Raw genomic sequence first — 144179 nt, forward strand, 5'->3', positions numbered from 1 at the left:
TATTTGTATGTATGTATATTGTAAATTGTACAAAACAGGATAAAACAACGCATTTTCAAAGACTGGCATTAAGTTCAGCAAAAGCTACTAATTTTGACGACAAGATGACAAATAAATGTGATGTAACAACAGACGGAATGAACAAATGATATGCACCATTTATCATTCAGCAAACAAACGCCAATATGTTTGAAAACTTTGGTAAAATTTAATCATTTCTACGCTAATCACCCTCAATAATTTAAATTGTTACTGATTTCTTGCAAATGAGGGCATTGCAAGATCTTAAGTGTGGGAAGGGGTTAAATTTTTTTGGATTTTTAAAATTTTTATCTTAAACACTTGGTTACCATTAAAAATACTAGTAACGTAGTAGTTGTATTAGAATCTAGTGCTCTCTGATAATAAAGAACAACCCTAGTCTTATATACTGACTACCCAATTCTAGTAAAATTTTTCAAAATTTTCAATTAAATGAACTCAAAATCATGTTTATACATATTTATGAACGATAAAACTAGGTGTTAACACCGAAATTATTGTTACCTCGGAAAGGACATAAATTGAGAAACAAACCAAAATGTTAAAATTCATTTAAAATGGAATAGAGGACAATAAAAAGGAAAATAAAAGCCAAGTGTGGGAAAAATTACCAAGTTATCTTAAACATATGTCACATATTTATGTAACAAATAATTGAAGATACTTTTGCTTTGGACTAAACTAAACTGTTTTACCCGGTGAAAGAAAAGAAGAGATGGATCTACACGATGAATCAATTCCATCATTAAAAGGAAGTAAAGTCTTTCGAAAAAGACACGCGCTTCTTGATTTAGGTCATGAAGTTGTCGTCCAGACCAGCTGTAGGTTGAAGAAAAACCTAGAAAAGTCATCACTAAAATCAGCAGGAAATCCACGGACCTCAGCATCAAACAGGGTCGCCAAGTGGTCAGATTTATCCTAACTATGAGAAGGATTTATCTCGTACAATGGGGGGGCACCGTGCAAATTAGCTTGATAAGACTAATGAATCAGATCCCCAGAAAGGATAATCTCCTTAAAGATTAAAAATCAGCTTTTAAGACTGATATTACTCAATCCTTGAGATTGATCTTAAAGATTGAGAATTCAAACTCATGGAATTCAATGATATCTAAACTCGAGCTTGAACGAGAAAATATTTTGATCAAAATTACAAACCGATTTGTTTTCTGAAAACCCATTTTCAATGCGTTCATTATCATTGAACCTAAAATTCTAGGAATTCACCTGGAATTCATTAGGTCACCTGAACCAAATCGTGTGTCAACCGTAAGAACGGTGGTTGCATAGCATGGTCAAAGACAGGACCTTGTGCCAGACCGGAAAATTATAAGGGTGAGCTTTACTATTGCTCATACAAAGGAAAGTAATTGCGTCCGACACGTTATAGACCATAATTAAAAGCATGTCAGGGGACATTGCCTTAACAGTTGCTTGTTCAACGCTTTCCTTTACAACCCGACGGTAGTTTATCGAAAGGTAATATTCGGAGCAAGTATACTGGACGTGTTGCTTTCCTAATACAAGGTTAGCAAGTGGGTGACACAAAACCACAAGTTTTGAGCTAAAATTTTCAAATCTGAAACCCACCAAACCCACAAAAATATTTTGCAAAAACCGGTGAAGGGTTATTCCGGAAAACTTATCTAGGGTAAAAGCTAGATTTAATTTTCAAAAAAAAATCAAATGTTTTCATAAAGATCCAATTTCCTAAAGGATCTAAATTTTCATAAGTCATGTGAGACTGTAAACCACATCGTTACTACCATTGTTTATACCGCCGTATTGAAATCACTGATGTACAAAGTGTGAAGAATAAAGAAGTGATTCTAGTATTTCAAGACGATATTGCTTGAGGACTGTAACATCCCGCGTTTTTCCGTTAAACTTATTTTAACACCGTCTTTTTTTTTCAAAATAATATCTTTCGTATTTAAATTCGTCGACTCCGTTGACGAACGTTCATAATATTCTCGTTATTTAATTATAACATCTCTCGTTAACTTGCGTTTTAAAAATATTCGATCGGTTAAATCCCGCACCCGCTTCTAAACTCGAGGGACTAAAATTGACACGGGGCAAACTAGTTGACTAGGTCAACTAGTCCACCCCAATCACCACCATTCAACCATCTCCCTCTCTCTCTCTTTCTCTCTAGCAAGAACACACACACAAACCCCAATTCAATCATTCATCATCTAAATTCGGTCTAGGAGGCTTACAACAAAACAAATTACATATTCAGAATCCTCTCTTCATCCTCTACAATTTGATACCAACTTCATCCCGTTTGGGTAACATTTCTAAAACTCTAGATTTCTCTAAATTCGTGTTTTTGATTTGAAATGGTGTTAGTTAGTGTCTATGGCTCGTGTCTAGCATGAATATATGATTTACTTGCTCGATTTGTTGTTTTGAGTAACTAGTTTGAACATTTGAAATGGGTTTGCTTAATCTTGCATTTTGGAAGATTAAATGTTGTTTGATTGTTAAAGTTCATGTTTTAATTGTGTTACTAGTATCACTAGCTTCGTTTTGATGCGTAGGTTGATTTGTAAAACTTCATAAACTTGATTAGTGATTTTGGTGATTTTGGATTAGGGTTGATAAGCTTTATATGAACTTTTGGTGCATCAAATGCTATGAATTGTTGTCGATAAGTGTTTAGTTGCAATGTGTGTTTGATTACCTTCGAAACGGCATATCATACATGTAAATTGGTTGCCCGAATCATGAAATGCGTTTTTAGAACTTGAAACTTTGATTATGAACGTTTAATGCGGTTTTGGGTTGTTGTAAGTGTTGAATTGCTTGATGAAATGTGTCTAGGTGTTTTCCTCGTCAAATTACCTTTCCGATGATATAAGATACATGTTCTAATTGTTTACGGATCATAAAATGTGGTTATTTGGTTTTTAGCTCGTGCATACTTGTGAAAAACAGAAACAGACCTGCACAGATGGTGGCGCGGCGCGCCCCATCCCCGCGCGGCGCGCAGATGTGCCTGGTCAGATTCTGATCTCCTCGTCCCATTTCACGTGAAATGTTTGATGACCTACGGACCTCCGATTCACATGAAACTTGTTCTAATATACTTGTATATGAATATTTAGCATAGAAAAATAGTTCGGGACCCGACCCGAACGCGTTGACTTTTTCGTTGACTTTGACCAAGTTTGACTTTTAGTCAAACTTAACCAAACTTTTATACAATCATTCTAACATGCTTTTATACTTGTTTCTTGTATGAAACTTGACAACGTGATTCACATGCTATATTTAATCGAGTCATATTGAGCCATAGGACTAATTGAACACATTTCACCCGACCTTGTGTCGTAACCGGTTAATTGATATAACTTACTTGTTTAGGTCAAGGCTAAGCAACTTTCATGCACACGTTTACTTGTTGAAGTACCTTTATACTCGTGCACTCGAGGTGAGATCATAGTCCCACCTTTTCAACAACTTTTATACTTTTAAATCGTGGGCTGAGAAAACATATACTTTGTTACATCTTGTACTACTTACTTTTATGTTTTGAACACAAGTGTGAAAACAAACATTCCACGTGCGAGTTAGAACAAAAATGCCTCAATTCGATTATCATTAGTTACACTTGCAGGGTGTAAGCGAGAACTTATATTGTGTGGCCATACGGGTTTAACAAACCCTCATTCGGACGGTTCGCTACCGTTATGCGGATGAAATATATTTTTGTGTTTTAGTGCGGGTTCTAGCACTGTGTGATGGGGTAACGTTGGTTAAGTTTTGATAATTGAGTGCTCGCGTATAACAACACTTTTGGAATGCAAATGATTTGGATAATCTACGTTATGGAAATACAAAATCTTGTGGTTCAAAAACAACGTTTAATACTTACTAAACCTATGATTTCACCAACGTTTTCGTTGACAGATTTCTCTATGTTTTTCTCAGGTCTTGCACGATATGTGATACATGCTTCCGCTCACTTTTTGATACTTGCATTGGATGTCGAGTATACATGCATTACTTGGAGCGTCTTTTGACTTTACTTTAAACCGTGTCGCCTAGATTTCAAATGTACTTATAACCTTGTAACTTAACTTTTGGTTGAACAATTCTTGTAAACTTTGAAAACAATCTTTATTTGAATATGAGGGTGACATATTTTGGTCAAACATTGTCATAAAGACTTATGACCAGGTAATGGGACCCACGTAGTCGACGCCGTCACTTGACGATTTGTCGGGGTCGCTACAAGTGGTATCAGAGCTTTGGTTGTAGGGATTTAGAGTTCATTTGTGTCCACCCCGAGTCATAGGATACATAGGTGAATCTAGACTACAACCGGCATATAGACAGAAGTAGGAATTACTTGACTATTTGTGCATTTATACTCGAACTCTTCTATCATATCTAACTCGTATTCGATCTTGATCTTACGTTGATAAATTTTGTTGACGCGCCACCTTGACTTTATGAAGTAATGTTAAATGCACATGAGAATCAGGGTAATATAATTTCCGGGATTATATTACGGTGATTCATATGGACATTCCGACATTATGACATAAAGAATTTAAGGCGAGTCAAGGAAAATTTTCTCTACATCATCATTCCATATCATGATTAGTATTATTGAGAATACTAATCAACGATATTCTTGTGTCTTGAAGGAACAATGCCTCCCCGTCGCGGACCACGTAATGAAACTTCCGAACAAGCTTTTCAACGCATGATAGCCACCGCCATAGGTGCGGCTATGGCTAGTATCTCCTCCGACATCAATAACAACCACAACCACAACAACCATGGAGCCGGTAATTCAAACGAGAGTTGCTCCTACAAAACTTTCATGGGGTGCAAACCTCACACCTTCGATGGGACCGGAGGACCGGTTGTGCTCACCCGATGGTTTGAGCAAACAGAAGCCGTTTTTAGCATAAGCGGTTGTCGGGACCAAGACAAAGTCAAATATTCCACCCACACTTTTGCCGGTATCGCCCTCACATGGTGGAATACGTATGTGCTGTCGGTGGGTATCGATGAAGCCCACACACTCTCATGGGCCGACTTAAAGAAAAAGATGATCACCGAATACTTCCCGCGCGAAGAGACCCGTAAGCTCGAACACGAACTAAGAACTTTAAAAGCGGTCGGGAATGACCTAAAGGCATATAATCAACGATTTTCTGAGCTATCCTTGATGTGCCCAAACCTCGTGACCCCCGAACCTCTAAGGGTTGAACTTTACATGGATGGTCTTCCCAAGAGCATCAAACAAGGAGTAATGTCATCCAAACCCAGTAATCATCAAGAGGCCCTGAATATGGCCCGTCAATTGATCGAAACGGTAGACGAGATTGAAGTGCCGGCACCTAAAGCCGAGGATGAGTCGGGTGACAACAAAAGAAAATGGGAAGCCCCCCAATCGAGTAACTACAACAACAACTTTTCCAAGGAACCTCTCACCCCCGTCGGCAAGAAAAGTTATGCCGGGACACGACCTTTTTGCAACAAATGCCACAAGCATCATTTTGGTGAATGTGGCAAGCTAATTTGCCATCGGTGCCAAGGTAGTGGTCATATTGCCAAGTATTGTGGAAGTACCGCCCCCGTCACTCAAAAGGGGCCCGACGCACCAAAGCCGAGTATTTGCTACAAATGCGGCCAATCGGGTCATTTTTGGAATGAATGCCCAAAGAATAAAGCAACAACCAATGCGCGCCGTTGAACTTACAACATCGACACCTAGGATGCCCGAGACGATGATGGACTAGTCACGGGTACGTTTCTTCACAACAAACCGTATATTTCATACTTATTCGATTCGAGTACAGTTAGACGTTTTATAACCAAGGATTTGACTCGTGCTCTTTATATTCCACCTTTTTCCCCCAGATACTACTTAGACGATTTAAGTGACCGACGGAAAATATTGTGTGCCTATGAATTTTATTGGATGATATACGTTAAGACTTTTGACTTGACACCTATAGAACTAGGGAGCTCGGAACCTATTCGTTAAAAAAAAAAAAAAAAAAAAAAAAAAAAAAAAAAAACAAACTCTCTTAGTACCGTTTGATTTATTTAGGGCTCGCCCGTATCCATAAACCTCTTGAACCGCGTATGCAAATTCATATAGACTAATCTGTTATCGTATTTATAGATGACATCTTAACTTATTTAAGTAAAGAAGGAAAACGAACAACATCACCATCTTACGCTCGAACTTTTGAGAAAAGAGCAACTTTATACCAAATTCTCCGAGTGAGAATTTCTGTTGAACGAAGTCCAATTTTCTAGACCATGATGTTAATGGTCAAGGCATTACAATCAATCTCGAAATCAAGCCACATGTAATCAGGAAACTCTCCCAACTCAGACTTGTATTCGTAAAATCTTAGATCTCGCCTGTTATCACCGAAGATTCATTTCTGACTTTTCTCGTGTTACCCGACTTTTACACTCGTTAACTCACTAAGGGAAAACTTTAAACCTCTCCGTGTTCGAACCTTGAGCGTGATTCTTCACACCAACATTTCTAGTTAAAATCGTATAGCAACAGATGGAACTCAAACATGGAAATATTTCTACATGAACGCCGAAAGGCATACTCTCTCGACTCAAAATTAACGTAACTAAAATTCGTTATTTTGCACGAAGAATTCGAATATTAAACTGTAGATCCGATCAACTTTCTCGTCATCACGTACCACACACATACCTCTGTTATTTCACCGTTACTGTCTGATATTACTGGAATTTAAGATAACACACAATCCAACGATACTTCACTCTTCTTTGACTTAACGTCCTTGTGTTTCTGACAATCGGCCAACTATTATTCAACCCCGAACTATACAACTACGTGTACTATCTTGTTTCTCTTCCAGACTTCAATTTTCGACAACTAGAGGCGCGTTATGGCAACCTCGAGATGTAAGCTCATCCTATTCTCAGTCCTCATTTCACTCCTATCTTTATCGCTCGCATTTCCGTTTAAGGAAACTCCTTGTGACATTTCTCCATAGATAGAGAAATTCCTCATATTATATTAGTATTCGCCACGAGGGTGAATAGTCCTAACGAACATTTTTCGAACCCTAACTGACTTGTTCAAACATATCTTAAGAGATTCTATTCCAACACGGAGTATCTTTGTCAAATATCCCGTATCGAAATACTCGTTTCGCCTCTAGTTTTACAAGAAACCTTGGAGACCCGATTAGACATGAGTACCGCGTACCACCCACAAACAGACGAACCGAACAAACGAACGATTTACGTCTTCAAAAGACATGTTTCAAACTTGCATGGTCGCTTTTAGTAGATCCCTCTTACAACAGTAGTTACCACTCGTGTGTTCACACGCACTTTCCGAAACCCTATATGACCGCTAATGTCATACCCCTATTCGTTGGACCAAAGCATGTGGCAAACAAAACACCGAATCTTAACTCATCCAAGAAACAACAATTGAGATAATCCAAGTCCGAGAAGGGCTCGAGACGACCCGTAGTCGCCCAAAAGAGTCATACCAAACTTAGATGAAAACCTCACAAATCCCAGTGTGTAACCGCGTAATATTGAGAAACCGCACCTTGGAAAGGTGTAATCCAATTTGGGAAATCGAGAAAGGCTATATCCGCAATATCGAACCTTTTGAAACCTTGGGGCGTATTGGAACCGCTTCCTATCGTTTAAAACTTCAGACTCAATTAAGTTTCCGTTTACCCTACATTTCGTGTAACAAACTTAGAAACGTGTTCTGTGGAACAAGAACGTGCAATCCTGCTAGGTACATCAACTATCGATGACAAACTTCTCTTCATAGGAAAACCAGTTGAAATCGGGGATCGTAAAACCAAACCTTAATACAACGTAAAACCCTGACTATCCAAATTCATGAGAACACTCAAGGACGTACCTACACTTATTCATATTATGAACAACGTAAAGTCTCGAGTAAGAGATATCGACTACTACTTCCAACTAAATTTCGGGACGAAATTTCTTTTGAGGTGTGGATAATGTAACATCCCGCGTTTTTCCGTTAAACTTATTTTAACACCGTCTTTTTTTTTCAAAATAATATCTTTCGTATTTAAATTCGTCGACTCCGTTGACGAACGTTCATAATATTCTCGTTATTTAATTATAACATCTCTCGTTAACTTGCGTTTTAAAAATATTCGATCGGTTAAATCCCGCACCCGCTTCTAAACTCAAGGGACTAAAATTGACACGGGGCAAACTAGTTGACTAGGTCAACTAGTCCACCCCAATCACCACCATTCAACCATCTCCCTCTCTCTCTCTTTCTCTCTAGCAAGAACACACACACAAACCCCAATTCAATCATTCATCATCTAAATTCGATCTAGGAGGCTTACAACAAAACAAATTACATATTCGGAATCCTCTCTTCATCCTCTACAATTTGATACCAACTTCATCCCGTTTGGGTAACATTTCTAAAACTCTAGATTTCTCTAAATTCGTGTTTTTGATTTGAAATGGTGTTAGTTAGTGTCTATGGCTCGTGTCTAGCATGAATATATGATTTACTTGCTCGATTTGTTGTTTTGAGTAACTAGTTTGAACATTTGAAATGGGTTTGCTTAATCTTGCATTTTGGAAGATTAAATGTTGTTTGATTGTTAAAGTTCATGTTTTAATTGTGTTACTAGTATCACTAGCTTCGTTTTGATGCGTAGGTTGATTTGTAAAACTTAACCAAACTTTTATACAATCATTCTAACATGCTTTTATACTTGTTTCTTGTATGAAACTTGACAACGTGATTCACATGCTATATTTAATCGAGTCGTATTGAGCCATAGGACTAATTGAACACATTTCACCCGACCTTGTGTCGTAACCGGTTAATTGATATAACTTACTTGTTTAGGTCAAGGCTAAGCAACTTTCATGCACACGTTTACTTGTTGAAGTACCTTTATACTCGTGCACTCGAGGTGAGATCATAGTCCCACCTTTTCAACAACTTTTATACTTTTAAATCGTGGGCTGAGAAAACATATACTTTGTTACATCTTGTACTACTTACTTTTATGTTTTGAACACAAGTGTGAAAACAAACATTCCACGTGCGAGTTAGAACAAAAATGCCTCAATTCGATTATCATTAGTTACACTTGCAGGGTGTAAGCGAGAACTTATATTGTGTGGCCATACGGGTTTAACAAACCCTCATTCGGACGGTTCGCTACCGTTATGCGGATGAAATATATTTTTGTGTTTTAGTGCGGGTTCTAGCACTGTGTGATGGGGTAACGTTGGTTAAGTTTTGATAATTGAGTGCTCGCGTATAACAACACTTTTGGAATGCAAATGATTTGGATAATCTACGTTATGGAAATACAAAATCTTGTGGTTCAAAAACAACGTTTAATACTTACTAAACCTATGATTTCACCAACGTTTTCGTTGACAGATTTCTCTATGTTTTTCTCAGGTCTTGCACGATATGTGATACATGCTTCCGCTCACTTTTTGATACTTGCATTGGATGTCGAGTATACATGCATTACTTGGAGCGTCTTTTGACTTTACTTTAAACCGTGTCGCCTAGATTTCAAATGTACTTATAACCTTGTAACTTAACTTTTGGTTGAACAATTCTTGTAAACTTTGAAAACAATCTTTATTTGAATATGAGGGTGACATATTTTGGTCAAACATTGTCATAAAGACTTATGACCAGGTAATGGGACCCACGTAGTCGACGCCATCACTTGACGATTTGTCGGGGTCGCTACAAGGACAAGCAACGCTCAAGTGTGGGAATATGTGATAATGCTAAAAACAAACATATATTTCATAGCATTATTCCTCAAGAAAGACAAGCTTTTAGTTGCAACTGTTCTATTTACAAGTGATATTCGTTTAAATAATAAAAGGTGAAGACAAAAGACAGATTCGACGAATTGAAGACGCAAACGACCAAAAAGCTCAAAAGTACAAAATACAATCAATGAGGTTCCAATTATTGATAAGAAACGTCTCAAAATTACAAGAGTACAAGATTCAAAACGCAAAGTACAAGATATTAAATTATTCGCAAGGACGTCCGAAAATCCGGAACCGGGACCAGAGTCAACTCTCAACGCTCGACGCAACGGACTAAAAATTTCAAGTCAACTATGCACACGAATATAATATAATATATAATTAATTCTTAAAATTAATATATATATTATATTATATTTAAAAACCGTCGGCATAAAAAAACAAAGACTTTTGAGCCTCCCCAGCTGGCCATGCGATCGCATGGCCTTGAAGGGCAAAGCCCATGCGATCGCATGAGCCTTTTTTCCAGGCCTGTCCTATAAAGTTCGCGAGTTTTGGACACAAAAACACACATCTTTTTCTTCTTCACTCAAACGTAGTATATGTATATATAATTTATATTTTAATTTTAATTTTAATTTTAATTTTAAATCCTAATAATAAGAGTGTGTTAGCGAATGTTGTAAGGGTGTAAGTCAAAATTCTGTCCGTGTAACGCTACGCTATTTTTAATCATTGTAAGTTATGTTCAACCTTTTTATATTAATATCTCGTAGCTAAGTAAGTATTATGCTTATTTAAAACGAAGTAATCATGATGTTGGGCTAATTACTAAAATTGGGTAATTGGGCTTTGTACCATAATTGGGGTTTGGACAAAAGAACGACACTTGTGGAAATTAGACTATGGGCTATTAATGGGCTTTATATTTGTTTAACTAAATGATAGTTTGTTAATTTTAATATAAAGAATTACAATTGGACGTCCCTATAAATAACCATATACACTCGATCGGACACGATGGGCGGGGTATTTATATGTACGAATAATCGTTCATTTAACCGGACACGGGAATGGATTAATAGCCACTAGAATTATTAAAACACGGGTGATATTATGTACAAGAACACTTGGCATAATTGATAACAAAGTATTAAAATCTTGGGTTACATTCAGTCGACATCCTGGTGTAATTATTAAACAAAGTATTAAAATCTTGTTACAGTTTAAGTCCCCAATTAGTTGGAATATTTAACTTCGGGTATAAGGATAATTTGACGAGGATACTCGCACTTTATATTTATGACTGATGGACTGTTATGGACAAAAACCAGACGGACATATTAAATAATCCAGGACAAAGGACAATTAACCCATGGGCATAAAACTAAAATCAACACGTCAAACATCATGATTACGGAAGTTTAAATAAGCATAATTCTTTTATTTCATATTTAATTTCCTTTATTTTATATTTAATTGCACTTCTAATTATCGCATTTTTATTTATTGTTATTGTATTTAATTGCACTTTTAATTATCGTACTTTTTAATTATCGCAAGTTTATTTTATCGCACTTTTATTATTCGCAATTTCATTATCGTTATTTACTTTACGCTTTAAATTAAGTCTTTTATTTATTTAATATTTTACATTTTGTTTTAACTGCAACTAAAGTTTTTAAAATCGACAAACCGGTCATTAAACGGTAAAAACCCTCCTTTATAATAATAATATTACTTATATATATATTTGTATTTTTATAAATTTAGACTAATATAGCGTTAAGCTTTGTGAAAAAAGATTCCCTGTGGAACGAACCGGACTTACTAAAAACTACACTACTGTACGATTAGGTACACTACCTATAAGTGTTGTAGCAAGGTTTAAGTATATCCCATTTAATAAATAAATAAATATCTTGTGTAAAATTGTATCGTATTTAATTGTATTTCCTAGTAAAATTTAAGCTATTTTATATACACCTAGCGAAAACATCAAGTATTTTTGAACCACTCGCCTAAGACAAACACGCCTAACCATCGATTTGTTTCTTCTTTATCTGATTCAATACCCCAGCTTATTTACATAACCTATATCTACCTGTTTCTTCTTCTTCTACATCATTTTCATAATCAAGTTCATTATCTTCTTCTACATCAGAGATCGTGATTCAATCATGGCAGCCCAACTGAAATTTTATAAAGTCTCGGTCCACAAAACACAACCCAACTAAACTGCAGCAATCTAACCGAGAGGGTTTCGATCGATTTATCCTCAACTTCACCCTATACGTTTGCATCATCTTAATATAACATCCCTCATCGCCATCTTGTATTATCATTGATCTCATTCATCAAACCTTAACTCATCATTTAGTATCATATCTATCACTATAACACAATCACCATGTCTCGTGATCACCCTCGTTAATACTCCCTATCATAATACTAATACTGTGCGTAACCACCATCATTAACTTAACGTTTCCATTATAATTTCATTTATCATCAATCCAACCCTTAATCACCGATATCCTTACTAATAATTACTCGTTATTTTATGTGACCCCATATGTCGGCCACGAAATGTTGCTTTGTTCCACTAGTATACTTGATAATGCCCTAAGTAATTTATATCCAAGTTGGTGAATATATAACTATTAAACTATGACCCCACCCCACCCTATCCTTCCATTAATTCATTTATAATCGTGTTTTAAATCTTCACAAAACAGCAGCAGTTGCAATAGAACACGAAGTAAAACAGGAAGAACGAAAGGTGTTTTGGGATTCGAAACAGTCTACAGAAGACTAATTGTTTTCATTACACCTCTTGACCCAACAATCATAAAGTCTTATGGCTCAAAAGAAAAAAAATAATAGCTTCAAACCCCACACTAAAAGTAGTTACAGCTCATGGATAAGAAATGTGAATAAAGAATCGATATCCATGACATTCTATTTGTCTGCCACCACCGAAAAGTGAGAGAGTAAATACTTTGCCTTTATTAAACTTGTAACATCATCACAATATTCTTATATAGTATGCCATGAAAGTTTAGAGAGAAAAATAATTTCTTTTTGGCAACCTCACGAGTTGGAATAGAAGGAAAAGAAAAAAAAAAACGAGTAGTTGCAACAGTAGTTGCAGTATTAGCTTAATGGCGGTTGTAGGGATCGAGCATACTAGAAACTGCGAAGGTTAATGGTTGTGGACGACTATGATTATGGGTGGAAGAGTGTGACGGTTATTATTGATGGTTCAATTGATCTGTAAACGAAGACAACAAACAAGAATCAGAAAGAAAAGATATAAGGAAAGTGATATTCATGGTGGTGGCATGGTTATTGAGTTCGTGGTGGTGATTAATGTAGTAAATAGAGATTTATGGTTTGTTAAGGAGCTCGAAGGTGTCCAGGATTTAGTGATGACGATGATGACTTGGTTTTCGGTGAAGATAATCGATGATGATTATTGATTGTAAGAGAAAGGAAGTAATAAAGAAGAATCATGCAGATTGGTGATTTGATGTTTCATGGTGGTGTTTAATTAGTGTCGTGAAGGTGTTTTGCAAACAGACAACGAAGATGCAAAAATAAAAGGGTTTGTTGTAGTCCTTGGTTTTGGCTTCATTAAAATAGAAGAATGAAATGGTTTTCATGGCGATTTGAACAATGATAGAAAGATCAACGGTGGTGGATTAATGAAGTGGTGATTTTGTATTTGAGAAAGGTGAGAGAGGATATATGTATGTGTATCTTAATTTTTCTGTTTTTCTGTTTTATCTCTTCTCAATTGTAGATATGGATATACATAATGTAAGTACATTCATGAATTAACAGTATTTTGATCTTAATTGATTTGTGAAGTCGACATGTAACAGAATGCAGACAGGAAGTACCAATCGTTCTTCAATCAGGAAATATAAAAATGAAAAAGAAAACGACCTCAAACAGATTTTGTTTGCGTTTGATTCGATGGAATCAAGTTGTACTGGATTTCTGTTATAAGACAATTTACACTCTGGCTTGATAACGAAAGCAAACAGAATACGTAATCTTACCTATATACATGTAATTATTTGTATTTATATATGTTATTCAATGTATATATATATATATATATATATATATATATATATATATATATATATATATATATATATATATATATATATATATATATATATATTTGTATATGTATTTATTTATGTATATCGATATTCTATATATGTATTTGTTTATATATTTATATATATACACTGTATGTAAACGTATCTATTTTTATATATACCTGTATACATCTATGTATTATGTTTAGTCTCAATAGTTATTAAGTATAACTATAATAATAATAATACTTCTTAATATTATAATATCATTATATAACAATAATGATACTAACTATAAAATGGTAATAATAATATTATTCATAATACTAATAATAATACTAATATTAATCTTATTAATGATAATAATAATAATATTAATAAGAATATAACAATTTATATATATCAAGTTTCATATTTATATCATTATATTATTAATACTAATATTTATTTTAATAATAATAATGAAAGTAATAATATTATTATAACAACTATATTTCAATTTCTCGAACATTCATATTTTCTTAAATATCAATCGAATCAATCAACGAGTGCTATTATTGTTTACAAAATAATTATATATATATATATATATATATATATATATATATATATATATATATATATATATATATATATATATATATATATATATATATTTTCATATCCAATTAAACAATGGTTCGTGAACCGTCAGAATTTGGTCGAGGTTTAAATGAATGTATAAACATAGTTTAAGATTCTTGAGATTTAACTTAACAAACTTTGCTTATCGTGTCGAAAACATATAAAGATTTAGTTTAAATTTGGTCGGAAATTGCCGGGTCGTCACAGTACCTACCCGTTAAAGAAATTTCGTCCCGAAATTTGATCGAGGTCATCATGGCTAATTATAAAAATGTTTTCATGACAAATATAAGTTGATAATAGAGTTTTATCATCATTGAGTAATATAGATAAAACAATTTGATTATGCGAAGAGTATAAGTGAAGCTATCGCAAGAGAGTGAAATGAGTAGGTATAGATTTGTCATATCTTTTGACATAGATAGGATAGATTTCCAAGTTCAAGAGATTTGGAGAAAATCTTCGTAATAAGATTTGATTCTTCGGTAATCAAGGGAATTAGGATCCACTTTAAATGCGATCATCTGTTTTAGTTGCTCTGTCGGATATCTTACTATAAATCTACCCTCATCATTTCCTTACAACTCACACCTTCTATTCTTTCTCCCTCAACTCATACTTTAAAGCATTCATTAATATGCTCCATCCAGTACTGATTCTTGATATACTTCTAACTTTCATATCTACTATTCTTCTCTTTCATCTGCCGCCAGAAGAATCTATTTACTTCTACTATTACCTTGGGGTTATAGTGTTTTTAATTCTCCCGTGTCTTTATGTTGCGATAAACATTGATATGCACGGTTTGTAATTTATATGTGGTTATTGGGCATTATATTCTCCCTTACATTTCGGAGTTTCATACTTTTGTTGTCTCTTCCCGACTTTAAGTCAAGCGAATAATGATCCAGAGTTTGTGGATATGAAATTCGGAATGAACATAGTTAATGTTCTAAGAAAGAAATCTTAATGGCACGATCTTGATTTGGTAAATTACCAGAATATTTGAAAAGATAGAACTATCAATAAGATATGTTCTTAATGTGTTTATAGATTAGATAGAATGTAAGAGTCGTATAACATGGCACATGATGATGGTACTGTGAATCATCACATTCCATTAGAAACTCAGCATGAATTACTGTAATATAATCACGTTGATCAAGTGTCATTATATTATACTAACTCATGCATAGTTCCCAACACTACTTCAAAAATATTCATATTTTAAGTTCGAAGGTTCGCAGAATATAGAAACTAAAACAGTTTCCTTTTTATGATATAATACGAATAGCGCAGAGAGATAATTAATATCGAACGAGAATATTTATGAAGATATCTTCAGAAATATTGAGGATATTAATAAAGAAAGGTACGATGATATCTTTGGATTTTGATTAAAAATTGTGATGAAGAAATTCATTCACGATGATTTAGAGTGGTTAAGAGTAAGGTATTCGCTAAAGATTTCATCAGAAACAGAATCATCTGGATTCTTTATGTACAAGTTTAGTCCTCGTACTTTGTTCAGAGTCTCCTTCATGGTTTTGATGTTATGCGAGGTGTATATAAAATAGTTATTAATTTTATCAGGAAATACTATTAAATACGATACAATTTTACACAAGATATTTATTTATTTATAGAATGGATATACTTAAACCTTGCTACAACACTTATAGGCAGTGTACCTAATCGTACAGTAGTGTAGTTTTTAGTAAGTCCGGTTCGTTCCACAGGGAAATCTTTAAACAAAGCTCAACGCTATATAAAAATACAAACATATATATAAGTAATATTATTATTATAAAGGGGGGTTTTTTTTACCGTTTAATGACCGGTTTGTCGATTTTAAAACTTTAGTCGCAGTTAAAACCTAATAAATAAAAGACTTAAATTAAAGCGTAAAGTAAATAACAATAATGAAATTGCGAATAATAAAAGTGCTATAAAATAAACTTGCGATAATTAAAGAGTACGATAATTAAAAGTGCGATAAAATAGATTAACAATAAAAATGCGATAATTAGAAGTACAATTAAATATAAAATAAAGGAAATTAAATATGAAATAAAAGAATTATGCTTATTTAAACTTCCGTAACCATGATGTTTGACGTGTTGATTTTAGTTTTATGCCCATGGGTTAATTGTCCTTTGTCCTGGATTATTTAATATGTCCGTCTGGTTTTTGTCCATAACAGTCCATCAGTCATAAATATAAAGTGCGAGTGTCCTCGTCAAATTATCCTTATACCCGAAGTTAAATATTCCAACTAATTGGGGATTCGAATTGTAACAAGGTTTTAATACTTTGTTTAATGAATACACCAGGTTATCGACTGCGTGTAAACCAAGGTTTTACTACTTTGTTAGCAATTACACCAATTACCCTTGAATGTAATTTCACCCCTGTTTTAATTATTCTAGTGGCTATTAATCCATTCCCGTGTCCGGTTAAATGAACGATTATTCGTACATATAAATACCCCGCCCATCGTGTCCGATTGAGTGTATATGGTAATTTATAGGGACGCCCAATTGTAAATCTTTATATTAACATTAACAAACTTTCATTTAGTTAAACAAATATAAAGCCCATTAATAGCCCATAGTCTAATTTTCACAAGTGTCGTTCTTTTGTCCAAACCCCAATTATGGTACAAAGCCCAATTACCCAATTTTAGTAATTAGCCCAACATCATGATTACTTTGTTTTAAATAAGCATAATAATAACTTAGCTACGAGACATTAATGTAAAAAGGTTGAACATAACTTACAATGATTAAAAATAGCGTAGCGTTACACGGACAGAATTTCGACTTACACCCTTACAATATTCGCTAACATACCCTTATTATTAGAATTATAATTAAAATTAAAATATAAATTATAAATATAAATATAAATTTTACGTATGAATGAGGAAGAAAAAGATGATGATTTTGATCAGAATTCGGTTGGCTTTATAGGCAGTTTTCAATTTTGGGGCTCCGCGACTCGCGGTGAAAACCTCTTCAAACTCCGCGAGTCGCGGAGGTTACTTTTACAGCTCAGTCCTTGGAGTTTTTCTCTGCCGACGGTTTTTTATTTATAAATATAATATATATAATTAATATAATTAATTATATATTATATTATATTTATATACATAGTTAACTTATAATTTTTAGTCCGTTGCGTCGAGCGTTAAGAGTTGACTCTGGTCCCGGTTCCGGATTTTCGAACGTCCTCGCGTACAATTTAATATCTTGTACTTTGCGTTTTGAATCTTGTACTTTTGTAATTTCGAGACGTTTCTTATCAATAATTGGAACCTTTTTGATTGTCTTTTGTACTTTTGAGCTTTTTGGTCGTTTGCGTCTAAAATTCGTCGAATCTGTCTTTTGTCTTCACCTTTTATTATACAAACGAATATCACTTGTAAATAGAACAATTGCAACTAAAAGCTTGTCTTTCTTGAGGAATAATGCTATGAAATATATGTTCGTTTTTAGCATTATCAAATATTCCCACACTTGAGCGTTGCTTGTCCTCAAGCAATATTGTCTTGAAATACTAGAATCACTTCTTTATTCTTCACACTTTGTACATCAGTGATTTCTATACGGCGGTATAAACAATGGTAGTAACGATATGGTTTACAGTCCCACATGACTATAAAAATTTAGATACATTAAGGAAATTGGATCTTTATGAAAACATTTGATCTTTTGAAATCTAGTTTTTACCCTAGATAAGTTTTTCGGAATAACCCTTTACCGGTGTTTGCAAAATATTTTTGTGGGTTTGGTGGGTTTCAGATTTGAAAATTTTAGCTCAAAACTTGCGGTTTTGTGTCACCCACTTGCTAACCTTGTATTTGGAAAGCAACACGTCCAGTTTACTTGTCCCGTATATTACCTTTCGGTAAACTACCGTCCGGTTGTAAAGGAAAGCGTTGAACAAGCAACTGTTAAGGCAATGTCCCGTGACATGCTTTTGATTATGGTCTATAACGTGTCGGACGCAATTACTATCCTTGGTAGGAGCAATAGTAAAGCTCACCCTTATAATTTTTTCGGTCTGGCACAAGGTCCTGTCTTTGACCACTATGCAACCACCGTTCTTACGGTTGACACCCGATTTGGTTCAGGTGACCTAATGAATTCCAGGTGAATTCCTAGGATTTTACGTTCAATGGTAATGAACGCATTGAAAATAGGGTTTTCAGAAAACAAATCGGATTGTAATTTTTATCAAAATATTTTCTCGTTTAAGCTCGAGTTTAGATATCATTGAATTCCATGAGTTTGAATTCTCAATCTTTAAGGTCAATCTCTAGGATTGAGTAATATCAGTCTTAAAAGCTGATTTTTAATCTTTAAGGAGATTATCCTTTCTGGGGATCTGATTCATTAGTCTTATCCAGCTAATTTGCATGGTGCCCCCCCATTGTACGAGATAAATCCTTCTCATGGTTAGGATAAATCTGACCACTTGGCGACCCTGTTTAATGCTGAGGTCCGTGGATTTCCTGCTGATTTTAGTGATGACTTTTCTAGATTTTTCGTCAACCTACAGCTGGTCTGGACGACAACTTCATGACCTAAATCAAGAAGCGCGTTTCTTTTTCGGAAGACTTTACTTCCTTTTAATGATGGAATTGATTCATCCTGTAGATCCATCTCTTCTTTTCTTTCATCGGGTAAAACAGTTTAGTTTAGTCCAAAGCAAAAGTATTTTCAGTTATTTGTTACAGATATATGTGACATATGTTTAAAATAACATGGTAAATTTTCCCACACTTGGCTTTTTATTTTTCTTTTTATCGTCCTCTATTCCATTTTAAATGAATTTTGACATTTTAGTTTGTTTCTTAATTTATGTTCTTTCTGAGATAACAATAATTTCGGTGTTAAAACCTAGTTTTATCGTTCATAAATATGTATAAACATGATTTGAATTCATTTAATTGAAAAATTTTACTAGAATTGGGTAGTCAGTATATAAGACTAGGGCTGTTCTTTTTTATCAGAGAGCACTAGATTCTAATACAACTACTGCTTTACTAGTATTTTTAATGGTAACCAAGTGTATAAAGTAACTACTGCTTTAGTATCAATCCTCTACAATCGGCAGACGCTAACTCCTCAGGCGTATATATACGTAAAGCCTGAGCCATGTCCAGTAAAGACATGTGGCGCATCGAACCGCCTAACAAAAATCTAATAAAAGAACGATCGGTTAAACTAGCTACCCGATCATTCAACTCTATACTACATAACAATTCTTCACACCATACTTTATATACAGGTCTACGTATGGTGAATAAACATACCCAGTCATTAAAAGAAGAATTACCATACCTCTGTACAAGTAATTCCCTAATTGGCCCGGCCAATTCTACAGCTTCTAAGGGTCCCCATTCTATGACCCTCGGTACCTCAACAACCTTAGAATGAAGAGTATGCAAACCCCTTTGATATTTTGGATAATCTATCCAAAGTCTGTCAAATCTCAGGTTCGGGTGCAACTCTTCCAAGTGCATATCAGAAAAGGTCATGACTGGATGAGGTACATCCTGCTTGTAGTAGTTATCCACCTCCTGTTGTTCCAAATTCTCAGCAGGAGCATTGCGGGCTTGGGATGAAGATTCACCCCTTTCATTCTGCAAAACACATCAAACACAATTTTTGTGCATCCAAATATGCATTAGTGTCAGCAAAATCATCAATCAAAATAATTACAATGACATTATCAATTTATATCAAACTTGAGCTCATTTTCATATTTTCATCAAATCTACACTTTTTCAAATAAGCATATACGAAAATGTTCGCCAAGTTCATAAGCATTCAACTCAAATAACATGTCAAAATAATCATTACTAGCAATTAAACAAGTCTCAAATGGCATTATCTTTCAAAAATCAAGTTCATGAATTTTAGACTTGAAAAAGTCCACTTTAATTCTCAAAATCATGTTTAGGCTCAAAGTTTGGATTATTTAACTACCTAGACATGTTACACTACTCAATTTAGCAACAATTCATGACAAAAATCGGTCATAACCTGTTTATATCAAAAAGCACCAAATTTGCTCAAGAACACAAACCCTAGATTATTCAAAATTTGAAGTTTAAGGCTTCTAATCATGTTAAACAGCATCAATCTAGGTTATACAAGCATAATACATAAACAATTTAAGTCTAATTACACTAAAAAGCATCAAAATCAAATTGGGGAAAAAATAGCTCAAGAAGATCAAATTTCGGATTAAATGGTGTTTAGGTGTAGAAATTTACCGTTTTTCTTGAGTAATTCTTAGATAGCATCCTTCTCAACATGATTTTAGCAAAAAATTTGGTGATTAACGGTTAAAAATTGGTATTTTTGGGGTGTTTTTGGGTGGTTTTTCGGGGTTTTTAGCAGCAGTTTTCGCTGTGTTTTTATTGTTTTGGGGTTGGGACTGATCTGTTGTTCGGTTATATTTTTTCTGATTTTTAGTCCCTCCGCGAGTCGCGGCAAAATACACTTCAAACTCCGCGACTCGCGGAGTTTTTTTTTTTTTTTTTTTTTTTTTTAAATCATTAACTTTTGAAAACAATTAAGAAATTAATTTTTAAATTTTGTTTCCCTTGTTATTTAGGACGAGGTCGTTTCGGATCGATGTCCTAGTCCGTCCTTCGACAAAATTTTAAAATTTGTCTTTTTGTAGCGATTGTTTTAAAAGCTAAGATTTTTGGGTTTTTTCAATGTTTTTGGCATACTCTAATTCAATAAGATTAAAAATAATGATAATAAAAGTTCTCGTCCCTCCCTCGGGTAAAGCAATTTCGGTTCAAAGACCTAGTCTTCAACTTACGACGAATTTTAAAAATCATATTCTTAACTTAATGAGATAAAGTAAATTTTTGTTTTTAAATTCACACAACTTAAATATAAAATTCAAAATTAAAAATTAAAAATTCACACCAAACTTAAAATTTGAAATGCATAAAATTAAAATTTAATATTTTAAAAATTAAAAATTCATACCAAACTTAATTTAAAAATTTATAAATTCATACTAAACTTATATTAATTTTTCAAATATTTACAATTTTAAATATATTGTTTTTATAAAGTTTACAATATTAATTTAAGATTTAAATATTAATTTTAAAAACATGGTAAAAATAAAATTAAAAATCTTTTTGTCTTTTTATCCCACTTTAATCAATCAAATATTATCAAAAATATGCGCCCCTCTTTTCGGTAAAGTAATTTCGGTTCCAAGACCTAAATTAACTCATGAAGAATTTTTGAAATATTTTGGGTTGATTGTTTAAAGATATTTATACCTTAAGAATAAACGTTAAATTTCGCAGTGATGTAATAAATTTTTGAATGATATCAATAATTTCGGTCGCCAAACCTAATTTTATTCAATACCAATTTAATACTTTTTAGCGAACAAATTAGCGTTTATTATCAAAAGGTTAAAAATAAAAATAAAAATAAAAACTGTACAGACATACCTGTGAAATAGATTTCTTAGTTATATGATCTATCCCATTCATAAGATAGTCGGTTTAATTGGTTTTCCATGGCTACATAGGCGTAACCTCGAGCATTCAGTGTCTTTTCTTCTAAACATATGAACGGTCCGTCTCTGCATAAAGTAACAAATTCGGTATTTGAATAGGTTTGATTATTTGAACATTTACCTCCATGTGACCATTTTCCGCATTTGTGACATCTTTCTAGGTGTCGTGCTCTTCTTTTCGCTGCGGATTTTGTTTTTCCTTTACCAAATTGTAACTTATTATCTTCGCATCTGGATTCTTTTCTAACTCCGTCCATTCTTTCTCTGATTACTGATACTATTTCACTCGGTAGTATGTCATTATTACGTTTAGTGATCAAAGCGTGTAGCATTAGACCATGGTTTAGTTCACAGGCAGTCTTCATTTCGTAAAAACCTAAAAAAAATAAAAATTCAGAATGGGGGGAGAAGACTAGTTCTTTAGGGTCTGCTAGGGAAAGACCATTCGGGTTCCATTTTCGAGAACTACACGAAAACAGACAATCTAACTCTAACAGAAATACATATTATCCTTTAAAGATTTGATTCTCCCCACACTTAGTTAGCTGTGGTGTCGAAATTGTGATTAACTTCGTTGTCGACTTCCATCGGACCATGTATGTAATGTTTAACTCTGTGACCATTAACTTTAAATTCAATCCCATTTGAATTTATTAATTCTATCGTTCCGTATGGGAAAACTCTTTTGACTATGAATGGTCCAGACCATCTTGATTTCAATTTTCCAGGAAATAGCTTGAATCGTGAATTGAAAAGAAGAACTCTGTCTCCTTCTTTAAATTCTTTTGAACTTCTGATTCTTTTATCATGCCATTTCTTCGTTCTTTCTTTATAGATTAACGAATTTTCGTATGCTTCATGTCTTAATTCTTCTAATTCGTTTAGTTGACTTAATCGTAGACGTCCGGCTTCATGTAAATCAAGATTACATGTCTTCAAAGCCCAAAATGCTTTGTGTTCAATTTCTACTGGAAGATGACATGCTTTTCCATAAACAAGTCTAAAAGGTGTGGTTCCAATTGGAGTTTTGTAGGCTGTTCTAAAAGCCCAGAGTGCATCCTCCAATTTAATGGACCATTCCTTCGGATTTGATCCTACGGTTTTCTCTAGAATACGTTTTAAAGCTCGGTTGGTATTTTCAACTTGTCCACTTGTTTGTGGATGATATGCGGTGGAGATTTTATGAGTTACTCCATATCTTTTAAGAACTTTCTCAAGTTGATTATTACAGAAATGAGTACCCCGATCACTTATTAAAGCTTTCGGTGTTCCAAACCTTGCAAAAAGACGTTTTAAAAAGTTGACTACAACTCGTGCATCGTTAGTTGGGAGAGCTTGTGCTTCCGCCCATTTAGATACATAATCAATGGCTACGAGTATATATAGATTATTATGAGATTTTGGAAATGGACCCATAAAGTCAATACCCCAAATGTCAAATACTTCACATACTTGGATGACATTTTGTGGCATTTCATCACGTTGACTTATTTTTCCGGCCCTTTGACATGCATCACAAGATTTGCAAAGAAGGTGTGCGTCTTTGTAAATTGTTGGCCAATAGAATCCAGCATCATAAACTTTTCTTGCTGTTAGTTGAGGCCCATAATGCCCTCCTGTTGGTCCTGTGTGACAATGGTTTAAAATTTTACTAGCTTCATCTCCAAATACACATCGGCGTATCATTCCATCGGGACAACTTTTAAACAGATGTGGATCTTCCCAGAAATAGTGTTTTATATCACTGAAGAATTTCTTTCGTCTTTGGTACGATAATCCTTTTTCAAGGAATCCACAAACTAAGTAGTTTGCATAGTCTGCAAACCATGGGATTTCTTTATAATCTATCTTCAATAGATATTCATCAGGAAAGTTGTCTTGTATGGCTGATTCATTTAGAACTTCTAATTCGGGATTTTCAAGACGAGAAAGATGATCAGTGGCGAGATTTTCTGCTCCTCTTTTATCTCGGATTTCAATATCAAACTCTTGTAAGAGTAAGATCCAACGGATTAATCTTGGTTTAGCATCTTGTTTTGAAAATAGGTATCTAAGAGCAGAATGGTCTGTATAGACCACCGTTTTTGCTAGAACGAGATATGATCGAAATTTGTCAAAAGCAAAGACAATAGCAAGGAGTTCTTTTTCAGTAGTTGTATAGTTCGTTTGTGCTCCTTGTAATGTCTTACTAGCATAATATATAGGTTGAAATCGTTTTTCAATCCTTTGTCCTAAAACGGCTCCCATTGCAAAATCACTTGCATCGCACATTAGTTCAAATGGTAGATTCCAATTTGGTGTTATCATGATCGGTGCATTAGTGAGTTTTTCTTTAAGAATATTAAAAGATTTGATACACTCATCTGAAAAGATGAATGGAGCATCCTTTTCTAGGAGTTTATTCATAGGAGTGGCAATTTTAGAAAAATCTTTTATGAAACGTCGGTAAAAACCGGCATGCCCTAGAAAACTCCTAACTCCTCTAACATTGGTGGGATGTGGAAGTTTAGCAATTACATCTACTTTAGCTCTATCCACTTCAATTCCTTCTTTTGAAATTTTATGTCCAAGAACGATGCCTTCTTTAACCATGAAATGGCATTTCTCCCAATTAAGTACTAGATTTGATTTTTCGCATCTAATTAGCATTCGTTCCAGATTAACTAGACATGATTTAAATGTATCACCGAAGACTTTAAAGTCATCCATGAATACTTCCATGCATTCTTCTATCATGTCGTGAAAAATCGCCATCATACACCTTTGAAAGGTTGCAGGGGCGTTACAAAGTCCAAATGGCATGCGTTTGTAAGCAAAAGTACCATAAGGGCACGTGAATGTGGTTTTCTCTTGGTCCTCGGGTGCTATTGGAATTTGAAAATATCCGGAAAATCCATCTAGAAAACAATAGTAACTATTTCCGGCTAATCTTTCCAACATTTGGTCAATGAAAGGTAAGGGAAAGTGATCTTTTCTGGTGGCGTCATTTAATTTTCTATAATCAATACATACACGCCATCCTGTTACAGTCCTAGTAGGAATAAGCTCATTTTTCTCATTTGTAATGACAGTCATGCCACCCTTCTTAGGTACGCATTGAACTGGGCTTACCCATGGACTATCAGAAATTGGATATATCAAACCTGCATCTAGCAGTTTAATAATCTCTTTCTTAACTACATCTTGCATATTAGGATTTAGTCTTCGTTGGCGTTGCACATACGTTTTATGACCTTCTTCCATAAGGATTTTATGTGTGCAATACGAAGGACTTATTCCTTTTATATTATGAATCTTCCATGCAATGGCTGGTTTATGAGCTTTCAATACAGAAATGAGTTGTGATTTTTCATTTTCAGTAAGAGAAGACGATATTATTACAGGTAATTCAGATTCACCATGTAAATAAGCGTATTCCAAATGGTTTGGAAGTGGCTTTAACTCTAATTTCGGAGGTTCTTCTATCGATGATTTATATCGATATCTGTCTTCTTCTTTTAGCATTTGAATTTCTTCTGTTGTTGGTTCATATCCATTAGCTATAAGTGTAGCTAACATTTCAGCTTCATCAATTGGTTCATTACCTTCTCCTAAAGAACATTCTCCTGTTCCTTGTAATTCTGGAAATTCTTCTAATAATTCTGCATGTGCATCTATAGTTTGAATATAATAACATGTATCATCTGTAGATTGTGGCTGTTGCATTGCTCTATCAACTGAAAAGGTAACACTCTCATCCTCTATACTTCGGGTCAGTTTCTTACCGAACACGTCTATCATTGCTTTAGCCGTGTTTAAGAATGGTCTTCCTAATATGAGAGGAACTTGAGAATCTTCTTCCATGTCCAAAACAACAAAATCTACTGGAAATACTAAAGTACCAACTTTAACTAGCATGTTCTCCATTATCCCTCTAGGATATTTTATTGATCTATCGGCTAGTTGTATGCTTATTCTGGTTGGTTTTAATTCTCCAAGGTCTAGTTTAGCGTATAGTGAATACGGCATTAGATTTATACTAGCACCTAAGTCTGCCAATGCTTCTATTGAACTAAGACTACCCAGAAAACATGGAATTGTGAAACTTCCTGGATCAGATAGTTTTTCTGGTATCTTATTCAACAGCACTGCTGAACAATTAGCATTCATAGTAACAGCCGAGAGTTCTTCCATTTTCTTTCTATTTGAGATTAGATCTTTCAAGAATTTAGCATATCTTGGCATTCCTGAAATCACATCAATGAAAGGAAGATTTACATTTATCTGTTTAAACATATCCAAAAATTTGGATTGCTCGGCTTCAAGTTTCTCTTTCTTCATTTTACTCGGGTAAGGAAGTGGTGGTTGGTATGGTTTAACATAAGGTTTATCCTTAACTGTGTTATTTTCATTAACCTTTTCAACTACCGGTTCTTTTTCCTTATCTTGATCAGGTTGTGGTTCTTGTGGAGTAGGAATAGCTTCATCAGAAGTTACAGGTATTTCAGGTGGTTTAAGTGTTGTACCACTTCTTGTGGTAATAGCTTTAGCTGTTTCATTCCGGGGGTTAGCATTTGTATCACTAGGTAGATTTCCCGATTTTCTTTCACCTATTAACCTTGCTAGGTTACTTACTTCTTGTTCCAGATTTTGAATAGAAGCTTGTTGATTTCTAAATGCTTGAGCATTTTGTTCATTAGTTTGTTTTTGAGATGTGAAAAACTGTGTTTGAGTTTCAACTAGCTTCGTCATCATATCTTCTAAATTCGACTTTTTATCATCGGTTTGTTGTGGTGGTTTGTTTTGAAAATTAGGTCTTTGCTGATTGTAAGTATTATTGGATACTTGTTGATTGCTAGGACCTTGTTGGTTGTTGTATGGAATATTTCGGTTATAATTCTGGTTTTGATTGTAAATCGGTCTTGGCGGTTGATAATTATTCTGATAATTATTTCCAGGCCTTTGGTTTATGTATGAAATATTCTCTCTTTGTTCCATTGTTAATTCAATACTGAGACAATCTTTTGTCAAATGTGGTCCTCCACACTGCTCACAACTAATTCATATTGAGTGAATATCTTTAGTCATCTTTTCCATTCGTCTCTCCACAGCATCTATCTTTGCGGAAATGGAATCTAAGTCATGGCTAGAATTGGCTCTAGCTGCTTTAGATGATCTAATGATGTCTTTTTCTTGGTGCCACTCATGTGAGTGGGAAGCAGTGTTATCAATAATTTTGTAAGCATCAGTTTCGGTTTTCTTCATAATAGAACCACCAGCTGCTATATCTATGTCTTTCCTTGTAGTGATGTCGCATCCTTGGTAGAATATTTGTACTATTTGACAGGTGTCTAAACCATGTTGCGGACATCCTCTTAATAACTTTCCATATCTTGTCCACGCCTCATATAGAGTTTCATTTGGTTTCTGTGTAAACGTAACAATTTCTGCTTGAAGTCTTACGGCTTTAGATGCAGGAAAGAATTGTTTAAGAAATTTGTCAACTAAAACATCCCATGTATCAATCGCCCCTTCAGGTAACGATTCCAACCAATCTTTGGCTTCTCCCTTTAAAGTCCAAGGAAATAACATGAGATATATCTGTTCATCCTCCACTTCTCGGATTTTAAATAGTGTGCAGATCCTATTAAAGGTACGTAGATGTTCATTTGGATCTTCCTTCGGCGCACCACTAAATTGGCATTGATTAGTCACCATGTGTAGAATTTGTCCTTTGATTTCATAATCTGGCGCATTAATGTCTGGATGAGTAATTGCGTGACCTTGGCCAGTGCGTTTAGCTCTCATTCGGTCTTCCATACTTAGAGGTTCTAGATTCTCCATAATTGAATTTGTTGAATCGGAATCACTAGAGGATTCAGATTTAATGGTTCGTTCCTCAACAATCTCTGTTTGAATGATTGGTGGCTCCGAAGGAAAGTTTAGTGGTTCAGAATCTACGAACCGTTCCTGAATATTTTCCGGATTCTCAATTGTGAGGTCGGGTTCAAAAAATGGATTATCGGAAATTTGAACTGAAGTACTTGGTCTACTGGATGACGATTCTAAAGAAAAATCAACGGCGGTTATATTTGCTAAATGTCTTGATCTAGTTACAGGTGGTGAACGTACAAAAGGTGGTGAACGTCTTGCTCGGTGCATTCACTGAATATCCTATTAGTTTTTAAAAGGAAAGAAAAATTATAATAAGTTATCCAATCAATAGACTTTTCTGATTTTGCCCACGTTTCGAATAGCCAAAAGATGCAGCAGAGGGGCAGGATTCGTTTGGTCTCAATATAATTGAGGACTGTTTGGCTCCAATAACCCGGTCCACGTACAAATCCAACTATTACTACGAACCAGAAAATTTTGATGTCTATCAATTTAACCACTTAAAATAAATTTTCGTAATTTTAAGAAAGTTTAGATAAGAAGTAGAATAAAAATCTATGTCCTAAAACTAGAATAGCGAGAAATAAGAAAGAAAAAGAGTTCGTCGAAAAAGGTCGAAAAAGAAAAATGGTTGAAAAATAAAAGGTGACGGAAAAATAAAAGAAACTTATAAAAACTTAAAAATACTTAACTAACCTAACCTTATTACTACAACTAACTTAAAATTATAATCGCAAATTGAAATTACTAATTGGAATGACAATTGGTACATAGTAAAAGTCTAAAAATATTAAAGCTTACAGGAAAAACTAAATCTCAAATGGAAATAACTTAAAAAGAAACTAAAACTTAAAAAGGCGTCGCAAAATTCTAAAGCACCTAAATCTTAGTCTAAAGAAAAAGCACTTAAGGAATTCTACGGCAAAGCCTAAAAATCTAGGAGTAAAAATAACTATAGCAAAAACTAGGTTTAAAATTAAATATGAGCTAAAAATACAAAAGTTATGCTACAACGATTAAAAAGAGACAAAATATAAAAATATACAAAAAGTTGTAAAAATTACAATTTTTATAAAAATATTATTTTTATATTTTTTTATTTAATAAAACTACTAATTTTACAATTTAATAAAACTAATTTAACTAAAATATATAAATAAAAAGTAAAAGTAAAAATAAAAATAAAACTAATAATAATAATAATAATAATTAGGTTTAAATAATAATTATAATTAATAATAACCCGTAATTAATGCAGGATTAGGGTTTTTTGTCGCCTGTCAGAAAGGCTCCGCGAGTTGCGGTAATTAATACATCAAACCCCGCGAGTCGCGGGGTTCCAGAATTCAGCTGACAGGTTTGAATATTCGACGCGTTTTTTCTTTATTTTTTTTATTTTCTGTTTTCTTTTTTTTTCTATATATAAAAGATATTTAATAAAAGTTATATTTTTATAAATTAAAATAAAGATAAAGAAACTTATAAAACTTAAATATTTAACAAAATCTAAAAAAATACTTATATTTTTGTTTTTCTTTTTATATTTTTGAATAATTAAAACGTATTTTTACAAAAACGAATTTTTAATAAAAGTAAACTAAAAATCTTCTTTTTTTTTTTTTATATATTAGCGTTGCGCTTCCGGCTTTTAAGATAAGTTCCCCGGCAGCGGCGCCAAAAATACTTGATGTTATGCGAGGTGTATATAAAATAGTTATTAATTTTAGCAGGAAATACTATTAAATACGATACAATTTTACACAAGATATTTATTTATTTATAGAATGGATATACTTAAACCTTGCTACAACACTTATAGGCAGTGTACCTAATCGTACAGTAGTGTAGTTTTTAGTAAGTCCGGTTCGTTCCACAGGGAAATCTTTAAACAAAGCTCAACGCTATATAAAAATACAAACATATATATAAGTAATATTATTATTATAAAGGGGGGTTTTTTTACCGTTTAATGACCGGTTTGTCGATTTTAAAACTTTAGTCGCAGTTAAAACCTAATAAATAAAAGACTTAAATTAAAGCGTAAAGTAAATAACAATAATGAAATTGCGAATAATAAAAGTGCGATAAAATAAACTTGCGATAATTAAAGAGTACGATAATTAAAAGTGCGATAAAATAAATTAACAATAAAAATGCGATAATTAGAAGTACAATTAAATATAAAATAAAGGAAATTAAATATGAAATAAAAGAATTATGCTTATTTAAACTTCCGTAACCATGATGTTTGACGTGTTGATTTTAGTTTTATGCCCATGGGTTAATTGTCCTTTGTCCTGGATTATTTAATATGTCCGTCTGGTTTTTGTCCATAACAGTCCATCAGTCATAAATATAAAGTGCGAGTGTCCTCGTCAAATTATCCTTATACCCGAAGTTAAATATTCCAACTAATTGGGGATTCGAATTGTAACAAGGTTTTAATACTTTGTTTAATGAATACACCAGGTTATCGACTGCGTGTAAACCAAGGTTTTACTACTTTGTTAGCAATTACACCAATTACCCTTGAATGTAATTTCACCCCTGTTTTAATTATTCTAGTGGCTATTAATCCATTCCCGTGTCCGGTTAAATGAACGATTATTCGTACATATAAATACCCCGCCCATCGTGTCCGATTGAGTGTATATGGTAATTTATAGGGACGCCCAATTGTAAATCTTTATATTAACATTAACAAACTTTCATTTAGTTAAACAAATATAAAGCCCATTAATAGCCCATAGTCTAATTTCCACAAGTGTCGTTCTTTTGTCCAAACCCCAATTATGGTACAAAGCCCAATTACCCAATTTTAGTAATTAGCCCAACATCATGATTACTTCGTTTTAAATAAGCATAATAATAACTTAGCTACGAGACATTAATGTAAAAAGGTTGAACATAACTTACAATGATTAAAAATAGCGTAGCGTTACACGGACAGAATTTCGACTTACACCCTTACAATATTCGCTAACATACCCTTATTATTAGAATTATAATTAAAATTAAAATATAAATTATAAATATAAATATAAATTTTACGTATGAATGAGGAAGAAAAAGATGATGATTTTGATCAGAATTCGGTTGGCTTTATAGGCAGTTTTCAATTTTGGGGCTCCGCGACTCGCGGTGAAAACCTCTTCAAACTCCGCGAGTCGCGGAGGTTACTTTTACAGCTCAGTCCTTGGAGTTTTTCTCTGCCGACGGTTTTTTATTTATAAATATAATATATATATATAATTAATATAATTAATTATATATTATATTATATTTATATACATAGTTAACTTGTAATTTTTAGTCCGTTGCGTCGAGCGTTAAGAGTTGACTCTGGTCCCGGTTCCGGATTTTCGAACGTCCTCGCGTACAATTTAATATCTTGTACTTTGCGTTTTGAATCTTGTACTTTTGTAATTTCGAGACGTTTCTTATCAATAATTGGAACCTTTTTGATTGTCTTTTGTACTTTTGAGCTTTTTGGTCGTTTGCGTCTAAAATTCGTCGAATCTGTCTTTTGTCTTCACCTTTTATTATACAAACGAATATCACTTGTAAATAGAACAATTGCAACTAAAAGCTTGTCTTTCTTGAGGAATAATGCTATGAAATATATGTTCGTTTTTAGCATTATCAGGTTTGCTCAATCCGGTTTTTCATTACCAAATTTTCTATCAAGCGTTCCTAACACTCCCTTATTTATCATCAAACTTTTGGCCGTTTAGACCATCTATGATTTTTCTGTTTCCTCTGCATTTAATGCTACGATATCTGAATCATCGGTTATCAATCCGAGGTGGTTTCAGAAGAATTGTGTTTTTAGATGATTAAACGCTGATGGTAATGTGGTGAAATATAAAAGGTTCTCCGGTGACAATAAAAGAGCACACATATATATCAAAGTTATAATATGGCTGTTTCAAACGAAAAGTCAAAGTTAACTTGCTGGAGCTGTGAAAAAATTGGCTAATTTGGAAAGAGATTGAAAAGTTATTTTCGGTAATAATAACGCTAAAGGGATTAGCACAGTTACGCGTTAAACGTTTTCTCAGTTTTCGAGAGTTTTCAGGTGCATAGCTATATGTATCAATCTTTTCTTTCGTAGATGAAGTGCGGTTGGTTCATCCTCTCGATTGAGGTGTTTTCAAGAATCCTGAAAGGTTTGAACGCAAATTGGAATCGTCAAGATACAAATGAGGTTTAAGATGAAATCAAGTGGCAAACTTGAAGTATTGTTTGGTTTCATATGTTATAATCAATATTTTAATTCATTTTAATTGTTCACTGTTGGTAGTCCTCAGTTGATTAGTCCACAGTTAGCTAGGAACAGTTAGCTAGGATTTTGTTAGCGTGGATTCTTAATAAAATTTCTCATAGTTAATTTGTTTGTTTCTAACAAATTTTATTCCGTCAAATATTTTCTTCATTATGCCACTTGTTGGATTCTGATAGATCAAAATTCAAATATGAAATTTGAATGGAAATGGTTATTCTGTGGTGAACGGATTCATATATCTGTGGATGTAAGTAGAATAGGAAATGACTGTTGAATCCGAATTGAAGAATGTACAGTGTAACTTATTAATGTGAAATCTTAAATATTCCTCGGGTATTACCTACCCGTTAAAATATTTTCATCATTAACAGTTTGTACAAAAGAATTTTTAATCACAATCTTTATGAAAATATATATACATATATATTTTCTTCAGATGTAATTATAGATTTAATGAGTCAATATAATATTAAACTCGTTTGATTTTCGATTTGAGCTAGAATAAGTAATCTCTAAAACTATTAGGAACTACATATTCTTCGCAGAATATTAATGAAGTTATGGGTCAATACTTCATCGTTAATTATTAGGATCCACATATTCTTCGCAGAATATTAATGAAGTTATGGGTCAATACTTCATCGTTAATTATTAGGATCCACATATTCTTCGCAGAATATTAATGAAGTTATGGGTCAATACTTCATCGTTAATTATTAGGATCCACATATTCTTCGCAGAATATTAATGAAGTTATGGATCAATACTTCATCGTTCATTGCTGTTGGTACTCCCTGGTATCTATGGTGCGTATGATGTTGATGTTCGTGGAACAGATTGTGAAATTGAGGCTTGGGATGCGGATGTTGTTGGTGGTGGTAATGTTGGTGAAGCTGGTATATTTTGTACGATATTTTTCAAGGCTACCACTCGGGTGTGAAGCTCGTTGACTTCTTATATTACTCCGGGATGATTGTCGGTTGAAATGAGAGAATGATTAAGGTTTCGAATTTGAGATAGTATATAATCATGGCGAGATATTCGGGAAATGTTGGTGAAAATGGTGTTTCGGACTGGTTCGCCGGTGAGTGCTTCAAGTTCATCGCCAAGAGGTGAATTCGGTTGATGGAAAGGATCGCCTTCTTCGTGTCTCCATTGATTAAGTCGACTACGAACTCATCAGATGAGTTGGGGATGGCTGATTGATTGATTCATTCTGGTGACGCTGCTTTCGGAGCTGGAGTGGGACTCCATATCGGAATTTTACTAGGAAATACTATTAAATACGATACAATTTTACACAAGATATTTATTTATTTATTGAATGGGATATACTTAAACCTTGCTACAACACTTATAGGCAGTGTACCTAATCGTACAGTAGTGTAGTTTTTAGTAAGTCCGGTTCGTTCCACAGAGAATCTTTTTTCACAAAGCTTAACGCTATATTAGTTTAAATTTATAAAAATACAAATATATATATAAGTAATATTATTATTATAAAGGAGGGTTTTTACCGTTTAATGACCGGTTTGTCGATTTTAAAAACTTTAGTTGCAGTTAAAACAAAATGTAAAATATTAAATAAATAAAAGACTTAATTTAAAGCGTAAAGTAAATAACGATAATGAAATTGCGAATAATAAAAGTGCGATAAAATAAACTTGCGATAATTAAAAGTGCAATTAAATACAATAACAATAAATAAAAATGCGATAATTAGAAGTGCAATTAAATATAAAATAAAGGAAATTAAATATAAAATAAAAGAATTATGCTTATTTAAACTTCCGTAATCATGATGTTTGACGTGTTGATTTTAGTTTTATGCCCATGGGTTAATTGTCCTTTGTCCTGGATTATTTAATATGTCTGTCTGGTTTTTGTCCATAACAGTCCATCAGTCATAAATATAAAGTGCGAGTATCCTCGTCAAATTATCCTTATACCCGAAGTTAAATATTCCAACTAATTGGGGACTTAAACTGTAACAAGATTTTAATACTTTGTTTAATAATTACACCAGGATGTCGACTGAATGTAACCCAAGGTTTTAATACTTTGTTATCAATTATGCCAAGTGTTCTTGTACATAATTTCACCCATGTTTTAATAATTCTAGTAGCTATTAATCCATTCCCGTGTCCGGTTAAATGAACGATTATTCATACATATAAATACCCCGCCCATCGTGTCCGATCGAGTGTATATGGTTATTTATAGGGACGTCCAATTGTAAATCTTTATATTAAAATTAACAAACTATCATTTAGTTAAACAAATATAAAGCCCATTAATAGCCCATAGTCTAATTTCCACAAGTGTCGTTCTTTTGTCCAAACCCCAATTATGGTACAAAGCCCAATGACCCAATTTTAGTAATTAGCCCAACATCATGATTACTTCGTTTTAAATAAGCATAATAATAACTTAGCTACGAGACATTAATGTAAAAAGGTTGAACATAACTTACAATGATTAAAAATAGCGTAGCGTTACACGGACAGAATTTCGACTTACACCCTTACAACATTCGCTAACACACCCTTATTATTAGGATTTAAAATTAAAATTAAAATTAAAATATAAATTATATATACATATACTACGTTTGAGTGAAGAAGAAAAAGAGGTGTGTTTTTGTGTCCAAAACTCGCGAACTTTACAGGACAGGCCTGGAAAAAGGGCTCATGCGATCGCATGGGCTTTGCCCTTCAAGGCCATGCGATCGCATGGCCAGCTGGGGAGGCTCAAAAGTCTTTGTTTTTTTATGCCGACGGTTTTTAAATATAATATAATATATATATTAATTTTAAGAATTAATTATATATTATATTATATTCATGTGCATAGTTGACTTGAAATTTTTAGTCCGTTGCGTCGAGCGTCGAGCGTTGAGAGTTGACTCTGGTCCCGGTTCCGGATTTTCGGACGTCCTTGCGAATAATTTAATATCTTGTACTTTGCGTTTTGAATCTTGTACTCTTGTAATTTTGAGACGTTTCTTATCAATAATTGGAACCTCATTGATTATATTTTGTACTTTTGAGCTTTTTGGTCGTTTGCGTCTTCAATTCGTCGAATCTGTCTTTTATCTTCACCTTTTATTATTTAAACGAATATCACTTGTAAATAGAACAGTTGCAACTAAAAGCTTGTCTTTCTTGAGGAATAATGCTATGAAATATATGTTCGTTTTTAGCATTATCAAGCGTTAAGCTTTGTTTAAAGATTTTCCCTGTGGAACGAACCGGACTTACTAAAAACTACACTACTGTACGATTAGGTACACTGCCTATAAGTGTTGTAGCAAGGTTTAAGTATATCCATTCTATAAATAAATAAATATCTTGTGTAAAATTGTATCGTATTTAATAGTATTTCCTTGTAAAATTTAATAGTATTTTATACCCCTTAGCTTTAACATCAGCAATTAAGATTTAAACAACTTGTTTACGAGATTGATAAAGTGAACTTTTAAATATTACCAACCGAGTAAATGACTCCTTATATAAGGTATGTCTCGTTTTGTTGAACTATTGTCAAAATTGACTTTTTGAAACGACTTTGGATAACTTTTGTATGTCGATCTCGAGCATTAGGATTATGATACACTATGACCTGACCTAGCTTGATAGACATTTATTGACCAACATATGTTCTCTAGGTTGAGATCTACGGTTATTTGGTAATCCAAGTTTCAGTCACATTTTGGTGAACGACTTTATATGCTGCTAAGGTGAGTTTCATTGATCCCTTTTTAATTGCTTTTGCAATATATTTTTGGGCTGAGAATACATGCAATTTATTTTAAACGCAATGGACACAAGTACATACTAAATTCTACACCGAGTTTGAACCGAAAATCCCTTAGCTTTGGTAACTAGTAACTGCCGGTTATAAGAACTGGTGGGCGCGAGTAGTAGTATATGGATTCATAGAGCTTGATATCCCCGTCCGAGCTAGAGCACTAGCCTTTTAACGGACGTATGCTATTTGAGAAGCGTACACGTTCGTTTGCGTGTATTTATTAAGATGATTATACAAAGGGTACAAATTATATATACGTTAAGTTTAGTTACCAGGGTGCTCAATTTCGTAGAATATTTTGATAAACGTTTCTGGATGAAACAACTGAAATCTTGTGATTCACCTTTATGTACAGATTATGCAAAACATTAAAACTATGAACTCACCAACCTTTGTGTTGACACTTGTTAGCATATTTCTTCTCAGGTTCCCTAGAAATCTTCCGCTGTTTGCTTACATGTTATACAAGCTATGTGCATGGAGTCTTGCATGCTTTATTCAAGAAAACGTTGCATTCACAAAACCATCATCATGTATCTATTTTGACTGCATTGTCAACGGAAGTATTATTGTAAACTATTATTTACGGTGATTGTCTATATGTAGAAATCATCAGATGTCGAAAACCTTGGAATTAAATATTCATTTATGGTATGCCTTTTCAAAAGAATGCAATGTTTACAAAACGTATCATATAGAGGTCAAATACCTCGCAATGAAATCAATGAATGACGTGTTCGTCCATATGGATTTGGAGTGATCGTCACAGTTGGTATCAGAGCGTTGGTCCTAGCGAACCAGGCTTGCATGAGTGTGTCTAACTGATAGTTGTTAGGATGCATTAGTAAGTCTGGACTTCGACCGTGTCTGCATGTCAAAAGTTTTTCTTATCATTTTTTGTCAAAAATTACCTGCTTATCATTCCTAGTCTAGACATGTTTTACTGCATTGATTGCATGAATAATGTATAGACAAAATTCATATCTTAGCGTATCTGTTACTGTAAACTTTTCCTGACATCTTCCGAAAATTTCTCCGTGATTTATGGAATTTGGTATTATATATACATATGTAAATTATGTATTGAAGAATACCAAACTAAATTCTATAATCTATTTCATATCAAAAATCATCCCTCTAATTATACAAGATGGATCACGTATCAAGTTCAAATTCCTTAAACTCTGACAGCTATTCCGATATGGATATTCACCTGAATTCCGAAGACAGTGTAACCGGAATGGATCAACCAATCAGCCATCACCTATTCTGGATGAATTGGGGATGGGTTCGTAGCCTGCTTAGTTATTGGAGACAAGAAGAAGGTGATCCCTTCCATCCACCGCATTGCCCTCTTGGCGAAGAACCTGAAGCACTTACCGGCGAACCTGTTCGAGACACCATTTTCTCTCTCATTTCCAGAGTGTCTCGTCACGATTATATATTATCTCAAATTCTAGATCTTATTCGTCCACTCGTCCAAACCGACAATCACCCCGGTGTAATAGAAGAAGTCAACGAGCTTCGCGCTCGGGTAGTGGCTTTGGAGAATGTGGTGCAAATGTTACAAGCACCAGCAGCAGCACCGACAGCAACAGTACCACCATCAGCAACACCAACAGTACCATCACCACCAACAACAACAACATTCGCATCCCACACCTCAACATCACAATCTGTACCTCGAACATCAACATCATACGCACCATAGATACCAAGGAACACCAACAACAACAAATGATGAAGTATTGATTCATAACTTCATCAAAGAAATATTCTGCAGAGAATATGTAGTTTCTAAAAGTTTTAGATATTATATATTCTAGTCTTAGTCGAAAACCATATGAGAATAATATTATGTTAACTCATTTAAATCATGATTACATCTAAAGAAAATATATATGTAGGTGTATTTTCATAAAGAATGTAATTAAGAAAACTCTTTTGTACAAACTGTTAATGGTGAGAATATTTTAACGGGTAGGTAATACCCGAGAGATATATAAATTCACTATTAATATGTTACATTCTTCGATTCTGATTCAACAAATCATCAACTATACTCACTACTTTCACAACAATATATATTCTTTTATAAAAATCAAAACAACCATCCTCATCCAAATTTGATTACATATTTTGATTTTGACAAATCAAAAAAACAAAGTCAAGATTTAACAAAAGACATCATTCTTAGATTCCTACATCTTTCGAAGCTATACTTTGACTTCAAAATTGTGCAAGATCCTTTAGCGTTGTTTTTACCAAAAATAACCTTGCAATCCCTTTTCAAAGTATCCAGTATTATCAACCATTCAACCAGTCAACGAGAACCTTTCAGACTGGAAACTTTGGTATATACGTTTTTGTTACTGGGGAACCTTTTATGTTCCACCACATTAGCAGTAAATTTACCAACAACTTCATTGATCTTTGACCTTCCGAAAAATCCTTATACTCATTGAAACTGTATCATGTACTCATCCATATCTTGTAACAATAATTGCCATATCAACTACCGGGAATTAGCAATCAGTATTTCGAATATCGCAGCAATTCTACGTCAACAGTTATACATACATATAATGTCTATCTTCTAGACTTACATACTTTGAATGTGAAGTTTCTAAAAAACATCCCAAACTATGAACTAGTTCTCTGAAATTGGAACAATGCTGATGAAGCAGCAAAAACTGTAAACGACCTTAACAGTCAAAAGTTTAATGATAAAGAATAGTATGGTGGTAAAGCTGAGAAAAAGAGAAGGTTTGAAACTGGAAAACGGACTGAGCAAAGTATGAAGGAGGCTGTGGATAAATCACAAAGACTGAACCTGCCTTCAAAGAATCCAAATGATTCAGTGTCTGCTGAAATCCTTAGTAAATACCTTTCTCTTTACTCTAAAACCTTTGCGGACAATATTCTTCATCATCATCATTATCTTAAATATTCTAAGATATCATCGTACCTTTCATTATAAATATCCTCGATAATTCTTGAGGTATCTTCATAACTATTCTTATCTGAAATCATTCATCTCTTCGCGCTATCTGTGTTACATCATAAAAGAAACTATTTTAGTTTCTAAATTCTGAAACCTTCAAGTTTAAAATATGAATGTTTTGAAGTAGTGTTGGGAACTGAAGCATGAATTAGTATAATATAATGACACTTGATCAACGTGATTATATTACAATAAGTCATGCTAAGTTTCTAATGGAACGTGATAAAGGTTCACAGATCCCACCCTCATCATGAACCATGTTACATAACTCTTTCATTCTATTTAACCTCTAAACATATCAAGAAAATATTTTTCTTGATGATTCGGTTTTTTCGAGGTATTCTGATAATTTGACAAGTCAGATTGTGCCATTACCGTTTCTTTCTTAGAATATTAATTATGTTCATTCCGAAATTCATACCTACGAATTCTGGACCATTATTCGCTTGACTTAAAGTCGAGAAGAGAAAACGAAAGCATGAAGCTCCGAAATATAATGGAAAATATAAAGCCCGAAAACAACCCCGAAATTACAAACCATGTATATCAATGCGTATAGCAATATAAAGACACGGGAGAATGAAAAACAATATAACCCCAAGGTAATAGTAAAAGAAAATAACCTCCTCTGGTGGCAGATGAAAAAGAAGAATGAATGATATGATAGCCAAGAAAATATCAAGAATCAGAACTGGATGAAGCATTTTGACAAATCTTTTGTAAGTATGAAATAAGGAAGAAGATTATAGGAGTGGTGAAAATAAATGAAACGAAAAAGGTCAATTTATAACAAAATATCAGACATAGCAATCGAGGCAGATTACGCATTTAATCAAAGGAAATCCTAATTTCCTTAAATTCCGAAGAATCAAATCTTATTTAAATTATTAAGATTTTCTATTCCTTAAATTTCGGAAATCAATCGTTACTACGTCAAGAGATAAGACGAATCTCTATTCTCTATTTCACTCTATTACGATAACTTCCCTCATACGCTTCAAGTAATTGGATTTTTTTTATCCATATTATTCAACGGTGATAAAAATTCTATTTATCAACACATAATTGTCATGAAAACATTTTTATTGTTAGCCATGACGACCTCACTCAAATTTCGGGACGAAATTTCTTTAACGGGTAGGTACTGTGATGACCCGGAAATTTCTGACCAAATTTAAACTTAATCTTTGTATGATTAACATTTCCGACACGATAAGCAAAGTCTGTAAAACTGAATCTCAAATTTTTTGAACTACTTTCATATATTCAAATACCTTTCGGTTATTCTTGACGATTCGCGAACAATTATATGTATATAGATACATATACATATATATATATATATATATATATATATATATATATATATATATATATATATATATATATATATATATATATATATATATATATATATATATATATATATATATATATATACTATAACTTGAAAACGTAACAATGTATTAATTGTTTGATACTGTACATTAAACTTATTGGTTTAAATATTTATTTGAATATATATGATAAGTTGGAATATTAATTATATGAATAACTTGCGACGTATATTTTAAAACGTGTTTATGAATGTTGAAAATATATATTAACTTGGTCATAAAACGATTTGTTATTATATATATATTAACAAATAGCGAGACAACGATTTATAGAAGTAAACGACCAAAACACTTTAAAGTTTAAGATACACTTTGAATGATATATTTTATTGATAATTTAAGACTATATTTTGACAAAGGTACGAGTCACAAAATGTAAATTGCGAGTTTTCTAAGCGTACAAAAATGCGTTCGAGAAACCGGAACTGGGACATAAGTCGAGTGACAACGTACGAGTCATCGGAACAAAAATTACAAGTCAACTATGCACATGAATTTAATATAATATATAATTAATTATTTAAATTATATATATTATATATATTATAAAATATTATGTCGACAAACAAGAAGTTAAAAATTTGTGAGCTGTCCCAGGGTGCCATGCGATCGCATGGCCTTGAAGCACAAATCCCATGCGATCGCATGGGGTACTTTTTCAGAAAATTTCTATAAATTCAAACGATTTCATTTCAATCACATACATATTTATTTATGTTACTTCCTCCGTATTTAAATTATTATTATTATTATTATTATTATTATTATTATTATTATTATTATTATTAAGATTAATATTATTATTAATCTTATTAATTATTAGTATTATTAATTATTAATTAGTAATATACATAAAATACTACGACGAGGTTATGAGCGTGTCACTTTCAAAAATGGGTTTTTGAGCGGGATAAAGTTAAGGAAATTATGGGTTATAGCTATGGAGGTTATGGGTAATGTTCATGAGTATTATTTACAAGTCAAACCTACTGTTATCATCTATGTTGTGTCTACGTACTTTTCTGCAATATTGAATCACAATATTGATACGTAAGCATTTATATTTTATCTTTTATACATTAATTGTGTATCCATGTCTAGTGCTCGAGTATATATATTTATACATGTTTGTATGCTAAATTTCGTCGTTAAACAGTTTATAATGAATCACGAATTAAAAACATATATTACTGGTAAAAGGTATATGATATACATGTTTTCGGAAAGCTGGCGAAAAATCAATAACTTTTCATTTAGACACCGAATAGTTTCGATGAACGGATTAAAAGATATGATCAACTGAATTATGATTGACGTTAATTGAAATTGCTTTTGAATCTGCAATTAAGATTTAAATACCTTGTTTACGAGATTGATAAAGTGAACTTTTAAATATTACCAACCGAGTAAATGACTCCTTATATAAGGTATGTCTCGTTTTGTTGAACTATTATCAAAATTGACTTTTTGAAACGACTTTGAATAACTTTTGTATGTCGATCTCGAGCATTAGGATTATGATACACTATGACCTGACCTAGCTTGATAGACATTTATGGACCAACATATGTTCTCTAGGTTGAGATCTACGGTTATTTGGTAATCCGAGTTTCAGTCACATTTTGGTGAACGACTTTATATGCTGCTAAGGTGAGTTTCATTGATCCCTTTTTAATTGCTTTTGCAATATATTTTTGGGCTGAGAATACATGCAATTTATTTTAAACGCAATGGACACAAGTACATACTAAATTCTACACCGAGTTTGAACCGAAAATCCCTTAGCTTTGGTAACTAGTAACTGCCGGTTATAAAAACTGGTGGGCGCGAGTAGTAGTATATGGATCCATAGGGCTTGATATCCCCGTCCGAGCTAGAGCACTAGCCTTTTAACGGACGTATGCTATTTGAGAAGCGTACACGTTGGTTTGCGTGTATTTATTAAGATGATTATACAAAGGGTACAAATTATATATACGTTAAGTTTAGTTACCAGGGTGCTCAATTTCGTAGAATATTTTGATAAACGTTTCTGGATGAAACAACTGAAATCTTGTGATCCACCTTTATGTACAGATTATGCAAAACATTAAAACTATGAACTCATCAACCTTTGTGTTGACACTTGTTAGCATGTTTATTCTCAGGTTCCCTAGAAGTCTTCCGCTGTTTGCTTACATGTTATACAAGCTATGTGCATGGAGTCTTGCATGCTTTATTCAAGAAAACGTTGCATTTACAAAACCATCATCATGTATCTATTTTGACTGCATTGTTGATAATGCTAAAAACGAACATGTATTTCATAGCATTATTCCTCAAGAAAGACAATCTTTTAGTTGCAATTGTTCTATTTACAAGTGATATTCGTTTAAATAATAAAAGGTTAAGACAAAAGATAGATTCGACGAATTGAAGACGCAAACGACCAAAAAGCTCAAAAGTACAAAAGACAATCAAAAAGGTTCCAATTATTGATAAGAAACGTCTCGAAATTACAAGAGTACAAGATTCAAAACGCAAAGTACAAGATATTAAATTGTACGCAAGGACGTTCGAAAATCCGGAACCGGGACCAGAGTCAACTCTCAACACTCGACGCAACGGACTAAAAATTACAAGTTAACTATGTATATAAATATAATATAATATATAATTAATTATATTAATTATATATATATTATATTTATAAATAAAAACCGTCGGCAGAGAAAGACTCCAAAGTGTGAGCTGTATTTTCATTCTCCGCGACTCGCGGAGTTTGAAGGCCAAAAGGGCCGCGAGTCGCGGAGCCCCAATTTCAGAAACTTCCTATAAAAGCAAACGAATTCTGATCGAAAAAACACAAAATATATCCATCTCTCTATCTATATCGTATATATTTATATTTATATTTTAATTTTAATTTTAATTTTAATTATAATTCTAATAATAAGGGTATGTTAGCGAATGTTGTAAGGGTGTAAAGTCGAAATTCTGTCCGTGTAACGCTACGCTATTTTTAATCATTGTAAGTTATGTTCAACCTTTTTATATTAATGTCTCGTAGCTAAGTTATTATTATGCTTATTTAAAACGAAGTAATCATGATGTTGGGCTAATTACTAAAATTGGGTAATTGGGCTTTGTACCACAATTGGGGTTTGGACAAAAGAACAACACTTGTGGAAATTAGACTATGGGCTATTAATGGGCTTTATATTTGTTTAACTAAATGAAAGTTTGTTAATGTTAATATAAAGATTTACAATTGGGCGTCCCTATAAATTACCATATACACTCGATCGGACACGATGGGCGGGGTATTTATATGTACGAATAATCGTTCATTTAACCGGACACGGGAATGGATTAATAGCCACTAGAATAGTTAAAACAGGGGTGAAATTACATTCAAGGGTAATTGGTGTAATTGTTAACAAAGTAGTAAAACCTTGGTTTACACGCAGTCGATAACCTGGTGTATTCATTAAACAAAGTATTAAAACCTTGTTACAATTCGAATCCCCAATTAGTTGGAATATTTAACTTCGGGTATAATAATAATTTGACGAGGACACTCGCACTTTATATTTATGACTGATGGACTGTTATGGACAAAAACCAGACGGACATATTAAATAATCCAGGACAAAGGACAATTAACCCATGGGCATAAAACTAAAATCAACACGTCAAACATCATGATTACGGAAGTTTAAATAAGCATAATTCTTTTATTTCATATTTAATTTCCTTTATTTTATATTTAATTGCACTTCTAATTATCGCATTTTTATTGTTATTTTATTTAATTGCACTTTTAATTATCGTACTCTTTAATTATCGCAAGTTTATTTTATCGCACTTTTATTATTCAAAATTTCATTATCGTTATTTACTTTACGCTTTAATTTAAGTCTTGTATTTATTTTTAATATTTTACATTAGGTTTTAACTGCGACTAAAGTCTTAAAATCGACAAACCGGTCATTAAACGGTAAAAACCCCCCTTTATAATAATAATATTACTTATATATATATATTTGTATTTTTATAAAAGTAAACTAATATAGCGTTGAGCTTTGTTTAAAGATTTCCCTGTGGAACGAACCGGACTTACTAAAAACTACACTACTGTACGATTAGGTACACTGCCTATAAGTGTTGTAGCAAGGTTTAAGTATATCCATTTTATATACACCTCGCACGACATCAAGTAATTTTTGGCGCCGCTGCCGGGGAACACTCTTAAACGCCGGAAGCGCAACGCTAATATAAAAAAAAAAAAAAGATTTTTTGTTAACTTTTATTAAAATTCGTTTTTGTAAAAATACGTTTTAATTATTCAAAAATATAAAAAGAAAAACAAAAATATAAGTATTTTTTAATTTTTTGTTAAATATTTAAGTTTTATAAGTTTCTTTATTTTTATTTTAGTTTATAAAAATATAAGTTTAATTTTAATATCTTTTATTTATAAAAAAACAGAAAACAGAAAATAAAAATAAATAAATAAAGAAAAAACGCGTTGAAGATTAAATCTGTCAACTGAATTTCTGAACCCCGCGAGTCGCGGGGTTTGAAGCATTAAATACCGCAAGTCGCGGAGCTTCTCTGACACGCGAACAGAAACCCTAATCCTGCATTAATTACGGGTATTAATTAATTATTATTATTATTTAACCTTAATTATTATTATTATTATTATTATTAGTTTTATTTTAAGATTTACTTTTTATTTAATTTGTTTTATTTAGTATTAATTAGTTTTATTAAATTGTAAAATTAGTAGTTTTATAAAATAAATAATATAAAAATAATATTTTTATAAAAATTGTACTTTTTACAACTTTTTGTATATTTTTATATTTTGTTCCTTTTTAATCGTTGTAGCATAACTTTTGTATTTTTAGCTCATATTTAATTTTAAACTTAGTTTTTGCTATAGTTATTTTTACTCCTAGATTTTTAGGCTTTGCCGTAGAATTCCTTAAGTGCTTTTTCTTTAGACTAAGATTTAGGTGCTTTAGAATTTTGCGACGCCTTTTTAAGTTTTAGTTTCTTCTTAAGTTATTTCCATTTGGGATTTAGTTTTTCCTGTAAGCTTTAATATTTTTAGACGACCTTTTACTATGTATCAATTATCATTCCAATTAGTAATTTCAATTTGCGATTATAATTTTAAGTTAGTTGTAGCAATAAGGTTAGGTTAGTCAAGTATTTTTAAGTCTTTATAAGTTTCTTTTATTTTTCCGTCACCTTTTATTTTTCAACCATTTTTTCTTTTTCGACCTTTTTCGACGAACTCTTTTTCTCTCTTATTTCTCGCTATTCTAGTTTTAGGACATAGATTTTTATTCTACTTCTTATCTAAATTTCTTAAAATTACGAAAATTTATTTTAAGTGGTTAAATTAATAGACATCAAAATTTTCTGGTTCGTAGTAATAGTTGGATTTGTACGTGGATCGGGTTATTGGAGCCAAACAGTCCTCAATTATATTGAGACCAAACGAATCCTGCCCCTCTGCTGCATCTTTTGGCTATTCGAAACGTGGGCAAAATCAGAAAAGTCTATTGATTGGATAACTTATTATAATTTTTCTTTCCTTTTTAAAACTAATAGGATATTCAGTGAATGCACCGAGCAAGACGTTCACCACCTTTTGTACGTTCACCACCTGTAACTAGATCAAGACATTTAGCAAATATAACCGCCGTTAATTTTTCTTTAGAATCGTCATCCAGTAGACCAAGAACTTCAGTTCAAATTTCCGATAATCCATTTTTTGAACCCGACCTCACAATTGAGAATCCGGAGAATATTCAGGAACGGTTCGTAGATCCTGAACCATTAAACTTTCCTCCGGAGCCACCAATCATTCAAACAGAGATTGTTGAGGAACGAACCATTAAATCAGAATCATCTAGTGATACTGATTCAACAAATTCAATTATGGAGAATCTGGAACCTCTAAGTATGGAAGACCGAATGAGAGCTAAACGCACTGGCCAAGGTCACGCAATTACTCATCCTGACATTAATGCGCCAGATTATGAAATCAAAGGACAAATTCTACATATGGTGACTAATCAATGCCAATTTAGTGGTGCGCCGAAGGAAGATCCAAATGAACATCTACGTACCTTTAATAGGATCTGCACACTATTTAAAATCCGAGAAGTGGAGGATGAACAGATATATCTCATGTTATTTCCCTGGACTTTAAAGGGAGAAGCCAAAGATTGGTTGGAATCGTTACCTGAAGGGGCGATCGATACATGGGATGTTTTAGTTGACAAATTTCTTAAACAATTCTTTCCTGCATCTAAAGCCGTAAGACTTCAAGCAGAAATTGTTACGTTCACACAGAAGCCAAATGAAACTCTATATGAGGCGTGGACTAGATATGGAAAGTTATTAAGAGGATGTCCGCAACATGGTTTAGACACCTGTCAAATAGTACAAATATTCTACCAAGGATGCGACATCACTACAAGAAAAGACATAGATATAGCAGCTGGTGGTTCTATTATGAAGAAAACCGAAACTGATGCTTACAAAATTATTGATAACACTGCTTCCCACTCACATGAGTGGCACCAAGAAAAAGATATCGTTAGATCATCTAAAGCAGCTAGAGCTGATTCTAGCCACGACTTAGATTCCATTTCCGCAAAGATAGATGCTGTGGAGAGACGAATGGAAAAGATGACTAAAGATATTCACTCAATACGAATTAGTTGTGAGCAGTGTGGAGGACCACATTTGACAAAAGATTGTCTCAGTATTGAATTAACAATGGAACAAAGAGAGAATATTTCATACATAAACCAAAGGCCTGAAAATAATTATCAGAGTAATTATCAACCGCCAAGACCGATTTACAATCAAAACCAGAATTATAACCGAAATATTCCATACAACAACCAACAAGGTCCTAGCAATCAACAAGTATCCAATAATACTTACAACCAGCAAAGACCGAATTTTCAAAACAAACCACCACAACAAACCGATGATAAAAAGCCGAATTTAGAAGATATGATGACGAAGCTAGTTGAAACTCAAACACAGTTTTTCACATCTCAGAGACAAACCAATGAACAAAATGCTCAAGCATTTAGAAATCAACAAGCTTCTATTCAAAATCTGGAACAAGAAGTAAGTAACCTAGCAAGGTTAATAGGTGAAAGAAAACCGGGAAGTCTACCTAGTGATACAAACGCTAACCCCCGGAATGAAACAGCTAAAGCCATTACCACAAGAAGTGGTACAACACTTAAACCACCTGAAATACCTGTAACTTCTGATGAAACTATTCCTACTCCACAAGAACCACAACCTGATCAAGATAAGGAAAAAGAACCGGTAGTTGAAAAAGTTAATGAAGATAACACAGTTAAGGATAAACCTTATGTTAAACCATACCAACCACCACTTCCTTATCCGAGTAAAATAAAGAAAGAAAAACTTGAAGCCGAGCAATCCAAATTCTTGGATATGTTTAAACAGATAAATGCAAATCTTCCTTTCATTGATGTGATTTCAGGAATGCCTAGATATGCTAAATTCTTGAAAGATCTAATCTCAAATAGAAAGAAAATGGAAGAACTCTCGGCTGTTACTATGAATGCTAATTGTTCAGCAGTACTGTTGAATAAGATACCAGAAAAATTATCTGATCCAGGAAGTTTCACAATTCCATGTTTTCTGGGTAGTCTTAGTTCAATAGAAGCATTGGCAGACTTAGGTGCTAGTATAAATCTAATGCCGTATTCACTATACGCTAAACTAGACCTTGGAGAATTGAAACCAACCAGAATAAGCATACAACTAGCCGATAGATCAATAAAATATCCTAGAGGGATAATGGAGAACATGCTAGTTAAAGTTGGTACTTTAGTATTTCCAGTAGATTTTGTTGTTTTGGACATGGAAGAAGATTCTCAAGTTCCTCTCATATTAGGAAGACCATTCTTAAACACGGCTAAAGCAATGATAGACGTGTTCGGTAAGAAACTGACCATAAGTATAGAGGATGAGAGTGTTACCTTTTCAGTTGATAGAGCAATGCAACAACCACAATCTGCAGATGATACATGTTATTATATTCAAACTATAGATGCACATGCAGAATTATTAGAAGAATTTCCAGAATTACAAGGAACAGGAGAATGTTCTTTAGGAGAAGGTAATGAACCAATTGATGAAGCTGAAATGTTAGCTACACTAATAGCTAATGGATATGAACCAACAACAGAAGAAATTCAAATGCTAAAAGAAGAAGACAGATATCGATATAAATCATCGATAGAAGAACCTCCGAAATTAGAGTTAAAGCCACTTCCAAACCATTTGGAATACGCTTATTTACATGGTGAATCTGAATTACCTGTAATAATATCGTCTTCTCTTACTGAAAATGAGAAATCACAACTCATTTCTGTGTTGAAAGCTCATAAACCAGCCATTGCATGGAAGATTCATGATATTAAAGGAATAAGTCCTTCGTATTGCACACATAAAATCCTTATGGAAGAAGGTCATAAAACGTATGTGCAACGCCAACGAAGACTAAATCCTAATATGCAAGATGTAGTTAAGAAAGAGATTATTAAACTGCTAGATGCAGGTTTAATTTATCCAATCTCTGATAGTCCATGGGTAAGCCCAGTTCAATGCGTACCTAAGAAGGGTGGCATGACTGTCATTACAAATGAGAAAAATGAGCTTATTCCTACTAGGACTGTAACAGGATGGCGTGTATGTATTGATTATAGAAAATTAAATGACGCCACCAGAAAAGATCACTTTCCCTTACCTTTCATAGATCAAATGTTGGAAAGATTAGCCGGAAATAGTTACTATTGTTTTCTAGATGGATTTTCCGGATATTTTCAAATTCCAATAGCACCCGAGGACCAAGAGAAAACCACATTCACGTGCCCTTATGGTACTTTTGCTTACAAACGCATGCCATTTGGACTTTGTAACGCCCCTGCAACCTTTCAAAGGTGTATGATGGCGATTTTTCACGACATGATAGAAGAATGCATGGAAGTATTCATGGATGACTTTTCAGTCTTCGGTGATACATTTAAATCATGTCTAGTTAATCTGCAACGAATGCTAATTAGATGCGAAAAATCAAATCTAGTACTTAATTGGGAGAAATGCCATTTCATGGTTAAAGAAGGCATCGTTCTTGGACATAAAATTTCAAAAGAAGGAATTGAAGTGGATAGAGCTAAAGTAGATGTAATTGCTAAACTTCCACATCCCACAAATGTTAGAGGAGTTAGGAGTTTTCTAGGGCATGCCGGTTTTTACCGACGTTTCATAAAAGATTTTTCTAAAATTGCCACTCCTATGAATAAACTCCTAGAAAAGGATGCTCCATTCATCTTTTCAGATGAGTGTATCAAATCTTTTAATATTCTTAAAGAGAAACTCACTAATGCACCGATCATGATAACACCAAATTGGAATCTACCATTTGAACTAATGTGCGATGCAAGTGATTTTGCAATGGGAGCCGTTTTAGGACAAAGGATTGAAAAACGATTTCAACCTATATATTACGCTAGTAAGACGTTACAAGGAGCACAAACAAACTATACAACTACTGAAAAAGAACTCCTTGCTATTGTCTTTGCTTTTGATAAATTTCGATCATATCTCGTTCTAGCAAAAACGGTGGTCTATACCGACCATTCTGCTCTTAGATACCTATTTTCAAAACAAGATGCTAAACCAAGATTAATCCGTTGGATCTTACTCTTACAAGAGTTTGATATTGAAATCCGAGATAAAAGAGGAGCAGAAAATCTCGCCGCTGATCATCTTTCTCGTCTTGAAAATCCCGAATTAGAAGTTCTAAATGAATCAGCCATACAAGACAACTTTCCTGATGAATATCTATTGAAGATAGATTATAAAGAAATCCCATGGTTTGCAGACTATGCAAACTACTTAGTTTGTGGATTCCTTGAAAAAGGATTATCGTACCAAAGACGAAAGAAATTCTTCAGTGATATAAAACACTATTTCTGGGAAGATCCACATTTGTTTAAAAGTTGTCCCGATGGAATAATACGCCGATGTGTATTTGGAGATGAAGCTAGTAAAATATTAAACCATTGTCACACAGGACCAACAGGAGGGCATTATGGGCCTCAACTAACAGCAAGAAAAGTTTATGAAGCTGGATTCTATTGGCCTACAATTTACAAAGACGCATACCTTCTTTGCAAATCCTGTGATGCATGTCAAAGGGCCGGAAAAATGAGTCAACGTGATGAAATGCCACAAAATGTCATCCAAGTATGTGAAGTATTTGACATTTGGGGTATTGACTTTATGGGTCCATTTCCAAAATCTAATAATAATCTATATATACTCGTAGCCATTGATTATGTATCTAAATGGGCGGAAGCACAAGCTCTCCCAACTAACGATGCACGAGTTGTAGTCAACTTTTTAAAACGTCTTTTTGCAAGGTTTGGAACACCGAAAGCTTTAATAAGTGATCGGGGTACTCATTTCTGTAATAATCAACTTGAGAAAGTTCTTAAAAGATATGGAGTAACTCATAAAATCTCCACTTCATATCATCCACAGACAAGTGGACAAGTTGAAAATACCAACCGAGCTTTAAAACGTATTCTAGAGAAAACCGTAGGATCAAATCCGAAGGAATGGTCCATTAAATTGGAGGATGCACTCTGGGCTTTTAGAACAGCCTACAAAACTCCAATTGGAACCACACCTTTTAGACTTGTTTATGGAAAAGCATGTCATCTTCCAGTAGAAATTGAACACAAAGCATTTTGGGCTTTGAAAACATGTAATCTTGATTTACATGAAGCCGGACGTCTACGATTAAGTCAACTAAACGAATTAGAAGAATTAAGACATGAAGCATACGAAAATTCGTTAATCTATAAAGAAAGAACGAAGAAATGGCATGATAAAAGAATCAGAAGTTCAAAAGAATTTAAAGAAGGAGACAGAGTTCTTCTTTTCAATTCACGATTCAAGCTATTTCCTGGAAAATTGAAATCAAGATGGTCTGGACCATTCATAGTCAAAAGAGTTTTCCCATACGGAACGATAGAATTAATAAATTCAAATGGGATTGAATTTAAAGTTAATGGTCACAGAGTTAAACATTACATACATGGTCCGATGGAAGTCGACAACGAAGTTAATCACAATTTCGACACCACAGCTAACTAAGTATGTGGAGAATCAAGTCTTTAAAGGATAATATGTATTCCTGTTAGAGTTAGATTGTCTGTTTTCGTGTAGTTCTCGAAAATAGAACCCGAATGGTCTTTCCCTAGCAGACCCTAAAGAACTAGTCTTCTCCCCCCATTCTGAATTTTTATTTTTTTTAGGTTTTTACGAAATGAAGACTGCCTGTGAACTAAACCATGGTCTAATGCTACATGCTTTGATCACTAAAAGAAATAATGACATACTACCGAGTGAAATAGTATCAGTAATCAGAGAAAGAATGGACGGAGTTAGAAAAGAATCCAGATGCGAAGATAATAAGTTACAATTTGGTAAAGGAAAATCAAAATCCGCAGCGAAAAGAAGAGCAGACACCTAGAAAGATGTCACAAATGCGGAAAATGGTCACATGGAGGTAAATGTTCAAATAATCAAACCTATTCAAATACCGAATTTGTTACTTTATGCAGAGACGGACCGTTCATATGTTTAGAAGAAAAGACACTGAATGCTCGAGGTTACGCCTATGTAGCTATGGAAAACCAATTAAACCGACTATCTTATGAATGGGATAGATCATATAACTAAGAAATCAATTTCACAGGTATGTCTGTACAGTTTTTATTTTTATTTTTATTTTTAACCTTTTGATAATAAACGCTAATTTGTTCGCTAAAAAGTATTAAATTGGTATTAAATAAAATTTGGTTTGGCGACCGAAATTATTGATATCATTCAAAAATTTATTACATCACTGCGAAATTTAACGTTTATTCTTAAGGTATAAATATCTTTAATCAATCAACCCAAAATATTTCAAAAATTCGTCATGAGTTAAATTAGGTCTTGGAACCGAAATTACTTTACCGAAAAGAGGGGCGCATATTTTTTTTTGATAATATTTGATTGATTAAAGTGGGATAAAAAGCCAAAAAGATTTTTAATTTTATTTGTACCATATTTTTAAAATTAATATATAAATCTTAAATTAATATTGTAAACTTTGTAAAAACAATATATTTAAAATTGTAAATATTTGAAAAATTAATATAAGTTAGGTGTGAATTTATAATATGAATTTTTAAATTAAGTTTGGTGTGAATTTTTAATTTTTAAAATTTGAATTTTTTAATTTTATGCATTTCAAATTTTAAGTTTGGTGTGAATTTTTAATATTAATTTTGAATTTTATATTTAAATTGTGTGAATTTAAAAACAAAAATTTACTTTATCTCATTAAGTTAAAAATATGATTTTTAAAATTCGTCGTAAGTTGAAGACTAGGTCATTAAACCGAAATTGCTTTACCCGAGGGAGGGACGAGAACTTTTATTATCATTATTTTTAATCTTATTGATTTAAAGTATGCCAAAAAAATTAAAAAAAATCCAAAAATCTAAGCTTTTAAAACAATTGCTTGAAAATGACAAATTTTAAAATTTTGTCGAGGGACAGACTAGGGCATCGTTCCGAAACGCCATCATTCTTAAAAGAAACAAATTTTTAAAATTAATTAATATTTGTTTTATAAGTTAAAGGTTTTATAAATAAAAAAAAAAATAGTATGTATATATTTGTTTGTAGTTTATCTTACAAGACAGGGTAAAACAACGCGTTTTTAAAGACTGGCATTAAGTTCAGCAAAAGCAAGTAATTTTGACGACAAGATGCAAAATATGTGTGAAATAACAAACAAGACGGAATAAACAAATGACGTGCACCATTTATCATTCAACAAACAAACAACAATATGTTTGAAACTTTGGTAAAATTTAATCACTTTTCTACGCTTATCACCCTCAATAATTTAAATTGTTACTGATTTCTTGCAAATGAGGGCATTGCAAGATCTTAAGTGTGGGAAGGGGTTAAATTCTTTCGGATTTTAAAATTTTTTTTACTTTATACACTTGGTTACCATTAAAAATACTAGTAAAGCAGTAGTTGTATTAGAATCTAGTGCTCTCTGATAATAAAGAACAGCCCTAGTCTTATATACTGACTACCCAATTCTAGTAAAATTTTTCAAAATTTTCAATTAAATGAACTCAAAATCATGTTTATACATATTTATGAACGATAAAACTAGGTGTTAACACCGAAATTATTGTTACCTCGGAAAGGACATAAATTGAGAAACAAACCAAAATGTTGAAATTCATTTAAAATGGAATAGAGGACGATAAAAAAGGAAAATAAAAGCCAAGTGTGGGAAAATTTACCAAGTTATCTTAAACATATGTCACATATATCTGTAACAAATAGCTGAAAATACTTTTGCTTTGGACTAAACTAAACTGTTTTGCCCAATGAAAGAAAAGAAGAGATGGATCTACACGATGAATCAATTCCATCATTAAAAGGAAGTAAAGTCTTCCGAAAAAGAAACGCGCTTCTTGATCTAGGTCATGAAGTTGTCGTCCAGACCAGCTGTAGGTTGACGAAAAATCTAGAAAAGTCATCACTAAAATCAGCAGGAAATCCACGGACCTCAGCATTAAACAGGGTCGCCAAGTGGTCAGATTTATCCTAACCATGAGAAGGATTTATCTCGTACAATGGGGGGGCACCATGCAAATTAGCTGGATAAGACTAATGAATCAGATCCCCAGAAAGGATAATCTCCTTAAAGATTAAAAATCAGCTTTTAAGACTGATATCACTCAATCCTTGAGATTGACCTTAAAGATTGAGAATTACAAACTCATGGAATTCAATGATATCTAAACTCGAGCTTGAACGAGAAAATATTTTGATCAAAATTACAAACCGATTTGTTTTCTGAAAACCCTACTTTTAATGCGTTCATTACCATTGAACGTAAAATCCTAGGAATTCACCTGGAATTCATTAGGTCACCTGAACCAAATCGGGTGTCAACCGTAAGAACGGTGGTTGCATAGCATGGTCAAAGACAGGACCTTGTGCCAGACCGAAAAATTATAAGGGTGAGCTTTACTATTGCTCCTACCAAGGATAGTAATTGCGTCCGACACGTTATAGACCATAATTAAAAGCATGTCAGGGAACATTGCCTTAACAGTTGCTTGTTCAACGCTTTCCTTTACAACCGGACGGTAGTTTATCGAAAGGTAATATACGGGACAAGTAAACTGGACGTGTTGCTTTCCAAATACAAGGTTAGCAAGTGGGTGACACAAAACCGCAAGTTTTGAGCTAAAATTTTCAAATCTGAAACCCACCAAACCCACAAAAATATTTTGCAAACACCGGTAAAGGGTTATCCCGGAAAACTTATCTAGGGTAAAAACTAGATTTAATTTTCAAAAGATCAAATGTTTTCATAAAGATCCAATTTCCTTAATGGATCTAATTTTTTATAGTCATGTGGGACTGTAAACCATATCGTTACTACCATGGTTTATACCACCTTATAGAAATCACTGATGTACAAAGTGTGAAGAATAAAGAAGTGATTCTAGTATTTCAAGACAATATTGCTTGAGGACAAGCAACGCTCAAGTGTGGGAATATTTGATAATGCTAAAAACGAACATATATTTCATAGCATTATTCCTCAAGAAAGACAAGCTTTTAGTTGCAATTGTTCTATTTACAAGTGATATTCGTTTAAATAATAAAAGGTGAAGACAAAAGACAGATTCGACGAATTGAAGACGCAAACGACCAAAAAGCTCAAAAGTACAAAAGACAATCAAAAAGGTTCCAATTATTGATAAGAAACGTCTCGAAATTACAAGAGTACAAGATTCAAAACGCAAAGTACAAGATATTAAATTGTACGCAAGGACGTTCGAAAATCCGGAACCGGGACCAGAGTCAACTCTCAACACTCGACGCAACGGACTAAAAATTACAAGTTAACTATGTATATAAATATAATATAATATATAATTAATTATATTAATTATATATATATTATATTTATAAATAAAAACCGTCGGCAGAGAAAGACTCCAAAGTGTGAGCTGTATTTTCATTCTCCGCGACTCGCGGAGTTTGAAGGCCAAAAGGGCCGCGAGTCGTGGAGCCCCAATTTCAGAAACTTCCTATAAAAGCAAACGAATTCTGATCGAAAAAACACAAAATATATCCATCTCTCTATCTATATCGTATATATTTATATTTATATTTTAATTTTAATTTTAATTTTAATTATAATTCTAATAATAAGGGTATGTTAGCGAATGTTGTAAGGGTGTAAAGTCGAAATTCTGTCCGTGTAACGCTACGCTATTTTTAATCATTGTAAGTTATGTTCAACCTTTTTATATTAATGTCTCGTAGCTAAGTTATTATTATGCTTATTTAAAACGAAGTAATCATGATGTTGGGCTAATTACTAAAATTGGGTAATTGGGCTTTGTACCACAATTGGGGTTTGGACAAAAGAACGACACTTGTGGAAATTAGACTATGGGCTATTAATGGGCTTTATATTTGTTTAACTAAATGAAAGTTTGTTAATGTTAATATAAAGATTTACAATTGGGCGTCCCTATAAATTACCATATACACTCGATCGGACACGATGGGCGGGGTATTTATATGTACGAATAATCGTTCATTTAACCGGACACGGGAATGGATTAATAGCCACTAGAATAATTAAAACAGGGGTGAAATTACATTCAAGGGTAATTGGTGTAATTGTTAACAAAGTAGTAAAACCTTGGTTTACACGCAGTCGATAACCTGGTGTATTCATTAAACAAAGTATTAAAACCTTGTTACAATTCGAATCCCCAATTAGTTGGAATATTTAACTTCGGGTATAATAATAATTTGACGAGGACACTCGCACTTTATATTTATGACTGATGGACTGTTATGGACAAAAACCAGACGGACATATTAAATAATCCAGGACAAAGGACAATTAACCCATGGGCATAAAACTAAAATCAACACGTCAAACATCATGATTACGGAAGTTTAAATAAGCATAATTCTTTTATTTCATATTTAATTTCCTTTATTTTATATTTAATTGCACTTCTAATTATCGCATTTTTATTGTTATTTTATTTAATTGCACTTTTAATTATCGTACTCTTTAATTATCGCAAGTTTATTTTATCGCACTTTTATTATTCGAAATTTCATTATCGTTATTTACTTTACGCTTTAATTTAAGTCTTGTATTTATTTTTAATATTTTACATTAGGTTTTAACTGCGACTAAAGTCTTAAAATTGACAAACCGGTCATTAAACGGTAAAAACCCCCCTTTATAATAATAATATTACTTATATATATATATTTGTATTTTTATAAAAGTAAACTAATATAGCGTTGAGCTTTGTTTAAAGATTTCCCTGTGGAACGAACCGGACTTACTAAAAACTACACTACTGTACGATTAGGTACACTGCCTATAAGTGTTGTAGCAAGGTTTAAGTATATCCATTCTATAAATAAATAAATATCTTGTGTAAAATTGTATCGTATTTAATAGTTTTTCCTAGTAAAATATAAGCTATTTTATATACACCTCGCACGACATCAATTGTCAACGGAAGTATTATTGTAAACTATTATTTACGGTGATTGTCTATATGTAGAAATAATCAGATGTCGAAAACCTTGGAATTAAATATTCATTTATGGTATGCCTTTTCAAAAGAATGCAATGTTTACAAAACGTATCATATAGAGGTCAAATACCTCGCAATGAAATCAATGAATGACGTGTTCGTCCATATGGATTTGGAGCGATCGTCACAGATACCATCTGTAACGACCCGACAAAATCGTCATTGACAGCGCCGTTAACTTAGGTCCCGTTACGTGGTCGTAGTCCCTATATGAGACACGTTTGACCAAAATTATGTCGCATTCATTTGAAACGTACAAAACTTACAAAGTTTAGTTTACCAAACGGATCGACAACAAGTTTAAGTTTACAAAAGTTATGAAGTGTAAATGAAACAACTTGCGACATAATTAGTTTAAAATCACGGTTTGCTATAAATAGCGATAGTATGTATGCTTTAAGTTTGAATCCAAAGGTGCTATCACTAGCGTATGCATGTATGCTTGACTCCAAGCAAGTAATTAAAGTGTGCGGAAGCATGTATCAAGTAGCCAAGTATGAACCTGAGAAACATATAGAAAACTGTCAACGAAAAACGTTGGTGAAATCATAGATGTAGTAATAAACGTTATTTTTGAATCACAGGATTTAGTATTTCCATAAAATTGATCATCCAAAAGTTGCATTCCAAAATAGGTTCGTGAGCACCCAATTATCAATGCTTAACATTCCTTCCATAGAACCCAATCACAATAGTGTTAGAACATACACTGTTTCTCGAAAATATAATTCATTCGTAGACGGTAGCGAACCGCCTGAATGAGGGTTTGTTAAACCCATATGGATCCATACAACATAAGTTCTCTCTTACACCCGGCAAGTGTAACTAATGATAATCGAATTGAGGATTTTGTTCTAAACTCGCTGTGGAATGTTTGTTTCATCGGAATTGTGTTCAAAACATAAAAGTAAGTAGTACAATATGTAACAAAGTATATGTTTCTCAGCCCACGATTTAAAAGTATAAAAGTTGTTGAAAAGGTGGGACTATGATCTCACCTCGAGTGCACGAGTATAAATGTACTTCACAGAGTAAACGTGTGCATGAAAGTTTCTTAGCCTTGACCTAAACAAGTAAGTTGTATCAATTACCGGTTACGACACAAGGTCGGACAAAATGTGTTCAATTAGTCCTATGGCTTGTTACGACTCGAATATATATAGCATGTGAGTCACGTTGTCAAGTTTCATGCAAGAATCAAGTATAAAAGAAAGATTAGAACGATTGCATAAGTATTTGGTTAAGTTTGACTAAAAGTCAAACTTGGTCAAAGTCAAAGTCAACGCGATCGGGTCGGGGCTCGGACAATTTTTCTAAGTTATATAATCATATATGAGCATGTTGGCCAAGTTTCATGTTAATCGGAGGTGCGTAGCATAGTTAGAATTAAACGGTAAACGACCAAGCGAAACAGAATCTGGCAGTTCATCTGGACGGTGTCCAGATTTGCTGGACGGCATCCAGCATTGAAGGATTGGACGGCGTTCAAGAATCTGGACGGCGTCCAGATCAGTATACAGACCCTGTTTGCTGAAACACACAAGAGCACGAACCAAAACTCAAACTAACACAGTTTTTGAACCGAAAACACTTAGAACATGTATCTTATATCGTTGGAAAGGTATTTTGACAAGGAGTACAACTAACCACATATCATCAATCGAGTTCATCATTTACAACAACAAAAACCTCGTCAAATGATCGTTAAATGTTCATAATCAATGTCTCAAGTTCGCAAAATGCATTTCATGATTCGGGAATCCAATTTATACATATGATATGCCGTTTTGAAGGTAATGAAACATGCAATACAACTAAACACTTACCAACATCATTTCATGGCATTCAAATCATCAAAAAACCATTTTAAGAGTTATCAAACCCTAACCAAAACTCACAAAATCAATATTCAAGTTTATGAAGTTTTCTAAAGCAACCTACACATCAAATTGAAGCTAGTGATACTAGCAACACAATTAAAACATGAACTTTAATAATTTAACAACATTTAATCACCCAAAACTCAAGATTAAGCACACTCATTTCAAAAGTTCAAACTAGTTACTCAAACAACAAATCGAGCAAATAAAACATGTATTCATGTTATACTTGAGCCATAGACACTAATTAACACCATTTCAAGTATATAAAACGAATTTAGAGAAATCTATTGTTTTTAGAAAGTTACCCAAACTAGATGAGGTTGGTATCAAATTGTAGAGGATGAAGAGAGGATTCCAAATATGTAATTTGTTTAGTTGCAAGCTTCCTAGATCGAATTTAGATGATGATTTTGTGTTTGAGGGTTTGAGAGAATAAAAATGGAAGTAATGAAATGGGGAGGATGAAATGAATGGAGGAGGGTGAAGGTTGACTAGTTGACCTAGTCATTCATTTGCCCTCTTGGCAAGTTTAGTCCCTCAAGTTTGTAGTCGGGTGCGGGAATTAACCAAACGAATATTTTAAAAAGGCTAGAATAAACGGGAAATATTATAATCGAATAACGGAAATATCACGAATATTAGTTAACGAAGGACACGAATTTAGATAACGGAAGATATTATCTAAAAAAAAAAAGACGGGCGTTAAAATAATTTAACGGAAAAATGCGGGATGTTACAACAAACTTATTGACTTTTTGGGGTAGATGGTTAACCGAATTAACCGTTTTTATTCACACGTTAACCAAATTATCCGCGTTAACCAAATCGTTTTTTAACTGAACCGAATGGTTAAAAATATTAATTAACCGAAGTTTGGTTATGGGGGCGGGGTGTCCGTAACCGCCCCACGCTCAGCGCTAATTAAACCTTGTAAATCAATGTGTAAAATTATTTTGACTTTTAACTTGCGAAAATGTAGCATACATATAAATTATATCAAAGGAAAAGACACCAATTAAAGACACTTTGATCTATGACTCTCGGATGGAGGTAAAATAAAGTTTGAAGGAAAGTTTATATTTTAAAAAATTTAAGTGAACTTATTTTTTGTCTATCTATTTATGGTCTTTTGCATCAATTTAGAGTGTAAAAACGACAGTGGTTTACTTTTATTTTCGATTAGAAATATGAGACAATGACCTAGTCTCATATTATAATGTTATTCTATGTAGTATGGAAACAAACTTATTGAATTAATTTTTTTTTCATAAATTATTAACTAAATTAACCCTTTAATAATTAATCGTTAACCAATTTAATCAAATCGCTTTTAACTGAACCCAATGGTTAAAAAAACTAATTAACCGCAATAATGGTTATGAGTGTGATTTTGGCCTCAAACCGCTTCAACCCGCACCATGCTCACCCCTATTAGCAGGTGATGATACATTCAACATTATTGTTGATATATTCACCAACATTATTGAGAGTTTGTACCATACAAATTGTTAATGAACAATATTGATTGATTTATTAGATATAATATTAGATTTATCATTTTCTTTCTCAATAGATAAAATTCAATTTTCCTAAAATTTGATTGATTATTTCTCCTTTTTTTTTTTTTTTTTTTCATTTACTCTTTACTCTAATTAAAATAAAATAATAATCAGTACGGAGTAATAATACGAGTAATGCTCCTGGATAAATAATAGACAAAAGATTTAATAAATAACAATAAATTAATAAATAAAATGCTTCTTCCTCCATCTCATTGTAATAATTCACATTACTGTATTGAAACGTTTTATTTTTAGTGTTTACATTATATTTTAACAAATTAAAAGAGGTTATAGCAGATTATAAAATATTTTATTAAATAAAAAATGAAGGTAATGTAGTTTTAAAATTATGTAAAAAAAGTAATTAAATATTTATAATAAAATGAAGATAATAAAAATAAGCATAATTAAAGGAGGCTGTGTTGGCTAAGTAGTGATATTATTATATTTATATATTTGATCTTCTTTTATTTATGTGAGCTTTGAACAAGTCAGTCCTTTTTATGAGAAATTTCAAAATCCTTTTTTGAGTACTAGACATAGCTAGGTGGTGATGGTGGGTGCTTTTGTACGCAAGATTATATCTATCTGATACAGCTTGCACTCTCTCTCTCTTTTCTTTTTCTCTCTCTTTCTCTATTTTTTCTTCATTTTTTTTATACATGATCTGTATCTGCATCTCTTTCGTTCCCATTTATTGTTTATATATAAAACTGTAATCTTGTTAAAAATATTGAAATGGGCCTTTCAGTTTTCATTTAAAAACTTAATCTTGTTGGAGTTTGAGGGAATTTTGTGGTGTATGCAAGTCAAAGTCTGTTATTTATTCTTTTCAGAGGTGAGTGTCATCAGCTTCTATCTTTAATCTCAACTGGGGTTTTAATTATTATATTTGATTTATCAGTCTTGAACCAGGAATTTGGTCTAAAATCAATAAAGTTTGGATCTTTTTTTATTTTTGGGGTTTGATTGATTATACCCAATAGTCTCAATTTTAGGGTTTGTTTTAAAAGATGAAATCTGGTGATGAAAAAGGTGTAAAGGTGGAAACTTTACAAGTTATGAAATCAAAGATGAACAAAAACAAGGTAAAGAAGAAAAATAATGATGATGATTTTGTTGGGTGTTGGAATAAATGGGGCTTATTTGGCAGCTGTGTTTCTTCAAGATCTAAAGTTGATAGCTCCACCAGTGGCATCAGTAGTCACTTTGGTAAATTCTTTAATACCTAATTTTTGTCTTAACTAATTTAATTATCATAAATTTTGTCATATTGATGTATTGTTATTATGCAGCATGTTTTATTCACTGGCATGTTTTAGTTCCTTAAATTAGAATAATAATACCCCGTAGTACTAAAATTGAGTTCTTAATTTTGTCTTTTCATTACAAACAAATTATCTATCTTAATTACTAACCACTCTTTTGTGGATTACAAGTTTGATGGTATTAGTTTTATGGTGTCCGAGTGCAGAAAATAAGTCAACTAACAACATTGTCAAAGATCAACCTACCACAAGTAGTGGTGAAAACAGTTTGACCACTTTAAAACCAGAAGACCAACTCAAAGTTGCTTCTCGCCTTCGAAAGTTTGCATTCAATGATCTAAAATTGGCAACACGAAACTTTAGACCTGAAAGTCTTCTCGGTGAAGGGGGTTTCGGGTGCGTCTTTAAAGGATGGATCGAAGAGAATGGAACTGCACCGGTTAAACCGGGTACCGGACTTACAGTTGCTGTCAAAACGTTGAATCATGATGGGCTTCAAGGACATAAAGAGTGGCTGGTTAGTTAATATTGTTACTCAAGTTAATGTTTAGTAGTAATTTCTTTTGTGTTAAAAAAATTCTGAAAATAACTCCGGGTATTTGGCAGGCGGAAGTCAACTTTTTAGGTGAATTGGTGAACCCAAATTTGGTTAAATTGATTGGATATTGCATTGAAGACGATCAACGCTTGCTTGTCTACGAGTTCTTACCTCGAGGGAGCTTGGAGAATCACTTGTTCAGAAGTATGTTGCTATCTTTTACTACATGTTGTTAGATCATACTATAATCTTTTTTAAATAATGACTTCACGTTTTGATAGTAATATATATTAATTTTGTACACCAAACTTACAAAAGGTACAGTTTTATTTTTATTTATTTATTTATCCTAATATTGAATTGATAGATGTTTTGTTATTGTAGGATCACTACCTCTTCCTTGGTCCATTAGGATGAAAATTGCTCTTGGTGCTGCAAAGGGACTTGCTTTCCTTCACGAAGAAATAAAAAGACCCGTGATTTATCGGGATTTCAAAACTTCCAACATTTTATTAGATGCAGTATGCAACACACACACTAGTATATTTTCATACTAGTTTTTGCTATATGGGTATTATTGTAGCAATTCTGATAATTTGTATTTCAGGAATACAATGCAAAACTTTCTGATTTTGGTCTTGCTAAAGATGGCCCGGAGGGTGATAAAACCCACATATCTACACGGGTCATGGGAACTTACGGATATGCCGCCCCTGAATACGTCATGACAGGTAACTTAACAGTTTGTCCAAACGTTTACATTTCCTTTATAAACATCACAAGTTTGTCAATTGATTACCAAGAATTATTATGTGCTATCAGTAATAATATTTTATTTAAATAGAGGGATTAAGAGGTTTCAGACTGCAAACATACTTTTGGAAAGACTTCTAGTTCATTTTACATTTCTTTTTTTTCTTTTTTTTTTCTTCTTCTAAATAATTTACACCTCTAGTAGTGCTAGGTTGACTTTTAAGGTCATCCAGTTTTCAATTTAAAGTTGATTATGTACAAGTTTTAGTTATCAGTGGATCTTACTGTTATGTATTGGTTTATATTGTGTTTCATTTAGGACATTTGAGCTCAAAAAGTGATGTTTATAGCTTTGGTGTTGTTTTACTTGAAATGTTGACTGGGCGGAGATCAATGGATAAAAAACGTCCAAATGGAGAACACAACCTTGTAGAATGGGCCCGCCCGCATCTTGGAGAAAAGAGGCGGTTTTATCGGTTAATAGACCCTCGATTAGAAGGCCATTTCTCAATAAAAGGAGCTCAAAAGGCTGCACAACTTGCAGCTCGTTGCCTTAGTCGTGATCCAAAAGCTAGACCTTTGATGAGTGACGTTGTTGAGTGTCTTAAACCGTTGCCAGCACTTAAAGATATGGCGGGCTCATCGTATTACTTACAGATGGTTCAGCCTGAACGGGTGGGGTCCAGTCCAGATGTGACCCGTACGCGTGCCGGGTCGTTTTCAAGAAACGGACAGCAGCCTCCACGAACCCTCTCGATACCAAAAGGTTCACCTCGCCATCATCAGTTTCAACAGGAGTCACCTAAGCCGAACGGAAAGCAATAACGCAAGGCCTTTGAACGCTGACACTGATTATGGTCTCGACTGTTTGTTAATGGTGATCGGTTGTTGAATATGTAGTGTTATGATCATTTTTAGAGTGAGCATAGCAACCTCCTATTCCAGGAGACTGTAATTTATAATATGACATTGGTTATGTTGATATGGAGTAGTAGTATATTATTAATCAGTCACATTTGTTACAAAAAGATGTAAATTTTAATGGCCCTCTCAGTATGTAAATAACTGAAGGAAACCATGTTGCCATGTTCACTAAGATTGTTGGTGTTCTTATCATATTGTCAACATATGTTATATGTATGATGTTATTTTGTTAGTCTGATATAAACAAACATTTTGAAACTTGCATCAAGTTATTAAGCATCAAATTTATAGCCTATGTTTAGAAAGGTGATTGTTTGCCTAGACTCCATCTTCAACATGCCTTCACAGTTCACACTATGTTAAAAGTAATACTGCAATATGCTAAACCGAATGCGTTAATTACCGTAGTAGGGCTTTAAGTGATTCATCAAATCATAACCCGACTGCACTTTAGAGGCTTTCTTTTAGTAGACTGGTATCGACGTTAGTCAGTAATCCATGAAATTTGTGCGAAATGCCCCCTCAGAGCAATTAAACCGAGTATATCAAATATATTGATGTGGTCATGTCCTGGCCCAATTCCACAGGTTTGTTACTGTTAACTGAAACAAACCCTAGTTTGTCTTGTCCCGGTTTGAAGACTGGTCCTATTCTTATTTGAAATAGGTGTTGATAGTCAATGGTCCAACAATGTAGTAACGGACAATACCCCACCAACGGAGCCCAAAACTTCCAAAGGTAGCAACTAAAACCACGGGCGGACCTACATGGTGGTCACCGCATGTGCTACCAGTGAAATAAATAGTGAAAAACTTTTTATACTTTTAACTAGTGAAACTAGTAGGTAGTGTAATTTTTTTAGTGATACCATTGAAATAAGCCATTTAGTAAAAAAAAAATTGGACTTATAACCATTAACACCGGTTACTGCCACTGCCATTCCCAGATCTCCCGCCCATGACTAAAACATACACAGAAACTGCAACAGTCAATAGGGAAACATTTTTTGGATGCCAAAATTAAGAGCGGAAACTCTTTCCAAAGTTATCTACCTACCTTGTTTCACTTTCACCATACAAAGATGACATCAAATGTCAAGTGTTTTTAGTGTAGTTTCTTCCTTTCAAGGCTTGAGAGCAAGAGCCAGACCAACTTTCGCACTCTTTTCAATTGACCTAGTATCAACTTCTCCCGAGATTGTGAAAAGGGATTTTGGGCGCCATTCGTGCTGAAGAAGAGCGCTTGCTATTCCAAAATTGTTGAACCGAGCCTTAACTGTAGTCAATGGGTCCAGGGAGTGTTGTGTTCCAATTGTCAAAAAGTTCTCATTGCTTGAAAAACCGTGGGTGAACTCCGCACCCACAGCTGTGTTGGTTAGTGGGCTTACAGTGTGGTAGTATCTAGTATGACGCAGTAAGTGTGTCACCTTTATCACTCCTGTACAATACACCACCAATAAAAACCTTGTCAATATATTACTTGAACTTAAAAATCTACATAATGAAATATACCCCAACTTGACCTGTATTACCACCTTCTATATTTATGCTTAAGAATAATCCAGAAAAAAAAAAAAGTTAACTTTCATGCAAGAGAGTTGCTCACAGTGTCAACGATGCGATGAGGTCAGAAGTGGAGAAATTCAGGCCTGCATTGTACTTGATAAAATTCCCAGTAGCGGTATCATAGGAAATGTCGGTCCCGAGTTGTGACGATCGCTCCAAATCCATATGGACGAACACGTCATTCATCGATTTCATTGCGAGGTATTTGACCTCTATATGACACGTTTTGTAAATATTGCATTCTTTTGAAAAGACACACCATAAATGAATATTTAAATCAAATGTTTTCGACATCTGATGATTTCTACATATAGACAATCACTGTAATATAATAGTTTACAATAGTACTTCCGTTGACAATGCAGTCAAAATAAGATACATGGTGATGATTTGGTGAAAATATTTTCTTGTATCTTATTTTGACTGCATTGTCAACGGAAGTACTATTGTAAACTATTATATTACGGTGATTGTCTATATGTAGAAATCATCAGATGTCGAAAACCTTTGATTTAAATATTCATTTATAGTGTACCTTTTCAAAAGAATGCAATATTTACAAAATGTATCATATAGAGGTCAAATACCTCGCAATGAAATCGATGAATGACGTGTTCGTCCATATGGATTTGGAGCGATCGTCACAGTTGGTATCAGAGCATTGGTCCTAGTGAACCAGTCTTGCATGAGTGTGTCTAACTGATAGTTGTTAGGATGCATTAGTAAGTCTGGACTTCGACCGTGTCTGCATGTTAAAAGTTTTGCTTATTATTTCTTGTCAGAAATTACATGCTTATCATTCTTAAGTCTAGACACGTTTTTCTGCATTTATTGCATAAATAGTGTATAGACAAAAATTCATATCTTAGCGTATCTGTTACTGTAAACTTTTCCTGACATCTTCCGAAAATTTCTCCGTGATTTATGGAATTTGGTATTATATATACATATGTAAATTATGTATTGAAGAATACCAAACTAAATTTTATAATCTAATTCATATCAAAAATCACCTCCCTAATTATACAAGATGGATCTCGTATCTAGTTCAAATTCCTTAAACTCCGACAGCTATTCCGATATGGATATTCACCTGAATTCCGAAGACAGTGTAACCGGAATGGATCAACCAATTAGCCATCATCTATTCTGGATGAATTGGGGATGGGTTCGTAGCCTACTTAATTATTGGAGACAAGAAGAAGGCGATCCCTTCCATCCACCACATTCCCCTCTTGGAGAAGAACCTGAAGCACTTACCGGCGAACCTGTTCGAGACACCATTTTCTCTCTCATTTCCAGAGTATCTCGTCACGATAATATACTATCTCAAATTCTGAATCTTATTCATCCGCTCGTCCGAACCAACAATCATCCCGGTGTAATAGAAGAAGTCAACGAGCTTCGCGCTCGGGTAGTGGCTTTGGAGAATATGGTGCAAAGGTTACAAGCACCAGCAGCATCACCGGCATCAACAGTACCACCGACATCAACACCAACAGTATCATTACCACCACCAACAACAACATCTGCATCCCACACCTCAACATCATAATCTGTACCTCAAACATCAACGTCATACGCACCATAGATACCAAGGAATACCAACAACAACAAACGATGAAGTATTGATTCATAACTTCATCGAAGAAATATTCTGCAGAGAATATGTAGTTTCTAAAAGTTTTAGAGATTATATATTCTAGTCCTAGTCGAAAACTAGATGAGATTAATATTATGTTAACTCATTAAATCCATGATTACACCTAAAGAAAATATATATGTAGGTATATTTTCATAAAGATTGTAATTAAGAAAATTCTTTTGTACAAACTGTTAATGGTGAGAATATTTTAACGGGTAGGTAATACCCGATAGATATATAAATTCATAATTAATATGTTACATTCTCCGATTCTGATTCAACAAATCATCAACTATACTCACTACTTTCATAACAATATATATATATTCTTTTATAAAAATCAAAACAACCATCCTCATCCAAATTTGATTACATATTTTGATTTTGACAAATCAAAATCCAAGTCTAGATTTAACAAAAGACATCATTCTTAGATTCCTACATCTTTTGAAGCTATACTTTGACTTCAAAACTGTGCTAGAACATCATAGAACCCAGAAAAGAATTTGTATCATTCAAATTCCTAGAACATCATATGAATATTAACGATTACAATCTATGTTCAAATCCCTTTAAATTCCTGAAGACACTTCAAATAATGAACAATCGAGATGATGATCCAACCACATGTTAACCGCAGTCTTGTACCTGAAAAACCCTCGAAACCAAAGTCATAGTTTAACACGTATCCGTGTCATACCCTTTGGCATTTATTAGCTAAAATAACTTTTCAATCCCTTTTCAAAATAGACAGTTTTGTCACAGCTCCAGCAAGTCAACTTCGATTCTTCAGTCGAAACAGCCTTATTATAACCTTGATATATACGTTTCCCCTTTCGCCATCGTTACCGGAGAACCGTTTATGTTCCACCACATTAGCAATAAAATTACCAACAACTTCACTGATCTTTGACTTTTCGAAAAATCATTATATTTATTGAAACCCCCTCATTTACTCATCTGCATCTTGTAACAAGAATTGTCTTGCCAATTATTGGGAATCAGCAATCCGTATTTTGAAATCTCGCAGCATGTATATACCAACAGTTATATGTGTATATATAACATCTATCTCCTATACTTACGTACTTTGAATGTGAAGTTTCTGAAAAACACCCTAAACTGCGAACTAATTCTCGAAATTTCGAAAGAAGCTGATGAAGCAGCAAAAACTGTAAACAACCTTAACAGTAAAAAGTTTGATGATAAAGAATAGTGTGTTGACAAAGCTCAGAAAAAGAGAAGGTTTGAAACTGGAAAACGAATTGAGCAAAGTATGAAGGAGGCTGTGGACAAATCACAAATACTAAACCTGCCTTCAAAGAATCCAAATGATTCAGTGTCTGCTGAAATCCTTAGCACCTTGTTCCTTACTCTAAAACCCTTGCGGACAATATTCTTCATCATCATCTTATCTTAAATATTCTAAGATATCATCGTATCTTCCATTTTAAATATTCTCCATATTTCTGAAGATATTTTCATAATTATTATTATCTGAAACCATTCATCTCTTCGCGCTATCTGTGTTATATCATAAAAGAAACTATTTTAGTTTCTAAAATCTGAAAAATTCGAAAAAATGGATGTTTTGAAGTAATGTTGGGAACTAAAGCATGAGTTAGTATAATATGTAGCGACCCGACCAAATCATGTTTGACGGCGCCGACTACTTCGGTCCCGTTGCGTGGTCATAAGTCTTTATTATGACGTTTGACCAAAAATGTCGCATTCATTTCATAAGTAAAAGGATGTTTCAAGTTTACAAATGTAGTTCAAAAGATTAGTTACAATACAAAGTTTAATGTACGAATGAAACCTATGCGACACAATTTAAAGTAGTCAAAAGACGCTCCAACTATGCATGCATACTCGACATCTAAGCAAGTATCAAAAAGAGTGCGGAAGCATGTATCAAGTAGCTTTCAAGGACCTGAGAAAACATATAGAAAACTGTCAACGAAAACGTTGGTGAAATCATAGGTGTTTTAGTAAACGTTGCATTTGAACCACAAGATTTAATATAATATGATTATCAAAATCATTTGCATTCCAAAGTTGTTATTTGTTTCGCGGGCACCCAATTATCAAACTTAACTGTTTTGCACCCTTTGTGTAGTGTTAGAACATACACTAGACCCGAAAATATATTTCATCCGCTAACGGTAGCGAACCGTCCGAATGAGGCTCGTCAAGCCCATGTGATCACATAATATAAGTTCACGTTTACACCCTGCAAGTGTAACTAATGATAATTGAATTGAGGATTTTTGTTCAAACCCGTACGTGGAATGTTCGTTTTCGTACTTGTGTTCAACGTATAAAAGTATGATACGTATATGTTTCTCATCCCATAGTTTAAAGCATAAAAGTTGTTTGAAAGATGGGACTATGATCTCACCTTGAGTACACGTATGAAAAGTACTTCACAAAGTAACGTGTGCGAAGGATAGTGCTAGTCTTGACCTAAACAAATAGGTCGTATCAATAACGGTAAACACGATAGGTCAAAGATGTTCAATTAGTCCTATGGCTCGTTACGACTCGATTATGTAGCATGTGAAATCAAATTGTCAAGTTTCATGCAAGATACAAGTATAGAACAAGTTAGGAAGGTTGCATAATCATTTGGTTAAGTTTGACAAAAAGTCAAACTTTGGTCGGTCAAAGTCAACGAAAAAGTCAACACGTTCGGGTCGAGTCCTGAACTATTTTTCTGAGGTTTTTAATCATATATGAGCATGTTAGAACAAGTTACATGTGAATCGGAGGTGCGTAGCATATCAAACATTATTCGAAAATCAACAAAGTTGGACAGACCACTTTGGCGCGTCGCGCGGGTATATGGCGCGCCGCGCCATTACCTGTGCAGAGAATTCTGGCAGTTTTTAAGTTTTATGCACGAATCTAACTTCAACCAATCACCATTTATGACCCGCAAACAACCAAAGCATGTATCTTATATCATCGGAAAGGTATTTTGACAAGGAAAACAACTAAACACATTTCATCCATCACATTTACTTTTACAACAACCAAAATCACATTCAAAGCTCCTCATTAAATGCACTCAAGTTCATAAATGAAATTCGATGATTCGGCAACCAATTTACATGAATGATATGCCGTTTCGAAGGTGATCAAGCATACAATACAACCTAACACTTACAAATAACATTTCATGTCATTCAAAGCATCAAAAGTTCATTTCAAGTTCATCAAACCCTAACCCAAATCCACCAAAACCAATAATCAAGTTTACGAAGTTTTCTAAAACAACCTACACATCAATTTGAAGCTAGTGCTACTAGTAACACATTTAATACTTGCACTTTACCATAACAACAACATTTAAGCAACCAAATTACCAAATCAAACACACCAAAGTTCATATTCAAGCTAGTTACTTCAAATAACGAAATCGAGCATATAAATCATATAATCATGTTAGACTTGAGCCATAGACACTAATTAACAACTTTATAAGTTAAAAACATCAAGAACACAAAATCTAGTGATTTTAGAAAGTTACCCAAACTTGATGAAATCGGTATGGAATCGAAGAGGAAGATGAGAGGATTCCGAATATGCAATTTGTTTAGATGGATGCTTGCTCGATTTGATTTAGATGATGATTCTTGAAATTGGAGAATTGAGAAAAAATATGGAAGTAGAAGAAGAAAAGGTAAATGAAAAAGAAAAGATGGGGGTGGGGGTTGACTAGTCAAAGGCTAGTCACCTCTTTGGCATTTTGGCGAAACTAGTCCCTCAAATTCGTTTGCGGGTGCGTGAAATACCTAGACGAGATATTTTTAAAACACGTATTAACCGGAGATGTTATAAACATATAACGGGATTTAAATAGTTAAACGGAAAAGTAAACGGAAAAAGGCGGGATGTTACATTACCTACTCCTTAAAAGAAATTTCGTCCCGAAATTTAAGTAGGCGTAGTAGTCGTTGTTTCTTCCTCGGGATCTTGCGTTTTCGGAGCCGGGAATAAATGAGGGTATTTCTTTTGCATTTGATCTTGCCTTTCCCAAGTAAACTCGGGTCCCCTTTTGGCATTCCAACGGACTTTAACAATCGGGATTCGGCTTTGTTTCAATGTCTTGACGGAGGTGTCCACAATTTCAACCGGTTCCTCCACAAAATGAAGTTTGTCATCAATAGTAAGTTCCTCGAGAGGGATGACGATATCGGGTTCGGCAAGACACTTTTTCAAGTTAGATACATGGAAGGTAGGATGAACGGAGTTCAATTGAGGCGGAAGATCTAAACGATAAGCAACGGTTCCAATACGCTCCAAGATTTCGAAAGGACCAATATACCGCGGATTTAGCTTCTCGCGTTTCCCAAAACGGATTACACCCTTCCAAGGTGCGACTTTTAACATGACGCAGTCACCGACTTGAGATTCAAGGTCGTTGCGTCTTTTGCCGGTATAGCACTTTTGACGACTCCGGGCCGTCCGAAGCCTATCTCGGATTTGAACGATCTTCTCGGTGGTTTCGTGAATGAGTTCGGGTCCAGTGATTTGTACGTCGCCTACTTCGGCCCAACAAAGAGGAGAACGGCATTTTCGGCCATATAATGCTTCGAATGGGGCGGCTTTTATACTCGCGTGATAACTATTGTTGTAAGAGAACTCGGCGAGAGGTAAGTGCTTGTCCCAAGCTTTTCCAAAATCAACCACGCAAGCTCGTAACATGTCCTCTAAGGTTTGAATTGTACGTTCGCTTTGTCCATCGGTTTGAGGATGATATGCGGTGCTCATGTCTAAACGCGTTCCCAACGCTTCTTGCAAGGTACGCCAAAATCTAGAAACAAAACGGCCATCTCGGTCGGAGATAATCGATAAAGGTACACCGTGTCGGGCTACGATCTCCTTGATATAAAGTCGTGCAAGTTTCTCCATTTTGTCGGTCTCCTTCATGGCGAGAAATTGTGCGGATTTGGTGAGACGGTCAACAATAACCCAAATGGTATCATAACCGCCCGTCGTTTTTGGTAGTTTGGTGATAAAATCCATTGTTATTCTTTCCCACTTCCATTGCGGGATTTCGGGTTGTTGAAGTAATCCGAACGGTCTTTGGTGTTCGGCTTTGACTTTGGAACATGTCAAACACTTGGAAACATAAGTAGCTACGTCCCTTTTGATGTTCGGCCACCAATATAGTTGTTTAAGGTCGTTGTACATCTTATTGGCACCGGGGTGAATCGAGTATCGTGACTTATGGGCTTCATCTAAAATAAGGCTTCGTAGGTCCCCATAACTAGGCACCCAAATCCTTTCGGCGAAATATCGGAGTCCGGTCTCTCTAATTTCGAATCGAGAGACGAGAATTTTCAAGAGCTCGTGTGAAACGTTTTCATCCTTGAGAGCCTCATCTTGGGCTACCCGAATTTGGCTATTAAGGTTGGTGTAGATGGTGATGTTTAAGGCTCGGACACGAAGAGGCACCGCTCTTTCTTTTCGACTTAAGGCATCGGCTACTACATTTGCCTTCCCAGGATGGTAACAAAGCTCGCAATCGTAATCGTTTAAGGTTTCAATCCACCTTCGTTGTCTCATGTTTAGTTGCTTTTGGTCGAAGATGTGTTGGAGACTTTTGTGATCGGTAAAGATAGTACTCTTGGTTCCATAAAGATAGTGTCTCCACATTTTAAGTGCAAAGACAACGGCTCCGAGTTCGAGATCATGTGTCGTGTAGTTTCGTTCATGAATTTTGAGTTGTCGAGAAGCATAAGAAATGACTTTCGTTCGTTGCATCAACACACACCCAAAACCATGTTTCGAGGCGTCGCAATACATAACAAAATCGTCATTGCCTTCGGGAAGTGACAAGATAGGAGCGGTGGTTAGCTTTGTTTTCAAGATTTGAAATGCAGATTCTTGTTCGGTCGCCCAATTGAATTTCTTTCCCTTGTGAGTTAAAGCGGTTATAGGACGAGCAACCAAAGAGAAATCCTTGATGAATCTACGGTAGTATCCGGCGAGACCCAAGAATTGACGAATGTGAGTAGGAGTAGTGGGAGTCTCCCATTTACTAATGACTTCGATTTTCGTTGGATCGACTTTAATACCTTGGTCACTTACAACATGACCAAGAAATTGAACTTCCTTTAACCAAAATTCACACTTGGAGAATTTGGCATAGAGTCGTTCTTGTCTTAAAAGTTCAAGCACAAGTCGGAGGTGTTCCTCGTGTTCTTCTTCGCTTTTAGAATAAACCAAAATATCATCGATGAACACGATAACGAATTTGTCAAGATACGGTTTGCACACGCGGTTCATAAGATCCATGAACACCACCGGTGCGTTAGTGAGACCAAATGGCATTACAAGAAATTCATAACTACCATAACGAGTTCGGAAAGCGGTTATGGAGACATCTTCCCCCTTAACCCTTAATTGATGATAACCCGAGCGGAGATCGATTTTTGAATATACACAAGACCCTTGTAGTTGATCAAAGAGGTCATCGATGCGAGGAAGAGGATATCGGTTTTTAACCGTCAATTTGTTTAGTTCACGATAATCAATGCACATTCGTAGGGATCCGTCTTTCTTTTTAACAAACAAAATCGGAGCGCCCCAAGGTGAATGGCTAGGTTGGATAAAACCACGATCAAGTAGTTCTTGGATTTGACTTTGCAATTCTTGCATTTCGGATGGAGCGAGTCTATAAGGTGCACGTGCTACGGGTGCAGCCCCCGGAATAAGATCGATTTGGAATTCAACCGGTCGATGAGGTGGAAGACCCGGCAATTCGTCGGGAAATACATCGGAATATTCACTAACAATTGGCACATCATCGATGTGCTTTTCATCGGACTCGACTTTCTTAACATGAGCAAGGATCGCAAAACAACCCTTACGGAGTAGTTTTTTAACTTTAATACACGAAACGAGGTTGAGTCCGGTGCAACTCTTATCGCCATAGACGATCAAAGGTTCACCATTCTCGATAGGGATTCGGATTGCGTTAAGATCACAAAGGATGTGAGATTTCGTTTTGGCTAGCCAATTCATATAGATTAATACATCGAAGCTTCCTAGTTCCATGGGTATCAAGTCAATTTCAAACTCATTACCCAAAATGTTTAACGTACACCCCCGGTAATATGTGTCGGCACTCAATAGTTTTCCGTTGGCCACTTCAATGGTATAAGTGGTATCTAGTGGGAGTGGTGGAGTATTAAAAGAATGAGTCAAAGTCTTGGATACAAAACTCTTATCGGCACCCGAATCGAATAAACAAGTAACATAAGTGTTGTTGAGGAGAAACGTACCCGTGACTAATTCATTGTCATCTCGGGCTTCCTCAGTGTTGATGTTGAAAGCTCGGCCGCGTGTGTTGGGGTTGGCTTTCTTCTTCGGACATGCATTTCTAAAATGTCCCGTTTGGCCACATTCATAACAAGTACCCGGTTTTGGTGCATTGGGCACCTTTTGAGCGACGGGGGCGGCACTTCTACAATCGTTGGCCACATGACCACCCCTTTGGCACCGGTGGCAAAATAGATTGCTACATTCACCATAGTGGTGCTTGTGGCATTTGTTGCAAAAGGGTTTATTTCCGCCATAACTTTTCTTGGCGTCGGAGGTGTAAGGCTTCTTAGCAAAGTTGTTGTTGCTTGATTGGGAGGGTTCCCACTTTCTTTTGTTGCCGCCCGATTTATCCTCGGCCTTAGGTGCCGGAAATACGATTTCGTCAACCGTTTCGATCAATTGGAGGGCCATGTTCAATGCTTGTTGTAGGTTAGCGGGTTTGGATGACATCACCCCTTGTTTGATGCTCTTTGGAAGACCATACATATAAAGTTCGACCCTTTGAGATTCAGGGTTCACGAGGTTGGGACACATCAAGGATAGTTCGGCGAATCGTTGATTATAGGCCTTGAGATCGTTTCCGACCGCCTCTAAGGTTCTTAGCTCTTGTTCGAACTTTCGGGTTTCTTCGCGAGGGAAATATTCGATGACCATCTTTTTCGTGAATCGGCCCAAGAGAGGGCGTGAGCTTCATCGGTACCCACCGATTGTACATAAGTATTCCACCATGTAAGAGCGACACCGGCGAAGGTGTGAGTGGAGTATTTGACCTTGTCTTGGTCCCGACAACCGCTTATGCTAAAGACGGCCTCCGTTTGTTCAAACCATCGAGTGAGAGTAACCGGTCCCCCGGTTCCATCAAAAGTGTGAGGTTTGCACCCCATGAAGGATTTGTAGGAGCACCCTTCGTTTGAGTTACCGGCTCCATTGTTGTTGTTGTTGTTGTGGTTGTTGTTATTGTTGGAGGAGTGATCGGCCATGGCCGCTTCCACGGCGGTGGCTATCATTCGTTGTAGAGCTTGTTCGGGAGTCTCATGGCATGGCACACGACGAGGAGGCATTGTTCCTTCAAAACACAAGAATACCGTTGATTAGTATTCTTAATAATACTAACCATGATATGGAATAAGGATAGAGAAAAATTTTCCTTGACTCGCCTTAAATTCTTTATGTCATAATGTCGGAATGTTCATATGAGTCACCGTAATATAATCCCAGAAATTATATTACCCTAATTCATATGTGCATTCGACACTAATTCATATAGTCAAGGTGGCGCGTCAATTAAATTAAGTAACGTGAGATTAAGGTTGAATAAGAATTTGATGTGATAGACGAGTTCGAGTATAATGCACAAGTAGTCAAGTAATTCCTACTTCAAGTCTATATGCCGGTTGTAGTCTAGACTCACCAATGTACCCTATGACTCGGGGTTGACACCAATGAACTCTAAATCCCTACAACTAACGCTCTGATACCATCTGTAGCGACCCAACCAAATCATGTTTGACGGTGCCGACTACTTCGGTCCCGTTGCGTGGTCATAAGTCTTTATTTTGACGTTTGACCAAAAATGTCGCATTCATTTCATAAGTAAAAGGATGTTTCAAGTTTACAAATGTAGTTCAAAAGATTAGTTACAATACAAAGTTTAACGTACGAATGAAACCTATGCGACACAATTTAAAGTAGTCAAAAGACGCTCCAACTATGCATGCATACTCGACATCCAAGCAAGTATCAAAAAGAGTGCGGAAGCATGTATCAAGTAGCTTTCAAGGACCTGAGAAAACATATAGAAAACTGTCAACGAAAACGTTGGTGAAACATAGGTGTTTTAGTAAACGTTGCATTTGAACCACAAGATTTAATATAATATGATTATCAAAATCATTTGCATTCTAAAGTTGTTATTTGTTTTGCGGGCACCCAATTATCAAACTTAACTGTTTTGCACCCTTTGCATAGTGTTGGAACATACACTAGACCCGAAAATATATTTCATCCGCTAACGGTAGCGAACCGTCCGAATGAGGCTCGTCAAGCCCATGTGATCACATAATATAAGTTCACGTTTACACCCTGCATGTAGTGACCCGAACTTTTCCATGTTTATATATATTAATTGAGATTAATATTTACATGATTAAATGTTTCCAACATGTTAAGCAATCAAACTTGTTAAGACTTGATTAATTGAAATATGTTTCATATAGACAATTGACCACCCAAGTTGACCGGCGATTCACGAACGTTAAAACTTGTAAAAACGACATGACGATATATATATGGATATACATATGGTTAAAATGAGATTATGATAAGTAAGTATCTCCATAAGTATATTAACAATAAGTTATATACATATAAACAAGACTACTAACTTAAGGATTTCGAAACGAGACATATATGTAACGATTATCGTTGTAACGACATTTAAATGTATATATATCATATTAAGATATATTAATATATCATAATATCATGATAATATAATAATTTAACATCTCATTAGATATAATAAACAATGGGTTAACAACATTAATTGAGATCGTTAACTTAAAGGTTTCAAAACAACACTTACATGTAACGACTAACGATGACTTAACGACTCAGTTAAAATGTATATACATGTAGTGTATTTAGATGTATTAAAATACTTTTGGAAGACTTCAAGACATATATCAAAACACTCATACTTAACGAAAATGGTTACAGTTACTTTCCCATTCTTTTCTTTCATCAAGAATTCTAGTCGTATTCTTACCCGTATTATACACAGCTTCAAAACGTACTTACTATGGGTATATACCAATAGGAACTAGCATGGGATTCCACTCTTGATTATGTCATGTATGACTAATCAATTTTAACTTCTACCATGAGCTAGTCAACTAACTAGAACTCCTTTTAACCCCACTCACCACTCACCAATTACCACTCATCATTCACTCCATTTCACTTCCAATTCTCTTTCTAATTCTCTCTCAACACACACACACACTATTATGAACGTATTTTTCCAGTAGTTAATCATCATCTTCATCAAAAATCACTTCAAGAATCAAGCTATAATCATCATAGGAAGAACACTTCAAGAACACTTCAAAAATCCCTTCAAGTTTACTAATTTACTTCCAAGCTTTCTAATCCATTCCAAGTAATCATCTAAGATCAAGAAACCTTTGTTATATACAGTAGGTTATCTTTTTTATTCAAGGTAATATTCATATTCAAACTTTGATTCAATTTCTATAACTATAAACTATCTTAATTCGAGTAAAAATCTTACTTGAACTTGTTTTTGTGTCATGATCCTACTTCAAGAACTTTCAAGCCATCCAAGATCCTTTGAAGCTAGATCATTTCTTGTCACTTCCAGTAGGTTTACCTACTAAACTTGAGGTAGTAATGATGTTCATAACATCATTCGATTCATATATATAAAACTATCTTATTCGAAGGTTTAAACTCGTAATCACTAGAACATAGTTTAGTTAATTCTAAACTTGTTCGCAAACAAAAGTTAATCCTTCTAACTTGACTTTTAAAATTAACTAAACACATGTTCTATATCTATATTATATGCTAACTTAATGATTTAAAACCTGGAAACACGAAAAACACCGTAAAACCGGATTTACGCCGTCGTAGTAACACCGCGGGCTGTTTTGGGTTAGTTAATTAAAAACTATGATAAACTTTGATTTAAAAGTTGTTATTCTGAGAAAATGATTTTTATTATGAACATGAAACTATATCCAAAAATTATGGTTAAACTCAAAGTGGAAGTATGTTTTCTAAAATGGTCATCTAGACGTCGTTCTTTCGACTGAAATGACTACCTTTACAAAAACGACTTGTAACTTATTTTTCCGACTATAAACCTATACTTTTTCTGTTTAGATTCATAAAATAGAGTTCAATATGAAACCATAGCAATTTGATTCACTCAAAACGGATTTAAAATGAAGAAGTTATGGGTAAAACAAGATTGGATAATTTTTCTCATTTTAGCTACGTGAAAATTAGTAACAAATATATTCCAACCATAACTTAATCAACTTGTATTGTATATTATGTAATCTTGAGATACCATAGACACGTATACAATGTTTCGACCTATCATGTCGGCACATCTATATATATTTCGGAACAACCATAGACACTCTATATGTGAATGCTGGAGTTAGCTATACAGGGTTGAGGTTGATTCCAAAATATGTATAGTTTGAGTTGTGATCAATACTGAGATACGTATACACTGGGTCGTGGATTGATTCAAGATAATATTTATCGATTTATTTCTGTATATCTAACTGTGGACAACTAGTTGTAGGTTACTAACGAGGACAGCTGACTTAATAAACTTAAAACATCAAAATATATTAAAAGTGTTGTAAATATATTTTGAACATATTTGATATATATGTATATATTGTTATAGGTTCGTGAATCAACCAGTGGCCAAGTCTTACTTCCCGACGAAGTAAAAATCTGTGAAAGTGAGTTATAGTCCCACTTTTAAAATCTAATATTTTTGGGATGAGAATACATGCAGGTTTTATAAATGATTTACAAAATAGACACAAGTACGTGAAACTACATTCTATGGTTGAATTATCGAAATCGAATATGCCCCTTTTTATTAAGTCTGGTAATCTAAGAATTAGGGAACAGACGCCCTAATTGACGCGAATCCTAAAGATAGATCTATTGGGCCTAACAAACCCCATCCAAAGTATCGGATGCTTTAGTACTTCGAAATTTATATCATATCCGAAGGGTGTCCCGGAATGATGGGGATATTCTTATATATGCATCTTGTTAATGTCGGTTACCAGGTGTTCACCATATGAATGATTTTTATCTCTATGTATGGGATGTGTATTGAAATATGAAATCTTGTGGTCTATTGTTACGATTTGATATATATAGGTTAAACCTATAACTCACCAACATTTTTGTTGACGTTTAAAGCATGTTTATTCTCAGGTGAATATTAAGAGTTTCCGCTGTTGCATACTAAAATAAGGACAAGATTTGGAGTCCATGTTTGTATGATATTGTGTAAAAACTGCATTCAAGAAACTGATTTCGATGTAACATATTTGTATTGTAAACCATTATGTAATGGTCGTGTGTAAACAGGATATTTTAGATTATCATTATTTGATAATCTACGTAAAGCTTTTTAAACCTTTATTTATGAAATAAAAGTTATGGTTTGTTTTAAAAATGAATGCAGTCTTTGAAAAACGTCTCATATAGAGGTCAAAACCTCACAACGAAATCAATTAATATGGAACGTTTTTAATCAATAAGAACGGGACATTTCACTGCAAGTGTAACTAATGATAATTGAATTGAGAATTTTCGTTCAAACCCGTACGTGGAATGTTCGTTTTCGTACTTGTGTTCAATGTATAAAAGTATGATACGTATATGTTTCTCATCCCATAGTTTAAAGCATAAAAGTTGTTTGAAAGATGGGACTATGATCTCACCTTGAGTGTACGTATGAAAAGTACTTCACAAAGTAACGTGTGCGAAGGATAGTGCTAGTCTTGACCTAAACAAATAGGTCGTATCAATAACGATAAACACGATAGGTCAAAGATGTTCAATTAGTCCTATGGCTCGTTACGACTCGATTATGTAGCATGTGAAATCAAATTGTCAAGTTTCATGCAAGATACAAGTATAGAACAAGTTAGGAAGGTTGCATAATCATTTGGTTAAGTTTGACAAAAAGTCAAACTTTGGTCGGTCAAAGTCAACGAAAAAGTCAACACGTTCGGGTCGAGTCCCGAACTATTTTTCTGAGGTTTTTAATCATATATGAGCATGTTAGAACAAGTTACATGTGAATCGGAGGTGCGTAGCATAGCAAACATTATTCGAAAATCGACAAAGTTGGACAGACCACTTTGGCGCGCCGCGCGGGTATATGGCGCGCCGCGCCATTACCTGTGCAGAGAATTCTGGCAGTTTTTAAGTTTTATGCACGAATCTAACTTCAACCAATCACCATTTATGACCCGCAAACAACCAAAGCATGTATCTTATATCATCGGAAAGGTATTTTGACAAGGAAAACAACTAAACACATTTCATCCATCACATTTACTTTTACAACAACCAAAATCACATTCAAAGCTCCTCATTAAATGCACCCAAGTTCATAAATGAAATTCGATGATTCGGCAACCAATTTACATGAATGATATGCCGTTTCGAAGGTGATCAAGCATACAATACAACCTAACACTTACAAATAACATTTCATGTCATTCAAAGCATCAAAAGTTCATTTCAAGTTCATCAAACCCTAACCCAAATCCACCAAAACCAATAATCAAGTTTACGAAGTTTTCTAAAACAACATACACATCAATTTGAAGCTAGTGCTACTAGTAACACATTTAATACTTGCACTTTACCATAACAACAACATTTAAGCAACCAAATTACCAAATCAAACACACCAAAGTTCATATTCAAGCTAGTTACTTCAAATAACGAAATCGAGCATATAAATCATATAATCATGTTAGACTTGAGCCATAGACACTAATTAACAACTTTATAAGTTAAAAACATCAAGAACACAAAATCTAGTGATTTTAGAAAGTTACCCAAACTTGATGAAATCGGTATGGAATCGAAGAGGAAGATGAGAGGATTCCGAATATGCAATTTGTTTAGATGGATGCTTGCTCGATTTGATTTAGATGATGATTCTTGAAATTGAAGAATTGAGAGAAAATATGGAAGTAGAAGAAGAAAAGGGAAATGAAAAAGAAAAGATGGGGGTGGGGGTTGACTAGTCAAAGGCTATTCACCTCTTTGGCATTTTGGCAAAACTAGTCCCTCAAATTCGTTTGCGGGTGCGTGAAATACCTAGACGAGATATTTTTAAAACACGTATTAACCGGAGATGTTATAAACATATAACGGGATTTAAATAGTTAAACAGAAAAGTAAACGGAAAAAGGCGGGATGTTACATAATATAATGACACTTGATCAACGTGATTATATTACAGTAAGTTATGCTGAGTTTCTAATGAAACGTGATAAAGGTTCACAGATCATACCCTCATTATGAACCATGTTACATAACTCTTTCATTCTATTTAACCTCTAAACTATCAAGAAAATATTTTCTTAATGATTCGGTCTTTTTCGAGGTATTCTGGTAATTTGACAAGTCAGATTGTGCTATTACCGTTTCTTTCTTAGAACATTAACTATGTTCATTTCAAAATCCATACCTACGAATTCTGGACCATTATTCGCTTGAATTGAAGGCGGGAAGAGAGAACGAAAGTGAAAGGACCCGTCCTAATCCATCTGGACGAAGTCACCAACATCTGGTTCCATTGCGATGATCGACTCCAAATAATGTCTTTAAAATGAGTAAATGCACAGTGGAATGTTTCTTTCATACCTGAGAATAAACATGCTTAAAAGTGTCAACCAAAAGGTTGGTGAGTTCATTAGTTTAACATAAATAATCATTTCCATCATTTTAATAGACCACAAGATTTTTATTTTCAGTTCTCATAAATATACGTCCCATGCATAGAGACAAAAATATCATTTATATGGATTGAACACCTGGTAACCGACATTAACAAGATGCATATAGAATATCCCCTATCATTCCGGGATCCTCCTTCGGACATGATATAATTCAAAGTACTAAAGCATCTGGTACTTTGGATGGGGTTTGTTAGGCCCAATAGATCTATCTTTAGGATTCGCGTTAATTAGGGTGTCTGTTCCCTAATTCTTAGATTACCAGACTAAAAAGGGGCATATTCGGTTTCATAATCCAGCCATAGAATGTAGTTTTAAGTACTTGTGTCTATTTCGTCAAACATTTATAAAGCAGCACATGTATTCTCAATCCCAAAAATATATATTGCAAAAGCAATTAAAAAGGGAGTAATGAAACTCACCGAATGTATTTTGTAGTAAGAATACATATGACGTCATTTAACAAGAGTAGGGTTGACCTCGGATTCACGAACCTATATCATTTGTATTTATTAAAACATATATTGAACATGTACTAGAAATTAAACCAATTTCTATATATTAATTATATACTATTTTACTTATTTAAATTAGTAGTATATTTGTTATTCCAATTATTTATATTTATGTATATATATGTTATATTAAATTAGTAAATTTAATATACTTAGGATATATGTAAAAATGTAGTTTTACTTAAATATCATTAAAATACTAAGTTATTGATAATAATACTAATAATCATTAAATTTAATAATGATATTGAAAATAATAAATTTCATAATAATAACAGTGATAATAGTAGTAAAATTAATAATTCGTTTAAATTGTAACTTAATCATCTTCATAAAAAAAATTTATATTCACAATCTTTTATTTATAACCATAGTAATAATAATAAAAATATTAATTTTAATAATAATAATAATAATAATAATAATAATAATAATATAATAATAATAATAATAATAATAATAAAAATAAATAGATAAATAACTACCTTTGAAGGCTAAAAAAAATATAATCCGCCGGAGTCGGGACTCGAACCCGCGACCTTTCCATTAACCAACACACTACCCAACCATTCAACCATTTCAGCTCTTATGATTCATATTCGGTATTCAATATATGTAACCCGTATTATATTTTCCCAATCAAGAACTTGTTAGCCCAACAAAACTAGATACGGCCCAACCTAATAAAATTATAAACCCAAAAAGCTAGTCCCTTGTTTGAATCCAACAGCCCGATCCAGTAATAGGTTAGATGACCCATGGTTTAATCTATTTCGGTGATTGAGGCAGAAATCGACACCCTAATAAAAATAAAAAAGAATAGCGGTGCTTATTATTATTATTTTTTTATATCTCCGAACTTTACAGCTAAAGAGCACTCAATATTTTCATCATTATTTTTATATCCTTATCACCGTTATTATCCTTTTTAAATCCCCACTTATCTTCATTCATCATGTATCAAATTATATATAATGATAATCTTCTCTAGTAGACATCATCAATCTTTAATACTTAATTGAAAAAGGCAGCATGTGGTTGATTGTTCTCGGCCCAATCTAGTAAATGAACCCATCGATCCAACAGCAAAATGATAGGGGACTCGGTTTATTTTCTTCTCTTCTTGTCAGTCCCAATCCCACAGAAAAAGAAAAAATTATAAAAACAAAGTATTCGTGGCCTTTAATAATTCAAATGGTTTTATATCTTTAAAATGTGTCGGCTACCTTTTCTTTTCATTTGGAATGGGATCTTTTGGGTGGACCGTAGTTTAGTTAACTACTCCTTATTTGTCGTGAGGAATATGGGAAAAAATAGAAATGGTAGCGTGGCAGTAATAAGGCAACAATATCATGACTTAAATCGTGTTTCACGATTATAATATGAGAATGGGGCCATGAACATGTGATTATTGGTTTATTAGGTGTTGGCCAAAAGAAAATGAAAAGAAACGCACTCAACAATCTTTGTTAGTTTATTAGCAAGTAGTTTAATAAAGGTGGTACCAGTTGGAAAGGAGAGAAAAGGTACTCTTGCTGCAATATTTGAGGTATATAAATGATAATTGTTTCAATATATCAATGCTTAGTTCGACCAGCTGATTTCCCAACTTCGTTCAACAACAATAGAAAAATATACGTACTACAGCAGTAAATTTATGTGAGTCTTGGTTGAGTGGGTTTCGAAGAAGAAAGGAGAAAGAAAAAGATGGTGGTCGATGGTTATACATTTGGTGATGGTTTTGGTGTGTGGATCGTTGGAAACAGGAAAAGGAAATAGGAATATTAAGTGAGCCATTTAGACGGTACGATGATGGTGGTTATTTGATGGTGCTGCAAACGCAACAAAAACATACCAAAAAGGTTTGTTGATGAATTAACATGGAGAAGATGGTGGCGAGGGTTATGGTGGTTGAAAGTGGTGACCGTAAGATGGCTCTATGGTTGTGTGAGCTATTTAGTGTTAGTTCAATGGAGGTGGCAACTCGATGAAGATGGTGCTCACGGTGATGTGGTGTAATGACTCGCACTTTTTCGATCGTTCTATACTTATAAGATTAGTATTTATATAAATTAAACCTTACCAACATGATAAGCAATCCAAATTGTTGAGACTTATGTTTTCGAAAAGAGTTTTACACAACGTTTGACCGTCTAGTTTGACCGATGATATCACGAACTATACAATATATGATAATTATACATTTGTGTATATATATGTATATATACATATTTAACATGATCTAAGAATGTTTTAATATCTCATTTTGTATTAATAACAATAAGTTATAAGTATATTTTGAAACTACTAACTTACGTTTTCAAAACGATAACCATACGTAACGTTATTTGACTTAAATACTTATGACCTATAATGTTTATACATATATCGTATAAGTAATGTATTTAATCACTTTTAAAGACTTAAATACATAAAACAATATAAGTATATTTACAAAAGATAGCTATATTTGAATCCTCGTTCCGTTTTCTCAAAGATTTCTATACGTATACCTAGGGTATATGTACCCGTATCATACGCAGCTTCTAGATGTATTTACTATTGGTATATACCAATAAAAATCTGCTCCTTAGCAGCCTTAAATGATTAAGAAACATGTGGAACCAACCATTTGTCAAGTAGCATGAATTATTTAGCAAGAAAACAAAGTTAGGTATTTTTTTTTCCTTTATAACCTAAAAACGTTTTTATGCATGCACACCATTTCTTCACCCCATTTTCTCATACTTACACTTCCATTTCTCTCTCAAAATACTCTTAACTTCATACTTGATCATCTCTAAGCATTTTCCCCATCATTTAGCTTCAAAAACAACACTTAAACCTCATAAGAAAACCTTACAAAAACACTTCAAGAAATCCTTCCAAGAACACAAACTTACTTCCAATCTTTCATTCAATTCCATCACCCTTTTGGTTCTAGCTTTTTACTCCTCTTTTACAGCAACCTTGTCCAAGGAACTTGAGGTAGTAACTATATTCATAACCTTATTCGATTCATATATATATAGCTATCTTATTTTGTGGTATAAAATTTTAACAACAAGAACATAGTTTGAATGTTTTCAAACTTGTTTGCAAACTAAATAGATTCTTATAACTTAACTTTTAAAATACTTCAAGACCTGTAATATAACTTAAAAATATGCTAATTTAACAAGGTATAACTTGGTTTTTCAAAGAACACCTTAAAAACTGTTTTTACGACGTCGGAGTGCAACCGGGGGCTGTTTTGGGTTGGATAATTAAAAACCATCTTAAACTTTGAATTGGAGGTTTATTTTCTGGAAAAATGATTTTTACTATGAATATGATAACACATAAAAATTTCATGATTTAACTCAAAGTATAAGTATTTTTAGAAAAATAATCATTTAAGGTTGTTTACATGATGGAAAATGATTAACTTCATAAGTTTCACTAAAGTTTGACCTATGACCTGTGATTTCGAATACAAACTAAGGTATTTACAGTTCATAGTCTTAAAGAGGGACTCGATCCAAGGAAGTGGCAAGTTGAATCAACGAAAACGGAGTTGTAACGAAGAAACTATGGCCAAAACGAGATCGGATATCTAAGACTAGTTTGGCTACGAAAATAATTGGAGAAAATTAAATAAATCACATCTTTTTAAAATAACATGATATTTTATATATATGTACTCATAATTTAATTTTATATGGTTCAGGATCACCCGTAAACAATACGAGAAGATTAATCATAAGATCCCATGATTGTACGCAACACGTCATTTGACAACACCGGTACTTTATGTACGCAACACGTCATTTGACAACACCGGTACCATGGGTCAAGATTAATCTCGACCAATACATATACGATGGGGGTTTTTATTTATTTCATTGGGGGTTTATTAAACACCTAAAAATGAACCATTAAAATTGAATTACTAACATCGGACTGCTAACTACGGACTAAGAAATTATTAAAACTATTAAAAGTATAAAAAGTATATATATGTGACGATTGTTTAAAATAGAAATATATTGATAAACTATATATGGATAGGTTCGTGATATCAATCGGAGACCAAGTCGAAATTACATATCTTCAAGACGAAAGTGAGTATATAGTCCCACTTTTAAACTCTAAATATTTCGGGATGAGAATACATGTATTTTATGTTTTACGTTATGGACACAAGTAACTGAAAAATATATTCTACGTTGAGTTGTACCACTGGCATACTTCCCTGTAGCTTGGTAACTAATATTTACAGCGGTATTGTAAACGCGAATCCTGTTGATAGATCTATCGGGCCTGACAACCCCAACCGGACTGGACGACCAGTATTCAACGGTTGCACAGTACTTCGTTTCGTGACTACACTTGGTACGGTGTAGTAAGATTTCATAATAAAGGGAATATGCGACGTGATTAAATGTTAAGTATGGTTACCAAGTGCTCAACCACTTAGAATATTTTTATTAAACTGTTTATATATGAAATCTTGTGGTCTATATATATATTGCTGCCGGCACTAAACCTATATCTCACCAACTTTATGTTGACGTTTTAAACATGTTTATTCTCAGGTGATAATTAGAAGTTTCCGCTGCATTATGTTGAATTTGAGCAGGATCTTGCGTACGCATATTTGTGTCAAAAATAAGACTGCATATCCAAGAACTTGTGTTGTAAAATATGCTAGAAATCGTGTTGTTATCATCATTTGTAAAGTTTGTAAGTCGAAGATTATCGCTAAACGATAATCATCTTTATTTTGTCCAAAGCTTGTATCAAAAATAAGAATCATGGTTTGTAATGTATAATATATGCAGTTTTTCTTTTAAAAATGTCGCATATAGAGGTCAATACCTCGCAATGAAATCATACGTTATCTAACACGTTCTTACGGTTAAGGACGGGTTATGACATGTGGTATCAGAGCTGGTTTAATGCCGTTTATGAGCGGGTTAATCGTAGAGGGGGTTCTCACAGTGTTACCTGTGACGAAGCATTGGCTCTTGCCCCTCGCGGTCCCTATTAGGGTTGGCTGTACTGCCGAGAGGCGGGCTGTAAAATCAGTGTCTGAGATACGCTCAGTGGTCACTAAGGCGGTTAGCTGAGACGGCACTGGGTGGGACGTTGTCCCCACTGTCATGACATGTGGTGGTATAGAATGGAAAGATCGAATAACACTTCATAATTTAATTGCTTGTTATATAAACACTTATGGTCGACGTAATTTATCACTCAGACAGCAATAAAGATAAAAAGAAAATAGGGGTGAGGTCATTGCTAACAAGATTGTACAATTAACTTTTATGGATTATTGACTAAATCAGATAAGGAACAAAAATGTAATCCGATTTGAAAGTAACAAGCAACTGATTTTGGCTTTATATATTTGTTTCCTATATCCGTAAATATAACTAGATAAATAGATTAATAATAATAATTAATAATAATAATTATTATTATTATATAATTAATAATAATAATAATAATCCTAACAACTTATGTTAATAATAATCCACAATGATATTATTCATGATATTTATAATGATTTGTATTTTCCTTATGATATTATTAATAATGATTTTAATAATAATGGTAATTATAATTATAAAAGTAATAATATTAATAATAGTAATATTTATTTATAGAAATCATATATTTATAATAATATCATATATATATATATATATATATATATATATATATATATATATATATATATATATATATATATATATATATATATATATATATTACAACATACATATGAAAATAATTACACATATTATTATGTATTTATCTATGGATTCATTTTAAATTACACTTAATAGTTTTGTATCTTATTTTACATATTTAATCCTAGTGTTTAAATTATATTAAAGAAATTCAATTTATTACAAATACTTACATTTATACATATACATATTTATTTACAACAATTGTTCGTGAATCGTCGGAAATAGTCAAGGTCAAATGCATTCATGTAAACTGTTCCAAAGTTTTCGAGACTCAACATTACAGACTTTGCTTAACGTGTCGAAAACATGTAAAGATTAAAGTTTAAATTTGGTCGGAAATTTTCGGGTCGTCACAGAAAGCAAGAAGCTCCGAAATATAATGGAGAATATATAGCCCGATAAAAACACATAAATTACAAACCATGTATATCAATAAGTATTGCAACGTAAAGACACGGGAGAACAAAAAACACTATAAAGCCAAGAGTATATTAAAAGTGAATAGATTCCTCTGGCGGCAAATGAAAAAGAAGAATGATAGATATGAAAGTTAGGAGTATATCAAGAATCAGAACTGGATAAAGCATTTTCACAATCTATTAAGAAGTATGAATTAAGGAAGAAGATTATAGGAGTGGTGAAAATAAATGACACGGAAGAAGTCAATTTATAGCAAAATATCAGACATAGCAATCGAGGCAGATTACGCATATAATCAAAGGAAATCTTAATTTCCTTAAATTTTGAAGAATTAAATCTTATTTAGATTATGAAGATTTTCTATTCCTTAAATTCCGGAAATCAATCGTTACTACGTCAAGAGATAAGACGCATCTCTATTCTTCATCTCACTCTATTACGATAACTTCCCTCATACGCTTCGAGAAATCGGATTGTTTTATCCATATTATTCAACGGTGATAAAATTCTATTTATCAACTCATATTCATCATGAAAACATTTTTATTGTTAGCCATGACGACCTCACTTAAATTTCGGGACGAAATTTCTTTAACGGGTAGGTACTGTGATGACCCGGAAATTTCTGACCAAATTTAAACTTTATCTTTAAATGATTTAATGTTTTCGACACGATAAGCAAAGTCTGTAAAGTTGAATCTCAAAATTTTGAACTATTCAATTACCCTTCGATTGTTCTCAACGATTCGCGAACAATTATATGTAAATAGATACATATACTATAACTTGAAAACGTAACAAAGTGTTAAGTAAATGATACTGTGCATTAAACTTATTGGTTTGATTATCTGATTGATATATTCAACTACGGAGTTAAAAGATTATGCCAAACGATTGAATTAAAAGATATTTATTGAGTCCCTTAAGGATTATGATATTATTACGGGTCTCTGTTGTGAGGTCCACGTTGATTTGGGAAATCATTCATTTTTAACGGTATTCGGAATAAATGGTAAAGTGTTAGATAATGAAAGTTAGACAAAAGTTAGTGGATAACTAAACTGCATAATATTCAATTGATTTTGTTTTAAACATGCGAGAACGTTTTTCGATATAATAGAATTGATTAATTAAGTGTATTTGTTTAAATAACACATACAATAAATAAGGAATATTAACTGTTGGAATTAGATATATGAATAACTTGCGATATGTGTTTTAAAATGTGTTTATTAATATTGAAAATATATATTTAACAATACGATAAAATATAATATTAACTTGGTCATAAAACGAATTATTATATATATATATATATATATATATATATATATATATATATATATATATATATATATATATATATATATATTAATAAATAGCGAGACGATGATTTATAGAAGTAAATGACCAAAACACTCAAATGTATAAGTTTTATTTTGAGTGGTATAGTTATGGATAATTTAAGTTTATATTTTGACAAATGTACGAGTCACGAACCGAAAAGTACTAGTTTTCTCAGCGTACGAAAGGGCGTTCGAAAAACCAGAACCGGGACATAAGTCGAGTGACAATGTACGACTTATCGGAATAAAAATTACAAGTCAACTATGCACGTGAATTTAATAAAATATATAATTAATTATATAAATTAAATATATTATATATATAATAAATTAATATGTCGACGAACTAGATTACAAATCAGATGTGAGCTGGAATCCTAGGCCATGCGATCGCATGGCCATAACACACAGAAACCATGCGATCGCATGGAGTCTGAAATCTGGCCACACTATAAAGCTCGAGCATTCTGGTCTCTGTCTTACACACACATATATCATACTCCGTATTTATATTATTATTATTATTATTATTATTATTATTATTATTATTATTATTATTATTATTATTATTATTATTATTATTATTAAGATTAATATTATTATTAATCTTATTATTATTAGTATTATTAATTAGTATTATACATAAAATACTACGACGAGGTCATGAGCGTGTCACTTTCAAAATGAGTTTCGAGCGGGATAGAGCTAAGAAAATTATGGGTTATAATTATGGAGGTTATGGGTAATATTCGCAAGTCAAATCTAGTGTTTATCATCTCCGTTACGTCTACATACTTTCCTACAATATTTAATCTCAATATTGATACGTAAGCACTCATATTTTATCTTTTATATATTAATTGTGTATCCATGTCTAGTGCTCAAGTATATATATTTATACATGCTTGTATGCTAAATTTCATCGTTAAACAGTTATGATGAATCACGAAGTAAATACATATATTACTGATAAAAGGTATATGATATGCATGTTTTTGGAAAGCTGGCGAAAAATCAATAACTTTTCATTTAGATATCGAATAGTTTCGATGAATGTATTAAAAGATATGATCAACTGAATTATGATTGACGTTAATTGAAATTGCTTTTGAATCTGCAATTAAGATTTAAACAACTTGTTTACAAGATTGATAAAATGGATTTTTAAATATTACCAGCCGAGTAAATGAAATCTTATATAAGGCACGTCTCGTTTTGTTAAACTATTATCAAAATTGACTTTTTGAAACAACTTTGGATAACTTTTGTATGTCGATCTCGAGCATTAGGATTGTGATACACTATGACCTGACCTAGCTTAATAGACATTTATTGACCAACATATGTTCTCTAGGTTGAGATCTACGGTTATTTGGTAATCCGAGTTTCAGTCACATTTTGGTGAATGACTATATATGCTGCTAAGGTGAGTTTCATTTGCTCCCTTTTTAAATGCTTTTGCAATCTATATTTTTGGGCTGAGAATACATGCACTTTATTTTAAACGCAATGGATACAAGTACATACTAAATTCTATACCGAGTTTAAAACGAAAATCCCTTAGCTTTGGTAACTAGTAACTGTCGGTTATAAGAACCGATGGGCGCGAATAGAGGTATATGGATCCATAGGGCTTGATATCCCCGTCTGTTCCAGGTATAGTAACCCTAGCCTGAACTATAAAACAGACGTATGCTATTTGAGGTTAGTACACTTTGGATTACGTGTATTGTACATGTTGGTTGCATGTATGTTAAAACAGGGGTACTTATTATAACGTTAAAGCTTGGTTACCAGGGTGCTAAATCTTGTAGAATATTTTGATAAACGTTTCTGGATGAAACAACTGAAATCTTGTGGTCCACCTTTACGTACAGATTATGCAAAACATTAAAACTATGAACTCACCAACCTTTGTGTTGACACTTGTTAGCATGTTTATTCTCAGGTTCCCTAGAAGTCTTCCTCTGTTTGCTTATATGTTAGACAAGCTATGTGCATGGAGTCTTACATGGCATATTTTTTAAGGAAACGTTGCATTCACCAAATCATCACCATGTATCTTATTTTGACTGCATTGTCAACGGAAGTACTATTGTAAACTATTATATTACGGTGATTGTCTATATGTAGAAATCATCAGATGTCGAAAACCTTTGATTTAAATATTCATTTATGGTGTACCTTTTCAAAACAATGCAATATTTACAAAATGTATCATATAGAGGTCAAATACCTCGCAATGAAATCGATGAATGACGTGTTCGTCCATATAGATTTGGAGCGATCGTCACATTTCTTGATATTCTTAGAGGTTAAATAGAATACCAAAGTCGTGTAACATGACACATGATGACGGTATGGTCTGTGAATCATCATGTCCCATTTAGAAACTCAGCATGACTTACTGTAATATAATCATGTTGATCAAGTGTCATTATATTATACTAACTCATGCTTCAATTCCCAACACTACTTCAAAAACATTCATATTTTAAACTTGAAGGTTTCAGAATTTAGAAACTAAAATAGTTTCTTTTATGATATAATACAGATGGTGTAAAGAGATAAATTATTTCAGATAAGAATAATTATGAAAATATCTTCAGAAATATGGAGGATATTTATAATGAAAGATACGATGATATCTTAAAATTTCTAATATCAGAGGATGATGAAGAATATTGTCCGCAAGGGTTTAGAGTCAGGAGCAAGGTATTCGTTAATGACTTTAGCAGATACTGAATCATTTGGATTCTTTGAAGGTAAGTTTAGTCTTTGTGATTTGTCCACAGCCTCCTTCATACTTTTCTCAATTCGTTTTCCAGTTCCAAACCTTCTCTTTTTCTGAGCTTTGCCAACACACTATTCTTTATCATCAAACTTTTTACTGTTAAGGTCGTTTACAGTTTTTGCTGCTTCATCAGCATCTTTAGAAATTTCGAGAACTAGTTCGCAGTTTAGGGTGTTTTTCAGAAACTTCACATTCGAAGTGTGTAAGTCTAGGAGATAGAAGTTATATGTATATATATAACTGTCGGCGTAAAATTGCTACAAAATTCAAAATACTGATTGTTAATTCCCAGTAGTTGGTATGACAATTGTTGTTACAAGTTGTAGAAGAGTACTTGATAGAGTTTCAATGAATAAGTATCGTGATTTTTCGGAGAGGCTTAAAGATCAATGAAGTTGTTGACAAGTTTACTACTAATGTGGCGAGATATGAAAGATTCTCCGGTAACAATGATGAAGAGGTAATTGTTATAATAAGGCTTATCGAATGAACAATTGAAGTTGATTTGCTGGAGCTGTGACAAAACTGTCTACTTTGAAAAGGGATTGAAAAGTTATTTTTGCTAATAAATGCCAAAGGGTCTGACACAGATACGTTTTAAACTATGACTTTGGTTTCGAGGGTTTTTCAGGTGCATGACCGTGGGTAACATGTGGTTGGATTATCATCTCAATTGTTCATTATTTGAAGTGTCTTCAGGAATTTCGAAGGGTTTGAACACCGATCGTAATCGTTAATATTCATATGATGTTCTAGGATTTTGAATGATACAAATACTTTTCTGGGTTCTATGAATAGAAATGATGTTCTAGCACAGTTTTGAAGTCAAAGTATAGCTTCGAAAGATGTAGGAATCTAAGAATGATGTCTTTTGTTAAATCTTGACTTGGATTTTGATTTGTCAAAATCAAAATATGTAATCAAATTTGGATGAGGATGGTTGTTTTGATTTTTATAAAAGAATATATATTGTTGTGAAAGTAGTGAGTATAGTTGATGATTTGTTGAATCAGAATCGAAGAATGCAACATATTAATTGTGAATTTATATATCTCTCGGGTATTACCTACCCGTTAAAATATTCTCAGCATTATCAGTTTGTACAAAAGAACATGTGAATTTATATATCGCTGGATGGGTTGACAAAGTCACCATTATCAGTTTGATAATTTGGTGAATGCAACGTTTCCTTGAAAAATATGCCATGTAAGACTTCATGCACATAGCTTGTCTAACATATAAGCAAACATCGGAAGACTTCTAGGGAACCTGAGAATAAACATGCTAACAATTGTCAATACAAAGGTTGGTGAGTTCATTGTTTTAATGTTTTGCATAATCTGTACATAAAGGTGGATCACAAGATTTAAGTTGTTTCATCCAGAAACGTTTATCAAAATATTCTACGAAATTGAGCACTTTGGTAACTAAACTTAACGTATATATAATTTATACCCTTTGTATAATCATCTTAATAATACAAGCAAACCAACGTGTACGCTTCTCAAATATCATACGTCTGTTAAAAGGCTAGTGCTCTAGCTCGGACAGGGATATCAAGCCCTATGGATCCATATACTACTACTCACGCCCACCAGTTTTTATAACTGGCAGTTACTAGTTATCAAAGCTAAGGGATTTTTGGTTCAAACTCAGTGTAGAATTAAGTATGTCTTGTATCCATTGCGTTTAAAATAAATTGCATGTATTCTCAGCCCAAAATATTTAAAGCATTTAAAAAGGGATCTATAAACTCACCTTAGCAGCACATAAAGTCGTTAACCAAAATGTGACCGAAACTTGGAATACCAAATAATCGTAGATCTCAACCTAGAGAACATATGTTGGTCAATAATTGTCTATCAAGCTAGGTCAGGTCATAGTGTATCACAATCCTAATGCTCGAGATCGACATACAAAAGTTATCAAAAGTCATTTCAAAAAGTCAATTTGACTCAATACAATAGTTGAATGATCATGGCAATCGAAACATTTTAACATTTCACATAGTTTCCTAATTTTTGTAAAATTAAACTATAGTTTTTATAAGGCTTTAAAATTTGATAAAACAATCAATTTTGACAATTGTTCAACAAAACGAGACGTGCCTTATATAAGAGTTCATTTACTCTGCTGGTAATATTTAAAAATTCAATTTATCAATCTTATAAACAAGTTGTTTAAATATTAATTGCAGATTCAAAAGCAATTTCAATTAACGTAATCATAATTCAGTTGATCATATCTTTTAATTCGTTCATCGAAATCATACGATATCTAAATGAAAAATTATTGATTTTTCGCCAGCTTTCCAAAAACATGCATATCATATACCTTTTATTAGTAATATATGTATTTAATTCGTGATTCATCATAAACTGTTTAACGACGAAATTTAGCATACTAGCATGCATAAACATATATACTCGAGCACTAGACATGTATACACTGTTAATATAAAAGATAAGATATGAATGCTCACGTATCAATATTGTGATTCAATATTGCAGGAAAGTACGTAGACGCAACGGAGATGATAAACACTAGGTTAGACTTTGTTAGACTTGCGAATAATATCCATGAACATTACCCGTAATCTCCATAGCTATAACCCATTGTTTTCTTAGCTCTATCCCGCTCGAAAAGCTTGTTTTGAAAATAACTTGCTCATGACCTCGTCGTAGTATTTTATGTATAATAATACTAATAATAATACTCCTAATTATAAGATTAATAATAATATTAATCTTAATAATAATAATAATAATAATAATAATAATAATAATAATAATAATAATAATAATAATAATAATAATAATAATAATAACAATAACAATAACAATAACAATAACAATAACAATAACAATAACAATAACAATAACAATAATAACAATAATAATAATAATAATAATAATAATAATAATAATAATAATAATAATAATAATAATAATAATAATAATAATAATAATAATAATAATAATAATAAATATAGAGAGCAGAGATTGAGATATATGTGTGTGTGTGTGTCGAACAAACTGGCCAATTTATAGAATGTTTCTGAATCCTGACTGCCATGCGATCGCATGGGTTTTATGCCTATTTCTCATGCGATCGCATGGCCCCAAAATCCAGCTCACAATTTTTTGTTGTTTTGTTTGTCGACATATTTTTATAATATATATAATTTATATTAATTAATTATATATTATATTATATTCACGTGCATAGTTGACTTTTAATTTTTGGTCCGATGACTCGTACGTTTACGCTCGACTAATGTCTCAGTTCTGGTTTCTCGAATGCATTTTTGTATGCTTAGAAAACTTGTACTTTACGTTTCGTGATTCGTACCTTTGTCAAAATATAATTATAAATTATCAATAAACTATATTACTCAAAGTATAACTTATACATTTTAGTAATTTGGTCATTTGCTTCTATAAATCAACTCCTCGTTGTTTATTAAAATATAATTAATAATATCGAAACGTTTTATATCTAATTCAATTCTATGCATTATCACATTGTAAAATATATATTTTCGTTTAGAAAAATATAAATTTGTATATAATATTTATTTATCAAACGGAACAATAAATGGGTGTTACTATTGTTTACAAAAATAATTTCGAACCTTAATATATATATATATATATATATATATATATATATATATATATATATATACAATATATATAAATACTTTTTCTATACACGTTGCAAGTTATTTATATATCAAATACAGTCAAAAAGGAAAGATTTCTTAAATCAAGGTGGACCTCTCAACAAAGACTTATCACAATACTTACGGGATTTATAATTGTTGAAATATCTGCTAATCCAATCGTTGGTATTATCTTCTAATTCCGTAGATGAATATATTAAGCATATATTAAGACAATTACGTTTAATCTAAAATATTATACATTTAATACTTTGTTAACGTTTTCAAGTTATATATATATATATATATATATATATATATATATATATATATATATATATATATATATATATATATATATATATATATATATATATATATATATATATATATATATATATATATATATATTCATATCCATTTATATATTCGTTCGTGAATCGTCGAGCATAGTCAAAAGGGTAATTGAATATATGAACATAGTTCCAAAATTTTCGAGACTCAACATTACAAACTTTGCTTATCATGTCGGAATCATATAAAGATTAAGTTTAAATTTGGTCGAAAATTTCCGGGTTGTCACACGAGTGCAACTGTGTTGTTCCCAGCCACACCAGAAAAGTTGACTATGGGGCTAGCGGTCAAACCGATGCTGGTACTGATTCCAGCATGCTCATGCAAGTATTGAAGTTCAACCTGTAGAAGAATTTTCTCAAATTTAACTGACATGTATGTAACCCAACATAAAATGTCATGGGGTGTAACTGTGCAATGTACCTTGCCAGAATTTTGATCAGGAACAACAAAGCTGAGAATCGTCTTAAGAAGTGGTGCAGGCTCATCAATAGTAATGTTTGTGAAAACCTACATGATAGTCATATAGTCAACAAATTTTTTCCTAACAAGAATTGGTACAGAATATCCACATAGTTTTGGCAGCAAATCCACACAGTTACTAAAAGAATGGAAGAATCCGAACAAGGATCAATGCAAAAAGGAACAAAAAGTCGAGAAATACTTGTATGATATTATCAACACTAGTATTTAAATCAGTTTAGCAACTCAATAGTTTTTATGATTCATGAAGATCAGAAAAACAATTGAAAAATTGTTACCTTAGAGCCTATGTCCACTTTGATATCAGTCGTTATGTTTTTGCAGATCAGCTTCGAGTTGACATCAGCCAAAAAGAAGTCGCCTTTCTTAGCTCCAGATGAGGTGATAGACTGTAATATATATATATATATATATATATATATATATATATATATATATATATATATATATATATATATATATATATAACCGAGATCAAATTACCATATAGATTATATATAGAGTGCTGCAACATTTTCTAACTCACGAGTTAGAGAAACAACAGATGATAAAAGTACAAACATTGAATCACAATTCACCATGGCTAGCTGATTGACAAGCAAAAACGATTCAAATAGTCTATTTGGATGCAATGCAACCCATATACAAAAAAGTTTATAGTTCTTGTAACAGTGTGAATGTCCAAGGAAACAAACAGTACGATTTTTCAATACCAACAGGTGATAAATTTAGAGGAAGGCATAACTACTCATTGATCCAATAATCAATGTAACACACCGGCGGAAAAATAAATTAGACACATACTTTTTTATATATTCAGTGACACGACATGAGCAAGTTTAGTGACAAATTGTAAAGCTATGACTTCAAGATATATTCCAGTTCAAGTCGAATACTCACAACGTATAAAATGTATGTTCTACGTTCTGCACATGGAATGAGCATATACACGTTCAAAACGGAAAATAAAAAGCCAATCACCATACTTTTAATTCAGTGGAGTACAATTTTTTTAAACGAGTAACGCTACATAGGCCTATAATGCATGCCTAAACAAATGGCAAATCCATACAATATTCAAGATATGTATTTCACTCTTCTTTTTCTCATCATTTAATTTAATTTATTCTAACATGTGTATATTGTAAGTTAACCTGATTATATTAAGTTCAAACAATCTAACACCTAGATTTAGCGTCTACATCACAATAACCTAATTGTAGCCTGCTAATTTCAATCTCAAACAATCCATACAATAACCACATGCACAATCAAAAATACATAAATTTAAGAATACATATGTGTATATTTATTTTATACATATACAAACTTACACATAAATATATAGATATAGAGACTTACAATTCCGTTGGCGGTGTATGTTGTAAGAGAAAACTTATGGTCACTCTGGTAATCTCTGTACAAAAGATCTTAAAAAAAAAAAAAAATAGTGATTATACTCATAAGCAACAAAAAAATAAAATCAAATTCAAGCATCAGTTCATTTTAAGACGAATCTCTTTTTAGTTTTTGAAAAGCAAGATATACTATTATTGATATACTATAATTACAGAGTCAAATGCGGAGTATCAATTAAGTAAAACGCAAACACATACATGAACATGTAGATATAGAAACACAATAAGTAAATATACATGAAATTTCAAATATAATATAGCAAAAAAGGAAAAAAAACCGACGAAGATAGTATATAACAGTATCAATTAACTAAAACGCAAACGCATAATCAATACGTAAAATTCGATGTACAAAATAATTTAGAAAATGACGATAATATAGCGTTCACCTCGCGCTTTTTTGCCGATATCGGGATAGAGACCTGTCCTTTCGCCATTTTTGTTCGAGAAATTTGAGTGTGTGTTTTGTGTGTTCGTGTGTGAGAGAGAGGGCGAAAGGCTTCGTTGTGTATACAACGTGCTGAACAGAATCGGTGCGGGTGAAGTTATTTTCAAATCAGGGATCTGTAGTTTGTGAATTGCTCATAATTAGTCCTCTAAATCCAAAATATTTTGTAAAAGGTACGAAAGTTTTTATATATACACGAAATGCCCCCTGGAGTTATTTGTACTTAAAAGAATTCATGTATTTTAATATTAACACTTCTGCCTTTCCCAAAAAATATCTCTGAAAATGAATCCTTGCCGGCCTCCTTCTTTCTTCAAGATGTTGCTTGATCCATCTGCCCATCATTTGGTATATACATACAAAAATAAAAATAAAATTGTAAAATGTTATTGTTAGTGTTTTTTTTTTTTTTTTTAGTTTTTTTGTTGCGTTTAATGAGGTTATTTATATTTATTAGTATTTTTTATTCATGCAGTCATTGCCATCTGAATTTGTGAGCATGCACTTGAAGAACAAAATCCCAACGGATCCGCTACTAAGATCTGCAGATGGATGTCATTCTTGGAGACTAAAGTTAAACAAGATTGGTGAAAATTACTGTTTTACCCATGGGTGGAACAATGTAGTTCAAGACAAACTGTTAGGTGCTGGGGACCTTCTTGTCTTTTGGCTTGTTAACCAGTCCACTTTCAAAATGTTAATTTATAGTCCAAATGGTTGTGAGAAAATTGTGCCCCCCAAAAAGCAGGTTGAACATGTTGATGTTGAAGTTCATGATGTTACTGATGATGGTAGTGGTGATGATGATGTTGAAGATGGAAGTGATGATCCTTCTTTTACAACGATTATGACAATAACCCACAACAGTAAACTGGTAAGATTTGATGCATTATATTGCAAAATAGTGATATTATTCCAATATTTGGTGATCATTTCTGTATATTATAATAACTTTTGAAAGATTTATTTTTAAATACTAAGCTTGGGAACACAAATTATTTTACTTTCTCCTAGGTTCTCTTCCTTAAGAGTCTTTTTATTTTTTTCTTGTAAAACATTTGCTTGTAAACAAGTCAATCAACATTATTGGTTGTTGGTTTTTAAACAGCGGCTTCCGGCTCACTTTGTTGGGTTACCCGGAATGATTGATTATGGAAGCATAATTGTAAAGGATTTGGAGGGAAAGGAGTGGCCAGTGACGCCGCGGTTGGACAAATCGTTCAGGTCATCAGAAAGGTACTATTTAGCGTCTGGGTGGCGTGATTTCGTGCGTAGCCATAAGTTATCGGTAGGAGATAAATGCGTATTTAAGTTCATTAGAAGTGAAGGTAAGATATGTCTAACAAAAATTACTAGGAACAAAAGCTCACAACCACACCAGCCAACTCTGTTGACCAACCGCGTGAAGAGGAAGAGGGGTCTGCGAGAACACGATAGTGATGCTCATGTGAAAAGTGAAGATGAATGTGTGGAGGTGGTGAATGGACCACGTGGAACGCCACCTCTGCAAAAATCCCGTGTCGTTTATTTTTAAAATCGTTTGATGAAATGTGCAGTAACTTTTAGTGTTTGGTGTATGACTTTGTTTGATGAAATGTACAATAACTTTTATTGTAGGTGTATGACTTTTATGTACGATGTTTTCCTGTGTCTGGGAAATATGTGAAATATATGAATGACATCAAAATCTTAAGATGAGTATATTTAAGTTTGTTAGAACAGGCTTTGTACAAAGTATGACATGTTGTAATCTGCCACACACATATAATAATCTAGTTTACGTACATGTTATCTAAATTTAAAGAGTAAGACTAGATATTTGTTGATCGCGTTCTCATGCTTACCGAACTAAAACCACTTAACTTTTTCACTTTCTTTCGATCCATCTCATTTCTCAACCTTTCAACATCCTTCCACCTTCCCTCCCCTGCATATATACTTGACAAAACAACAAACGGTATTGAGCTTTCAGGATCCAAATCCGAAAGTAATTTAGCCACTTCTTCCCCTATTTTCACATTCGAATGAAACTTACACGCACCAATCAAAGAATCAAGAACTGACCCTGAAACTTCAGGTATTTTCATCAACAACCCCCGAGCTTCATCCAACCAACCACATCTACCCAACATATCTATCAAACACGCGTAATGCTCAGCACTCGGAACCATTTTGTAACGTTTCATCAAATTAAAAATTTCCAAACCTTTATCGACTTTTCCCGTGTGACTACAAAGAGATAAAACACAATTAAACGTCGAAGAATTTGGTTTTACGTTCTCTTTTTGCATCCACTCAAACATGTCAAAAGCAGCTTCACTCTCCCCATTTTTTCCATACCCCGATATCATTGCATTCCAAATTACTGGATCTCTCGGTTTTATATCAAACTGGTCAAATACCAAAAACGCCCACGAAGATCTACCACATTTCATGTACATATTAATAAGTGCAGTTGCAAGAAACTCATCTTTATCAATACTTTTTCGAATAACATAACCATGTATTTCTTTTCCACTCAATAATGAAGATATTGATGCACAAGCTGACAATAAACTCGTTAACGTGTTCAAACTTGACAATTCTCCAGTGGACTGCATTTTTCGAAAGAACAAAAACGCTTCGTGGTTTTTTCCAAGATTTGAGAACCCGTTTATCATTGTATTCCAAGTTACCGAATCCGGTTTAACTCCGTTAGACTCTAACATCGTAAACAACCCGATCGCATTTTCGCTCTCTCCATTTAACAGCATCCCGGATATCATAGAATTCCACGTAATCAAACTCCTTACATCACGTAATTCTTTGAAAACATCGTATGCATGATGCCAATATCCGCATTTTGAATACAAGACTAAAAGTGCAGTTCCAACTAGCATATCTAATCCTAAATTTTCTTTAACAAGTAACCCATGAACTTGTGTCCCAAATTTTAAGAACTTAAGATCAGAACAAGCAGATAGAACAGAAATAAATGTGATTGTATTCGGTTTTGGGATTAAACATTCTAGCATTTCTTTAAATACTTCTAGTACCCGTTGAAAAACTTGATTACGCACTAAACCAGTGACGAACGCGTTACAGCAGGCCACATTTTTATCAAGTGTTTGTTCGAAAACAACTGATGCAGTCATTAGGTGTTTACAATTACAATACATGGTAATAAGCGTAGTGGCTACATAAATATCTGCTTCAACACCAATCTTAACAGCCAAACAATGAACCTGTTGTCCATCTCTAACAGCAATGTTACAACCAGACAACAAGGTGGAAAGCGTAACTGAATCGGGCCTAACCCCATACTCGCTAACTCGTTTAAAAACGTCAAATCCTTTCTCGTAACACCCATGTTGAGAAAACCCAGAAACAAGGACGTTAATCGAGGTAGTAGTTGGTTCAGTAATTTCGTCGAACACCTTAAGTGCACTGTCTAAAAACTGAAACTTCATGTACATGTCGGTAAGGGAAGTTGCTGTATATATATCTGAATTGAACCCAGTTTTTGTAACATGGGCATGGAGCATTTGGCCATAGGAGATTAGTTTGAGTTTGGAGCATGATTTAAGAAGATAAGGGAATGTAAATTTGCTGAGGGGGTGTGATTGATAATGGAGATATGAAAATAACGAGAGGGCTTCTGTGTAAAATCCTGTGGTAACTAATTTTGATATGTTTTTACTCATTTGATTTGTGTAACTGCAAAGATTTTTGAATCGAATTAGATTAGAGAATGAAATATATTCAAGGATGCCTCCATTAAAACGGATATATGAATATAAATATGATTTAATGAGTTAAAAAAAATACCATGTATAATCCTATTTAGTTTTGCATTGCCATCTAGTCTAGGACTAGGATGGTATTATACCGGGGGTGTTCAGAAAATCGTAAAAAATCGTAAAAGTCGATCGAACCGTATCGAATTAGTTGGTTCCAGTTTTGAATATTAGCGGTCCGATCGCCAGTTTGAAAATAACTAAATCGTGAAACTCTGTCTGGTCTACAGTTTTAATAAGCCACCGACCGTTTAAGGACTGGACCGGACTCGACTCTTTGACAATAATATATAGATGACTGGCGTTCTCATTATGCACATGTGTTTGAGGCTTCAGGCAGGATTGTTTGTATGAAAAAAATGTTACTCTAAATAATACCATACTCTTTAATTTTAAACATTAAAATTGAACAAAACTCGACATTAAAAATGTAACTCTAACTTCGAGAATTTGAGGCTTCATTCCATACATATATTTTGCTTGCTTTTCAATAGAATGCCATATTTAAGAGAAAAAAAAGTCATTAATTATATCTGTTCGTGAAAATTAATAAAAGAAAAAAGAACTTGAAATCGTCAAAAAACGGACCGCCCAAACTGGACCAAATCGTCAAGCAAGACAGCTAACTCGGTCTAAGTTCGTTTGATATATGTTGAAACCGTATACACCGGTTTCGTTTGAGATTTAGTCCAAACCGGACCAAGTTGGACCGTGAACACTGAACACCTTTATTGATCAAGTAAGAGGGTGGTTTTTAAACATAAAAGAAAGTACAGGGATCGAAAAAGTAAATTATTTGGGACCCCCTGATTGTTATCATCCATTTCCGCTCATCACTAGATAACTAGATTCCATCTCATCTTTTTTATATACTGTCTCTATATTCCTGTATATCTATCCATCTTTCTATTCTATTCTATCCATCTATATAAACAGTAGTAGTATATTTATCTTCGTATTCATATTGACACCTCATCCAATCACTGTATTGTGTCAGGTGGTTAACAAACATGGAACTCTATCTTATATACCTTCTCTGATTTATCATTTGATACTGTTTGATTCTGTGTGAAAATCAGTCACGTAATTGGAGCTTAACGTTTGCGACCTAAGGTTAATTAATGCTTACATTTGTTGTTTGTTAGTTATTATAACTTCTAAGTTTGGATTAATAACTTCACGCTTATTACATGTGAATTTGATTGACTGATTAAGTGATTATGTTTGTGAAATGTTAATTTAGAGTTCAGCTGATTATGGATCTAGGGTTTTAACTTATATATTAGGTTTTGCTCACTTTTTTCTGAAAGTTATTAAATGGTATAGTAAATAGTAATTTTAACTTTTAGCATTCTGTTTAGAACATATAGCTGTTTATATTCAGTTCATTTTTTGTAGTTTTACTTTGTTATGGTTTGTGTTGTTGCAAGAGTGAAGGAAGTAAGAATTTGGTTGAGGTAGTTATGTTAATAAAATGTTAATTTAGGTAGGCGTGTTAACGAGATCTGTATACTCGGGCTCGTTTAGGTCAAGTAAAAGTCGAGCTCCAAGAAAAGTTACTACTCGATTAGATTCATGAGACGAGCTTAAAAGATTAAAGTTCGATCATGCAGGGGGTCTAACCTCAAGAGTATTTTGTATTTGAGATCATTAAATAAATGTAACTAGTAAGATTTGTACTTAATACCTACAGAATAAAAGAGTTTTTGTGAACTATAGGTCAAGCTATGAAGCGAGTTTGTCAAGTTTGAATCTTTTAATGACCAACGAAGGCTGAAAATTAGCTCTTTAAAAAATATTTAAATATCTAAATATGCACTGAATTCTTGCTCGAACAATAAGAAGTTATCGAATTCAAACACAATGATTATTATTTGTTCGAGTTCGAGTTGAGTAGATATTAAACGGGCTGAGCTCAAGTTCCTGATTCTTAACTTGGATGATAGGTATAAAAGCAACCTAAGCATTGTTACAGGCCTTAAACTTACATATTAGATGTAGAATTGTTTGAAAATTGAGTTGTAGAATTTGCAGGTTACTACTTTAGTTAGAGCAATATTTTATGTACTTATAGCTTCATATGGTTTCTTAATATCATAAGTGCTTTGAAGTGTGGGTAAGGATGTGTTCTAGCTTAATTATGTGATAGGGAAACACATACTTATGTTTAAGTTGGTGGCATGGTGCTTATATAAAAAACACCTTTTAAGCCATAAGCGCATTATGCAATCTCAAACATCCATGTTTAAAACCTCTAATCGTTTATACGGGAGTCTATTTTCTATTACTATTGTTCAGTAGATGGGTGTTCATGACATCTTGTTGAGTTGTTATCCTAATCTGGTTAGTGTATGAGATGTTAAACCGTAAAGGGGAGCTTTTGTGACTTATTATATGTTAGGAGAACCTATGCGACCTCTATAAAGGTTTTAGGAGTTTTATTGAATGAATTGTTTAGATTATACTCATCATTTGTATGTTACATTATATATTGACACACTAGAAGCTACAATTTGAGTATTATTTATACTTGCTAAGTTTGTTAATCCATTTAGGTGGGTACAATGTCAACTGCTGCACGAAAGAGGCTTATGAGGGATTTTAAGAGGTTACAACAAGACCCTCCTGCAGGTATTAGTGGAGCACCTGAAGACAATAATATAATGGCGTGGAATGCTGTCATATTTGGGTAATTGTCTAATTCTATATTTATAAATCAGTTCAAATTATTTATTTTACTTTTCAATTTTGTTTATGTGTGTGTTTGTGCATATATTGTAATGACATAAGGGTAATATCTTTTTTCTTCTTCTTTGCTAATTGCAGTCCGGATGACACTCCATGGGATGGAGGTATTGGCTTTCAAAGTACCCGTATCATTTGCCTACAAACAAAATAAACAAATTTTTAATTTACTGGTACATCTGTTTCTTTTTCTTTTTTTATTGATAACTTACTGTTGAACAAACAGGTACATTCAAATTGGTCCTAAATTTTTCAGAGGATTATCCAAATAAGCCACCAGTTGTGCGATTCATTTCTCGTATGTTCCACCCTAACAGTAAGTATATATAAGCTATGCAAACTTCCTCTTGTTTATACTCTCGTGGCTTTCGATTTTTGGATCAAAATTTCAAATTGAACCCTCAAAATGCCGTGTTAACTTCGAACCCTATTCATATGTTTTCAATTCTAAATCATGTATTCATATGTACAGTTTATGCTGACGGAAGCATCTGCTTGGATATTTTACAAAATCAGTGGAGTCCTATCTATGATGTTGCTGCTATTCTTACTTCTGTCCAGGTAATAGTTTTACAAATGTTTTTGCACTTTGAATAGATCATAAGACCAAGGTGGTGTTTTTGTTGTTTGAATTGTCTAATAACAAATAAGTAAATAGATGTCCAAGTGTTTGGTCAACCTTTGAGAATCGAGACTCATCTCGTTCAGGCTAATTATCTTGTTTTGTTCTGATGCATGTTGTCTTGCTACATGTTAGTCATTGCTTTGTGACCCGAACCCAAACTCGCCTGCGAATTCAGAAGCTGCACGAATGTTTAGTGAGATGAAACGTGACTACAACAGGAGAGTACGAGAGGTTGTTGAACAGAGCTGGACTGCTGACTAATCTCAACTACTTTGCTGTAACGTCTTTCCATTACCAGTTTGAGTTTTGAGTGCACTGCTTTCTGATTGAGTATTTTGTGTATTCTATGTTCAAAACTCTCTCAGTATTATGTACTATTTCTTTGTAGTTTGCATAAATGAACAGTTAAAGGACACTTGGCAGGAGATTCGTGTTGGTTGCATTACTTAAGTCTGTAAATGTATGTTTGCATGACACAAGGATGACATCACCTTGTAATTCTTGTAACACATAGCGGTTGTATCAAAAGGTTTACCTAAAAAAAAAGTGCTCAAATGTGTCGTTATAAAGTATGGATGTATCCTGTTTGCATATATTACACTGGTGTATTTTATGAAAGTGTTTATGTTGCTCATTTTGAGACCTTAACTCGTGGGTATACATGTTGTTCTATTTGGACGGTCTAAGTTTCAATCGATTATACTCCAACTTGTTGCTTGTACAAGAGACTATTCTTTGATATTAGGTTCGATCATTATTCAACATTATATGAATGAACGATTGTACAAATACGAATCATGAACCAACTAATCCTTATCTATCTATTAAACGTTCATCCTGTTATCATTTAACTACTTTTATTTTTGTTCCATATTGCACGATACGATAGTCACCTCGTTTTCATGACGTGGTTGATCACCGAGGTTCGCACTGGTTGGTCCTTATCACAGAAAAAGTAAAGGCTTTTGAAACTATAAGTTCCAATATACGAGCTTTCCTATATCTACCGGAAAGTAACGTAGCGTTTAAATTGCATCTTAGAATATTTAGTACACATTAAGTCGTACGGGCGTATTTAATTAAGTTAAAATACATAAATACTACGGAGTAACATTTTTTAATGGGGGATGATTCTCACACACACTTTTTTGATCCTCACACACCTATTTTAACCTTTTACTCTTCTAATAATACTCAATTGGTGTGTGAGGATCAAAAAAGTGTGTATGAGAATCATCCCCCTTTTTTAATACTCAAAATTGAATCTTATATTTAATTTATATTTTTAATTTTTAATGCGTTTTAAACAAATTTTCTATGTAATAATTTACATGCTTAATCTAATATTTACATTTTGCACACGTTAACAAAACTCACGATGATGATTATAAAATACTCCCCGTATGTATGAGCTCCTGTTTAGAGGGGGTGACGCTGCACAAATTATATTACGTACATTGCACCCTAGCCTAGCTAAACAAATTAGGCTATCATAATCATCATATCATATACGTAACGGTTAACCATGCAAGGAGCCGACGGAGGTTAATTTAACAAAGAACATCGAATCAAATATATAATTATTCGCTCCGGCCACCTAATTAAACATTCTTCCTTTCCATAATAATAATAATAATAATTAAACAAATTAATATTCGCTAATTTTATTTTGGTTCGTACGATCTCAAATAATATTAATCAAGTAGGTAGGGAGGATATTAATTATCGCCGGCAACGATGGACTTTCATGGCCGACGTGCAGCGGAGCTAGTGTTTTGTATCACCGGTATATGGTCTGCTTATATTTATCAAGGCGTTCTTCAAGAGACCCTGTACGTAATTTTTATTTTTGCCTTTCTTCTTCTTTTTATTGATCGATTGAATTGAATTGAATTGAATTATTAATAATAAATTCATTTCTACCAATACATTGTACGATTATATACCTATATTATTCTCTTTAATTCGTTTTAGTTAATTAGTTATGGACATAATCATGTGATCTGCACCTGATTCGTTCATCATATTTATTTTTAATATAAGTTTATAGTTGTATTACGCAATTGGAATATAGAGCGATTGTTACAAATTAACATCACAAATTAATGATGTTACATTTTGAAGCTAGGGCTAATGTCATGGAATAGCAACGTATTCTTTTCCTTTTTTGTGATTACACTTGCAATTTGATTTACTGATAACCACTCTCTAGCTTAGCTTATGTGGCATACTTTTATTGATGACGTGGCTCACCATGTCAATGGTTACTAAGTTACTACGTATAAACTACGGAGTAAACAATTTCATAATTATTATATAATTACCAGGTTGGGATATTATTATATTTTGCTTAGTTAAATTGTTTTTGCGGTTATTGATTATCAGGTCTACCAAGAGATTTGGGCGAAACAAGGAACGGTTTGAACATTTGGCATTCTTAAACCTGGCACAAAGTGCTGTTTGTTTAATATGGTCATTTATAAGTGAGTATATTAACATTTATAACCACTGTTATACTTGTCTTTATTTAAGCCTATTAGAACTTTATGTTTAGATAATCAATATACTGACAGTTTTGTGTGCGGTTATTGAATATAGTGATAAATATATGGCGCAAGGCTAGGGGTGGGCGTGCTCCTTGGCGGAGTTACTGGAGTGCCGGAATTACAAATACAATTGGGCCAGCTATGGGGATCGAAGCTCTAAAATATATCAGTTATCCTGCTCAGGTATACTACGTATATGCTAATATATCAAACAATTAGCATTGTAACGTTTTGAATAAGTTTTTTTTTATTATTACTCATCTAGTCGTTGTCACTTGCAGGTCATGGCAAAATCGTCGAAAATGATTCCAGGTGAGTGGTGGCGTGATCTGTAAGGAGTATTTTTATAGCATTAACTAAATAGTTAATTAGTATATAATCATGCTTCAAATTTGTGTTTACTCAGTAATGCTGATGGGGACGCTAGTTTATGGTATTAAATACACGTTCCAGGAGTATCTTTGCAGCCTCCTTGTTGCTGGCGGCGTATCGATCTTTGCGTTAGCAAAGGTGAATAATCATTTAATGAACAAATTTTTAATGATGTATTGTTATGTAATGTATGCTTATGATAAGAATTACAAGGACCATTATATATTGATCCCAAATAATGCATTTGTTTTGAACAGACTAGCTCGAAGACCATAAACAAGCTGGCTAATCCAAATGCTCCACTCGGATATGGGCTTTGTTTTCTGAACTTGGTATTTGATGGTTTCACAAATGCCACACAAGATTCAATCTCTACGAGGTATAAGCTTTTGACATTTCGTTAGTCAATGTGTCAAAATGGGCGGATTGTGTTATCTGTGAAAACAGATGGTCCTTTCTTGGTGGTCCAAACATGATGTGATTGGCTGGGATGAACTAAAACATATTTTTATGGCAAAAAATAGTTTTTATTACTAATTAGTGTGATACATGACTGTAAAAATGACTACTTTCAATTTTAATAATAATGAAAGTGTTTAATAATATGATTTTAAAGAATGTCTCGGAAGACTCTTTTGGGTTCCCTTCTAAACTACAATAACGATAACGATTTAATTTGACCCATTTTACTCGTTAATGATAAATACAACCCAAACAGACCCAGTCATAAGTAAATGGGTCGAAATTGCCACCTCTTTGAATGTAACAGTAATATTAAACCATCCCTAAAAGATTCAAAACCTCATTCAATGTTTTGTCATTTCAGTTAATTAATCTGACGCTAGTCACATGTAATTAATCTGATAAATCAGATAATGTCATGTTTAGGTACCCAAAAACAAACACATGGGATATGATGTTAGGAATGAACTTATGGAGTACAATCTACAATTCAATATTCATGTTCGGTTGGCCACAAGCAAGTGGATACGAGGCGGTTCAATTCTGCAAGGACAACCCCGAAGCAGCCTCGGATATTTTATACTACTGTTTATGCGGTGCAGTCGGTCAAAACTTCATTTTCTTTACAATTAGGCGATTTGGATCATTGACCAACACCACCATTACAACCACACGCAAATTTGTCAGTATTGTGGTATCATCGTTACTTAGCGGGAATCCTCTATCTCGAAAGCAATGGGGGAGTGTTGCCATGGTCTTTAGCGGATTATCGTATCAAATCTACCTTAAAAGGAAGAAATCAAAGAAAATAAAAAGAAAGAAGAAAGCTTTTTAATAATAAAAAAAAAAATAACTCATTTTATAGGTAGATCCTTTTGAATAGCTAGAATATTTTGACCCAAAATCCCTTAGCTCATTGTTACTACAAATTAGTGAATTACTAGATCAAATAAAACATTAGCGTCTATAACAGCTTTTTGGAACAAGATAACTCCCATGTAACTGCTTACTGATCCACGGGTTGCTTGTGAAAAACGCCTTACGTCGACCTGAGGAAGACATCGAGAAGTTATGTACTGTACGTAGTATTATTTAGTATGTTTGTTGAAATATAAAGTTTTGAGGGCATACATATTGAATAATGAATATAGACATGTTACATTCTTTTTTATGGTCACTCAATTTTGTATTCTTCCAAACAATAATTTTTGTTTTTTCAGTACAGAAAATGGTACTTAATTACACAATAAGCATAGGTCTCTATCATCTTCAAGTTTTGAAGGCATACATATTGAATAATGAATATCAGAGCTATAGTATTCTATTTTTGGTTTTAAGACAGTTGGCTTCTGATAGAGACCTACAGCTTATTGCACTCTGGGATGTGCTGGTGCAGATACCAACCACTTTTTCTGGTACTCAGTTTTTGAATGATTTTCTAAGATGTGCTATATACAAGTTGAGAGTCTTTAGGAGAAGTGTGTGTTTTAAAGGTGTAGGTGAAAGTGATGAATGAATGGCTAGCAATGGCTAACCCTTGCAAGTAGGAAGGTGATGGCTATTTATAATTCCATAGCCATCACTTACATTTAGTAGGATATAAGGGATAAAATGTTAGGAAGAGGGGATCGCCTGGACGTTGGGAGATATAAATTTGAGAGAAAAACAACTCTATTACTCACAAGAATAGATTTACAGAGTATTACAAAACTCTTACAAAAAAAAAACTCTCAAACTCACACACACTCTCTAGGTTGTGATTACACTTCTCTGAGTGATTTAGGATGATTTACAATTGAGGTTTGCACCTCTATTTATAGTAAAAATTCTATGGCGGTGGAATGGTGTGAACGGAGATGGTGGGCGGCCGTCATCGTGTTCATCTTTGCTTCTTCTACATGGTGTTCAAAGAAGGCTACTTTGAACATCTAGAAGGTGAGCTTCTAGATTGTAGGCTGGAAACTTTCAATTCTCCCCCTCCAGCCGAATCCACGAACATTCCAGTTATGTCTCTGCATAACTCCAACTTCTCTCGAGTCACCACCTTTGTTAACATATCCGCAGGATTCTCCTTTGTATGGATCTTCACTAGTCTCAACAGTTGTCGATCAATTACCTCGCGTATCCAATGATAGCGAATATCAATATGTTTTGTACGGGAATGATACATGGAGTTCTTGCTCAAATCTAGAGCACTCTGACTGTCACAATGTACCTTGTACTCCTTTTGCTTGATTCCAAATTCTTGGAGATAACGCTTTAACCACAACATTTCTTTTCCAGCTTCTGCGACAGCAATATACTCTGCTTCAGTTGTGGATAATGCAACACACTTCTGTAGTCTTGACTGCCATGAAACAGCTCCCCCTGCAAAAGTGTAAATGAATCCTGAAGTAGATTTCCTACTATCAGGATCTCCGGCCATATCCGCATCTGTATAGCCTTCCAAGATTGGATCAGCTCCCCCGTAACAAAGACATAGATTCTTTGTACCTTTAAGATATCTGAGAATCCATTTTACTGCATTCCAATGCTCTTTCCCGGGGTTGGAGAGAAAACGACTCACTGTTCCCACTGCATGAGCAATATCGGGCCTTGTACACACCATCGCATACATCAAACTTCCAACTGCTGAAGAATATGGTACTGAAGACATCTCCCCGATCTCTTCCTTGGATGAGGGACAAGAACTCTTGCTTAACTTGAAATGGTTGGCTAATGGAATGCTAACAGGTTTGGCATTGTTCATATTGAAACGTGAAAGCACTCGTTCAATATACTTCTCCTGAGATAGCCATAACCTTTTATTCTTTCTGTCTCGGGTTATTTGCATTCCCAAAATCTGTTGAGCCTGTCCTAAGTCTTTCATGTCAAAAGACTTAGAGAGTTCTTTCTTCAGCTGGTTGATCTTCGTTGCGTCTTTCCCTACGATCAAAATATCGTCTACATAAAGTAGAAGAGCAACGAAATCTCCTTCAGAAAACTTCTGAATGTATACACACTCATCTGCTGCAGTTTTCTTGTACCCGTGACTCACCATGCAATAGTCAAACTTCTTGTACCACTGCCTAGGTGCCTGCTTTAAACCGTACAAACTTTTCTTCAGCTTGCATACGAGGTTATCTCCTGAAACCTCAAAACCTTCTGGCTGCTCCATGTAAATTTCTTCATGTAAATCTCCATGAAGAAAAGCTGTCTTTACATCCATCTGTTCAAGCTCCAAGTTCATACTTGCGACCAATCCAAGTATGACTCTAATTGAAGTCATCTTGACTATTGGTGAAAATATCTCATCAAAATCAATCCCTTTCTTCTGTTGGAATCCTTTGACTACAAGTCGTGCTTTGAATTTCACCACTTTTCCACTACCATCCTTTTTCAGCTTGAACACCCATTTATTTTTCAGTGCCTTCTTCCCGCGTGGAAGTTCTACAATCTCATAAGTTTGATTTTTCTGCAGAGAATCCATCTCATCCTGCATTGCGAGCAACCATTTTTCTTTATCCTTATGAGTTACTGCTTCATGAAAACTCTCCGGTTCTCCATATTCAGTAAGTAGAAGGTACTCGGATTCTGGATATCTACTCGATGGAATCCGACCTCGTTCAGATCTACGAACTTCTGGAACATTCTGAGGAGATCCACCATCATCTTGACCTTGTGATGGTGCTGGAACGTCTGGCAGATGGGGTTGTGGCTCCCCCTGCTCAGCACCGTCATTTTCCTCATTATATTCTACTTCTGGCATTTCTTCCTGCACTGAAAATTCATTTCTCATGAATGATTCCGTTGTTGCCTCTGGCACCTGAGCAGCAACATTTGTCTTCTGAGATATTGTGGGCTTTTCAATATCTTCTATTGTCTGGCTTTCATGGAACACCACGTCCCTACTTCTGATCACCTTTTTCTCCTTTGGATCCCATAATCTGTATCCAAATTCTTCATCTCCATAGCCTATGAATATGCATGGAGTGGTCCTTGCATCCAGCTTCTGCCTGAGCTCCTTGGATACATGTGTGTACGCCAAACATCCAAATACTCGTAAGTGAGAGTATGATGGATCCTTTCCAGACCAAAGTTTCTTCGGAACTTCAAAATTCAGTGGTACTGATGGAGATCGGTTGATCAAGTAACATGCGGCTCTGACTGCTTCTCCCCAGAATGGCTTTGGCAGCTTAGCCATACTGAGCATGCTCCGAACACGTTCCATGATTGTTCGGTTCATTCTTTCTGCTATACCATTGTGTTGAGGGGTACGTGGAACTGTCTTCTCATGTCGGATGCCATATGATCTGCAATAGGCATCGAACTGCCTGGAAGAGTATTCACCGCCGTTGTCGGATCGAAGACACTTTAACTTCTTTCCTGTCTCACGTTCTACCATGACATGGAACTGTTTGAAGTAATCGAACACCTGGTCCTTCGTCCGCAAGAAATATACCCACACCTTTCGAGAAGTATCATCGATAAACGTCAGAAAATATCGATTGCCGCCAATTGATTCAACCTCCAAGGGACCGCAAACATCAGAGTGTACCAGACTGAGTAACTCTGATTTTTTCGTTGAAGATGAATTAAACGAGACTCTATGCTGCTTACCAAACAAACAATGATTGCAAGGATCTAGTGCATCATCCTTGTCTACATTGATAAGCTCCTTCTTTATTAGGGTAGACAGCCCTTTCTCACTCATGTGACCGAGTCTCTGGTGCCATAAATTTTGTGAAGCCTCCTTTTCTGCAACATTAATACTGTCTGTGCAGATCTTCACATGAGTCTTGTACAGTGTGCCACAAATGTGTCCTCGAGCGAATATCATAGCGCCTCTTGACAATTTCCATGTGCCTCTACTGAAATGACTATCATAGCCCTGTTTATCGAGAGCTACTTGAAAGGACCCGTCCTAATCCATCCGGACGAAGTCCATATCGATTATAAACGATTCACAACAGTTGATTACATCGCGAGGTACTTGACCTCTATATGATACATTTTACAAACATTGCATTCGTTTTTAAAAGGCAAACTTTCATTTACATCGACAGTTGACAGACATGCATACCATTTCATAATATATCCAAATATAATTGACTTAATAATAATCTTGATGAACTCAACGACTCGAATGCAACATCTTTTGAAATATGTCATGAATGACTCCAAGTAATATCTTTTAAATGATCAAATGCACAGCGGAAGATTTCTTTCATACCTGAGAATAAACATGCTTTCAAGTGTCAACCAAAAGGTTGGTGAGTTCATTAGTTTAACATAAATAATCATTTCATAATTTTTAATAGACCACAAGATTTCATATTTCCATTTCTCATAAACATACGTCCCATGCATAGAGACAAAAATATCATTCATATGGATTGAACACCTGGTAACCGACATTCACAATATGCATATAAGAATATCCCCAATCATTCCGGGATCCTCCTTCGGACATGATATAAAAATTCGAAGTACTAAAGCATCCGGTACTTTGGATGGGGCTTGTTGGGCCCGATAGATCTATCTTTAGAGTTCGCGTCAATTAGGGTGTCTGTTCCCTAATTCTTAGATTACCAGACTATATAAAAAGGGGCATATTCGATTTCGATCATTCAACCATATAATGTCATTTTAATTACTTGTGTCTATTTTGTAAAACAGTTATAAAAGCAGCGCATGTATTCTCAGTCCCAAAATATATATTGCAAAAGCATTTAAAAAGGGAGCAAATGAAACTCACGCATATAAATATTGTAAAACAGTTAATAAAGCATTTGCATGTATTCTCAGGCCAAAAATGTAAAGAGTAAAAAGGGCGAATGAAACTCACCTAATGTATTTTGTAGTAAAAATACATATGACGATACTTAACAACTGAACAATGCAGGGTTGGCCTCGGATTCACGAACCTATATCATTTATATATTTATTAATACACATAATTGTAATTGAATAAATATATATATAGATTTACTAGTTATATCCTTTTTATATTAATAATATATATATATATTTCATATATTCATTTGGTACATAAACATATTAAGTTTGTTGTGTTATATGTATTAATTATATATATATATATATATATATATATATATATATATATATATATATATATATATATATATATATCAATTTTATTTGGTTGTTAAAGTTGTATTTTGATAATACTAAATTAATACTTTAGGTGATAACAATAATAATAATGATAATGCTAATAATAATGATAATAGGGTTATTAATTCTATAAACGATAATATAAAGGATGGTTTTTATAATAATCCTATAGTAATGGTAATAATAGTAGTTTTGATAATAATACCTAATACTCAATAATAACAATAACAATCTTTTTATTAGTGATAATTTTAATAATAATACAACTTGTTATTAACAATAATAAAATCTTCATATATAATTTCTAAAACAATAATTAAAGTTTCTATAGCAATAATTCGTAACTCCTAATTATAATATTAGTAGTAATATTTATCATAATAATAATATTTGGTGATAATACTAGTACTTGTAATAATAATGGTATTACTATTAATGATAATAACAATACTACTAATAAATCATAATGATAACATAACAATACAAGTAAAAAAAAAAATAAGAAAATATAATAACAATAATAATAATAATAATAATAATAATAATAATAATAAAAATTTCGAGAACTACCTTTTAAAAACGAATCTTAAAAAGAAAAGACCTTTGCAGGGCTCGAACCCATGACTTCCCGCTCACATACAAACACACCAACCAGTCGAGCTATTGTGTCTTTCTATATTATTTCCGTAACCAACCCAATATAACCCGTCTTTCCTTATTCTCCAGACTTCCCCAATTTAATTCGGCCCAGGCCTTATTTGGCCCAACATGTAATACTCATTTAGCCATTTAATAAACCCCATTATAATTTCATGAGCCCAACAGAGCAAGAATAAAATCGGCCTTCTGCTTTCCCTTTAAATTCGACAGTCAACACAAAGAATTTCAAATGTGTAGAACGAATAGGTGGTTACAACATGTAACTTTATTTCCCACTTGCATTATGACTAACTTTGTTTAATCAAGTATCAATAATCTATAATGGTGCATGTGTCTCGGCCCATTACCAAAACCGAAAAAAAAAACAGGGAAATATTAGGTGGATAATCACTATCAAGTCTCCCACTAACTTTATTTATCTTTTCAGCGAATTTGGATGTGTGTGTATGGATCGATGCAGCATCAATAGTTAACGGTGAGATGGGGCTCATTTGTTTATAGATGTTGGTAGTATTTATGATTTTTAAAATTGAAAAAGGCAACTAGTGGGATTCGTTGCTTTTGATCTCGTCGGCCATATGGAAAAAGGAGGAAATAAAAGAATTAGAAACAGATTCATCGACCAGCTGTTCGGTTTTTGTGGTGGTGTTTGCTTCGATCAAAAAGAAAAACACAGAAGAAAATTTGCAGCATGAATACATTGGTTTAATTAGATATGTTTGAGAGAAAAAAAAATAATAAGCACACAGCTGTAGGGTTTGTTGATGAGTAGGGATCGAAGGAAATAGTATCAACACACATGTCGGTTAAACTAGTCGATCAGATAGCAAAAGCAATATTCTTCTTCTCATTGGATCCCCCATGTCATGCCCCACCGAAACATACAATTGCTTTGTATCAATAATTAATATCCAATTATGATCACGAGTATCATCATTTCACTCTATCACTATCAACTTTATCATTTGTTTAAGTTATTATCATGTTCCACTATTGTTCACTAGCGAATAATTTGGCAAGTGGGTAGTTCTCACTTGATAATTGATGGCCAAAAAGACAACACTCAATTAACATTATCCTAGCTCATGATTCGGTTTAAGGGTATAAAAGCACTCACAAGTGGTAACAACAATTTCGAAGAACGTAAACTAAACAGAAAATAGTACAAGGGGTATTCGGTGGAGATGCTTGATGAATAAAGAAAAGAGTAAAAAAAATATAACAGAAAGAATAATACCGCAAATAATGGGTTTAAGATGATTCAACATATATGGTGGTGATTCATTGATAGTTAACAGGGAGCGGTTTGGGTTGACTTCGAGATTATGGTAATGGTTAAAAGATGGTTGTTTGATAACTTCGAGCATGAAACCGAATCAAGTAGTGGTTGTGGTATTCGGGTGATTACAACAGGAAAGAAGGAAACGAGTAGGTGATTGTAGGTTATTTGTTAGTTGATAGTAACAACAATCCAAGTGGCTTCAATCTTTAGTAACTTATGGTTCAAGGATAATGATGATCGAAAGAAAAATAAAATAGAATTGATGGTTAACAAGGGTAGTGTAGGGTGGCTCACGGTTGAAGGAAAAAGGAACAAAGTGTTTTCTTCAAAATTCCAGTTTAATAATTGTGTTTCTATTCGAATTGCAATAGAAGAGAGTTATGTAAAAAGTAAGTGATATTATTATAGCATAATGACTCAATTAAATTTTGTTTTGTAGTGATCATGGAGTCTACAGATTGATATCAATCCAGGAAGAAGAAGATAAAAGAGGAAAGGAACCCCTAACAGAATTTGGATTTGTTGAATGTGATTCGTACGAATTGAATATGATGTTTAACTATGTAGTAGACAGAAAACAAAAATCAAACACAGTTTGATTATGATGCAAAACAGAAATTTGGATTTTATGATTAAATACGTATTTATCTATTTTTGTATATGTATTTACATATAAATCTGTATTATGTATATGTATATGTATTTACGTATATATATATATTTGCATCCTTATATATCATTATATATGTATATATATTTATTTGTGTATTACTTATATAAAGAAGCAAAATAATATTCATCATATAAACATTAGTATTTCATATTAATTTTATTAATAATAATGAAGCTAATAGTAATAATAATAGAAGTAATAATGATAATAATATTAATAATTATATTTATATTTATATTTATAATAATCTAACTTAATAATAATAATAATAATAACATTAATAATAATATCAAAATAAAAATAATGACAAACGTAATAATAACAATAATTTGAAATAAAGATAATAATAATAATAATAATACAAATAATACTTAATAATGATATTACTAATAATAACTTTAATAACAACAATATATATATTTCTAATTATATTTCAAATTATTATTATATATTCATATATTCAAATATATAAGTATTTAATTATAAATAGTGGTTCGTGAATCGTCGTGAGCAGTCGGGGTTTAATGAATGTAAGAAAACAGTTCAAAAATTTTGAGATTCAACATTACAGACTTTGCTTATCGTGTCGGAAACATACAAAGATTAAGTTTAAATTTGGTCGGAAATTCTCGGGTCATCACAGTACCTACCCGTTAAAGAAATTTCGTCCCGAAATTCGGGTGAGGTCATCATGGCTAACAACAAATATGTTTTCCTGACGAATATGAGCTGATAAATAGAGTTTTATCATTATTGAATAATATGGATAAAATGATTCGATTAATCGAAGCGTATGAATGAAGCTATCGCGAAAGATTGAAATAGGAAAAATAAAGATTCGTCTTAACTTTTGACAGAGTCGGGGTTGAATTCCGGAATTCAAGGGATTTAAAGAAAATCTTCGAAATCTAAAAGATTTGATTCTTCGACGAATGAGGAAATTAAGATCTTTCTAATTAAATACGGTGATCTGCTTCGATTACTCTGTCTGATATTTCCATTATAAATTAAACTCTTTCGTTCCCTAATTCTCACCATTCCTATACTTTCCTTCTTGTTTCATACATCCAAAAGATTCTGAAAATGTTTAATCCAGTTCTGACCCTTGTCCTCATCTTTACTATCACAACAATCATTCTTCTTTTCCAACTTCCACCAGAGGAATCTGCTTTCTTCTACTTCGCCCTTGGGATTATAATATTTTTAATTCTCCCGTGTATTTATGTTGCTGTAAACATTGATATATGCGGTTTGTAATTTATGTGTTGCTATCGGGATTTATATTCTATGCTTTTGTTTTCTCTTCCCGACTTCAAGTCAAGCGAATAATGGTCCAGAATTTGTAGATATAGAGTTTCAAATGATTATAATGTTCTAATCAGGAAGGGACGTGATAGCACGATTTGATTTTCAAATTTATCAACATCACGGAAGATAGAACCATCAAGAATACATTTTCTTGATTTGTTCATGAGTTGAGTAGAATGAAAGAGTTATGTAACATGGCACATGATGACGTTATGATCTGTGAATCATCACGTCCCATTAGAAACTCAGCATGACTTACTGTAATATAATCACGTTGATCAAGTGTCATTATATTATACTAACTCATGCATCAGTTCCCAACACTACTTCAAAAACATTCATAATTTAAACTCGAATTTTTAAAGAAATTTAGAAACTAAAGTAGTTTCCTTTATGATGTAATATAGATAGCATGAAGAGATAAATAATTTCGGACGAGAATATTTATGAAAATATCTTCAGAAATATCGAAGGTATTTATGATGATATTTTGGAATTTCTAAGTTCGATGATTGATGAGGAAGATTTTCCGCAAGATTTTAACATGAGTACGGAGCAAGATATTCGTTGAAGGTTTCATCGGATCCAGAATTACCTGGATTCTTTGAATATATGGTATGGTCCTTGTATTTGTCCTTGTTCTCCTTCGTGGTTAGCTCAGTCCGTTTTCCAGTTTCAACTTTTCTGAGCTTTTCCAACATACTATTGTTTATCATCAAACTTTCGATGATTAAGGTCGTTTACGGTTGTCTATGGTTTCTGCTGCTTCATTCAACTTTTTCAACATTTATAGTATTGATCTGTGACTGAGTGCTTTTCAGAATTTCAGAATGAGAGATCATAATTCTAAGAGATAAATGGCATACCTATAACTGTTGATGTAGATATGCTGTGAGTTTTCAAAGTACTGATTGCTGATTCCCAGTAATTGGTATGGTAGTTCTCGTTACAAGATGCGAATGATTATATGATAGGGTTTCAATGAATAAATATAATGATTTGTCAGAGAGATTCAAGTCAAGAAGCAACGAGGTTGCTGGTATGTCTGCTGGTAGTATGGTGGAATATAAAAGAATTCTCCGGTATCAAAAAGGTAATTGTATATATCTGGATTATAGTAAAGCTACTTCGAATGAAAGGTCGAAGCTGACTTGCTGGAGCTGTGACAAAATTGGCTACTTTGAAAAGGGATCGCAAAGTTATTTTTGTTAATAAATGCCAAAGGATCTAATGCGGCTACATGTTAAACTTTTACTCAATTGTCGAGAGTTTCTCAGGTGCATAACTATATGCATAAATTTTTTTTTTTTTTTTCGTAGATGAAGTGCAGTTGATTCATCCTATTGATTGAGGTGTTTTCAAGAATCATGAAAGGTTTGAACGCAGATTGTAATCGTCAAGATACAAATGAGGTTTAAGATGAAATCAAGTGGCAAACTTGAAGAATTGTTTAGTTTCATATGTTATGATTAATATTTTAATTCATTTTTAATTGTCCAATCCTATTAGTCCACAGTCGATAGTCCACGATTAACTAGGAACAGTTAGTTAATGTTTTTGTTAGCGTGGATTCTTAACAAAATTTCTCATAGTTAATTTGTTTGTTTCTAACAAATTTTATTCCGTCAAATGTTTTCTTCATTATGCCACTTGTTGGATTCTGATAAATCAAAATCCAAATATGAAATTGAATGAATATGGTTATTCTGTGGTGAACGGATTTGTATATCGGTGGATGTAAGTAGGATAGTATATGGCTTGTTGAAACAGATTCGAAGAACGTACAATGTAACTTATTAATGTGAAATTTAAATAGTTCTCGGGTATTACCTACCCGTTAAAATATTTTCACCATTAACAGTTTGTACAAGAGAATTTTTAATTACAATCTTTATGAAAACATATATACATATATATTTTCTTCAGATGTATTCATGGATTTAATGAGTTAATATGATATTAAACTCATTTGCTTTTCGGTTGGAACTAGAATAAATAATCTCTAAAACTTTAGAGATTACATATTTGCCATATCGAACGAAGATAAATGAGGTAGAACGATACGTAGAACGAAGATCATACCCAAAGTACAGATGATGATATTGAAGCATGGATTGTTGATGGTACTGGTGCTGTTATTGATGGTATTGTTGGTGCCGGTGATGTTGCTGAAGCTGGTACATTTTGCACCATATTCTCCGAATTGATTATTCGAGCGCGAAGTTCGTTGACTTATTACTTCAGGATGATTGTCAGTCGAAACGAGCGGATGAATAAGGTTCGGAATTATGGATAGAATATAATCTTGTCGAGTTACTCTGGAAATGAGACTGAAAATGGTGTCTCGAACAGGTTCGCCGGTAAACGCTTCAGGTTCATTGTCAATAGGTGAATTCGGTTGGTGGAAGGGATTGCCTTCTGCGCGTTTCCATTAATTAAGTCAACTACGAACCATCAGATGAATTGATAATGGCTGATTGGTTTATTCAGGCCGATGACGCTGTTTTCGGAGCTTAGGTGAACATCTATGTCGGAATAACTGTCGGAATAACTACTGGAATAGCTATCGGAATCTGAGGGACTCGAACTAGTTGAAGGATTCATCTCGTATGATCATATGAAGGATTTTCGATAAGAAATAGATTATAGGATGTAGATTAGTATCCTGCAATACATAATTTACATATGCATATATAATACTAAAATCTCATAAGTTACAGAGGAATCTACGGAGGCTGTAAGGCAAAGATATCAATAACAGATACACTAAGATAAGAATTAGCAGACACGCTAAGATATGAATTTTTGTCTATACACTATTCATGCAGCCAATGCAGTAGAACGTGTCTAGACTAAGAATGGTAAGCAAGTGATTCTCTAAGAATGATAAGCAGGTAATTTTCGACACGAAATGATAAGCAAAACTTTTGACATGCAGACCAGGTTCAAGTCCAGACTCCTTAAAGTAACTTAACAACTATTAAGTCGAAGTCCAGACTCACTAATGCATCCTAACAACTCCTAGTTAGACACACTAATGCAAGACCTGGTTCGCTACGACCACCGCTCTGATACCAACTGAAAGGACCCGTCCTAATCCATCCGGACGAAGTCCATATCGATTATAAACGATTCACAACAGTTGATTACATCGCGAGGTACTTGACCTCTATATGATACATTTTACAAACATTGCATTCGTTTTTAAAAGGCAAACTTTCATTTACATCGACAGTTGACAGACATGCATACCATTTCATAATATATCCAAATATAATTGACTTAATAATAATCTTGATGAACTCAACGACTCGAATGCAACATCTTTTGAAATATGTCATGAATGACTCCAAGTAATATCTTTTAAATGATCAAATGCACAGCGGAAGATTTCTTTCATACCTGAGAATAAACATGCTTTCAAGTGTCAACCAAAAGGTTGGTGAGTTCATTAGTTTAACATAAATAATCATTTCATAATTTTTAATAGACCACAAGATTTCATATTTCCATTTCTCATAAACATACGTCCCATGCATAGAGACAAAAATATCATTCATATGGATTGAACACCTGGTAACCGACATTCACAATATGCATATAAGAATATCCCCAATCATTCCGAGATCCTCCTTCAGACATGATATAAAAATTCGAAGTACTAAAGCATCCGGTACTTTGGATGGGGCTTGTTGGGCCCGATAGATCTATCTTTAGAGTTCGCGTCAATTAGGGTGTCTGTTCCCTAATTCTTAGATTACCAGACTATATAAAAAGGGGCATATTCGATTTCGATCATTCAACCATATAATGTCATTTTAATTACTTGTGTCTATTTTGTAAAACAGTTATAAAAGCAGCGCATGTATTCTCAGTCCCAAAATATATATTGCAAAAGCATTTAAAAAGGGAGCAAATGAAACTCACGCATATAAATATTGTAAAACAGTTAATAAAGCATTTGCATGTATTCTCAGGCCAAAAATGTAAAGAGTAAAAAGGGCGAATGAAACTCACCTAATGTATTTTGTAGTAAAAATACATATGACGATACTTAACAACTGAACAATGCAGGGTTGGCCTCGGATTCACGAACCTATATCATTTATATATTTATTAATACACATAATTGTAATTGAATAAATATATATATAGATTTACTAGTTATATCCTTTTTATATTAATAATATATATATATATTTCATATATTCATTTGGTACATAAACATATTAAGTTTGTTGTGTTATATGTATTAATTATATATATATATATATATATATATATATATATATATATATATATATATATATATATATATATATATATATATATATATATATATATATATATATATATATATCAATTTTATTTGGTTGTTAAAGTTGTATTTTGATAATACTAAATTAATACTTTAGGTGATAACAATAATAATAATGATAATGCTAATAATAATGATAATAGGGTTATTAATTCTATAAACGATAATATAAAGGATGGTTTTTATAATAATCCTATAGTAATGGTAATAATAGTAGTTTTGATAATAATACCTAATACTCAATAATAACAATAACAATCTTTTTATTAGTGATAATTTTAATAATAATACAACTTGTTATTAACAATAATAAAATCTTCATATATAATTTCTAAAACAATAATTAAAGTTTCTATAGCAATAATTCGTAACTCCTAATTATAATATTAGTAGTAATATTTATCATAATAATAATATTTGGTGATAATACTAGTACTTGTAATAATAATGGTATTACTATTAATGATAATAACAATACTACTAATAAATCATAATGATAACATAACAATACAAGTAAAAAAAAAAATAAGAAAATATAATAACAATAATAATAATAATAATAATAATAATAATAATAATAATAATAATAATAATAATAATAAAAATTTCGAGAACTACCTTTTAAAAACGAATCTTAAAAAGAAAAGACCTTTGCAGGGCTCGAACCCATGACTTCCCGCTCACATACAAACACACCAACCAGTCGAGCTATTGTGTCTTTCTATATTATTTCCGTAACCAACCCAATATAACCCGTCTTTCCTTATTCTCCAGACTTCCCTAATTTAATTCGGCCCAGGCCTTATTTGGCCCAACATGTAATACTCATTTAGCCATTTAATAAACCCCATTATAATTTCATGAGCCCAACAGAGCAAGAATAAAATCGGCCTTCTGCTTTCCCTTTAAATTCGACAGTCAACACAAAGAATTTCAAATGTGTAGAACGAATAGGTGGTTACAACATGTAACTTTATTTCCCACTTGCATTATGACTAACTTTGTTTAATCAAGTATCAATAATCTATAATGGTGCATGTGTCTCGGCCCATTACCAAAACCGAAAAAAAAAACAGGGAAATATTAGGTGGATAATCACTATCAAGTCTCCCACTAACTTTATTTATCTTTTCAGCGAATTTGGATGTGTGTGTATGGATCGATGCAGCATCAATAGTTAACGGTGAGATGGGGCTCATTTGTTTATAGATGTTGGTAGTATTTATGATTTTTAAAATTGAAAAAGGCAACTAGTGGGATTCGTTGCTTTTGATCTCGTCGGCCATATGGAAAAAGGAGGAAATAAAAGAATTAGAAACAGATTCATCGACCAGCTGTTCGGTTTTTGTGGTGGTGTTTGCTTCGATCAAAAAGAAAAACACAGAAGAAAATTTGCAGCATGAATACATTGGTTTAATTAGATATGTTTGAGAGAAAAAAAAATAATAAGCACACAGCTGTAGGGTTTGTTGATGAGTAGGGATCGAAGGAAATAGTATCAACACACATGTCGGTTAAACTAGTCGATCAGATAGCAAAAGCAATATTCTTCTTCTCATTGGATCCCCCATGTCATGCCCCACCGAAACATACAATTGCTTTGTATCAATAATTAATATCCAATTATGATCACGAGTATCATCATTTCACTCTATCACTATCAACTTTATCATTTGTTTAAGTTATTATCATGTTCCACTATTGTTCACTAGCGAATAATTTGGCAAGTGGGTAGTTCTCACTTGATAATTGATGGCCAAAAAGACAACACTCAATTAACATTATCCTAGCTCATGATTCGGTTTAAGGGTATAAAAGCACTCACAAGTGGTAACAACAATTTCGAAGAACGTAAACTAAACAGAAAATAGTACAAGGGGTATTCGGTGGAGATGCTTGATGAATAAAGAAAAGAGTAAAAAAAATATAACAGAAAGAATAATACCGCAAATAATGGGTTTAAGATGATTCAACATATATGGTGGTGATTCATTGATAGTTAACAGGGAGCGGTTTGGGTTGACTTCGAGATTATGGTAATGGTTAAAAGATGGTTGTTTGATAACTTCGAGCATGAAACCGAATCAAGTAGTGGTTGTGGTATTCGGGTGATTACAACAGGAAAGAAGGAAACGAGTAGGTGATTGTAGGTTATTTGTTAGTTGATAGTAACAACAATCCAAGTGGCTTCAATCTTTAGTAACTTATGGTTCAAGGATAATGATGATCGAAAGAAAAATAAAATAGAATTGATGGTTAACAAGGGTAGTGTAGGGTGGCTCACGGTTGAAGGAAAAAGGAACAAAGTGTTTTCTTCAAAATTCCAGTTTAATAATTGTGTTTCTATTCGAATTGCAATAGAAGAGAGTTATGTAAAAAGTAAGTGATATTATTATAGCATAATGACTCAATTAAATTTTGTTTTGTAGTGATCATGGAGTCTACAGATTGATATCAATCCAGGAAGAAGAAGATAAAAGAGGAAAGGAACCCCTAACAGAATTTGGATTTGTTGAATGTGATTCGTACGAATTGAATATGACGTTTAACTATGTAGTAGACAGAAAACAAAAATCAAACACAGTTTGATTATGATGCAAAACAGAAATTTGGATCTTATGATTAAATACGTATTTATCTATTTTTGTATATGTATTTACATATAAATCTGTAATATGTATATGTATATGTATTTACGTATATATATATATTTGCATCCTTATATATCATTATATATGTATATATATTTATTTGTGTATTACTTATATAAAGAAGCAAAATAATATTCATCATATAAACATTAGTATTTCATATTAATTTTATTAATAATAATGAAGCTAATAGTAATAATAATAGAAGTAATAATGATAATAATATTAATAATTATATTTATATTTATATTTATAATAATCTAACTTAATAATAATAATAATAATAACATTAATAATAATATCAAAATAAAAATAATGACAAACGTAATAATAACAATAATTTGAAATAAAGATAATAATAATAATAATAATACAAATAATACTTAATAATGATATTACTAATAATAACTTTAATAACAACAATATATATATTTCTAATTATATTTCAAATTATTATTATATATTCATATATTCAAATATATAAGTATTTAATTATAAATAGTGGTTCGTGAATCGTCGTGAGCAGTCGGGGTTTAATGAATGTAAGAAAACAGTTCAAAAATTTTGAGATTCAACATTACAGACTTTGCTTATCGTGTCGGAAACATACAAAGATTAAGTTTAAATTTGGTCGGAAATTCTCGGGTCATCACACTACTCCGGAAAGTAAATTCAGCCGAAGATCTGGCACATGGCGGACATCCTTCAAAGTGATTGTGCTCCCGGAACTTGTGTTTATCTTGACATCACCAATTCCGACAATCTCAGCGGAACTGGAATTTCCCATCTTCACAGCTCCAAAGTCTCCAGCTTTGTATGTTGTGAAGTATTCCTTGTATGGAGTCACGTGGTAGGAAGCTGCAGTATCTACCACCCATTCTGTTTCTTCTCGTGAGACGTGAAGGCATGTCTCATCATTGGTTGAACAATAAGCTACATCACCAGGGATAGTCACTAATGTTTCTCCACCCTTATTCTTCGGCTGTGAACTGTTTTGACCTTGTTCCTCTTTTAATCTATAGCAGTTCTTCTTCATATGTCCCTCTAATCCACAATGATGGCATTTATATGTTGGTTTTCTGCCATCAGCTGACCTGCCCCTGCTCTTGCTTCTGCCTCTCCATTTATTTTTGCTACTCATTCGCTGTCTCCCCCGATTCTCTGTGACAAAGGCATGGGTCTGATCTGTGCCCATGTCTTTTCTCCTTGCCTCTTCACTGAATAGGGCATCCTTGACCATTGACATGGTAAGTTTGCCATTCGGAGCTGAGTTGCTGAGTGTTACGACCAGCGTTTCCCAGCTACCGGGAAGAGAACTAAGTAGCAATAGCGCCTGAACTTCATCGCTAAGAGGCATCTCTACAGACGATAACTGGTTGACCAAGCTCTGAAACTCACTGGTATGCTCGGCAACTGAAGTTCCATTTTTGAGCTTCATGTTGACTAAACGCCTCATCAACAGGGCTTTATTCCGAGCAGTCTTGGCCTGGTACATGTCCTCCAACTTTTTTCAGAGGACATATGCGTCTGTTTCTTGTGCAACATGGTGGAAGACACTATGATCAATCCATTGACGGATCTGACCAATAGTTTTTTAGTTTAATTTCTTCCACTCTTTCTCTTTGGCAGAATCAGGGTTTATACCCTTCAATTCAATAGGATCGAACAAATCTTTACAGCTGAGGAGATCTTCCATCCGAGGTTTCCACAGAGTATAGTTTGTGGCTGTGAGCATAATCATAGCTCCCGAAGATGATGTTGACTCTTCTATGAACATTATCACATTACAAATGATTTTTCAACACTTACGGGGTTGAATTTTAGAAAACATATATCACCGTTACGTCCGGAACGGTTGAAAATGGTGGAATAGACACTTCGCGGCTTAAATTCCACTTACGGGGCAAAATTATAATTTTTATAAACTTCAGGGACCAAAAATGAAATTCTGAAAATTTCAGGGACCAAATTGTAAAATTTCAGAATTGCTACAGTACCGCTACAGCACCGCTACAGTGACTTGCTACAGTGCCGCCAGCTGCTACATTGAATTGCTACAGTGATCGTCATCTCCGGCAAAAATTCCGGCACCGGTCGTCTTCTCCGGCAAGATTCCGGCGAGTTGACCAAACTTTGACCGCGTTTTCTGGGCTTGTTATAACTCCGTTTAAGTCGCCGTTTTTTGCGTTGGACTCGGTTCGACGAGACGAATCCAATGGTACACTCAAAATTGAATTTTGAGAAAAATTCAGAAGACCCAAAAACTCAACCAATGTCTCTAACCTTACTCTTGATACCACTTGTTAGGAAGAGGGGATCGCCTGGACGTTGGGAGATATAAATTTGAGAGAAAAACAACTCTATTACTCACAAGAATAGATTTACAGAGTATTACAAAACTCTTACAAAAAAAAACTCTCAAACTCACACACACTCTCTAGGTTGTGATTACACTTCTCTGAGTGATTTATGATGATTTACAATTGAGATTTGCACCTCTATTTATAGTAAAAATTCTATGGCGGTGGAATGGTGTGAACGGAGATGGTGGGCGGCCGTCATCGTGTTCATCTTTGCTTCTTCTACATGGTGTTCAAAGAAGGCTACTTTGAACATCTAGAAGGTGAGCTTCTAGATTGTAGGCTGGAAACTTTCATAAAATAGTTAATTACACATCTATGGGCATTGTCAACATGTCACGTATAAGGGATAACATTCACATACTTATATAGTCAAACCTTCCTACTAGTACTTCTTTGGGTGACATACTGACATCTTTTAATAAGATGAATCAAACTTATATAGTCAAACCTTGGGGTGACAACTTCAAATTAATTGGAGTAATGCATTTCGTTTCATATTAGACCATCACAAACTTACTGGTTGGATTCTGATATCTTCACAAAAGATGATGAGTTCAAACCTTACAACATATCTTAAGATAGCCTCAGTGGTATCCCCACACTTTGTGTGTGGGGCTTGGGGTTTAGGTTATGGGTTCGAGCTTCGCTCTATCCATCCTATTAATCAATATGTCTGAAAGATAGAGCTCTAGATTGACCCTAGAGGGGGGTTTCTCCCGGATCTATTCAGGATTCAAACCCGATCCGTCTGCCCCTCGGGATGGCTTAAGGATCGAGTTCCTGCAATGTGATTCGGGTTTCCTCCCGAAAGCGCAGCGTGCGTGGCAAATGAGAATATTTGATGCTGACTACTTGCCTTTCAAAAAAAAGATAGCCAGAAAAAGTCGGAAACAATACGAGAAAACATGATCAAACTGCGTGCAACTGAATAAAAATATTTGTTTTCCGGGCTAACCTCAACAGACAGAGAGAACTTAATTTGTATATTAGACATGACATAATGTAGTTTGTCACCTTAAACTAAAAATAGTTAATAGCCTTAGAACACAAGGTACAATCAGTCATAGCATACCATTGTACCAATACTGATACTTGATACCTTTGATACTTGATACCTTTGATATTGAGATCCGCGAACATAAAATAAGTGCAGGTTCAATCTCACTCGTACTAATAATTTACAACTCTTGTGGCAGTGGGATGATGGTTGCTTCTATCACATGTGCGGGGATCCAGTGGATATACTTTTCTGACATCCGACTATTTCGGATGGGTCTGGTGAATTTTTAAAATCACAAGGCACAGGGTCAGAGTGTCTTTGCCAAACGTACACCTTTTGAACACAATCAATCATAGCGGTTGAGACACTAGCATTATGTTGTCCATCGATTTCAAAGGTCCCAACAACTATAATTTATAATTTATATATATATATATATATATATATATATATATATATATATATATATATGTCCTTCAATAAATTAATATTAATATTAATATTAATATTAATATTAAAATATTAATATTAATATTAATATTTAATATTAATATTAATATTAATATTAATATTAATATGTAATGTGTGGAGTATTAATTTAATTAAAGAAAGAAAGAAAAGGAAAGTGCTTGCCCATAGAAGCATGCTTTTAAAATTTGTACAGGTTTCCCTCTCTTCTCTCTTTCACTTTCACCAAGTCTTTTCTTTTATAAATCATTTTTCTAAACCAATAACAATAGTGTAGCTTGAACTCTATGCAATAAGACTTGTACATCAATCAAAATTGACCAAATTCCACCCCAGACAAAAGTCCCACCCTTCTTTTTTGGACCTCCTGAATCATCATTAGAGCTGACCAACTTATAAATTTCAAGAATCCCCACCCCTTCCCCCACAACACACAAACACCATTAACACACATACAGCAACATGGAAGCATCAAGCATGAGTTTTTTTTTTTTCACCATCTGCAAGAGGGCAAGTAAGTTTCTTGATTTTTTTCTTCAGTACATTGTCTCTGCATTTTACCATTCATTTTCTGCTAATTTTGTCAGATTAATATATGATTATTGGAAACAACAAAAAGATAACATGTGCACACAACAAACACATTCAACATCTGCAAGCAAGTCTTGGAACACTCTTTCTTTATGTACATTGTCAATTTGTCATCTGCATAGCATAGTTGTAATTACCATATTTCTGCCGACTGTGTTGTAATAATGTAACTGGAATTTGGAAACACGAAGAAGATAACACGTGCACACAAGAACCACATTCTCTAAAAACCAATCATCATTGTATATTATACAAATAAGACATAAGAATTACAATAGAGAGAAACCTTATACCATAACACCTCTAATCTACACACACTAAACCAACAAACAAACAGATGGAGTCCAACTAAGGTAGTTGAGTCGAGCCTCCTCACTCACTTGTATGCTTCTTCTTCTAGTAATCCCCCTTTTCCATTGGGGGGTAATATTGTAAATATGTGGCGACTTGCCGATGTATAATTACACTCTGTAAAAATTAAATAATGTTCTGTGCAGGATTTGGCGTATTTTGAGGCCAAATAGTTATGAGGGGGGATATCGAATACCACCTTGTATTCGAAATCCTCCAAAAATGAACAAACAAAAGCAATACAAGTCAATAATAAAAACACAATGATGTTAGATCTACTTGTGGCTCTAGAACGTACCGGAACATTCTAGCTTTTGATGCAGATCTTGATCAAACCTTTTTGGGTAAAAAAATCAGGCTGAGATGAGATGACTGCAATCCTATGAATAACGAAAAAACTCTACACGTGCTCAAAACTCAAAACTCTGGAATCAGGTTTTGCTCAAAGACAATGAAGAAGAGCCCTTTTGCAGGGCGGAGGAGGTTGTGAAGTTCTGGTGCCACCTGGCGGCTTTGTGGGTGTCGACTCCATTCCAAGTGTTTTTAGTAAAAAGTTCCTTTCCTGAAAATGTACAAAATCTGGTCATAAACTAAAGATTATAGAATACTTATGTGTTAATTGATCAAGCACAAATACTTTACCTCATACGGAGTATATATTTACATAAAGCATTCCACATTTTGATAAACGCAATAATAATGTATATAGAAAGAGACCCAACTAAACCGCACTAAGAACTATGTATCACTGCTTATGGCATGAAATCTAATTGAATGCTAAATTACTACTCTAGTGTAAGAAAAATCACGAACAAATTATGCTACTTGTATTGTATCATCTGTATTAGTGAATTGTACACTAATCCCTCATGATTCATCAAGATTATCACTTGTGTTGTGTCATTTTGAAATGTAGATATCCCAAACAAGCTATGTGGAAAGCTGATGTCGAGTTACACGCCTATGTTCTATATACAAGAACCAACTCAGGATTTCTAGCTTTGCTTGTGGCATCATTGTAATCGAGGTCGTCAAAGTGATCATCATCTACACTCACTTTATCTTTGGTTAAAGGAGTGTTTGGTTCGTAACAATGAATCACTATGGGTATGGGTTTAGTAATACAGTGGAATGGGAATGGGAATGGGAATGGGAATGGGAATGGGATTAGATTTTAAAATTCTCCCCTCTTGGTGGGTTTAGAGCATCCCCAAATGTGTGGTATGTAACCCAGTTTGTGAAAGCAAACACCTTACGTAATGGAAACACATTCCTTCATTCCCCCTACCTACTAAACAAACAGACCCTTGTAGTAATTTGTGATCAAGTTTCTTTGTTGAAGATCTGCATAACCACACTTGAGCTGGTGAAACCTTTAAAACCTACCAATTTAGACAACCATTGTAGTTCATTCGGTAAATTAATGTCCAGGTACGATTCCTATATCGAATCTCCAAGTTTTCATGAGCAAGTATCCACCATTGGTGATCAACTCTTACCAAAACAGCAACCAAAATGAGGATATGTAGAAATGACAAAAAGGTAGAAAGGTAGAAGGTTTTCCCTGTTCGGGATACCCGGGAGGGCGAGTAATCCGACCCCATAATCTGATGAACGCAGCCCAGCAGGATTACTCACAGGCTTGGCTGTTTCCAAGCCATCCCTGGCCACCACTAAATATTCACCCTAGACGGGATTCGAACTTGAGACCTCTGGCAAGAAACTCAGGGCCCCAACCACTGGGCTATTTACTGATGGTTTATGTAGAAATGACAAGTGCTTAAGAAAAAGCATAACCAGAAAAAAAGATGAAAGTTTCCCTAGCGAGTCCTTCTCCATGCTTAAACAACTTACTAAAATGTAAGTACAGAAACTTGTAAAATGCTGCAGTGTTTAGAAACTAAAAGAGTACAAACAGAAAAAAATGCAGAAACCAACTTACACTTTCTGAAAATTGTGGGCTAGGAATGCCTGCAGCCATCGATCTGAACAACGGGGTTACTTGAATTGGTGAATTGAACTCTGAATTTGGCAAGGGACAAATTGCTCCAACAGCATGATCAACTTCATCACAAGAAGCTAAAATATTTGTAGCAGAGTCAAAACATAAGTTTATCATCATAATTCCAAAAGAATAACATAACCAGTCACATAATTTACCTTGGTTTATCTTTGAGTCAAGTATCGTTATACTTTTTCCATCAACATTGTTATCTTGAAGTGGTTCAATTTTCTCAATCACTTGGGAAAGGGCAGTTGACCCTGTACTGTACTCGGAACTATCAGGGGATCCTTGATAAAAATCAGTTTCTCTGCACAGATGAATACATTAAGTGGTTTATGCAAGGCAATGTTAACTATGTCAAGTGGTATTATTTTTAAGAATTGTGGGATCGTATTTATTACCTCCACGACTGTTGACTGCCTTCATCACAACATATATCATGTACCAGATCTTTGATATTTTGAAAATCCATATCAGAATCATCGTATCCAGCCACATTACTGTCTTTGTTTTGCTTGAGAAAATCTTGAACAGCCTAAGCATGGTATGATTTTAAGATATAGTTTTACAATATCAAAGCGAAAAAGTGTATCAATATGACCAAGAAAAGCTGTTTCATACTCCATAAGATACAATATATTATTCAAACGAGCACAAAACTTTTGCAACACACGATTATCATGTATAATATTTTCACCTTGCAAGCATTTTCATAACTCTCGTCAGTTTTCTCCATATTAACTTTGCTTGCAAGTGAGCTGAGCAGTTCTGCTTGTTGTAGCAATGCAATAATCTTTGGATCATCCTTCTTGAGAAACATTCCTTCAACAACGTTAATCATTAGTTGCTTTTTTATCAAGATGAAACACTTAAAGGGTTTACGCCATTTAATCAAATGATCATATGTTCAACAACTTAAATTTATACTACTAAAAAACCTTCAAGTACAACCAAACAAACATACAATCGACAATTACAAAATCGTAACACCAGTGAGTTTTTTTGTATGGTTAATTACCATCTTTGGAAACTTCTTCACTTTTGGAAGGAGGTTGAGTTGTGAAGGTGTTAACGTTATGACATTTCTGTATAAGTACCGCAAATGGAGGTCTTAGTTGCTGATCAATCGTTGTAAAGGTTCTGCTTAGTTCTTCTGGTGTATCAGGGATATGTTTCCTCCTGAATAAGAACAGAGAATTAACATAAATATTCAACTATATATGGACCTAAAAACACTGAAAAAATATGTTTTTTTCATAAATGTTGACTTTATTTATGGATGGTAGAGACCATGTTGATGATTTGCTTCATGGGTACAATTCTTCTCCATTTTTCTATTGTGACTGCTGGATACATTACTATAAAATGAGAGGTGTCAAATTGGGTGGGGTGGGCTAGTTGGTATGTGTTGAAATCGGTTTGGCTCAAAATGGGGTTTGTATCAGTTGGGTTGACCTGCCAACCTTATTTTGTTCCTTTTTACTTATAATCTCAATATAGCTAATACTTTGAAGATCTTCAAGGCATAAACGTTTAAAATACACTTTTGGTCAATTTAAATCTATTATGCATTTGACCTGTTTCAGTTGTACTGATCTTTTAAAGTTCAGTTTCACTAATGTACAATTTCATTATTATTATTATAAGTTGGACAAAAAGTGTTTCATTTAAACCTAATCGAATCTGTTTTAACATATATATAATAATAATGATAATGATAATAGTTATTATCTGGCTTGAAGATCTTCAAAATAATAGCTATATTAAGACTAAAAGTAAAAAGAAACATAATAAGATTGGCAGGTCAACTCAACGGATACAATCCCCGTTTTGACCCAAACCTGTTTCAACACATACCAACTAACCCACCAATTTGACACCTCCCACATTATAGTAATGTATCCAGCAATCACATTAGGAAAATGGATGATGCGAATCATTAGCATTCTCTATACCATATACAGTAAAATGGATATGTTTTTTTGCGAAAGACATTGGTTCGATTATTGATGCATTAAGTTCTATATATGGGGCACTAAAAACACTGAAAAATACCTCATTTTGGAAGGAGGCATGGAAGTTTCTAGAACTCTATCTGCATCTTGTCCAATGTGAAATCTGGCCCTCTTATTGTTTGTTGCGGTGTAACAAGTGTTGTTTTCTTTTGCCAATGCTTCATTCTTTGCTCTCTTCTTACACAAAGTGGAGAACCGATTCTTAACAGCATTATCCGTCCTTTTTTCGGCAAAATAAGTTTAATAATTGTTATATAAACTATATTCAATTCAATACAAAACAGGGAATTGAATAGAACATCATATACCTTCCTGAAACCACTTTTGCTATTTCAGTCCATCGGTTGCCGAATATCTTTTGGGCCTGAAAACCATCTGGTGATCTTAGTTTATCTCATTACACGTGTTCAAAAAGAACAAAAAAATTATCTTAGTTCAACAATTTGAAAATTCATAAAATGACACTAGAACAGTCGCATTGAAAACATTGACATAAAAAAACACAATACTCTTACAACTGTACCTCGCATAGTAGCATGTCTTCCTCTTGTGACCAACCTCCTTTTTTAAAATCAGAATTCAAATACGTAAACCATCTGCGATATCAAGCAACAATTGATCAAATCAAGTGTTAGTAACATACCATACAAGAACAAAATAAAAAGTTTGAATCTTGCATAACAGAAGATATGTATATATACATGTCATAAATTTTAGTTTTGAATCTTTCATGTTTACCTTCTCCTGCATTGCCTGGTAGTTTTATTACTAAACTTAGATGCAACGATAGCCCAACTGCACATGACACGTCAATCTTGTAAATCCAATAATTACTAGCTTTTCTAATAACTTTATTGCCATCAAACCATCACATATGGGTTTTGATAACTTATCAAAACTAAAAAAAAGGAAAGGATGAATCATACTTGTCGGTTCCATGGATAGCGATTTGCTCCCTCAAAATATCATCCTCCTAATACAAGAACACGAAATAAAATCATAAGATAAAACCCCAATTGATTGCCATACATAATAAATAATTTAAATTTAATTCAAATGATCAAATTATGAACAACCTCTTGTGACCATGAAACAATATGCCTTTCTTTCTGCTGCTTCTGAGATACAACACCACTGCCTCCATCACCATTATTATTATTACTATTACTAATATTAATATCACAACCTTTCTTCTTCATATTCTGCATCTTTCAGTAACAGCAATAACTCTGTTTTGTTTACCTATATAACTTAGCTCTCGCATGCTAAAGCAAGAGAACCAATCTTTTGGCGTTTATATGTATGCAAGTGTATCTTATCATACATATGTTATGTTATCATACATACTTATAAAAAAAGAAAAAAGGAAAGTGATGGTAAAAAAGGAAAACCCCCAAATTTGACACTTTTTTAGAGCTAACAACTTTACAGACTTCTAGTACTGTTCACTACACACCATTTGCCTCGGATTCCATCTTTTTGATTCAATCAAAAATCTACACGCCTTTCAAACCCTAAAAGACACAAATTTTCACAATCAAAAAAATTAATACTCACCAATCAATAAAATAGATTAATCATACATATATCGATAAACATAAATACAAATTGCATGAATGTAAGAAGTGAAATCGTAATAATCAAACATATATTTATATAAATATATATCCTTTTGTGGATCGTATATCACGAGAATCGAGATATTGAATAACCGTATATCGAATTGAGTATACAATTGATCTGAAAGCATACGACTGATGTTGAAATTGAAAATTAAATAAATAAATACCTGTAACTATATGTATGTTGAAAAAAGTAGGTGTGGGGGCATTAGAGCGCGGGGATGAGAATGAGTTTGAAAAAATGACGCTGAAATCCACGAATATGGAGCAAATCAGATATAGAGAGAGAAATAGTAATACTTGTATGTATATATGTATATGTACAGGTAAATGTGGTTATTATTGCAATTGTGAGGATGGTGGTTGTAGTGAAGGGTGCGTGGTTTTACTTTCACTTTCATGTGATTTCTGTAAATGGTTATTTTTTTAAATACAACCAAAATATTCCCTCTTATTTTTCAAACTTTTTATGTTTGAATGTAATTTTTTAGTAAATTAGATTATAGATTATTGATTTAATTATTTTTCCAAGTATTGCTCTCAAAGTTATTATTCAACTTAATTACGCCAAACATCTTCAAAATTTACTATTAATTTCACTCCGGACTTTAAAATTATCTTTTTTCATGCTAACCTTTAATATTTTTATTTAATTTCATATTCATCTCTAGAACTAATTGGTCTAGATGACTTAACAAATATGACTTAACGTTAGTTAGTTCTAGGGATCAATATGAAACTAAATCAAAATATTAAGGGTTATCATGAAAAAGGTAACTTTAAGACTCATGGTGAAATTAATGGTAAACTTTTTGGACAATTGACGTAACTAAATCTTTTTTTTTTAATAGAAAATAAATGAAAGTAATTAAAACTATCACTTTTCTTTTTTTCTTTTCTTTTTTAAAAAAGAAATAAGAAGAATGAAAGAGATGAAAAATGGATTATACATTTAAAGGTTTTTATCTTTAATTAGGTTTAAGTGTTTCCATCCAATAATCAACGAATTTTTTTAGAACAACAAACACATTTTTTTGGTTCATGACGTGACTCGAACTTACAACCTTAAAGTTGACGAACTCCCTTGATACCGTTGGAATAAAAGACTTTTTTGTTCTAATAATGAGTGGATTACGAAGAAAGGGAAATCATGTGTTTTGTAATGACTAATAATCTTAATAAAGTCTTAAGTAATTTTTTTTATTATTATATAGCCTTCTCGTTTGATACTTGTCTTCATCGTGTTAGTTATTATCCTTCCAATTCAATAATATAATATCACTCATTTTTTTCTCTTTCTTTTTCCATCCCATTATTTTCTATAGAAAATACTTTGACTAATACAATGTAAATGTTAAAAATTATTGTATCATAGTTTCGAGTATTTATTGGACGTGTATATTGGAAATTTTGATTTTAAAGTTAGCCTCAAATAACAAATTTCAACAAATTTTCTCGTTCTTCTTTCTAGGAAACAAAAATATCAACAAAATAAAAAGGCATTGTAAACAAAATGAGATGTGGGGTTGTTAACAAGTTTTGGGACCTTATTTAAGAAACCATGTCTCAAAATCAGACTCATACCCGTTGGGTCCCCATTTACTTTTAACTATCGTGTTATTCGATTTCTCATGGGTAAACGAGGATCCCCATTTACTTACTAATTATCGGGTTATCGGATTTTCTCAAGGTATCGAATAACAGTGCAATAGCACATTGTAGCTTATATTATTATTATTATTATTATTATTATTATTATTATTATTATTATTATTATTATTATTATTATTATTATTATTATTATTATTATTATTATTATTATTATTATTATTATTATTATTATATTATTATTATTATTATTATTATTATTATTATTATTATTATTATTATTATTATTATTATTATTATTATTATTGAAATTAAAATCCTTTTGGGGTCCCTAGAGTTTATCATTAATTTCATTATGAGTCTCAAAGTTATTTTTTTCATAATAACTCTTAATGTTTTGATTTAGATTTATCTTCGTCCCCATAACGAATTGGAGTTAAGTAATCTTCGTTAAGTCACGTAGACCAGTTAGTTCTAGGAATGAATATGAAATCAAATCAAAACATTAAGAGTTAGCATGCAAAAAAATAACTTTAGAATCCAGAGTAAAATTAATAGTAAACTTTAAGGATGATTTGCATAATTAAGTCTTATTATTGTTAACACGAAGAAAAAAAACACTTCTACATTTCATTTTAAAATAATAGTATCTAAGATGTTAATATTCATCGTAACGTAAACATATTAATGTACATTAATGACAGCTTATAGTTTAACGTTAAAAAAAATATTAATTTAGTTAAATTTATAATATTATAAATGGGTGTTAATATTTTCAAATTTTAAAATGATAACTCCATCTACGTTTACTAAAATACCCTTAAATTATGTATTGCACAAGTTTATGTTAGACCTTGTAACAACCCTATTTTTTCCGTCACTTCCGCTAACTGTCTGTTAATCGTTTTAACGGTATTTACTTGAATTTATATGTGTTTAAGTGTATTAAATGCATACTTGATCCCTGGAGGATTATGTGAATTAATATTGGTTAATATTAATTAATAAACTTATTTCGGTTAACGAAATACAATAAAAACGACACGATTTGAATAACTGCAAAAAAGTACTTTTCGAGTAACGAAACGCTCGGGTTTATTTTTAATAATTATTAACTTTGTAAAATATTTAATTTATTGGTATTTTAATAAATTAAACGATTGGTTGCGTTTTAACGATCGGTTTAGCGTTTCGAGCCATCGGTACGTTTAAACGGCACTTGAGACGGACCACGATTACACTGTATTAGACAACGAGAGCCCGAGAACCCCTCCCTAGTGGGCCACGGCCCATCCCCTCCCTCTTGAATTTTTATTTTGGGCCACTTAATTGTTTATCCATGATTAATTAGAGTTAGGGCCTAATATAAATTAATTAGCTAGTTAACACTACTCAAAACCCTACCCTAATATTTCCAGTCGATTGTTTTCTCTCCTCCTGGCCTCCCTTTTTGCGTCAATCACCATCACCAACCTAGCAGCATCAAAAATCGATTTTTAGATTAAACGTTCTACACGAAGATTGCAATTTACATCATTATCTACACGTTGGTGTAAACAATTTAGTGATCTAAGGTATATTTCTCCAAACCCTAATTGATATAAATATGATTTTGTTAGTGTTTGATAGTGTAAGATGTCTATTGCTCAAGTCTATATGTGTTGTTGTTGATTGCTTGCGTTAATTCGATTGTTTGATGTGTTTAGGGTTAATCCCGAATTTGTTTTGCATGATTACAGAAACTTGACATTGTTGATTGTTAAATATTATTACATATTTGAAATTCTCTCGAAAAAATTAATAATTTTAGGCTTTAGATTTGCGTATTTTCGTTACCGTATGTGTAAGTTATGATTAAATGAAGTTTTGTTGATGAATCTGTGATTTATTCGAATTCTGAAAAAACGTGCTTGGAATTGAGTTACATACTGATCATAAATGAGTAGAGAATTCAAAAACACTCAAGTTATACTATGATATCATGCTATTTGAAGTTGTAATGCTCACGTTATGCTTAATCGAACGTTCATGACAAAACTGATTTGCTCGGTAACTTAAAATAAATTTTAAAAGCAATTTGAAATGAGATATTGAATCAAGTCTTTGCATATCTGGAAAATTCATATGTTGTACATAACTTTTCATCTAGGCCTCGTGTTATATGGATTGGTATAGCTTGCGTAATGTGCGTGTAAAAAACGATAACCTGTATTCTGTCCAAATCTGCTACGTATGCACCTTTAGCTATATAAGTCGACTTGTGCATAGTTTGAGAACTTTACCTTATGGATTTTTGTTATTTAGATGTTCCTAAGCATATTTCATTTGTGTGATAGCTTCTGAAAACATTGTTTACTATGTATTATATGAATCACCAAATGACATGTATGAATGTTGATCAAAACAAAACGTCTAACTTGCATGAATAAACTGTACCAATTGGCTAAACAAAAATGTCTCATCTTTTGATATGTGGTAATTTGACTTGTCCTTGAACCATGGCCACTGACCTTGCGTTAATTACATGTTCCTAGCTCCGGTTATGACCAATACGAGATTGGTGCGCAGATTGAAACTGATTTGGTAAACCTTAACTGCACCTTATCTAAAACCTGACTTGTAGACATCGTATGAGGCCCTGGATAGTCTTTTTGGAAACTTTTATGAGTCTAGTTGTGATCTGGAGTTTGTCATATTATCATGATTTATGTGCTATGAATTATGTACGTTGATTGCAACTTGTGCATGAATTTTATGCTAGACGATAAACTGTGAACGTGTACTTGACAAACTGGGAGCTAAAACATGTTAGTTGACTTAGAACTGACATTTTGACCAAGATTTCATGACCTACTGTTATGGTTGACTTTAGTTGACTACTTTGTCCAAGTTTGACTTTTGGTTTGACTTTTGTGACAACCCGGAAATTTCCGAACAAATTTAAACTTAATCTTTATATGTTTTCGACACGATAAGCAAAGTCTGTAATGTTAAATCTCAAGGATTTTAAACTGTGTTCATGGATTCATTTAACCTCGACCAAATTTCGACGATTCACGAACCATTATATAAATGGATATGATTATATGTATATGTGTATATATTATAACTTGAAAACGTTAACAAAGTATTAAACGTATAATACTTTACATAAATGTATTTGTTTCAATATGTTTATCGGTGGAATTAAAAGATAATATCAAATGATTGAATTATCAGATACATTGAATTATGATTACGAGTCTCTGTTGAGAGGTCCACATTGATTTGAGAAATCTTCCCATTTTAACGATATTCGGAAGATGGTAAAGCGATTTACAAGTAAGAACAAATAGGGTAGTAGAGAATAATTTTCAACACAATGATTGCCTCGAGTCTTTTGATAAGATAGTTATTAGTTTTCATAATATTGAAAACGTTTTATGACATAGTTGAAATCTTTTAAGAATGGATTTGAATATATACAATAAGTCGAAATGTTAATGGATAAAACTAAATATATATAAATAACTTGCAACATGTATTTAAAACATGTTCATTAAATATATATGTTTTCAAATTAGTTAAATACACGATAGTAAAACTCGCTTAGTGATGCGATTGATATATAAAACGTTATTACATAAATGAATTATATCTATTTAGATTTTAAAATAAAAACGTTGTATGATATAATATTTCTATTACGTAAACGATCTAAATTATACTTGGAAATATAATTGTCTTTGAAAAACTAAATGTTATATTATGTTTCAATTACATACAATCTGTACAAATTTATATTTTAATGAGTGTATATATATGTATATATATATATATATATATATATATATATATATATATATATATATATTTTTTACGATAAAAATAATATTAACTTAAAACATTTGATTTAAAATATATATTTTATATAAACAACGAAACGTCGATTTTAAGAAGCAAATGATCATATCACTCAAATGTACAAGTTATATTTTAAACGATATAGTTTATCGATATTATAAGTCTAGTTAATAATAAAGGTACGTATCGCGTAAGGTAAGGTACTAGTGTTCTAAATGTACGAAAATGCGTTCGAGAAACCGAAACCAAGACTATAGTCATGTGACAACGTACAATTCGTTGGAACTAAAATTACGAGTTAACTATGTACGTAAATATAATATAATATATAATTAATTATATAAATTATATATATATATATATATATATATATATATATATATATATATATATATATATATATATATATAAACCGTTGGCAGCCATGAAATCATTGAGGGTGAGCTGTGACAGGTACCTCCGCGATTGCGGAGGTGTTAGCCTACAAAGTACCGCGATTGCGAAGTTCATGGGTCCAGAAACGGGTCTATAAAACTCGAGTTTTTCGGCCGAAGTAATTCATCTATCTATCTATCTCTCAATTACTCTGTAGTATATATTTATTTTATTTGTGTATTTTTAACTAAATAGGTTGAGAGAGAGAATGCGTGTGTGTGAGAGAGAAATTCCTAGAGGGAGAAAAACTCCGGTGGATAATTCAAGAGTGGGTTCGGAAGGCGACGAAGAAGGATGGGAGAAACAACGGGGAGCAAGGAAGGGAAACTATTACAGAGATCGTATGACAAGCGTTAACAAATCTCCACTAACCTCATTCATGTTCTTCAATTTCCCTGAAACGTGGGGTGTCAATGAACTATGGAAATCTTTTGACAGATTCGGTGTGGTACGTGATGTATACATCGCAAGAAAAAGGTTACAAAATGGACACAGATTCGGCTTTGTAAGTTTGAAGGTGTCAAAAACATTGAAGATTTGTTGTCACAACTCAACAAAGTTCAAATTCTTGGTTGGGGTTTAAGAGCATTTATGGCACGTGAACGAAGCAGCGATAAGCATGACAAACCACCATCCAAAGCATACCATCAAAACAGATCTAGAAACACGAGTCTGAAGAAAGAGGAAGTCATATGGAGGATGAATGTGTCCAAGAATCATCAGAATGATAAGAAGGTTTGGAAGGAGATACCTAAAGAAAACATGAACAATAAGAATGGAATAAATGATAGCGAATACACTAAAGCAAATCCAACCCCAG

The 144179-nt window shown here is 33.3% G+C and overlaps 6 protein-coding genes and 1 pseudogene across 8 annotated transcripts; 4 read left to right on the top strand and 3 right to left on the bottom strand.

Annotated features, from left to right (window-relative positions):
- The first annotated feature begins 61276 nt into the window (after positions 1 to 61276).
- On the top strand, positions 61277 to 64438 carry LOC139862401 (serine/threonine-protein kinase PBL34-like). Its single transcript, XM_071850998.1, has 6 exons — positions 61277 to 61980; positions 62243 to 62553; positions 62643 to 62778; positions 62959 to 63095; positions 63182 to 63305; positions 63647 to 64438. The coding sequence occupies exons 1-6, from the start codon at positions 61782 to 61784 to the stop codon at positions 64150 to 64152; spliced, it is 1413 nt and encodes a 470-aa protein (XP_071707099.1). The 5' UTR covers positions 61277 to 61781; the 3' UTR covers positions 64153 to 64438.
- Positions 64439 to 65374: 936 nt separating this feature from the next.
- Positions 65375 to 99760, bottom strand: LOC139864746 (mitochondrial outer membrane protein porin of 36 kDa-like; annotated as a pseudogene).
- A 36-nt stretch (positions 99761 to 99796) lies between these two features.
- LOC139862640 (B3 domain-containing protein REM5-like) lies at positions 99797 to 101264 on the top strand. Its single transcript, XM_071851261.1, has 3 exons — positions 99797 to 99871; positions 99999 to 100397; positions 100632 to 101264. The coding sequence occupies exons 1-3, from the start codon at positions 99809 to 99811 to the stop codon at positions 101055 to 101057; spliced, it is 888 nt and encodes a 295-aa protein (XP_071707362.1). The 5' UTR covers positions 99797 to 99808; the 3' UTR covers positions 101058 to 101264.
- On the bottom strand, positions 101251 to 103206 carry LOC139862639 (pentatricopeptide repeat-containing protein At2g02750). Its single transcript, XM_071851260.1, has one exon. It carries the CDS (start codon positions 103204 to 103206, stop codon positions 101335 to 101337), a length of 1872 nt encoding a protein of 623 aa, XP_071707361.1. The 3' UTR covers positions 101251 to 101334.
- A 1003-nt stretch (positions 103207 to 104209) lies between these two features.
- On the top strand, positions 104210 to 107317 carry LOC139864825 (ubiquitin-conjugating enzyme E2 2-like). Of its 2 annotated transcripts, XM_071853395.1 has the most exons (7): positions 104210 to 104412; positions 105855 to 105988; positions 106126 to 106151; positions 106271 to 106360; positions 106517 to 106605; positions 106802 to 106946; positions 107058 to 107317. In XM_071853395.1, the coding sequence occupies exons 2-6, from the start codon at positions 105864 to 105866 to the stop codon at positions 106928 to 106930; spliced, it is 459 nt and encodes a 152-aa protein (XP_071709496.1). In that variant the 5' UTR covers positions 104210 to 104412; positions 105855 to 105863; the 3' UTR covers positions 106931 to 106946; positions 107058 to 107317. The 2 variants fall into 2 exon arrangements, with proteins under 2 accessions (XP_071709496.1, XP_071709495.1); XM_071853394.1 differs by having other exon boundaries at positions 106802 to 107317.
- Positions 107318 to 108143: 826 nt separating this feature from the next.
- On the top strand, positions 108144 to 111167 carry LOC139862585 (UDP-galactose/UDP-glucose transporter 3-like). Its single transcript, XM_071851201.1, has 7 exons — positions 108144 to 108501; positions 109055 to 109152; positions 109268 to 109398; positions 109497 to 109527; positions 109622 to 109725; positions 109845 to 109966; positions 110476 to 111167. Exons 1-7 carry the CDS (start codon positions 108407 to 108409, stop codon positions 110882 to 110884), a joined length of 990 nt encoding a protein of 329 aa, XP_071707302.1. The 5' UTR covers positions 108144 to 108406; the 3' UTR covers positions 110885 to 111167.
- Positions 111168 to 131699: 20532 nt separating this feature from the next.
- LOC139861518 (transcription factor MYB124-like) lies at positions 131700 to 137731 on the bottom strand. 2 transcript variants are annotated; one of them, XM_071849940.1, is made up of 13 exons: positions 137641 to 137731; positions 136928 to 137365; positions 136778 to 136824; positions 136590 to 136646; positions 136375 to 136447; positions 136160 to 136215; positions 135892 to 136071; positions 134855 to 135015; positions 134534 to 134658; positions 134238 to 134371; positions 133992 to 134143; positions 133774 to 133910; positions 131700 to 132393 (listed from the first exon to the last, which is right to left on the bottom strand). In XM_071849940.1, exons 2-13 carry the CDS (start codon positions 137057 to 137059, stop codon positions 132274 to 132276), a joined length of 1374 nt encoding a protein of 457 aa, XP_071706041.1. In that variant the 5' UTR covers positions 137060 to 137365; positions 137641 to 137731; the 3' UTR covers positions 131700 to 132273. The 2 variants fall into 2 exon arrangements, with proteins under 2 accessions (XP_071706041.1, XP_071706040.1); XM_071849939.1 differs by having other exon boundaries at positions 133774 to 134143.
- Between the last annotated feature and the right edge of the window lie 6448 nt (positions 137732 to 144179).

The sequence above is a fragment of the Rutidosis leptorrhynchoides genome, chromosome 8 (assembly GCF_046630445.1).
Source record: "Rutidosis leptorrhynchoides isolate AG116_Rl617_1_P2 chromosome 8, CSIRO_AGI_Rlap_v1, whole genome shotgun sequence".
Lineage (NCBI taxonomy): Eukaryota > Viridiplantae > Streptophyta > Magnoliopsida > Asterales > Asteraceae > Rutidosis > Rutidosis leptorrhynchoides.

Coding starts and splice junctions, on each gene's coding strand:
- LOC139862401 (XM_071850998.1), top strand. CDS start 61,782: ATGAAATCTGGTGATGAAAAAGGTGTAAAGGTGGAAACTTTACAAGTT. Junction 62,779..62,958: donor GGAGAATCACTTGTTCAGAA/GTATGTTGCTAT, acceptor TTGTTATTGTAG/GATCACTACCTCTTCCTTGG. Junction 63,306..63,646: donor CCCTGAATACGTCATGACAG/GTAACTTAACAG, acceptor TGTTTCATTTAG/GACATTTGAGCTCAAAAAGT.
- LOC139862640 (XM_071851261.1), top strand. CDS start 99,809: ATGAATCCTTGCCGGCCTCCTTCTTTCTTCAAGATGTTGCTTGATCCA. Junction 99,872..99,998: donor ATCCATCTGCCCATCATTTG/GTATATACATAC, acceptor TTATTCATGCAG/TCATTGCCATCTGAATTTGT. Junction 100,398..100,631: donor TAACCCACAACAGTAAACTG/GTAAGATTTGAT, acceptor GTTTTTAAACAG/CGGCTTCCGGCTCACTTTGT.
- LOC139862639 (XM_071851260.1), bottom strand. CDS start 103,206: ATGAGTAAAAACATATCAAAATTAGTTACCACAGGATTTTACACAGAA.
- LOC139864825 (XM_071853394.1), top strand. CDS start 105,864: ATGTCAACTGCTGCACGAAAGAGGCTTATGAGGGATTTTAAGAGGTTA. Junction 106,152..106,270: donor TGACACTCCATGGGATGGAG/GTATTGGCTTTC, acceptor TTGAACAAACAG/GTACATTCAAATTGGTCCTA. Junction 106,606..106,801: donor CTATTCTTACTTCTGTCCAG/GTAATAGTTTTA, acceptor GCTACATGTTAG/TCATTGCTTTGTGACCCGAA.
- LOC139862585 (XM_071851201.1), top strand. CDS start 108,407: ATGGACTTTCATGGCCGACGTGCAGCGGAGCTAGTGTTTTGTATCACC. Junction 109,726..109,844: donor CGATCTTTGCGTTAGCAAAG/GTGAATAATCAT, acceptor TGTTTTGAACAG/ACTAGCTCGAAGACCATAAA. Junction 109,967..110,475: donor CAAGATTCAATCTCTACGAG/GTATAAGCTTTT, acceptor TGTCATGTTTAG/GTACCCAAAAACAAACACAT.
- LOC139861518 (XM_071849939.1), bottom strand. CDS start 137,059: ATGCAGAATATGAAGAAGAAAGGTTGTGATATTAATATTAGTAATAGT. Junction 135,016..135,891: donor ATGCCTCCTTCCAAAATGAG/GTATTTTTCAGT, acceptor GTTCTTATTCAG/GAGGAAACATATCCCTGATA. Junction 134,144..134,237: donor GGCAGTCAACAGTCGTGGAG/GTAATAAATACG, acceptor TCATCTGTGCAG/AGAAACTGATTTTTATCAAG.